General features: G+C 44.8%; 2 protein-coding genes across 5 annotated transcripts; one reads left to right on the forward strand and one right to left on the reverse strand.

Moving 5' to 3' along the window:
* Positions 1-2,032: 2,032 nt before the first annotated feature.
* Positions 2,033-44,800, reverse strand: MKRN1 (makorin ring finger protein 1). Of its 2 annotated transcripts, none has more exons than XM_090043285.1 (8): positions 44,453-44,800; positions 11,864-11,992; positions 9,277-9,503; positions 5,732-5,958; positions 4,755-4,969; positions 3,953-4,063; positions 3,343-3,481; positions 2,033-2,912 (listed from the first exon to the last, which is right to left on the reverse strand). In XM_090043285.1, the coding sequence occupies exons 2-8, from the start codon at positions 11,983-11,985 to the stop codon at positions 2,700-2,702; spliced, it is 1,254 nt and encodes a 417-aa protein (XP_089899411.1). In that variant the 5' UTR covers positions 11,986-11,992; positions 44,453-44,800; the 3' UTR covers positions 2,033-2,699. The 2 variants fall into 2 exon arrangements, with proteins under 2 accessions (XP_089899411.1, XP_089899412.1); XM_090043286.1 differs by having other exon boundaries at positions 4,020-4,063; positions 44,453-44,799.
* A 6,408-nt stretch (positions 44,801-51,208) lies between these two features.
* LOC149866298 (uncharacterized) lies at positions 51,209-96,549 on the forward strand. 3 transcript variants are annotated; one of them, XM_090043287.1, is made up of 19 exons: positions 51,209-51,351; positions 53,883-53,986; positions 56,171-56,285; positions 59,764-59,938; positions 62,425-62,536; positions 63,368-63,474; positions 65,221-65,347; positions 66,110-66,230; positions 66,890-66,975; positions 68,414-68,538; positions 69,945-70,004; positions 77,973-78,039; positions 79,152-79,246; positions 80,379-80,507; positions 83,599-83,713; positions 85,083-85,220; positions 86,581-86,747; positions 88,313-88,401; positions 92,686-96,549. In XM_090043287.1, the coding sequence occupies exons 2-19, from the start codon at positions 53,902-53,904 to the stop codon at positions 92,879-92,881; spliced, it is 2,109 nt and encodes a 702-aa protein (XP_089899413.1). In that variant the 5' UTR covers positions 51,209-51,351; positions 53,883-53,901; the 3' UTR covers positions 92,882-96,549. The 3 variants fall into 3 exon arrangements, with proteins under 3 accessions (XP_089899413.1, XP_089899414.1, XP_089899415.1); XM_090043288.1 differs by having other exon boundaries at positions 51,211-51,351; positions 53,883-53,967; XM_090043289.1 differs by lacking the exons at positions 51,209-51,351; positions 53,883-53,986; positions 56,171-56,285 and having other exon boundaries at positions 59,841-59,938; positions 62,378-62,536.
* The last annotated feature ends 9,798 nt before the right edge of the window (positions 96,550-106,347 follow it).

Consider the following 106,347-nt stretch of genomic DNA (forward strand, 5'->3'; position numbering starts at 1 on the left):
CAGTTAAATCCAAGACCATTTATGGAAGAAGTCTAGCTCTTAATAGTCAGGACCACAGACAGCCATGTTCAAGTGAAGGGCAGACAATGCAAGAAGGCACAGATGCAATTTCCTGCATTAAAAAATAGCATAATTTATAAAGCAGAGTTTGTCAGAGAAAGGTTTATGTTGTACTGTCTGGAATTCTGTTCTAGGTAAATTTGTCCAGAGCCAGCAGCAACATTTTGTTTATACACTAAATCAAACCAGCTACATTTTTGTGCCTCCCATTATGTACAGAAACATATGTAAGATTCAGGAAGACAAAAGCAGTATTATTCCCCACACAATCTAACCTCGCCATCTCAGCCCTTTGCCCTAAAGAATATCTTCTTGGTACTTAAAATCACAACTGTGCTTGTATTCAGAAATGTTTTGGCACCCAGCTTTCTGTAAAGACTACAATAAATCAGTCTGTATCTTTGGTTCACTCTCTCCACTAAACAGTTTCTCATTTCCTTGAACTTCCCATTATCCTCCCTGCACCTATTCCTGTTTCTTCTATTCTGTCTTTCCCACAAACCTCCAGCTTCCTTTCCTCCCATTCCTCTTGATACCTTTAATTTTTATTTTACAAACTTCCAAATCTTTCTTTTATTTCCTTCTACTTGGTTTGTTGCATTCTGCTAGTCGCTTCTAAGATCTTTTCTTGCATGCACATGCGCATTTGGCCTAGATCTAGTTTCAAGAGTACACACTTTCCCTTCCTTCACAACATGCAAATATATTTCCATGACAATCTCATTATTTCTTATCTGATTCTCAAAGAGAAAGGTACTTTAGAATATATACAGGCCCATAAAACAGCAGCATACAGTTTACCAGGAAGCATTCAAACTCTAGTGATGTGCTATCTGGACTACAGCATATAGTTCAAATTATACATAAGTAAGTTACCAATCCCTGACACTGAAAGCACCAAAATCATGCAATTAAATACAGAAATAAGCAGCACTGAGTCCGTGTCTCAGAACTGAGTTTCAAGAATGGACACCTCCCCCCTCCCTTTTCTCTCAACACCACGACCATGTATCCTTTGATAGTTTGGTAATCTCAGCTGTCCTTATTCTCAAAATATTGTTATATGATAGAATTTATTTGGTATAAGGCTGCAGCCAAAACAAAATCGTCCATTAAACCTATGACATGACCTTAGCAGTTAGAAGTCAGACTAGCTTGCACTGAGTATATAAAAAGTAAGCTGAAGTCTAGAGGCTTTGAGCATAAAGAACAGACAGACTTCTTTAATTTTTTTTATTTGGGAAAAGTGCTTCTTACAAAAGGCAGCTGCAAAACAATACATTGGAGACTTTGGAACAATTTCTTATTCCACCTTAAAAAGTGAAAGGAGAGGCAGTCTAGGGAACGAGCAGTAGGAGAACAGGGCATCCATGAGTCAGAAACAGCAAGGTTAGCATTGTTGCAGTGGGACTTTGATGGCAAAATGACTTCATCTCAGTGGAATTATATAGCCTGACATTGCATAGCTGCTAGTTCTTTTTGTAAGCAATAACTTGCAACAAGCTGAACAGCTTTACAAGGCAATCAGCACAACTCAAATGTGATGCGAGGCGCACATGCCTTGAACCAACTAAGAAGCACAGCTATTTCCTAGTTAAGCTCATGGCTTGTGTGGTTATCAGTGTCATAAATAATTATTATTATTATTAATTTATTTTAAGAGTGAACAGTGCAACTACAGGATCCCAGCTTGCGTTCTACTGGAAAAGAGTACTTTTAGATCCCTCTTTGGCTAGCCACATTTCTACTTTCAGCCAGCCCTCATAAAATATGCAGTAGAGAGAGCTGGTGCATTAAGGTAGCACCAACTATCAATCCAATGGTATTAGATCACAGTCACAGACTGGGCCGAGCCCACTAAACTCTTTTCACATCCGATCGAAGGCAAGACTTCATGCACCAAAAGGGGATGAAAGGTATTTTTTTGTTTTCCTTTTTTTTTTTTGAACACAGAGTCTCTCAGCCTTCGAGATCCAACTCTGCATTTATTTGTATATACACATAGAAAGTTCTCCTTCCACGTACAAAGACATTTTCCTTTCATGCTAAATACAGTAAAAACCCGGAACATTTGCACCTGGTTCTGGTTACACAGTAGTAATAGTAATGTGCAAGTAAACAAGAGACCAAAACCACAAATGAAGACGTGTACATGAGGGGGCTGGAACACAGCTGAAGCCAGAAAAAAAGTACGTATGTCTGGCCCGAAGTATCGATTCAAAGTCCATAGCAGAAAAAGGCCACTGGCCAATTTACATCCCCCACTACATGGTCACTGCTCATTTTTGTATCTGGGCTCTTCAAGATGAGTGTGGAAGTCCTGTAAACACTTTAACCCTGGAACTGGGTGAATCCTCTTGGGTACACAGATGAAGCAACAAACCTAAGCTAACTGTTTGACAGTTAAATTCATTTTACAAAAACTAACATTTTAAAGATTTATTTCTTGTTATTTGTTTTAAACAGAGAAAACAAACACTCCTGGGGTGGGGGAAGGAGACAGACCCTGGGTAAAAGTTATTACAACAGCACCTGGAATTGATAGGCCTGCCTAGGAGAAACACAGGCACTGCCACAACACCACAGGAAATAGCTACTGCCTGAAACCGAGCAGACAGTCCAAACTCCACTGACAGGTGCTATAGATCCAAGTCATAATAATCTTCTAGCTCATCGTGAAACAAGTCCCACTCGTCCTCGGAGTCTGTCAGCTCATCGTCACCACCAGCTGCCAAAAGCATGAGCAACATCTCGCCGAGCTCAAAGGTCACAACCTCATCCTCATCATTCTCAAAGGGATCGCTATTCTCCCTCTCCTCGATGAACTCCCAGAACCGATTCCTCCGCTGGGCCTGCAAAGAGAGCACAGTTATTGCCCTAGTGTGACCCAGTGTTCAAAGGTACATACTCTCCTTGGGGGCTTATGTGCCTTAGGCCAGCCCCCCAGGCATAACATGCAAGTAACTTTCTTGTTTAAGACAACAGTGGGATTGATTTTTACAAAAAACTGCTACTCCAGCTACCTACCAACCTCCCTGAATCTCTAAAACATAAGCCAAGTTGGGAAATGTTAAGCAACTTCCACATACTGCTCTCCATCATTTCCAGTCTTTGAACCACCTGCCCCCCCTCCTCAAATCTGTTATTTATATTGTTTACTACTTAAGTAAATCCAGAGGTCTGCAGAGATAATGTTTTCCTTCCCTCTCCCTAGACAGCCTGTTGACCATGCCTCCCTCCTATCCCAGCCCTTTTAGAAAGGCCAAAAACACTGAAGCTTACCCGATATCTACTTGATGTTCCCACTTTCGGTCTCTGTGGCTCCTCTCGGCGGCCATCAGGATATGCATGTTTGTAAAAACAGTTCCCTCCAAATGGGCAGCTCCCACGGCCTTCATCAAAATACCTGCAGGGCTTGTTGCTGGAAAGGAAAATAATCGCAACCCTTACTCAAAGTAGACCCAAGCAGAATTCAGTACTGCATTTGCCTATAGTCCAAGGGGGTCTCTTTAAATAGATTCCACTTGTCACTGAAGCCACTTTAGTCAGCCAAATGTATCACATACCAATGATGTACACACAGACGCACACACTCCAATAGGTGTGTGGGCAGATGCATGCATAAGGAGGCTGATCAGAGTGCACAAGCCTGTACTACCTTATGGCTGTATGAACAGTATTTTGTGTGGATAAGGAAGGCTGTGAAGTCAGAAGTGGATAGGAACAGCTGGGTGATTGTGTGGATGCATGCATCTGTGGGTGGTTAGGTAAGGACACATTTCATGTAGAGGGGGTTGGAAGGGAGGTATGAGAGGGCTTTAGATAACACCCTTCTGCAGGTGTGCCCTTATCTCTGCAGTCTTGACTTGAGAAAAGGCTGCAGTGCTCGTACCTCATTGCCTCCTTGTATTTCTGAATGAGTTTCTGCTTCTCTTCCTTCTCCTCCACCCAGTACTCACTTGGAATGACAAAGTTCGACGTGATCCGACATTCTGGGCAGGACCTGGGGAATGAACAGACCGTGCTGCAAAATTCCACATGACAGGGCGCTCCCTCCTGTTACAAACAAACTAGGGCATGTACCCATCTTTAAAGCTGTATGTTATTGTACCTGGACACTGGCTGCATGGGCTTTTTCAATCTACATTCTTTTGTACAAGACGACACCCTAAAACTCTTCCTCTTTAAAAGCTCAACCCAGCAGCTGGTCAGGAGGTCTCAAAAAAGAACTTGGAAAAACATTTCACACAGACTCCTTTTGCTTTAGATTTAAATAAATTTATTTGTTTGTGTTTGTTTTCGTATTTGGCTGGTTGGTTTCTTAAGGGGAAATGGTTTGTCAGCTAGATGATGAAGTAGGGCAGCAAAAAGTTAAGAAACAGAATCAGAACTGGTTAATCTGACCTCAGTCTAATCTGAGTGCCTGAAATCTTTACAATGGTAACAAATTGGGCAGCATCTTGCTAATGACAGAACATGGCTTTTGTTCAAAATAAGCAGATTGTTTACTCCTAATAGATGTTAACCAGGTCAGAGTAAAAGTTACCCCTAGAAAATGATTTCAGTTCCAGGTTAATGTTAGGAATGCATTTAATGCAGTCTTTGTGTGCAGGGGGAGTTTGTTCCAAGTTATCACAAGATATTAAATTTTTCCAAAGTAACAAAGCACAACCAAAATGGGAAAAGTGCCTCACTTTATAATCTTGCTCTCAAATTGTTTAGCGCTCCTCCACTTGCGGATACACTTGAGACAGTAAGTGTGATTGCAGTTGGAGAGAATCCCAAAACGGCGCTCACTGGGGTTGGCTTTTTCATACACCACCTCCATGCAAATCCCACACACCATGTCTTTACTACGCTGGACGGCAAAGGAGAGCTCCATGTCCTTCTCATGAGCTTCAATGCAAGACTGAAAAAAAGAGAAATGCAAATACGAACATAGCAAGGGACAAGATGAACAGCTAAGAGTTAGGAATTCAGCTTGCTTTTGGTTTGTCTGTTTTAGTGTTTAAATGTGGACCTGAATTAAGAGCAAAAGATCAGTCCTCAAAAAGTTTCTCATATAATAAGAGGCAAAAGTTAGTTCAAGTTCCTTCCCAATAACAAATCTGACTGCACACAGGAACAACTCAACTAAATAGAACCAACAAACCCAAACTGAAATAAGACAAACAAAAACACCTGTATGAAAAGTAACCCATTTTCCACCAGGCAAAAACAGAACTGCTCTGTGGTAACTGCCCACAAACATGCTCTTACCAAGTGAAAGTTTAGAAAGGCCTAGTGCTAACTGAAAGCTAAACTGTGGGTACTTTCTAGGTCTTCGGTCACCACAGGATAAGAGCATGCTTATGGTCAGGAACTCAGAGCAGCTTACATGCAGCAAGTCCATTCCCTGTGTTAAATTTGCAAATTTGTTCATTTCTCCATAATTCTCTCCCTAGCCCAGTATCTGTACCATTATACAAGACTCTTCGAAGTTCACTCCTTTTTACATAGTTATTTTAGAACAGCCTTGACCAGAAGTCAAGTTTGCAACATCAGCTTCATGAAACTGACCAACTTCCATACAATCAATTTTTAATGAAGGGGAGGAAATGACAAATATTTGCACAAAGCTAGGAAGTATCTTCTTGATATTGCTCAACACAAAAGTTGTGTGTGTGTTTACCTTTATGTGTTGGGATCTCTGCGCAGCATCAACTGGATGCAAGACCTGCAACCCACACATGTCACACACATCCCCATGGATATACACGCAGTTTTCTCCATAACGACATTCTCCTACTGCAGCGTAGGGGCACAGTTGCTTCTTCATCTCCACATTTGCTTGCTGCTTCTCATATTCCTCCTCAATCACCATTCCCTGCAAGGGTGTTTCAGTGCAGGAAGGGGCAGCTGGAGGCAAAAGTTAAATAGACAGGAAACAATGCGTTAAGCTGGGGTGTCAGACTCCAAAATGGTATTTTAATCTTTAAAGACCATAGGTAAGCAAGCTAGAGTTTAACCATCAGAGAATGCAAGTCTCAAATCACACAAATCACTCCCCCCCGCCAGAATTTAACACTGAGTCAGGGGTGTCAAACATATGGCCCACAATTTGGATCCAGCCTAAGAGCTGGATCTGCCCCATGGAGCCACTCTATCCAACCTGTTGTACTACAGGCAGACCACCAAAAGTTGGGAGATGTGGCCTGCCACAGAATCCAGTGCTCTCATGCTCCAGCAGAAATGATGAACAGCAGCAGGAGGGTTAGCGAGGGCTGATACAGCCCTAATCACCCTCCACCCACTTCATCTATTGTCACTGCTACAGCCCTACTTCCCCTGGCTGTGGGCCCCTGCCACATATCCAATGCTGAAGCTGAAGTTGTTGCTGTGACATGGGGCATATGGCTGGGGCAGCTCTGGCTCTGGTATGGGGCACATGGGGTAAGGGGGAAAGAGGAGTTGGAGCTGCCACTACATGCCCTAGGTCAGAGCCAACCTGCTGCCACCACATGCTCTAGGTCAGAGCCAGAGCTGCTGCAACCACTACCACTTCCTCATGCCCTGGGCTGGATCCAGCCTGCAAGGAGTTCTGCAATCCAAATTTGGCCCAGGACCCAAAGCCAATTTGACAGCCATGACCTAAACCAATTTAATTGTTTCACAAGCAAGGAAGCAAGCACAAACTAAATTTCAACCCTCTACCCTTCCCAGCCTGCCAAACTTCTAGCCCACCCAAAGCCAAGCTGTCAATATAGTGTAAGGGGCAAGATGCTAACTTGCTAGGATACAGTCAATGCTCTACAAGTTCACCAGTTCTGATAATGGCTCAATTATTGCTCAATTATTTTAAGCAGGGTTTTGTTCAGCAAGTATCACCTTAACTCTAACTCACTCCTGCTGAAACAAGTTAAAAACCATGTTCCACTTCTGTTATAACTAGTTAAAACATAATTTAACCAAGTCCATGCCAGCTAAAACAAACCTTAGAACAATTGGAAACAAACTAGTTTAACCACCATTCAAACTGGTATAGTGTCTCCCCTGTAATCAATGCATAGTCATGTAAAATGAAGGATACTTACCAGAACTAGCCTGGAGCTCTGGAAACCTTACCTCAACAAAACCTTATAGTCAGACACATTAGCCTGCTGCTTGTGTAGGCTACATCTCTTTAGCAAGACACTTAAGGTTATTTCTTTTAGAACAGCCTATTATATCAGAAACATTAGCTGCATGCAAGGTTGTATTCTGCAGCTCCTGACACTACAGTAACTGCTTACATCTCTTGACTAATGAAGGGTAGGCACTTGAACTAAAGGTATAAACAATATTTCGACTGTCTGATAAATGGAAATCCACATTAAGAACTAAAAGAACTGGATCAGTGTCCTGAAATATTGTCCAGAGAAGTGGATCACAAAGACTTGAAAAGACCTGATTCTATGGCTCTCAACTACTTGAGAATCTCAGTGAGTTTTTGCTACTGAAAAGCACACTAGCTATAGCAAGATCTTCCTTATAAAAGTTTAAAGGGCTCACTAATTCAGTAATATTTCCCCTCCACTCCAAGAACTAGATTTCTAAAAAGGCACAGATACCAAAATATCCATATTAAAAAAAAACAAAAAAAACCAACACACAACAGTGCCTAGATACATCTAGGTACCTTCAGTTTGCTCCAAGACATTAATGAGAGCTGCATAAATACAGCATCTCCAATATTGTTATCAGAAATGTATTAAAATACAACATTCTCACAGAAGGACTTGGTTCAATTTATTCCTTCAAAGTGAGGGAAGATCCTTTGTGCCAGTTCCTTTTCCCATACATCTACAAGGGGCCATTTTTAGATGTATTCAGGAGAAATCCCCACCTGATCTAGGACAGTTGGGACTGCACAGAACATAGTAACTGATGAGCCCATCTATAAAGAGAAAAAGGCTCTGAAAAAACTTCAAAATGACAAGAGACTTTGGGAGGCAGTCAGGAGAACACACTGCTCCAGTGACTAATCTCTGTAAACCATTTTCCCAACCCAGTAGAAAAACAACATAGCCTCAATAAAGCCAGTAAGGTTACAGGTGTTAGGGAAGATGCCTTCTTAAGCTTTCAAACACCAAAGAAACACCAAAAAGATCTGTCCTAAGAGGTGGGACCAAGTATTGGAAATTCAAAAAGACTCAGATCCAGTACTCAATTGATTCTGTATACACATGAGTTTTTAGCCAGAAGCTCTTTGCCCCAGTGAAAAAAAGACCACTTCACTGTTATGGCATGTATTAAGCACCAGAAAGGAAGTCAAGCAGATTGTCATGATTCTGAGGACATAGGGCCCCCAGCCAAATGATTATCCAGTCAAACTTGAGGGACAGTCCTTTACTAGCACGACAGCGCCTTTCATTCTCCACTCAAGCAAAAGCAAGAGCTATAGGCTCAGTACACAGATGTGATGACATCCAGGGTGCTACAGAAACTCACAAAAATCTCTCTCTCTCAGAACTGTAAGACCTAACTTCAGAGCAGTACCCCTTGTCATGATGCGACAAAAATGACCATTTTGGCTTCAGTTTGCTATTTGGAATTGTGTGTGGCCATATTTTTTGGATCCTACCTGGATTTTTTCTTGTTTATAGACAACAAGTTGCACTCTAAAAGGAAGTATTCTTCAAGAGATTCAGCAACATGCTCAGACCAATGCAGAAACCAAGATTGGAGGATCTTTCATTACAGTGTTTACACCAGAGATTTTAAGCCAGGGTGCTGAAGCGCCCTGGGGTACCTTATGCGCTTTCGTGTGGTGTGCTGTTAGATGTACAAATGTGATTCAGAAGATGAACAAAAGATTTCAAAGAGAAACCATGGTGTCAAAAGCATTCTGCTCTGTCATAGTTTTTCTGAATTCTTTGCATCAGAAAAATGGCTCTATTTTTCTGTGGTCAAAAAACCAGTAAAAACAAACAGCTGCCATTTTCCATGGCTGAGAGCCATGGCTTAGACTGGTCTCAGAGAAGTATTCTGCTGTCCAAACGCTGATGTAGAATGGTTCTGCTGCCCATGAAAGAATATCCGAGTCAGTGCAAGACTAGAAAGGAACCAGCGATTCCACTTGAAGAGAAACAAAAGCATTTTGTATCAAGACGACAAAACACTGAACAAGCACTTTGCACTACAAGTAAATTTGTGAACCCCTGACAGAAATTTACCGTTATGCCATGATCAGCTTACCACGTCCACAGTATGGCTGCCCAGGGACAAACTCTACAGCATTTACCCAGTCTTCAGCACCTACTGCTGCAGCTGCCAGGTTTGTATTTTCAATTTCTGTCTCACCAGTGCTTGCTTCGAGTGTTTCAGGGAGTGATGTGAGGTCTGAGGATGCTGAAGGATAAGTTTTTGCAGCTGGAGTCACAGTAGTCACTTCTTCCCGTTTCAGTGGCTTGGTATGTTCATATCTAAACACATTAAAATGCACCATATGAACTTAGAGAAATCAACTATACAATATAGTTTTGTACAAAGGACCGATCTGCAAGCACGGGGAGAAGGAATGACCAAGATGAATAAATACCACTATGGTAAAAGACTGAAAAATCCCTTAGTGATTTTGTAGGAGATAAAGTAGCCCACAGCAAATATTGGTCTGTGTGCCCTTCCTATACTTAAACCCTTAATGGGACTTTTCACATGCATCAAAAAGCTGTCCTGTCAATGGATACAAGTAAGTCATCATGTAATACTTCCTACAGCCTCAGAATTTCAACATTTTTCAGATGTCTAAATGTAGCCAGAAGGATATTGCAAGTTAGACACCCAACTTCCTTGATTTACAAAGGGTGTCAACTGTTTACCAAAGAGAAAAACTTTAATCCCTATGCACAAACAATCTGAAAGTATTCTTTCCTTAAAAGGTCCAAGTCCTGACCAGTTTCAGATTAGGCAGGTCTCATTTATAAACTACTGATTTATGTTCCTGTTGGTATCTCAGATATTTGTCAAAGACTCTTACCTTGTTAGGAAGAGTTAATATAAATTATTCAATTGCTGAAAACGGTATAACCGATTCATGTTTCTTGTGCCAGAAAAATTTGGTAACAAGTAAAAGGTGGAGAATTACCGACTAGAGAAGGTGTCTTATTTCTGTGTTAACCCTAGTGATGTTCCCAACAGGAATTTAAACTGCATTTTGACGAGTCTTTTTTTTCCATTTGGGAAGCTTAAGCCTTGATATCCATGAATATCTACACTACCCTGACAAAAAAACAGTAATGGCAAGCATATACAAATAGCTGCATAGAGACTGACCTAGATGTATGGTCTTATTTGAGCATTTTCACTATGCATAAGAAAGATTACATTTCCTACGACATTTTATTTCAACATTAATATTTGTGAAATGCACTACTACATGAAATTATTAAAAAGGTATTTGATCATACATAAAATGAGTTGTGAGTCAAGTCAGGGACATCAACAAAGAGTTTTAAAAGGTTTATTCAGCTCTGACCTTTTAGCAATAAAAGCCTGGCATGATTTTAGCCTTGTGAAAACTTTTTCACATTGGGAGAGTTTCAAACCATTTGCATCTGTTGGCTTTCACAAACCAGCACTTATTTATGTAGGAATTATTTTAGAACCCTTGAAACTACATTTCAGTTATTTATCCCCAGAAGGGAACTTACAAATATAATAGTCACTTTTCAACACCAATAAGTACAATCAAGATATTAAATTCCTGAAAGGGACAGATGTTAAAACTATCAGTGCTGAACTATTTATAAAGTGCAAATTATTTCAAAAGTTTGAGTAAATACAATAAAATGCTTAAGAAGATTTTCAATTTCAAAAGGTTTTTCTCCCCACTCATCGTGAGGAAAACATCTAGTCTTAGAATGGAGCATCACAGCTGAAAGCTGGGAGAAGCAGCTATGCACAGAGCCTGGCATCAGTGGCTTGCAGATTTTTGTTTCCAGCATCTGCTCCCTGCCCAGCTCCCCTTGCTGGCAGGGAAAAAGGAACCTTCACACTGCTTTCCTAGTCTCTAACTAGTTGGTTCCATGAAGAGCATGTCCTCACAGCTCCTAGTTGGAGCTCCAGAGCTATTCCTGCCCTATGCTGCAGAGCAGCTATGCAGGGAGCGAGGCTCTGCAGCATGCAAATTCCTCCTTCAAGCCTGTTTAGGGCCAGCAGGGGAGGGGAGGGGAGAGGCAGGGGGAAGGGGGGGGGGGAGGCCCTGCTTTCCCTCTGCCTTGCTCCTTATCCCTTCCTTCCCCCCACCCCCTGCCTGCCTGTCTCCCACTTCTGCTTTCCCCTCTGCCCATGCCCCCATTCTGCTTTCCTTACTGTAGCAGGAGGGACAAATTTAAGATGGACTTCCCAATAATTAGATTCTGGACATGAAAAATTGTAACAAATTTATAAATGTTTCATGTCCAGAATCTAATTATTTGGGGGGGGGGGGGGGCGCGCGCAGGGTGTCTTGAATTCAGGTAAATACATCACACTCCATATGTCAAGCATAAAGGGCACTTTGGTATGAACTATGATCTCCTTTCCCTTAGCTTCACCTTCATTTCTTTATCCCTGCAGTGATGTCAACAGAACATGCAACATCACCATGAACTTCTGTAAAAGGAGGAGCTGTGAAGGACATGTCCTTACTACAAAAAGCTAGAAATTGGAATGGAACAGGAAAATATCAGTGAAGTCTTGATTTGTTCAGAATTACACCAACTTCCCCAGAGTTTTCCGTAAAGAAACCCAAGGATGGAATTCCCTCTTTTAATACAGACAAGACTCAACAGCATTTCCTTACCTGCAACGATCGCCATAAGCACAGCATCCTCGCTGATAATACCTGCACACCATGGCAGACTGACTAGTAGAGAGGTCATGGGAGTAACGGCAGTTGTTCCCTTCCTTGCAAACCCCATGCATGAAATACCTACAAGACAGAAGGTTACAGAGCTGAGCCGAAAAGGAAACTTGGAAGTAGTGCTGATAGCATATGATCTTCCAGGAAACAAGACTCAGTGGGCATATGTCTACATGTGGGCTAGACTTCGCAGTTGTTACCTGTGCAGTCATTTAGTACTGCTGTTACTGCGCAGTCCCAGTACTACATGAGTCACTTCTGACACTACCGTACAGAAGTGCTGTCACAACTTGTGCCCGCCAATGCTACATCACTGTAGCTCATTGCTACAGCAACATAGTAGCTTGTGTAAATGCACCCAGCATTACTTAAAGAACTTCAGAATTAAGTGATGAGCTATTGACCCACAAGCCATTCTAAGACTAAATAATTTAAAGACACCATACAAACAAAAAACACACAACTCCACGTTGTACAGAGAAAACAACTTTATAGTCAGAGTTATGCCCTTTTAAATGGACCTGGACTACACTCAAATTTAGGATTCTATTTAGAAACAGCAAAACAGTACTTCTAAGAAGAGGAACATGCTACCCTTGTCTAGAGTGCAAAGCATAACTGAACTCCAGAAAGAGACTGGACTACCAACTCGGCAAAGAGATCGGCTGTTTTATTCCCCTGCGTTGACTAGAACACTACAGAAGCTTAATGTCTCTAAGCCAGAAATTTCCCACTTCCAAAGAATGTTTTCTAATCAATTTGAAATATACTGCTTGATCAATCAGTAATAATTTCTTTAAGAACAGAGCTATCCATACCATGCAGAATTTCAGTGGTGTTACTGGGCAAGACCACACATCAGCTCCTGAAGAAGGAGTTACACTGCCATAGTAGAATCAAGACCCAAAAGAACACAGATGCACTCTGCCTCAATAGTATGCTTCCACTGCCTGCAAACATAATGAAAATCAACACTAGTCTCAAGACACTGGTGAGTTTAGAGGGCTGAATTTCCCAACACTCTTGCTCTTTACTGATTCATTTGGGAGAAAGTTTTCTATCTACATTAGAGAACTACACAGTCTAATGCTGGTAGCTTTATGTTCTTAGAGAAGCTCTTCTTTAAAAGACATCACGTTAAATCTAATTTTAAACGCTAGTTTTAATGGTGGTATGGTGAACTTTGTTTAAATGTAATGTTATTCTCAACAATCAAATGAATCCAGAAATTGAGTCACAATCACATTTCATATGTTGTTAACATATGCCTAAGTGTTGACATACAGGTTTTTGGGAATAAGTTATAACTGATGACATAACAGCACAATTCTTTTTTTTTTTCCCAATTTGGAAAAAACTGGGTGATAACAAGTATTTAGAGTCAAATGATCGGATTCTAAGGTGAGAATTAATAATAGAACTTTAAAATGTTAAAGATGATCTACTTAAAATCCATTTGGAACTACAAACAAAGCCAAAATAAATCATTGCTGACACCAAGACGAACTAGCAATGCTTTCCTTTTTAAAATGGGCAGGTCTAGCAAACAAAAAGACTGCCTCAAACTATACCAAATTAATTTTTAGCTAAAAATCAAACCAAAGAGATGTTCAAGAAAAATCTCTGAAAATATACCAGTAAATCTGAGACGATTCACTTGCATGTTAAGAAAGTAGCCTTAATTAGAATTAATTCTAACCAAGAGTATCCAAGCAGGAATTCAATTCAATTTAACCAATTTACTTGAATTCACACTGTTGTTCATCTTATCTTGTGTAATCCTTCCCCACATAACACACGAACACCCTTCCCTATAACACAGTCAAGTTATAACCCATCTAATGATCATGATGGACCAGCTGTTTTATTACAGTGAAACCACAGAGTCTTTCACTAAAGGTCAGATTCATCTTTTTACAGAGATACTCAGAATTCTTCCAGCTATTTCTAGTGACAAGCTGCCCTCTACATATCAGCTGCCTTTAGAATGTGGAAATTATACATACACAGAGAATTAAATGGCTGGGTTGTAACAAAGCTCAGGATTCAACTATACAGATTTTTGGTGTCCTTCAAGTTTTATCAAATCTAACCAAAAGCTATAAAGAACCATAGAAGATTAGGAGTGGAAGGGACCTCAGGAGGTCATCTAATCCAACCCCCTGCTCAAAGCAGGATCATCCCCAACTAGATCACCCCAGCCAAATCTCTGTCTAGCCGGGTCCTGAAAACCTCCAAGAATGGAGCTTTTACCACCTTTCTGGGTAACCTACTCCACTGCTTTACTACCCTCGTAGTGAGAAAATTCTTCCTAATATCTAACCTAAACTTCCCTTGCTAAAACTTGAGACCACTGCTCTTTGTTCTGTCATCTGCCACCACTGAGAACAGTCTAGCTCCATCCTCTTTCAAACCCCCCTCCAAGTAGTTGAAGGCTGCTATTAAATCCCCTCTCAGTCTTTTCTCCAGACTAAATAAACCCAGTTCCCTCAGCCTCTCCTCACAAGTCATGTTTCTCAGCTCCTGAACCATTTTTGTTACCCTTTGCTGGACTCTCTCCAATTTGTCTACATCAGGGGCAGGCAAAATACGGCCAGGCCCGAAGCTTCTGCTGGACAGGGACTTCCAGCTGGGTGGCAGGGCCAGGCGGGCCTTGCTATCGCAGGGTCCCACTGTGGCGCTTCCCCTGGGTCCTACTGCCCCTGGCTCCTACTGTCTTTGACAAGCAGCCAGGGGCAAATAAATATTAATTTTCCAAAAATTTTAGGGACCCTTCAAGTCAAATAAAATGGCCTGGCAGGCCAGATTTGGCCCACAGGCTGTATTTTGCCCAACCCTGGTATATCACATCTACTGGTCTCCCATCGACCACGGAGCCAGTTATCTCATCACAGAGCACAATCAGGTTGGTTGGGCATGACTTGCCCTTGATAAACCCATGCTGACTATTCCTGATCACCTTCTCCTCCAAGTGCTTAGAAATAGATTCCTTGAGGACCTGGCTCCATGATTTTTCCACGGACTGAGGTGACTGGCCTGTAGTTCCCTGGACCCTCCTTTTTCCCTTTCTTAAATACAGGTACTATGTTTGCCCTTTTCCAATCATCCAGAACCTCTCCCTTCGGGTGTATCCCATCCAGCTTCATGAACTTGTATGTCCAGCTTTTCTAAATAGTCCTTAACCTGTTCTTTTACCACTGTTGGCTACTCACCTCTTCCCCAAACTGTACCATACTGAGCAGCAGACTGGGACCTGACCTAGCCTGTGAAGACTGAGGTGAAAAAAGGCACTGCGTACTTCAGCCGTCACTGCATCCTCTGTCACATGGTTGCCTCCCCCATTCAGTAAAGGACCCACACTTTCCCTGATCCTCCTCCTGCTACCAACTTGTAGAAACCTTTCTTATTACCCCTCACATCCCTTGCTAGCTGCAACTCCAATTGCCCTTGGCCTTCCTGGCTTCAGCCCTGCATGCCCAAGCAATGTTCTTATACTCCTCCCTATTTATTTGTCCAAGTTTCCACTTCTTATAAGCTTCCTTTTTGTGATTTAGTTTGCTGAAGAGTTCCTTGCTAAGCCAAGCTGGTCTTCTGCCATACTTGCTAGTCTTCCAGCATATCGGGATGGTACTGCACTCTCAGCAAGGCTTTTTTGAAGTGCAGCCAGCTTTCCTGGACTCCTCTCACCCTCAGACTGGCTTCCTAGGAGATCTTGTCCATGAGTTCCCTGAAAGTCAAAATCTGCTTTTCTGAAGTCCACAGTCCTTACTCTGTTGCTCTCCTTCCTTCCTTTTCTCAGGATCCTGAACTAAATCATCTCGTGGTCACTGCTGCCCAAGCTGCCATCCGGTACTACATTCCCCACCAATTCATTTGTGTTTGAGAGTAGCAGGTCAAGAGAAGCATGGCCCCTCATTAGCCGCTCCAGCACCTGTACCAGGAAGTTGCCCCCAACACACTCCAAAAACTTCCTAGATCATCTGCGCACTGCTGTATTGCCCTACCAGCGGATGTCAGGGTGATTGGAGTCCCCCACAAGAACCAGGGCCTGTGATTGGGAAACTTCTGCTAGCTATTTGAAGAAAGCCTCATCTACCACTTCCTCCTGGTCTGGTGATCTAGCAGACACTCACCACAACACAACCCTTGTTGTTCTACTCTCTGACCCCAAACCAAGGAGTTTCAACAGACCCATCTCCAGTTTCATACTGGAGCTCTGAGCAATCATACAGCTCTTTAACATAAAGCATAACTCCTCCTCCTCTTCCCTGCCTGTCCTTCCTGAATAGTTTGTACCCATCTGTAACAGTGCTCCAGTCATGCGAGCTCCCACCAAGTCTCTGTTTCTCCAGTTATGTCAGTTTCATGACTGTGCAAGGACTTCCATTCTTCCTGCTCGTTTCACAGGCTCCAGAAATTTGGAAATAGAAATGTCACGGTTCTGGCTTATAAAGAATCATTCTTCTGTGTCAAAAGTTAGTTGGTGTAGTTTGATCAAGCTAATTTTAAAACAGGAGACCTCTCATGAAATCCTCTGAGGGCCAAGATACATCTTTGAGCCACAGTCACCATGTTTCAGACGAGCCTATGAACTTCACTTCATCATCCTCCTGGATACAAAAGACTCATGGACTTAATATAGACACTGGATTTATGACACTACAACCTGCCTGACATCTGACTCCCCAGGTTCTTCTCCACTTTTACCTACTACATCCCCCTCCCCCCACCTGTCTCTCACCCCCTGGTGCCTCAATTTACACTTTCACTTTCTTGCACACATACCAGCCTCTGGCTTCTTTACTATTCATTCCATCCAGGAAGAGCGCACATGAACTGCAGATCGCTACCCATTAACGGCACATGCCCCTGGCAGCCAAGGGAGAGGCACGGCTGCACTGCTTGTGGTGAGAGCCCAGCAGCAGGGAGCTCCTGCAGATATCACTGACACTGTCAGCAGGGGGGGTGAATGCCAACCATGGGTTGGCAACCACCTGCGACAGTAGCCAGGCAGCAGCCAGGAGCAATCATGGACCCCCTTTTTGCAGGGAGTGCACTGCCATGCGCAAGGGGTACACATGCACCCTTTATGCATCGCCCCTGTTGCTACCTGCCAGATGGTGAGGTCTGGTGCCTGTAGACACCAACACTGAAGCCATGCCCTTGGCCCACATTAGCAGCAGCTGTGGTGGAAGAGATTGGCTGGTGCTTGGAGTGCTGGCAAGGGGAAGTGGATCCCCCTCTTCCACATTCTCCTACCACTGCCTTTGTTCACCAGCATCTCTGTCCAGTGACCAAGGGTTTTGCTGCTGCAGATGCTCCCCTTCACCCTAGGGTCACACATGCCCAGCAGCACATGGACTGTACTGGACCGCAACAGATTCAGCCATTTTTCTGATGTCCTCCTAAAGTCGCTTCACCAGTGCCAGCACCTTTGGTGAAAGTGGCTTGCCCCAGCCAGGAACATCAATCTCCTGGAACTTCTCCACTTGATTCTCCAGTTCCCTCAGTATGGGGATTCACCTGACTAAGGAGTGCATCACCAGTGCTGAGGCTCTCAGTGGTCTCAAGGAATGGCCTGCCTTTTGAGCATCAGGTATGTGGAGTTTCACCAAGTCTCTACATCTTGCATGACTTTGTGCTGTGGGATGCTCAGCTCTGCCCATTTGTCCCACAGTATCTTGCCCCCCTTGATGCTCTGGTGGAAGCAGCCTGCCACCTTCCCGCATTTTGCAGTGAGCTTGCTGGTAGTGGTAATGACAGCACCATCACTGGGAGCTCTGTCCCCCTCCAAGCCATCCCTGACTACGAGGTGGAACTTGTGTGCCACACAGCAGATGCCTGTTGGCATCACGCACCGCCTTGACTTATATTGGCCCCATTTTCGGTGACCACGAACCTGCAGATGAGCTCGGCCTACCCAGTGAGCCACCCCCGCACTATGCAGTTCATGGCCCCCACTATGCAGTCCTTGCCATGCAGGACTCATCCATCACCTCCGCTTGAAGGAGAGCCCACCAACGCCCTGACTGATCGCACCAGCATCCTGTGAGGGGCATGATCTTCACCCCGGCTGCTCCAGATGTCCAAGGTGAAGTGCAAAGCTACCTGCAGCCCCGCCTTCTGCAGCTCTTTCCTCAAGTACTCCCTGCATGACTCATACAGGGAGGGCACCACCGTCCTGCTAAAAGGTAGTGCATGCAGGCACTTGGTAGGATGAGGCCACGAGCCGCTTGAACTCTGGACGCTCAACTAAGGAGAAGGGCTGGCCATCCAGATCAAGCATCTCCCCAGTGCTCTGGGTGACCTCACTCACCTTGGGAACACCACCCCACATCTCCACCTTTCCCCCACTGGTCTAGGGTGGTCTGCCTCTGCTTCTGGGGGACAAGGGCTTTGGAGCGAGAGGGGGCCTTCTTTTTGGGCACACTCCCACTGGTGCCAGGCTAAGGAACAAGGGCAAGGGAGTGCTGCCTCCCGACACACAGCAGCGTTGCCATGGTAGTGAAGTGTTTCACGTCCTTGCCCCAGCTGATCTGTTTTTAGCAGTGCTGGCAGGTAGCATACCCAGAATCATCTGCCACCTCAAAATAATGCCACACTATTTATCCCCCTCCTCACCAGGCAGAAGCACAACAGGAGGAACTTAGCCACCTACCCCCACAACCTCCTCCCAAGTGCCTTCCAGAAGAGACCTGCCTCTAGGGGAACTTTGAGGGGCACAAACTCAGATTCCCCTCCTCCTCCTTCCCCAGAATTTCTTTAGCTATGGCACTCAGCTCCTCCGCTTCCAGATCCAGCTTCCCCTCTGGCATGGGAAGGCTCATGCTGGGAACTAAAATTAGGGTGAAAACTGTCATGCTGGTGCTGGTGGTTATTACTGGTGTTAGTGGAGGTGGTGCAGGTGCAGACACTGCTCCCACCTCCTTGCTCCTACTAGAAGCAGAAGACTCCTCACTGCCAGGAAGGAGGGTACGTCTATGTTTGGAGTAGGGGGGAACTTGCAGCTCTCCCTCTGCCCACTCTTCCCTCCCCGCCAGAAGACCCGGCACCGCTTTTCCAGCACACTTCATAATGTTTGAGGTGCTGCAAAATGTGCCTGTGTCTGTAGTATACGTTGTGCTTTTCTGCACAGTGATGACACACTGTCAGAGAAAAAACAGAAGAGACTAGCTACCAAGAGAGGAGATAGCAAGCCAGAGCCTTTCAGATTCTGCTGGTCCAAGAGAGAGACAACTCACAAAAGACACAGATCACTTCACACAGAGCCTTATATGTTGTTTTTATATCCCTCCCCCAGAGTACTGTGATTGGAACGGAACTCAGGGAAAGTTCACAGTCACTGGCCAGCTACAGATGTTAATATCGACCTCACCACAATTCACTGGCTAGGGAACTGGCTCTGCGACAGGATCCAGAGAGTGGTGGTTGATGGAACCCAATTGTCTTGGTGCGCAGTCATCAGTGGGGTCCCCCAAGGCTCTGTCCTAGGCCCTATGCTGTTTAACAGCTTTATCAATGATGTGGACATTGGTGTCAGAAGAGGACTGGCCAAGTTTGCTGATGACACCAAACTCTGGGGTAAAGCATCCACAACTGAGGATAGGAGGGTGATCCAGGCAGATCTTGACAAGCTCATGAAGTGGGTGGATGAGAATCTGATAGTGATTAACACCAAAAAAGTGCAAGGTTCTCCACCCTGGGAGGAAAAACCTGCAGCATGCTTATAGGCTCAGCAGTGCTACACTGGCTAGCACTATGGATGAAAGGGACTTGGGGTCATGGATTGACCACAAGATGAACATGAGCCTTCAGTGTGATGCTGTGGCTGGTAAAGCAAGCAAAGCGCTGGCTTGCAGCCATAGATGCTTCAGGCAAATCCCAGGACATCATTCTCCCATTGTACTCGGCCTTGGCGAGGTTGCAGCTGGAGTCCTGTGTCCAGTTTTGGGCTCCACAATTCAAAAAGGATGTGGAGAAGCTTGAGAGAGTGCAGAGGAGAGCCATGCGCATGATCAGAGGTCAGGAAAAAGAGACATTATGATGAGAAGCTGAGAGCCATGGGACTCTTCAACCTGGAAAAGTGCAAGCTCAGGGGCAATCTGGTGGCTACCTATAAGTTTATTAAGAGTGTTCACCAGGACCTGGGGGAACATCTGTTCACCAGAGCACTCCAAGGGATGACAAGATCGAATGGTCACAAACTCTTCTGCGAGCATTTCAGGCTGGACACAAGGAAAAACTTCTTTACTGTCCGAGCCCCCAAGGTTTGGAATAGACTGCAGCTGGAGGTGGTTTCAAGCACTTTGAACACCTTCAAGAGACATTTGGGTGTTTATCTTGCTGGGATCCCATGATCCCTGCCGACTTCCTGCCCTACGTAGGGGGCTGGACTTGATGATCCTCCGGGGTCCCTTCGAGCCTGAATGTCTACAAAATCTATGAAATCACAGCAGTCTTTGCCCTGCCTCTTCTCAGTTCCTGTTTCCTGCAAGCCTGCCTTGCGAACCTCAGAATCTTTTCCTAATTGATTAGGATGCTTCCGATTAGATTTAGACCTTTTAAGGGGTTTCCCAATTCAATTCGGATTCGGCTGCCAAATTGGCCGCATCTCCTCCGAATCGAATCAGCTACTGAAGCTTCACACAGCCCTACTAGAAACTGCCGCCCCCCGTGTTTCTCTAGTGGCATAAGTGGGTTTCCTTAATTTTCAATCTTGATGGTTCAAGTTATACTAGGCCTGAACAATGTCACAATCAACTCAGCATAAACCCAGACAGTATCCAATCTATTTCCCTTGACTATAGTTTAGAGACTAGTGAAGAATTCTGCGGACACCAGTAAAAAAAATTTGAACAATTACTGGGCTACACAGAACCTTATATAGTAATGAGAGGTTAACTGATAGCTCAGTTTCACATCAGTCAGACATTCAATGATACCTAGTAAAAAGAATAGTCAAAATTCAAATTACTGAAAATTTGAAAAATTATCTATTCTTAAGTACTTTATCTGCTGGAGCCTTTTAAAACACTGAAGATATGAATCCCTTTGTTGTCTCAGTTGCCTGACCTTAAGAAGAGTTAATGCTAGATAACCAAGCTAGATCAGCTGGTAAAATGCTAAACAATGTGAAATGGTTTTGGAATCTCCCAGTTACTCCAATTCAAATCCAGGTGCACTCAGCTGAAGATCCCTCTAGAAGAATAGAAATAGACAAATAATAAACAAACTTGTCTTGGGCATCAACCTGGTCTAGGGGACCAGGCATGGCTGGAAGTCTGGATATCTAGGCTGTAAAACCTTAAATACATTCCAGCTGCTGAGCCTCCATTTCCCTATGCCAACACAGATTACAAGTGAGCAAAGAATAAGAGCAATTTAAATGCCCAACTGAAATGCAAGTAAAACTTGTGAGCCGTTACTGTGTACCACAAGAAAGAAAACCTAACAGAAACAGCTGCTGAAGATGAAGTTAAGAATAGAGAAAAGCCAGGAGACTGTAACATTTGCTTAGACAATGAAAGAGAGGAAAGAATACCATATTTTCTCACATACAACATGTCCCCCTCCCGCCAACATAACAGGAACCTTGGTTTTGAAAGGCAGAATGAAGAAAAAGAGTTTTTCCCGAAGTTATGGCTACAGAGAGCAGGGACAAGGCCTATTTTCAGCTGACTCACCCTCCCTTTCCCTACACAGCTGAAGATGCATCCCTAGCTGCTGTAGACTTGTCTCCATGGGTTGGTTTATGATTTACTAGAGCTAATTAGACTGTGATATAGACCAGAAGCAGCTAGCAGAGCAAAACTACACCAAGAAGGGTTAGCTTGATTAGAACAAGACTATTAAAAAGGAGAGACAACTGTAGAGTGAAGAATAAACCATTACGTAAACTGACTCCCTCAGCCTCCAGAACAGCAATCCCACAGCTACTTCACTGTAGAACAGGAATTGAGCTAGGGCATTTCTTTCCTGGGCCACTGTAGGAAGCTGATGGGAATCTAGTGCAGAACTCCCTAATCTGTTTCCTGTGATCAATGTCCCAGGGTGTCACATTCAATCAATCAAGCCCAATAGATTGTAAGGGGCTGGAAGGGACCTTGCAAGATCATCAGGTCCAGCCCCCAGCACCACGTAGGAAAGACAACTGGGATCAGGTGACCCCAGCGAGGTAACCATCCAGGCTCCTCTTAAAAACTTCCAGGGTAGGTGATTGCACCACCTTTGGAGGGAGCTTATTCCACAGTATGGACACCCTACCTGTAAAGAAACTTTTCCTAGTGTTAAGCCTGGAATGGTGTTCCAGGAGTTTGTGGCCATTACTTCCAGTTTTCCCCAAGGGTGCCCTGGTGAACAGTAGTTTGCTGAGCCCTTGACGTATTCCCCAGATGTAGTGGTAAGCTGCTACCAAGTCCCCTTTCAGCCTTCTCTGAAGAGGCCCAAGTTCCTCAGACTCTCCTTGTATGGCTTGCCTTGCAAGTCTCTGATCATATGGGTGGCTCTTCTCTGAATCGTCTCAAGCTTTTCCACGTCCTTGTTGAAGTGCGGCACCCAGAATCGGACGCACTACTCCAGCTGCAGTCTCACCCATGTCGAGTAAAGTGGAAGAATCCACTTGGTTTTGCTTGAGATGCATTGGTCGATGCATGCTAGGGTACTGTTTGCCCTGCTGGCTACAGCATCGCACTGAAGGCTCATGCTCATACTATGATGCATTATTACCCCTACATCCCTTTCAGTCTTGGTGCTAGTTAGTTTGGAGCCACTGAGCCTGTAAGTATATTGGGGGTTGCCTGTCCCCAGATGAAGCACCTTACACTTTTCAAATGTTGAACTTCATCTGGTTCTGATTCGCCCAACTTGCCAGCCTGTCTAGGTCTGCCTATATCTGCAGCCTATCTTCAAGCATGACCACGCTTCGCCATAACTTGGTGTCATCCATGAACTTGGCCAGTGAGCTCTTCACCCCCACATTCAAATCATTGATGAAGATGTTGAATAGCACTAGACCATGCACCAACCCTATCGGGACACCACTGACCACTTCTCTCCAAGACGACACAGATCCATTCATTAGGACTCTCTGGGTCCTACCCCGCTGCCAGCTTCCTACCCACCTAATCATCACAGTTAAGCCTGCAATCCTCCAATTTTCCTGTAAGAACATCATGGGATACCAGATCAGAGACTCTTTGGAAATCTAGGTATACAATGTTGACCTCCTCTCTCTTATTCAAATGGCGAGTTACTTGGTCATAGAAGGAGATGAGATTGGCGAGACAAGACCTGCCTGTGATGAAGTCATGCTGGCTGTCATTCACAATCCTACCTTCTGTAAGCCCATAGCACCAACTCCTTGATTAATTTTTCCCTGGGATAGAATTTAGGCTAATTGGCCTATAGTTGTCCGGGTCCTCTCTCCTCCCCTTCTTGAAAACGGGCACAACATTAGCCCTATTCCAGTCTTGAGGGACCTTACCCAAGCACCACAAGTTTTGGAAAGGTTTTGCCAGAGGTCCCGTGGTGACTTTGGCCAGCTCTTTCAGCGCTCTCAGATGAAATTCATCCGGTCCTGCTGACTTAAAAATGTTTAAGTCTAACTGATCATGCACCAGCTCAACGTCAACAGTAGAAAGGTGGTCATTCTCACCATGCCCATTCTGAACTGCCCCTTAGTCCAGTGAAATACCAAAGCAAAATAGTCATTCAGGAGTTTAATTTTCTCCTGAGTGTCAGTAACCAGATGTCCCGAGTTGTTAACAATGGCCCAGTGCTCCCATTTGTTTTCCTCCTGTTCCCTACATAAATAAAAAAGGACTTCTTATTGTCCTTGATTTCTGTTGCTAGTTTAAATCCAGTCACCGCCTTAGCCTTTCTAAATCTGCTCCCTACAAGTGCAAGCAGTTGTTATACAGTCCTCCTTGGGAACTGTCCCAAGATTCCATTGCTTGTATGCCTCTTTCTTTTTCTCAAGAGGACCATGATATCCCTATTAAGCCAAGAGGGCATACCAGCCCTTCTACCTTTCCTCCGCATGGGAATGGACTTCTTTTGGGCTTTGAGGAGCATGCCCTTGAAAAATGAGCATTTTCATGCACTCCTTTCCCCTTCAGTCCCTGGTCCCGCAGTGCTTCCCCTATTATTGCACTGAGCCTGTTGAAATTTGCATTTTGGCAGTCCAAAACTTCAACCTGCCAGCTGATTTCCTTGCCTTGCAATGGACATTGAACACGATGGTTTCATGGTCACCATTTCCCAAGCTACCATCTATATTCAAGTCGCTCACTAGATCATCTCCTTCAGCCAAGACCAAGTCTAGGAGAGTGTTACCTCCGGTTGGCCTGTGCACTTTGAGTCAGGTAGAGCTCTTCAATAGAGGTCAGAAAGCAATATGACTGATCTGACTTAGCTGAGTGTTCCTCCCAAGAGATGTCTGGGTAATTGAAATCACCCATGATGACCATGTCTTGTGCATGTGCAGCCTCTGCCAGTTCTCAAGAGAACTCCAGATCGAGTTCTTTCCCATGGTTTGTGGGTCTGTAGTATATATCTATAGTTAGGTCCCTCTCACTGCACCCCCCACCCCCCATAGTTGGACCCAGAAGGTTTCGAGCCACTCCTCTTTGGAGCTATTGTTGGACTCCAAGGAGGCATACTGCCCTCTCACATAGAGCGCTACACCTCTACCTTTCTTCCCTACGGGGTCCCTTCTATGCACGGTGTAGCCCTCTATGGCTACGTTCCAATCATGTGAGGATATTCACCGGGTCTCCATAATCCATAATCAAGTTGAGGAGATTAGTGGGAGAGGCCTTGGGGTTCGAGAGCAGGGGAACTCAGTGCCCAAGATGAGCGGTTGTTCCTTAAGGAGACGATACTCAGGGCCCAAGGGGTGACCATCCCAACAAGAAGCAAGGGGGCAAGAGTGCCCCAAAGCCCCCCTGGCTCACCAAGGGCATCCAGGAATGCCCGATTGTCAAAAAGGCGGCATAGCACCCCCCCCCCCAACCGGTTGTATCTCCAAAGAGGAGTATACCTCCTCTGCTTGGGCCTGTAGGGGCGCTGTCAGGAAAGCTAAGGCAGACATAGAGCTAGGACTAGTGTCCAAGATCAAAGATAATAAAAAAAGTCCTTTTTCAAATATATAGGGAGGATGAAGTAGGCACCGGAAAACGTGGGGCCCCTGCAAGATAAGCTTGGCAATTTGGTGGTGGTGCCACAGGAGAAAACAGATCTCTTTAACTAATTCTTCACCTCCGTTTTCTTGTGCTGGGACTGGGACTTCCCCACCGTGATGCAAGACGGACTTGAGGGGAACGCCTCCAAACCTCAGGTTGGGGAGGACCAGGTTAGAGAGTTTCTGGAGGGGCTGGACGTGTTCAAATCAGCGAGTCCAGATGCTCTCCACCCCAGGGTGTTGAGGGAGCTAGCAGGGGTTATTGGGCTAGCCCTTGGCACGGCTTTACGAGCGCTTGTGGTGCTCAGGCCAGGTGCCAGATGATTGGAAGACAGCCAACGTGGTCCCTATCTTTAAAAAAAGGGAGGACCCAGGCAACTATAGGCCTGTCAGTCTTCCCTCAATCCTAGGGAAACTCTTTGAGAAGATCATCATGGAGCACATCTGCGATGGGCTGGCTTCAGGGATGATGCTCAAGGCCAACCAGAACGGTTTCATTAGGGGCAGGTCATGTCAGACCAATCTGATTGCCTTTTATGATCAGGTCACAAAAGCACTGGATGCAGGTGTTGTCATGGATGCAGACTTTCTGGGCTTTAGTAAGGCCTTTGACACCATCTCCCATCCTCATTAAAAAATTGGGCGACTGTGGCATTGATGCCTACACAGTCAGATGGATTGCAGATTGGCTGAAGGGTCGTACTCAGAGGGTGGTGCTGGATGGGTCATATTCGACCTGGGGAGAAGTGGGCAGCCAAGTCCCCCAGGGCTCGGTCCTTGGGCCCATGCTATTCAATTTCTTTATCAGCATTTTGGACAACGGGGTGAAAAAGCAACCTGTTTAAATTCGCTGATGATACCAAAATTTGGGGTGAGGTGAGCACGCTAGTGGGGAGGGAAAGACTGCAGCAAGACTTGGATAGGTTATAGGGGTGGGCTAACAAAAACAGGATGCGTTTTCAATATTGACAAGTGCAGGGTGCTGCACTTGGGCAGTAATAACCAGCAGCACACTGATAAGATGGAAAACTCCCTGCTTGAGAGCACAGAGGCAGAAAGGGATCTTGGAGTCATTATTGACTCCAAGATGAACATGGGCTGACAATGTGAGGTCACGGTTGGAAAAGCTAACTGGAATTGTCATGCATCCACAGGTGCATCTCAAGTAGGGCCAAGGAGGTGATCCTCCCCCTCTGTGTGACACTGGTCAGGTCACAGCTGGAGTAGTATCCAGTTCTGTCCACCCCACTTCAGGAGGGATGTGGACAACACTGAGAGGGTCCAGAGGAGGGCCACCCACGTGATCTGGGGACAGCAGGGCAGACCCTACAATGAGAGACTGCGGGACCTGAACCCGTTCAGCCTTCACAAGAGAAGGCTGAGGGGGGACCTGGTGACTGTCTATAAACTCACTACAGAAGGGGAACAGAAGGGTTCGGGAGAAACCTTGTTTCCCCTACCACCCCCTGGAATAACAAAATAATGGCCACAAGTTGTTGGAGAGGAGGTTTAGATTAGACATCCATAAGAACTACTTCACAGTTAAGGTGGCTAGGATCTGGAACCAACTTCCAAGGGAAGTGGTGCTGGCTCCTACCCTGGGGGTCTTTAAGAAGAGGCTTGATGTTTACCTGGCTGGAGTAAGTTTGAGCCCAGTTTTTTTTGCCCACCTAGGCAGAGGGTCAGACTTGAAGATCTATAAGGTCCCTTCCAACCCGACTTCTTCAACGCATCCTTCCCTCCTAAGCTGCTTACAGTGTGATCTCCCAACTGATCAAAAAATACTAAAGCAAGTTTCACAACTGGGCAACCCGATACAGGAGCCAAGTGGCTAGCAATTGTAATATGATCATCCCTTCCTGTTTTGTCTGGATTTGAATACTCAAGGTATCACGAAGGAATGCTCTGAAGTTCTACAACTCTGAAGAGGATAAGAAAGAAACAAGAGTTGCTGGCAAAATGCTTGGGGGGGGGGCAGGGGGAAGACACAGAGAGACTCTGTGACATTATCACCTGTGCCAGCTGGTCAGTCTCTGGGAAGTATATCCACACCTAGTGAAGGCTGTAAAGATTAAAACTATTTCCTGTACTGGCAAGAGACACCATTGCAGCTAATATATACTGGACTTACGATGGCTCACTTATTTGAATATTGGGAAGAAGTCTTCTTTGCCATTTTGTTTTAAAGCTCATTTGTGGTATAGGTATTAAAGCCTTTGTCATTCATTGAACAAGATGTTGTGTCAATTTTTTACTGAATTAGGTTAAGAATGGGATTTGAACTGTAGCAATAATCTTGAACCATAAATCCATATTTAGTTTTCTAGCAGACATTTACTACAGATAGCAGCTAGCTCTTTCACGCAAATTTGTTCAGTGCATTTAAAAAAATATATATATTTCTTTTCCATAGATTACACATTTCTAATTGATTTACCTGTTCAGCTATATAAGTTTTGAATTCAGTGTACTGTTTTGCATTGTTTTGTTTTGGGGTATTTTGAGTGTGTGTGGGGGGGGGGGGGAGAGAAGGGGGCAAGGGGGTAGTTCTGCCATGGCCTTTTCCAGGTTAATATTTCCATTGTAGTCACAGGTATCCATCATTTTATGCCCTGTGAAAACAGAAGCGATTCTTCCTCCTCCAAGAACCCACAACTTGACAATTTATCATCAGCAACTCCTAATACATCAAGATGCTATCCAGGGACTGTACCATCTTTAACCATACAGAGCAACTGATTGTATTTGTTTAAGATCCTGGAACTCCCTCACTTGACCTTCGTTAAAAGCATTCACTTTACTTCTAAAGTCTACTGCCTAAAATACACGTCTTCCTATCAATTTCTTATACTGGGCAAAAAAAAAAGTTTGTATTGCTTATTTCTGATGAATGACAAGCCAACATGTCTCTATGGTGATGTCATTGTGCTCCAGTAATAGATTCCAGGGATAGGATTTGTTAAAATGAACTCCTATTGACTGGACAGCTTCCTCTAAAACACAGATAAATAACTGGACTATGTTCTCAACAAGGAGGACACACGCGCGCACGCGCACACACACACACACTTCAAAGCCTCAAAATCAGCTTTAAATACATTTACAGATAGCAACATAGGATTTTAGTTAGCAGTTATATAAACAATGAGGATAATCTGTTGAAAAAAAGGTCTGGGAATGGTTTTAAAAAAAAATAAATAAATTTGAGGTTAATGTTAACCTTCTTACCATATTTCCTCAAATACAAGACAAGTCCTTCCCCCTCCCCACCCCATTGACATGGGGGGGTGGAAAAAAAGGTCACTTGCCTTGTATGTGATTATAAAACAATCTCACTAAATATACCATCATTAAACTGCTGCCAAAAGCAACATGTTCTCAGCAATGGAAACCAAACTATGAAGTTAGTTAAATGCAGCCAACACTGAGCATGACCATAAAACAAGCAAATACACTGATGGAAACCTTTTCTGTGGCTGTCCCCCTTAAAAAACAAACCCCAAAAACCTGCAGGCAGTTTTTCCCTCTGCAGTGAACTGGCACTGGGCCTGAAGGTCCCGCAACACAGCCCGGCATCAAGAGAGCCAGAGCCAGCCCTGACACCCTCCTTTTGGTGCCAAAAATTTTGCGCTAACATTTGATCTTAGCCAAAAAAAGGCTGAGATGCCAATGGAAATTTTTAAAACAAGTTTTATCAACACACCCGTATCACCCTACACTTACAAAGCTACACATACTGAGTGAGCATCTTTATTTTACCAGGGCATTATAGAGAAACTATATATCAAAAACATACACATACATATATTAAATCCTTAAACACCATACATCAACTTCCCACAAACAAATCTTTACAGAAGTATTTTTCTTCATATAGAGCCCCATGAAAAAAATGAATACCTTGGTAACCATCTGAAACACTGCCCCTTCCATCTGTCCTCTCTGCTGGTTTAGTGAAACAAGTGTATCTAGTTCTTTTTCCTCTACTTCTCCACCTCTTCCTCTCCAATCTTTTTATTGTATCTATCGATGCAGCATTTCAGTTCATGCAGCCCCAGCTTGAGGCATTTTCAGTGAAAAAACAACCCCTTAAACACCCAGAGGTTTTTCACTTTCCATAAACTACTTTCAGCACATGCTAATACAGTCTTTAATAACATTTCCTCCAATCCCTTTGGTACGAATCCATATAGTACCATTTCCTACATTTATTTTGGTGCCACTCAGCAGCAGACCCTTTCCCACACCCCCTTTGCATGTGTTTTGGGCATATACATACATCCCACCATTTTTTCTACTCTGCATCTCTCCCTTGGGCATCCTGATGAGCTTGTCAAGCCCCATCTGTGTTGCACTTTCTTCACTGTCAAGATATTTCTTATAACCATCCACACTAGGTCAGCACGTTCCCCTTTCGGTTGTTTACCCACCACCACTCCCCACACCTCCTTCACTCATCCTTGTGTGAAGTTTCCCACTGGCACCATCCTGCTCTCTCCCTTACCGCTTTCATCACTTGCATATGATCCTTCAGCCCTACCTTCTCTATTTTATAACTCTGCATGAATCCTTCCGGCCTGATGTAATGAATTGGTGGTTGTCATGACCATGGACTCTTCAAAGAGGTCTGATATACTCCCCACTTCTTCAAAATTGAGCTGTGTGAAATCCAGCATTATACATGGCTTTCCCCTCTCCCTCTGTTACTGCCTCACATATCAAACTTATTTCACACAGACAGACAACCCCAGTCCAGCAGCTCCCCCATCCCGGTTATCTCTCTTGCTTTGTACAGGTCAGCACTAGCCAACTTCTCTCTTTTAGCATGTCAGAAAAAAATCACATATTTCCCTCTGTACTTTTGCTATCCGCTGCCATGTCAGTGGGAATACAATTCCTGTACATAGAATAATTGGCAGTAGCAAAGCCTTAAACATCATCAGGTTTCTGGCCAGGGATAGTATTCTTCTGAACCATAAGCAAAGTATCTGCCATAGCCTTGCTGTCACCTTTTCCCATGCCATATTACTTTTCCTTCAGCATCCATCGGGATCCCAAGCACTCTAATTCCACTCCGTCTTATTTAAAGGCCCAACTTTTTCCAAGTCCCTCCAGTTCCCCACTCCCACTATGGTGCTTTTCAATCTATTTAGTTTAGCCCCCATCTCTTCTCTATATTCTGATGTCCACTTTAGCACTTTCCATCAGAAGTCTATCACCAATTACTACACTGACATCATCCATGTGTAGTACGGATTTTACCTCCCTCCCACCCTGCATCTTTACTCCACTTACGACCTTGTCTTTTCTTATTCTTGGTGCTAACAGTTCCATGCTACACACAAATAGCAGTGGCTACAGGAGGCACCCTTGTCTCATTCCTGTATGGATTTTAAAGGTCCTGTTTAGGTGCTCATTAATTTGTGTAACGCAGCAGTCAAGTCCAATAACATTATCCCACATGAGTTTGGTCTGGGAACCCCATTTTCCCCAGCAACTTAAATATGATCCAGTTTGTCATATGCTTTTTCTAAATCTAGGTGGGCTATAACTCTTTGTTTTCTTTTCTTGGATGTGGGATAGTGTAGCATTGATCACTCTGATTGCTTTGGAGACCCTTCTACCTGGTCATGCACATAGATGATCTTCAAGTATTATCTTCTGGAAGTTTTTCCCCATCCTCAAAGCCAGCCTTGAGCATTAACTTATAGTCCATATTAAGGAGTGTCAATCAGTCCTCAGCATTTCCAGAGTTCCTTCTCCCCTTTACTGAAGACTTAGATCACATTGCCTCTAGTAAATCTTTCCCTGCACCTCCCGTTTCTGGTATTTCCTCAAAAAAACTTCCACTATATCCCTCCCTACCTATGCCAAAACTTGTAAAATTTCATAGGTAGTTCATCTGCCCCTTGTGATTTCCCTCTTTTAAAGGTTTTAAACACCCCTCCACTTCCTTTAAGCTTATCTTTTTTTCTATCATCTTTGCTTCCTCCTCCTCTACTTTCTCTTGAGTCTCTTCCAAGAAAACCTTCACCTTCTTTTTGTCTGTTTCCTTCTACTGGTATAGCTCTTCATAAAAATCTTCTAGTCACCTCCAATACCTCCTGCTTTTCCACCTGGGCACCAGAGTTGTGCAAAATTTGGCCAGGTGTTTCATTTTGAAGCTGTTTCAACATGTTTTGAGCTCAAAACAGCAAAATTGAAATGAAACAAAAGGCTCTGAAACAGCTTTGAAACAAAACGAGGGCACTCAAAACGTTTAGAAGCCAGGCTTACTTGGCTTCAGCACCAGTCCCAGGTGGCAGTGGCAGCCTCCTCTCATCCAGTGTGCATATCCAGAGGCTTGCACCCCCAAAAGGAGCCCAGCATAGCCCCACAGCCCTCCCGGGGACGTGGGCCCCTGCATCTGCATGCCAGATGTGGAGGCTGCTGCAAGTGTTAGGAGTTCTGCTTTGAACAGTCTGAGGTCCAGTTTCCCAGAAAACTCTGCACCCATCTCCTTGAAACTTGGCAGGCTTCATGCCCTCAGAAGGGGCTACCATCCTTGCAATTTTCATCTGAATCAGGCAAGAAATGACAAAGTCTTAAGCATTCTCATGATTCCCCATTGTAGTCTATGGGCGAAACACTGAAATGCATCGAAACAGTAAAACAGTTTCGATGAAACAGCACTTCAAAATGAAACACTCTCCCTTCAAAACGACGAAACAGAAGTCGAAACAAAATAGTGCTGGGCACCACCTACTGGGCACCACCTTCTTTCTGCACTGCTTTAAGTTCTCCTTTTGCCACCTTCACTCTGACCAACATGCATCAGGACCACTCCCTTCTCCCACCCAGGCTGCTTATGCTAAGAACATTTCTCACTCATCTTCTAACTCTTGCTTTTGTTCTTCTAGCTCTTCTCATATCTGTCTTCCTTCTGCAGCTTCCTTTAGCACCTTCTGCATCTTTCTTTGTAGCTCACTTAGCTCTTTCATTCTTTTCCCTGTGCATCTTTGGCCTTTATTCCTGAACAACACTCCCATTCTCTTCTTCACCATCATCCACCATTCTCTGATATTCCCAAAATATTTCTTCAGTGTTCACCACTTCTTATATCGTCTCATGTACATTTGACATATCTCTTCATGTATGCAACAGCTGCATATTTAACTTCCACAGTCCCTTCCCTCTCCTCTCATGGGGCTCTTACCAAGACACCAGTGATCACTAAAAGCCACACATACGGTTTCTTTCTTCTTTCTCCTTATTTCTTTTGATATAAGCACAAAGTCAATTCTTAATTGTTTTTCCCACTGGGAAGCTTCCATTCCCCTCTAGCTTCTCTCAGTCTCTCTTCTATGTTTTCCTGTCGTGCCACTCCTAGTGGGTTGACCTGCCATCATGCTCCCCCCATCCTCCGTTTCTTGCCCAATGTACCTAGTGAAAACTTTCTCCCCTGCCCACCCACACATCCCTTAGCTACTCTTCTTTTATTATATTTGTTAACAGTCTGCACGAGCTGTCTAAAGCTGTTTCCTCCTTCCCCTGTTCCGTCACCCACTGTGTGTGTAAGAAGGCATTTCAACTGTATAAATCAATTTCCCTCTGATCATGTAAACCACTGGCTTTCTAAGCACCTCCCTGCCCACCTCATCACCTCTCTGGTGATGCCCATACATTAAAATTTTCCAATTCTGTTCCCTCAACTAATGTTATTATTCTTTGCAATCTGCCACTGACAATTTCTATCTGCTTTGCTCTCAGTTCTGGCTTCCTGAACAGTACTGGCACTCCAGCCTTTTTGTTCTCATTTGTCCCTGACCTCCAAGATGGTCCACAGCTCCACCTTTCTCAAAGTATTTATAATCCCTCTTCCTTGGGTATACCACATTTTTGTAGGCAGATTATGTCTTCCCTTACTTGGTTCAACACTGGTTCAATCTGTTCCAATCATTTCTTTGTCAAGATATTCCTGACATTAAGCAAAACTATTGTCTGTGCCATTTATGCTCATTTTTAAAGTGAGCATGCCTATCCCTTTAGAGTTCATCTATGCTGTTGCTCAGAGTAGTCAATTTCTCCTACTCCTTCACTCACGTTCCTGTAGACTTTGCAAGATGCTGGATTGCTTTCGCATTTAAGATGTCTTGCATATTCCTGCCTCCCCACCACTTCCCACCTTCTGGTCTCCACTCTGGGCTGGAGCCCAGAGACATCTGCTTTCTGGCTCTTCCTCCGATTTGCCTCCCTCATTATCAGGTTTTTTCTTATCTTCAGCCCCTGTGTTTTCTCTCTTTTCCTGGCTTGTCGCTGTTTTTTTCTCTTGCTCCATCTGCATTTCTGTTGTCTGTTCGGTGTCTTCTTTCTTTCCCACATTACTTTCACGTTTGAGCTGTTCGCTGTTCCCACCTTCCCTTCTATTCCGTCTCCTACCTCCCCTTGCACTGCCTCAATCACAGACATTTTGTCCCCCTCCTTCTCTATTTCCCTTCCTGTGAGGTTTCTTCCACCATTTCTACTTCAGTGTCCAATACCTCCTCCTCTGAGAAGTTTTATGGTTCCTTAGGGGGTCTGACTATACTTACAAAGGCTTTGGGACACCTATGATACAAGTGCCCCTCTCCCTTACAAACAGTACATTTTAGGGACTGCTGGCACACCTCTACTCTATGCCCCATCCCTTCACATCTGTAGCACACTGTGAGGGGATAGTGTGCAGACAGGTGCCCCACCTTTCCACATCTGCTGCACCATTTCAGTTGCCTGTGGTACATTATAAAACCCTGCAGTGACCCAATCACCAACACAAGATACAGTACCCTATCTGGGCTTCAGTCATCTGCTTGTAACACTATTCAAGCTCTCCAAGACCCAGATACATTTGCCCCTTACCTTCTCGACCAACATTACCCTTTGGATGTACTTTTCCATCCTTCTGTCTATGTTTCTGGCCTCTAGTAAATCCACATACATTCGAACTATAGTCACTCTCTCTCTTGATTTTTCCCCTATGAATTTATCACTCTTAATTGCTCCCTCCAACATTCCTCTTTGTTTATTTCAAAATTTCTCATACCCTTCTCCATCCCAATAAATCAATTCCCAAGTCTTTTGGTTCCAGCAAACAGTCTGGCACAATGCTCCACCTGCACCTCCAAAATCTCAAACAGTACCTTTTCCAGGAAATAATAGCTCTGCACTGTCCCATTTGCTTCATTGCCAGCCTTTACCCACAGCTCCTGTTCCTCTCCAGCATCTCTCAGCCTCTCTTCTAGTTTTCCTGTTGTGCCACTCCTGGTGGGCTGGCCTGCCATACATAGTGCTCCCATCCTCTGCTTCTTGTCTAATGTACCTTCTCTGGCTGCTCCCACCCTCTTCCTTCTGGAGTTGTCACTCATCATTGCTACTTCCACCATTGCTCTTGCTGCCACACTTTCTGCCTTTCTTCTCGACCTTCATCTACTCTCCACCTGTCTCCAGATCTTCATTTCCACTCTTCAGCTCGCTTTCCACCTTATGCTTACTTGCCACCACTGCCAGTGATTTTAGCTTTGGGTCTCCTTCCTCTACTTCATATATCCTGATGCTCTATTGATCCCTTTCTCTGCCTTTAAAGCATAGATCAAGCTTTCATTGCTGATAGGAACATTTTTTTAAACATATAATATGCTTTGTGTTCCAGGTTGCATAAGACAAACCAGTTCCAAACAATAGTGATTGAGCAGAACTCAATCATTCCAAAAACCACATTGATTAAGCAGGCAGAATTCAATTGTTCTAAACACTATGTATGGTGCTACAACCGGCAAGCATCCTCCATCCTAGACCTATAACCCTGGGACTTCAGATATTCCCAAATCCATTGACAGGTATCCTACATGCAGGCCCAAGCCTGGAGGTCTTGGAATTGAGATGCTCTCACTTGATCTTAGCCCACAAGAGGGTGAGAAGCTTTAGGAACATTTTTTTTAGAGGGAAATTTTGTGTCCCTCAAGTCAAATCAGCCAAATTAATTCCAAATCTGCGAGTCATTCAAGAATCATGTGGCCCTACCAGCAAACATCTTCTACCTTCACCTGGGGCTTCACATGCTTCCAAATCCTGTGACAGACATCCTACATACAGGTCTAAGCTCCGAGGCTTGGGATTCAGCTGTCCCTGAGTTTTGCTTGCCCTCAACCGTAGGGTCACAGAAGCAAACTAGGGAGAAGTCTCCCATCTCCATAAAGTCAGCATATAGCCAAGATCTTACCACTGGAAGTGAAAGAGGAGGCTAATTATACATTACCTCAGACAAGTTACTGCCCACTGTCAAGAAAGTGGCTCTCCCCTGCCACTAGGAAAACCACCTTTGTGGTCATGGCATTTCCCCAGCCAGGGAAGCAATGCAATAGGAACATACCACAAGAACAGGTTAGTGCAGCCCATCAGAACAAAATATGGTAGTGCTCAGTAAAGTGTAGCCCCCCTCACTGTCAAGACTTTTTCCAAGTCATGGTGAGCCACTACAGTGCATAATTTCAGCTTCCTCTTCACCCCCACAGCTCAGCTGTACCTTTTTTCTCCACTTCAAAAATTTCTGCTTCTTCACCAGCCTTAAAAGCCTGGCAAACATCACAAAACCAGGCCCCAAGCAGTTCACCCAGAAGCCCTCTGTTACCCTTCTCTTAGCCTGGTACGTGCGATTAGTGAGGCCCCACCCCCATGAGGCAAAACCAGACTAGGTTGCCCTACACCTCATCTACACATAAATTTTTGGAGCATCCTTGGAACCATAACAAGAACACTAGTTGCAGTCATCAGTGAAGGGCTAATTAGCACAAGGATCCTTGCTGGGGGAAGGGGGTTGCAGGGGCCTATCTAGAGTACACGCACACACTGAGCAGTGCTAAGCTGTGGAGTCATAATGACTTGAAATGCTGTTGATTCTGGTGCAAGCTTTAGCTTTGGACTAATATCATGCACAGGTTGTACTACACATCAGTTGGTGACAATGTCCTGCTTAAAAGTGTGTCTATGGAGTACCTGTGCTAAATCTTGTAGCAGTTTCAGAAAGGGTAACACACAATTCTGGATGAACTAAGTGTACAAGTACTATACGCAAACTGCTACAGCCATGTTTAATTTCAAGTTTACTGTTTTCAGATTTGCTCCTCACTTTTATGTGCTCAGAGAAAGTAGTGTCTGAAAGTAGAGGGAAGAGGAAGGAGAGAGGGAAGGGGGTGCCAAGGGAAAAATTTGGGGGGAAGCAGAGAGCAAAAGACCTGACCCCCAGATTTATTTATTTTCCCTACTATCATTGGAACAGGACAAAGTCAAGGCAAGCCTCAGATAATTAGGTTCTATACGTAGAAAATTATAACAAACTTATAAATTTTCCATATAAAGAATCTAATTATTGAGGGATCATCTTATAAATCAGGGTCATCTTGTATTAGAGTAAATACAGTAATTTAAAGAGTCCAGGTCAGTTACGAAATTGCCTTGAGAATTTACGATAGTCACTGCAGGACTTTGGTAAAAAGATGTAGCCATCTAAAAACCAGTAGGGATACAGAATGAATTTAATAAGGATTAAAATTCTCATTCTCTTTTCAAACCGAGAGGATTTATTTAAAAGATCAAGACACTGAGATGCTTTTTTTTTTTTTTTTAAAGTAGCTCCTTTTACGCAATTGTTTAAGGGTTTTTTTTATTGGACTTTATTCAGATTCCAAAAAGAAAACACTGAATTTTATTCACGCAATTGTGCAATATCAATCAAATCCAGTTCTCAATTCAGAAAGATACCAAAATATTTACCTAAGCTTTATCCATCAGTTCCCTCCCTGAAAACTGTCCTCTTTTTTTCCAGATCTTTGATTACTAAAGAGTCTGTGCTGCTTTGTTACAAAATGAATGAATCCTAAAACTATAAGATTGGCTCTATCCCATGCATCTCAAGAATCACCATGTTCTTACAGGCTATGAAAGAATTCACTTCAGATAAAGTGAGAAGTTAAATTCTTCCTTACACAGAGAACCCTAAAGGAAATAATTTGAGTGCTACCTATTATTCCGACAATGAAGTTAGTCCAATAGATTTGGACAAACTATTCTTCTTCCTGGACTACCACGGCTACAACCATCACTAACTAGGGCTGCACCAATAGAGATTTTGGGAGCTGATATCAACAGCCTATTTCTAAATGAGGCATATCAGCCAATACTGATCTGATTTCTGATACAGCTGCATCCAGCTGGTAAGTCTATTGTGGTGGATGGAGAGAAGAAAGGGGTGTGGGAGGGCGGATCAATTCCCCCATGGTGAGGAAGAGTGGGACTGGGGTAGGCACCGCCCTGCTGAGGCAGAGCAGGACAGGGCATGGGACAGAGCCACAGCTCATTTGGGGGGCACAGAGAGGGGTAATAGCTCCCACAGCTACATATACCCCAGGAGAGCATGGGGATGGGTGTGTGTCCCCAGATCTGTGTAGAGTGAGCTGCAGCTGTGGGCTGGGGCCAGGGACTGTGCTGGGAAGGGGACTACAGCTAAATTTGGGGTGGCTGCATGGGAAGGGCCTTGGGGCAGGCAGAGGCGATGCTGGGAAGGGGGCTACAGCTAAATTTGGGGTGGCTGCAGCCTCCCTGTAGCCCCCCTCCAGCACTGCTGCTGCTCACCCCAAGTGCAGCATGGCCAGCCCAGATTGGCCCCCAGCCTGCCCCACCCCCTGTATCTGGGGGCACACGTCCTCCCCCAACCTTGTTCCCCACTGGGGTGTGCACAATGGCGGGAGCTGCCCCTACCCTGTGCCTCCCAGACAAGCCGCAGCTCCATCCCGTGTCCCACCCCAGCTGGGCAGCACCTGTCCCACTCCCTCCCTCACCACGGGTGGCACTGATCTGCCCCTACCCTCTACCCCTTCCACCACAACCAACTTACCAGCTGCACGCAGCTCTACAAGCTGCTAGGCTCCTCTCCTCGCCGCCTATGTGCTGTGTTGTGGCACAGGCTTTTATCAACATCAGGCCATTTCCAACATAGTCAATTTTCTTTATATCAGTGCCAATCAGATATCAGACCGATGTATCAGTGCATCTCTATCACTAAATGAAGAATGTCTTGCGTTTGGGATGGTTAGACAAGATTTCAACTATGCAGTGTGTCCGTTAAAAGTTATCACCCAAATAAATTGCTGCCTCTCAAATTTGGATGAAAAGGCATTTCTCAAGTGTTTAAGATCCAAAGAAGCTTCTTCTTGAGATAAATGAATAAACTCTTCTGTCAAGTCCTTCACATTGCATGGTACAGATTCAGACTTATTTTACTGGAGCCAACATTAAATTTAGAGTAAAACACATACCTTTTGCTACTCCAAGTAACAAATGAGGAGGTACATCATTTGTTGATTGGTAGAGATGTGGCCCTCTACATGAAAGAGCAGTACCCATCCCTGCAGGTCACCTTTGACAGCAAGAAAGGATCCCTTGAGACCCTCCGGGTCAGGCTATAAAAGGGACCAGGAGAGGGAGACCCAATCTTAGGAGTTTAGTACAGGCATCTCTACCAAGACAAGGTGAGTGATCAAGCACTCTCAGGAAAACTGACAGAGGCAGCTAGCACTAAAGACAAGATCGTCATGGGTGATTTCAACTACCCAGACATCTGTTGGAAAGACCATAAAATTCAGCTGCCTCCAGCAGGTCAGCCAACTTCCTGGCAACAACATATGTTCTGTTTCTGACACAGGTTGTGAAAGGGCCTACCAGGGGCAAGGCCAATCTGGACTTAGTGCTGGCCAAAGGGAAGGACATCATAGGCGACCTGAGGATTGGTGGATTGGTGGTACGCTGGGCAACAGTGACCATGACCTGATAAGATTTAGCATCCACCATAAAACTAGGAAGTTAGTCACCAGAAGTCCTGAATTTCAAGAAGGCAAATTTTGGCAAACTCAAGAGGCTAGTTGGACAGGCCCTCTACAACTGGCATTTGGATGATCTGTGTGTGCAGGAATGATGGTGCTTCCTTAAAGAAACAATTCTCACAGCTCAGATATAGGCCATTCCCACAGAGGCAAAAAGCAGGAAGAGAGCCAGGAGACCTGCTTGGCTAACCAGAGATATTAGGAAGTTATCAAAAAAGAAAAAAAGAAGTGTATATACAATGGAGGAACAGCTTAGCAGCCAGGGAGGAATACAACCATATTGCCAAGGCCTGCAGATACGAGACACAGAAAGCTAAGACAGGCCTGGAGATCAAACTGGCAACCAGTATAAAGGACAACAAAAAGTCTTTCTACAGATGCATATGGAGTAAGAATCACTCAGTCAGGCTCCACTGTGGGACCTCTACTGAATACCTAAGGGCAGCCCACAGTCCATGCACATGAAAAGGTACAGCTCCTGAATACATACTTTGCATTGGTATTCCTGAAACCCAACAGGGGCTGCTCATCTGACCAGAGGCCCAGGGAACAAGGGGAAGATAACAACATACACAAAATCAGCCCAGAACAGGTGCAGGATCTTTTACAACACTTGGACATCTTCATGTCCACTGGACCACATGACCTGTACCCAAGAGTCCTGAAAAAAAAAAAACACTCCAACTTATAGCAGTGACATTGGCCAAGCTATTTGAAGAGTCATGGAACTCGGAAGTGGTCCCAGATGACCAGAAGAGGGCCAATGTGATACCCATCTTTAAGAAAGGGAAGATGGATGACCCCGCAAACTACAGGCCAGTCAGTCTGACCTCAGTCTGCAGCAAAATCTTTGAAAAGTTGGTTAAGAAGGTCATCAACCACAAGCTGCTAATAGATGGGGTGCTAAACAGCAACCAGCACCGCTCTGTTGAGGGAAGATCGTGCTTGACGGACCTTGCATCCTTCTACAACTTGGTCACTAACCATCTGGATGACACCATTTACTTTAACTTCAGTAAAGCCTTTGACTCCATCCCAAGGGATTCTCTCTAACAAACCGGAGAGTCCTGGGCCAGACCAGTCCACAGTGAGGTGGGTGGACAGCTGGCTCAGAGGCCACCCCCCAGAGAGTGGCAATCAATGGGATGGCCTCATCCTGGAAGGCCGTCTCCAGTGGCGTCCCCCAGGGATCGGTGCTCAGACCCATGCTATTCAATATATTTATTAACGATTTGGATGAAGGGGTAGAAAGCACAAAGATTAAGCTCAAAAGATGATACCAAGCTGTAGGGAAACACAGGCAAACCAGGATAGGGCAAAGATCCAGGAGGACCTTGACAGATTGGATTTATGGGTGAAATGAAACCAGATGAGGTTTAACAGGGAGAAGTGCAAGATGCTTCACCTAGGTGGGAAGAACCCTCACTACAACTATACAATGGGTGGTGGCCTACTGGCTGGCACAACATCTGAATGAGACCTGGGGGTCACAGTCAACTGGAAGATGAATATGACCCAACAGTGTGACAAGGCTAATAAAACTCTGGTGTGCATCAGCTGCTGTGTGGCCAATAGATCCAGGGAGGCACTCCTCCCTCTATTCAGCTGGAATACTGTGCCCAGTTCTGGGCACCACACTTCAAGAAGGATGTGGATAAGCTTGAGAGGGCACAAAAAAAGCTCACCCATTTGATTAAAGGCATGGAGAGTTGGCCCTATGAGGAGAGACTCTGGGAACTGGGCCTGTTCAGCCTGAAGAAGAGACTTAATAGCTGCCTACAAGTGTACCTCAGGGGGGAGCATCAAGAACTAGAAGATAAACTAGTCAGGAGGGTACCCCAAGCGAGGTCAAGGACCAATGGGAATACACTAACGAGAGTAAATTCAAGTTGGATACAAGGAAAAACTTCTTCTTTGTAAGAGAGTCACCAGAATCAGGAACACGCTTCCAGCAGAGGCGGTACAGTCGCCCTCATTGGACGTGTTCAAGACAAGGCTGGACAGGCACCTTGCCAAGGTTATCTGAGCCCAATACCTTTTGCCTATGGCAGGGGACTGGACTTGATGATCGTACAGGTCCCTTCTGGTTCTATGATTCTACACTAAAAACCTATAAAATGTGTGTTATTTACAACAAGCTCTTCAGAAACTAATCTTGTGGTTTGTTTATGGAAGCCAAATGGTCCCCTATGTTTTCAGTCTACTCATCATCACATAGAAGTGCACAAAGTAAAGTGCTGCATCCCCTAATTAGGTACACTTTGCTGGACAGGATCCCAGAATCCAGAACACACCTGTCTCTTCAAGAGAATCACTTGATTAGAAAACTAAATGAGTTTATCTAGCATTGAGATCAGGCAATAGGAATACAAAAACACATTGTTCCCTGAATTAGTAGTATAATAGGCTGGATGTCAAAATCTGAGTTCTTGATCATTCAAGGATTTCAGGAATCTAGGAATCCCAAATTCCTCTGAGTTTATGATCACAGATATCCAGTCACCAATTACATAAAAATACACTATACTTTGATTAGGTATCTGTTAGCGAAATGGGCTGGCTATGAAGATCCCCACAGCTACCCTGTGAAAGAATTCAGGGTAAGGAATTTCAGACTGATGCCCAGCTGTGATAAGTTCACAAGTCTTGTCTCCACATCCATTGTTTAGCTGTCTGAAAAGCTTATCAGTTAGGCCTAGGCCACTGACACTCACAATGGGTACCATTCCTTAATTCAAATGGTTTTGTTTTTGTTATACCAGGCCTTGTAGTAGACCCCAATTACCAGCTGTATTCCTACAAACCACATCATCACCTGACCAAATACAAGGAGCTCAATTTTCAAGGTTCATTCACTCCCAACTCTACCAAACTCATATGAATGACCGTTTGTTTACAGGCCCCCACAATGCTTGTAGTCAAGATATCAACCCCCAAAATTAACACTATTCAGAATACCAAACTGTAGTTATTCTAAACCAAATTCAACAGTACAAGTCTAAAACAGTCAGCAAGCTTCCCAATACTTCCAGGCAATAAAATTAATATTATATTATATATGTAATTTGAGACTCTGCACTAAGAAAAGAGCAGACAGAAGAAAATACCAACATTACACAGTTCAAAGTTAAGGCTTGTTCCCTGGTTTTCTCACGTAGAGATATTCCAAAACCAATTGGGAAGGGGGAAAGCATTTGTATCATTGGAGTTTAGGAGGAGGTAAGGGAAAGCAGTTTCATTAATTCAGCACAGAACTCATCAAAAAAATAAAAATCAGAAAAAGTGAGGTTTCTATACAACTTTAAATCAATGGGATTAAGCATTCACATCAATCTCTCCACAGATCTTCTTTCACTTTTTGGACAGCCTGATTATTGCTAAAAAGTGTTTTCTACTGCAGAATCAGCATGCATTTCAGAACAGAAGAATCAGAAAACATGAACAATTTCTTTTTTCCTTGCAACAGGGAAGAATCAGAATTACACTTTATGATTTAATAAAAATTCATATAACAGAATTAAGATATTAAAAATAAATGGAGCAATGTATGCATAAGTGTTCCTATACCTGGTGAGGAACATTATGCTATGCACTCTGTTTATCACAATGCAACTCTAAGCACTTCAGGTCAGGACCTAGTATTTATTTTCATAAGCTCATACACATTTATACAACTATTGTTTACTAGGAATTTAATACTATGAATAGCAAACAAATTTATCTTCTAGTGTAAAGTATGAGCACACAGCATCTTTATTTAACTGCTGTACAGAACCACAAACTACACTGATACAGCTGACATCTTAAAAGTCTAATTTTTTTTGGTTTTTGCAATACACATCACAGTATTTGTCAAGGGGCTAGACTACTTAGCCTCAGGTACAAACCTGGATTCTCAGACTGCTGCAGCATCCAACTACTCTTCAACAATTGTCTACTGTAGGATAAGCCAACTCAAACCAATTATTGCTCTGGTCACCAAGTTGTTTCGTAGAACACCTGCAATACAGCTTTCAAATATCCCACCCTGTAAACTTTGCAATATAATGCTCATGATCAGCACATTTTAGTATACCAAAAAAAGTCTCAGCAGAGTGTGTCAAACTTCTCTGCATTTCTGATGATCTCACAGAAGTAATATATGCTTGAAGCAAAAGTTCAAGAGAAAGAACAACACACTATGCAGCACATCTAAATGGACTAGTAGAGGAAGCAATTACATCAATCTCATTCTATTTGTAGCCTTCTCTTATACCTGGCTCATACATAACTTTGACAGTTCAGCCAAAAATCCATCGCATCTATAATTCAAAATAATAGAACAGAGAAGGTTGATCTCCATCATTTTACACTTCCTGTTCATATCTTCTTAAAAACATCCTTATGAGTCTTCCACATGGTTTGCCCCTCACACTTATTTACTAACAAGCACAAACCACCCTAATGAAACACTGGTGGCATCTAACCATGAACCACCCAACTGGCTCAACTATAACTAAGGACCTATCTAAATCACAAAGAAAGTTTATGGGCAGCAATGCCTTTAATTTTTGCAGCATGCTCCCAGTGGCCAAAAGGCAATTAATGTTGTGGTTTTTGCTTCTCAGCCACTCAGAGACAGGGAAGTATGCAGTGAAAAGAATTGAGATTAAAGGCAATGTTGCACCGCAAACTTCCTGCAACTTAGGTAGATCCCAAACTGTAGCCTTTCCTTGAAGTAAACGCCTACTGAAATGCTTCAGAGACGCTCACAATATATCACTGGTATTTCCATACATGATCCAGGTCCAGCTCATATATATATGAAAAGTTTTTGCAAGCTGGACTTGAATCGTGTATCAAGTCATATTTCTTCCCAGTGGTCTAGCTCAATTCCTCTCCCACAGCTCCCACCTCTATAGGGCACCCTACTGAGAAGCTGAATATTATTATTGTACATAACTTAGTCTATAAGATGTAAATCAACCCTGCCTTCACCTTTACCAACACTTCCCCATATAAAATAGCTACACTTCAGCATTTACTACTTGGAAGCAGATGAAGTTAACTGTAAATCAAACATTTCTTCCCAGCCCGATTCCTCTCCCACAGCTCCTGTGCCTCGTTTATCAAGGCAGATGTAAGGCTGCATCAGCCCAAGCCTTCTCCATTTGGGAAACCTGCCCACGGGGACCACTCTCTAGCTCCCTCCACCTCCGCTTCCCAATCCCGGCAAGGAGTCGACTTCCCACACTGTGAAGCTTGGGGAGTGGGGGCAGCATTGCACCCCCGGCCCAGGCCAGCACACACACACATGCACACGCACGACTGGAAACGATTCCCCTTAGACGCGCATTAAATACACACGCCCGGCGCAGGCTGATGCCGAGCCCCTGAGGTCAAGGCGTGTGCGGGCTTCAGCCCCCTGCAGCCGCCGGACGGACCCACAGGCCCCTCACGGAGCCGGCGACGCCTCACCTGCAGGTGACTTGCTTGGTCCAGCCGCCGCCGCCGCCGCCCCCCCCCCGCGCCCGGCCCCGCAGCTACTGGCGGCGGCGCGACGGCGGGGCTAGAGGCCGCCGCCGCCGCTCCCGGGCCGGCGGCTGTTGTCCCGTGAGCCGCAGCCTCCGCCATGACTGTTTATCCCTCGGAGCGGCGGCACCGGAACTTCCGGGAGCGCATCCTTCCGGCCGGGGAAAGGGGGCGGGCAGGGCCAGTGTAGCCACGACTCCCCCTCGGCCCGCTCGCAATGGGCCCCGCCCCCTGCGTTGCGCCCATTGGCGGGGCGGACGAGCCAACGCGGAAGACCAGCGCCGATTGATGGAAAGGCAAGCTCGTCACACCCAGGCCGGGGGTGGCCACGCCACCGGCGGGCGGGGCGCCGGCTCCCCGGTTACGCGGCGGGGAATGGGCGGGGCCTACGGGGACGAAGGGGGACGGCGGCTGCGCACGGCACCAGCTGGAGCGGGTATCTGCTGCCCGCCCCTCACTGCAGTATGCTCGGGTTGTACCGTAATTATCGTATTCGTACCGTAATTGCAGCTCTTGCAGGATCAATAATAATAAAGGTGCTCAAAATGTGCCGTCATTTTGAGGCAACCCATTGATGCGGTGGGTGCAAAGCCCCAGTTGCTCTCAGGGAGTCTTCAGTGACTCCTCTTTTTTTTTCCATTTAAAGACATTTTTTCATGTTCCAAGCTAAGTCAGCCGAATCGAGTCCAAATCCGTGAGGGAGCCCGCCCAGAACCATAAATGGCCCTACAACCAGCAAGCATCCTCCACCCCCTCCAGGGGCTTCAGATATTTCCAATGTCTTTAGGCACGCATCCTATGTGCAGGGCCAAGTCCTGAAGCTTGGATGCCCCCAAGTTTCACCTGCCCTCATCCATAGGGCCACAAAAGAAACCAAGGGAGGAGCCTTCTGTTTCCATAAAATGGGCTTTAAGCCCCAGGCCCCCAGTAGGTACTAAACCACACGAGAAGAACAGCTATGCCTGAAAACTTCACTGGCCCAGGAATATCTATGAAATTTGCAAACCCAAGAGTCTTCATAGCTTCCTAGATTTGCTACCACTCCTTTTTTCTGATGGCTTGAAATAAAAAGATATTTTGACTCTGCAGGCCCACATCTCACTCGCTCACTAAACAACTCACAGTGAGCAGTATAAAGGAAATAACAAGATGAATCTGCATGCATATTTGCATATTTTTCAGTATACAATAGTTTTCCGTCAAAGACAATAATTTGGAGCTTCCAATACAATGATTTCCTGGTTAAGAGCTGGCAATGCTGCTCATGACCCAGACTGGCCATAGCAAGTGCTGCGCATGCAGGGTGGGGGGTCCCAGATTGGCCCTGTGTGGGGTCAGCGTTGGGGCCCGGGTGATGTAGCTCCATGGCTAGATTTGGCACATAGCCTGGATCTCTGATCTCTGCCAGCCCTGGGGTGTGGGAGCAGGGTAGTACCAGATGGGCTGGCCGAAATGAGAAGTGCTAGAGGAGATAAGTTCAGAGTTGAGGGTGCCCAGAGAAGCAGAAGAGAAGTATCTGTGCTGCAAGAGGAGAGAGCAGATGCAACTGTGTTTATGGATGTCCCATCTGTTCAAACAAAACATTCCTATTTTGAGGTATTTCGCTGAGGGAAACCAAAGCATAGAAAAAGAGGAGCTAGGGCAAAGATAAGACATGCAGAAAGGCAGAAAGAAAAGAACAGAAAGTCCAGACCGGAGCCCTGGGGCTTTAATAAAAAGGGGCCTTGGTGTAAAGAAGATGTTTCCTCCCGGAGACAACCAGAGCAAGGAGCGGGGCCCGGGGCAAATCAGCCTGGCGGGGCCCTGCCCCGGACATAAGGAAGCAGCAGGGGGAGGTGGCAAGTAGCTGGACGTGAAGCCGGCGGCAGCATGGAGTCACCGCACCACTCTGTCCAGCTCCCCAAGGCTCCCCAAAGCACGGGGCCCAGGGGCAGCTGCCCTGATTCTCTCTCCCCCCAGCCCCAGACAGCCCTGTTTCCACCACAACAGGCATGTCTACATGTGCAAAAATGCCCTTTTCCTAATGCTTATTAGATTTACTACCTCCGGGCACTTTTACACATGCTCTGGCGGTGTGGGGGGGCACACTCTAATTAGAGCCACTTAAAGCACTGCTGTGTCTCGTGTATCAGTGTCCCCACACTTAAAAATGGTGGCGGGGGTGCTTATATTAAATCTCATTCGATCAGCTTTAGTTCAAACACCCCTGCCACCATTTTTAAGCACAGGGACACTGATAGATAAGACTCAGGAGCATCCTGGAGCACAGTAATTGCCATGCTCCAGCAGACTCGAATAATCAAGTCTGCTCCAATATGCTGAATTCCAGTGTGACAGAGCAGCCTCTGCTCTTGTGTATAGGCGCCCACCAGTGTGAGGTACTAAATAAAGGTGCATTAGGCCGTCCTAATGCGCAGTAGTGCAAACGCACACTTTTTAGGTGAACCTTAATGCACAGTACAGGCAACCACCGCTTAGCGCTCTTAACTGGTTCAGAAAAAACTGAGCGCTAAGTGAAACAGCATTAAGTGAAACCCATTTCTCCGTACAATTTAATGTAAATAAATATAATTGGTTCTGCACAACCTGCTGGCCCAGACCGCACACTTCTGCTGTCCGACAGTCAGATTGCTTTAGGCTCAGGACAGTGTCCATGCCCTGCAGGTGAGTACGTGACTGGAACAGGGCATGGGCTGCAGCCCACTGATGGGGGAGCTCCGCAGGCTTGGCGCCACTGCGGCCCGGGGCTGGGGGACAATGAGCACGTGTCCTGCCATCCTGGGCCCAGCACTCCCACCGTCCCTCCAGCCTGGGCCCCACACTCATAACACCTGCCCACCTGCTCCTTCTTGCTGCCATCACCACTCTTCTCCCATCTGCCCACCGGCTGCGGATTCCTGCCACGCTCCTGCCACCCTGCCCTGAGCCCTGCTGGCCCTGGGCCTGGGCACCAGCCTTGGCTCCACAGTCATGCATCCTCCTACTCCCCCTTCTCACCGCCACCACTCCTTCCCGCCAATTCCAGCACCATGTGCAGGAGCAAACCCCACTCTCCTGCTGCCTTGCTCTGAGCCCACGCTGGCTGTCACTCACCTCTTCACTCTCTGTTGCTGCCGCTGCTGCCTCTGCTGCTGCCATTGCTGCTTTGCCCCAGCCCCGCGCTGAGCATTATAATGAGACACTCTGCGCACTAAGTGAAACCAGGTACATATTTTAAATGAGCGGTAGGCGAAACTGCATTAAGCAGGGGTTGCCTGTAGTCTATTTTACCATGCATTAGCATAATGGCTATTTTTTACATGATGCTTTAATGCGCAGTAAAATAAGCTACTGTGCATTAAAGTGCACGTGTAGACACGCCCAGCGAGGAAAAAAATACGGTCAGATGAAAGCAAAATTGTAAAAGGAGGTAGCTGACAACATCTGCTTAACAAAGCTGTAAAGTCAGGAACAAGATGGACGAAGAGTGAAAAGGAAAGACTGGTACAAGAGAGAAGTAGTTTACAAACTACATGCAGTAAAATGCTGTTCATGGTATGAATATGTGGTGTGAACATGGTCTGAATATGGATTTGAGAACACAATGTCAAAAAGGCTGTTTTTAGGCAATTTCCTGAGAAAGGGAAGGTTACCAGTGGGATGGGTGCTAAAATATAAGAATCATCAAAGCATTAAAAGGCAGTAGCTGCATGGCAGCTTCTCTGTTTCAAGGACCCAGCTCCTTAAATGTATATAGGCACATAATTCCTTTGAAATCAAGGTGATTTCCTTATTCTCTCTTTCTCTCCATTTGATATTGGCCGGAGCTTTCTGAATCCTTTACAGAAAAGCACCAACAACAAAAACTTAAAGGCCTTTCAGCCATGGCAGCAGCTGGACATTCCTGATCAGTGACAGCAGCAGGCATGGCAAATTAAAGACGGAGATTTATATGTAGGTCCTTTCCCTAGAGCTTCTGGTACTAACTGCCTTTAGTTTAGAATCTGACCAGATGACTCCCAACTAATAAACTTTCCTCTGTGTGACCATCTCCAGTGATCAGTCTTTTTGAATTCCCCACCCCCTCCTACCTGCTGCCTGTGTCCCTATAGCATCGTTCCCTGCATGTCCCGATTTCTTTCTAGTTCATTGCTACAAGCCTTAAATGGGGGATCATTCAACAATGAAGTAACTCATTCTGTTACAGGAAAAATTAGGCAGCAGCTTTGATGCTGGAAAAAAAAAAGTGAAAAGAGGTTTGTTTGCTGGGTTTTGTTCACAGAAGTTCATATTTTGTTTGTAAAAGATGTAACACTTTTACTTCAGATATCTGAAGTATGTACAAGAAGCAGAAATTTACCTTCATATGACCAGCATAGTATAGTGGCCCTGTACCCTCTGTTTCAGAGGCTTATTAGTGGCCTGGTTGAACAGCTAAGCTACAGTCTTGACAATCTTACTTACACACATGCGGTGAGCCTGCTCTGACGTGCTGGAAATCCAACGATTAATCGAGTATGCTGGAGCACGTAAATTGATGCACTCCAGCAGTCTTGCACATCACAGGTACCAGTGGCGCAGTGTGTCTCCACACTGAGAAAATAGCAGCAGTGAGCTCTGAAATAAAACACATTCAAAGTGCTTTACTTCAAAGTGCCCCACTGCCATTTTCTCAGCGCACAGACATGCTGCGCTGCGATACAAGTGACACACGGGTGCTTTGAATTAGTGCAGCTCGCTAATCAAAAGCACCCAGCACTGCGTCAGAAGCACATGTAAAAATGCCCACAGAGACTAGTTTTCACTTGGTTTAGGGAGAAACACGCCACGGAAAGCTGTAAACAGAAGACTGCCTTTTCTTAGGATCTCTTGCATCTGGGTTTTCTGATACAGAGAACTGCTCACTGAGCTCACACTGCATGAGAAGGTTCCAGGATAAAGTTTCAAATTACTAAACAGGGTCCAGAAACTGAGTAGCCCTCCTGATTACTAAATCATCTTGTCTGGTAGCCTGCCAAAATGTGATAGCCCAGATGGATTTCTACAGTACTTCAATCTAAGAAGATCACAGTGAAAGTAAAAGGAAGCCATTGTAAATGTATAAATGTAAATTTTATTCACTACACATTCATTCTTCATATCTGTATATCTGTATGTCTGTCTATTGCCAGCAAAAGAAGAGAGTTTGATTCATCAAGACACTAATTTATGGAGGAATTCATGCCTACTTATTCCCAGCAAAAAATGCACAAGTCAGAATTACATGATCTTTTTATTTCTGCAAGTTTTAGGCGCAGTTTCCCAGAAGTAGTCTGCAAGCAAGAAGGAAACATTAATATTTTCAGTAATACAGACATTAGTAAAGGTTGTTAAACCATCTTTTAGAAAGAGCAAGCCTACATACATGAATGTTTGATCGTTTATGATTTACTGTTTTCCTGATCTCTCTAGAATCAGTTACATATTCTGATTCCTTTGTTATGAAAACAATGGATTACTCATTACTTTACTTAAACTGTACAGAACAGTTGTGACAATTCTGAATCCACCTAGTAAGTAAAGGATATATACAACCTTGAGCTGAAGTATCCCCTGCAGAAAAACACTATCTAATTGTATGTTATGTGTATGTATTGTTATATATATTAACTGATTGCAGACCATTTTTCCAGCCTGTTCACATCAGATATATAGATATAAAATAAATAAGTATATATATATATCTGATGTGAACAGGCTGGAAAAATGGCCTGCAGTCAGTCTATATATATAGACTCTTGTGTGTGTGTGTGTGTGTGTGTGTGTGTATATATGTATATGTATACACACACACATATACACACACACACATATATATTGATTGCAGTATATATATATATGATTGCAGTCTCTGTGTGTGTGTGTATATATATGTATATATATATATATATATATATATATATGATGTGACTAGGCTGGAGAAATGGTCTGCAATCAGACAATCAGATGAGATTCAATGAGGACAAGTGCAAAGTGCTGCATTCGGGACAGAATAATTACATGAACAAATACAGACGGGGGAATGACTGGCTAGGCTGCAGTACTATAGAGAAGAACCTGGGGGTTATTGCAGACCAGCAGTTGAATATGAGCCAACAGTATGCTCTTGTTGTAAAACATGTCAACAGTATGCTGGGTTATAGTAACAGGAACGTCACTTGCAAAAAATGGGAAGTGATTTTTCTATTCTATTCAACATAGGTTAGGACTTGCATGGAGTACTGTGTCCAGTTTCAAGATTTTCAAGTGAACAGGCATCCGTGTCAGAAACATTCCCACCCAGACTAGCCCTCATTCCAGAGAACAAGAACCAAATGGGCTTTAGAATGAACTATCAACTCTGTCTCTGGTATGGGTTTACCACCTCCATGTTGGCAGGGCTTTAGAGGAAGCCTGGAATTTTACTTCCTGTTTTGTCTATGAATAAATAACTGAATCTTAAATCTTTAAGGTCATTTCAGTATCTTTCAAAAGCACCACATTAACCCAATACAAACGACAAAGGAATATGAAAAATGGAGAAAAAGAGAATCAATATGAAAAGAGATTAAAGAAATCTGGCACTGAGTGAGCAAAAGAAATCACACAGGCTGCCCCTAGGCAGTTGTGAAATCCTCCCTTTCCCTCAGACACGGAGCAGTTTGAGAGCCCAGCTGCTCATGAAGTTAATAATAAATGGACTGTCTCAGCACTGAATGTGTCGCTGGAACGCAGGGCAGCTCTAGCCAATTCTGATGCCAGTCCCACAGACCCTTCCCCCCTGCAGAGCTGTTCACGAGCAAACTGCTTGCAGACCACAACTAAATCCGTCAGGCAGACACCCAGAGGTAAGAGACTGAGGAAATGCCAGACCACTGCATAACAAAACTGAATGTTAATGGTGTGTAAAACAATGGGCAGCTGGTTGGGAGGGTTTGGAGAAGAGCCTACATGGGGGAAGACTTGTTGCAACTATAGCTATGTCAAATTTTTGTCATGAAACTCCTAAACTTTTGTTGCAAACCAAGGGTTCAAGCTTGACTGGCTAAAGAGCTATGGCATTTAAAAATCTTTCAGCAAATCTGGGCTGAAAAACAGAATGGATGTTGGCTGAGCTTCCAGTGAATGTCAGCAAATGTTGAGTTTCAGCTGAAAACAAGCTGGTTTTCATCCAGAAACAGGTGCAACTTGAGTTTTTAGGCTTGTTCAAATGCAGAGTAAAACTCACTGGAACCAACTCATGCATTCCATATAACTTAGAATTAGAAAAAGGATGAATTTTTTGTGCATGCAAAGTCATACAAAGCAAAACTAGAAACTTTGCATGAACTCTGGAGGTCAGACAGGATGGTAGGGCAGGGTGACACTTTAAGAGACAAACTGATTCAGAGAGGCATGAGCTTTCATAAGCAGCAATCTACTTTGCCAAATGCTGTGAAGGGAGTGGCAGAAAGAAAACCTTTTATGTAGAAGGGGAAAGGATAGGGAGAGGGGATGCTGCTAAGAGAGGTAATAAATGAGTTGATTAGATAAGTTGAGATGAACAAGGCAGTTAACACATTGCAGGACACTCAAGTAAACAGCTACTCCAAGTTATAGAATAAAAATCTATAGTCCCTTTTGAGAACATGTTTAATACAACTGAGTTTGTGGATGATTTGTCTTCTGAAATCTCCTGGTCAAGTTGGTTTGTAATGGTTTGGTTTTGTTCTATTAATGGAGTTAAAATGTTATTCTGTGGGCTTTTGTGCGTTTCTGGAATTGATGCCATATCAACATCCACTCATATTTTATATAGAGATTGCCTCAACTGGCTGGAGACAGCACAGGGGGACTGGCAGGAAGTGATGGCCTACATGGTGTGGGTGGAGGAACAAAATGCACCCTGATGTTAAAATGTTGCTTAGTCCAGTGATGTTCCAGTCTGTGTTGATGAAGGAGCACACCTGTCATCTGGGTTTGTAGCAAGGCCTGATGACTTGGTGAGAATTGGAGTTAGGTAGTCAATTGCTGGAGGGACATCCAAAAATGCTGTAATTGGTACAGCTCAAGTAGAGATCACCTGTATAGAATGGACATTTTCCTAAAGATGGATCACGATCTGATTCCAAAAACAAAGTGGGGTTTTTGTCTGAGTAGAGACTGAGGAAAAATGGAGTACGGACAATTGAATTTGGTCAGATGTTTAGGTAGGGAGTATCCAATGTTTCTTGGCAACTTCTGTTCTGGTGGCTTGACAGATGTATAACAGAACTATTTCCTGCCTCACTCCCAATCTCTCCCTTATAGATATATTCCTGAGATTCTAAATAAAGTAGGGGTATGAATGAATATTAGTAGTGCTAAAGGTCTGCACTCCAATCAGGAACTCAGGGTGCAGACAGAAGTGCAGTTCTCTGCTATAAATGAAAATGCTGGTAGGCAGCACAGACAGAAGTTACAGAAGACGCTGTGTTTTGAACCATTTTCATCTCACCTCTCATGCAGTGAGGGTTCAGATTTTCACTGGCTTGGCCATTTTTGAAGCTGTCTGCAGCTGTGTACTTGTGTATGGTTACAGCTATAGGCCACTTTCTGTGGCCAGATCAGGCAAAAATTGTCACTTCTATCTGTGCCCGCTCTGTACCAAGGCACTGAACAAACAAACAATAATGCAATTTCAACCCTGAAGGATTTATGGTTTAAGTAAGCAAGGCTGATTTAAGGATGAAAAAAAGGAAGCTTTAGACCCATTTTACTGATGGGGACTTAGAAAACAAGAGATGCTTTAGTGTTTTGCCCATGATTATTGAGGAAGATGGTGAAAGAGCCAAACACAGAGCCATATTCTTCCAAGTCACAGTCACAGTCCACTACCTTAACCACAAGGTCACCTATCCACCTACCTATTCATTCATCCATTTAGCTACCTAAACAAAGTAATAGTTTAACTGAAGCAAACAGAAGTTGCTTAGAGCCAAAAATTGTTTTTGTAGAAGAACTGAAGCAGCTTTCATGTGGGCTGAACTGCATCTCCTTGCCTCTAGCCCCTAGTACTTACTCAGAAAAAAAATTGAAAGTAAGGCTATAGTTGCACCTCTGGGGAAACTGGTCTATCTTTGTCTCTCTCTCCGGTTACAATTTCTCCACCTTTCCGTTTGTTGGCTTTTTCTCTAACTGTTTACCCCACTTCCCTTATCCAAGACTCCTTCAAAAAGTACTTTATATATTGCACTTACTTTTTTGTATCAGTCCCTATTCTACCACAGGCATAAGGTTTTCCTATATGGAAATAACAGTGGGCCAGTCTGCCATTCACAATTCATAAGTGGTTTGGGAAAGGATCAGATTACTTCCTTCCGGACTACTTTCATTTTGCATGATTCTGCTCTTCTCACAGTGCCATCCCTGTTTACAAGATGATTGGGAAGCTGGCCTGTAGGCTGGGAAGTCGCATGGCTGCAGTGACATATAGCATCATCCAGGTGAGAAGATTTCTGCATGGTGAGTAGCATGCTCTGAAAATGTCACAATCATGATAATGCTTTCCTCAAAACACAGTAATGGCAATGTCAGTGCCTGAACAGTGCAGTGATAAAATTAGCAAGTAGAGGCAACTCTCTCAGACTGCATAAGGAACCTTGAAACCCTTCAAAACTCATTTCACATAGAATTTCTGTTACTATATCTCTTGAATATGTATGTGTGTGTGTACACATACACACACATAAACACTAAGTGATATGTTGGTGTATGATACTGTAACAACATCTTAGTTTTCGTGGTCTTTTGACACTAACAGCTCCCATATTTTAATGCCCACACGTTGCTCAGATAGTGGCAGACTTGAATGTCTGAGTTCTCCCCATATCAATTGCAGTTAATTCACTGAAGTCAGTGAAATGTCACAGCTGCAAAAATAGTAGGGAAGGAGCAAAACTTAGTGATTTTTTGTTAAATAGTGTCTTCACCAAAAAATGCAGTTTCAGTCATCTTGAAAATATAAGTGAATTCAAGCTGCATTTACTGACTAGTTTTTTCTAGTAAAAATTGAAGGGAGAGGCGAAATTAAGTATGATGGTTGTTCTTACTTTACCCGTTAGCCCAAGGAAATGGTTACTGACCCAAGATGTGGAAGAGCTAACTTCAAGTCCATCTTTTTCCTGTAGGGATTTGATTTGAGTTGTCCTACCTCCATGAAGACTATCTTAACAAGAGGCTAATGGGTACTCTGGGGTGGGGTACCCTCCTGTTGATACTTTTTCATTTTTCATAAATTAATTAATTGGAACAGGCACTGATCTCCAGCTGTCCCAAATCTTGTGTGTGTGTACTAACCACCTAACCACTGTCTCTGTGGCTTCATGACTATTTCCATATTCCATGCAAAATGGAACAGGTCCAGTAGGAGAGCTTGAAGGGGTTCACTTTACCTTTTAGCTCTGCGGTTCTGGCGCTCCCCAAAGAAGAGACAAGGGAGAGAATTGACTCCGTGTCTCCCACATCTTCAACAGCCTAACTGCTGGACTATTTGGGTAAAATGGGAACCTCCTTCATTAGTTGTTTTATGAACCTAGCCTGTCTTCCCTTGCTTTTATTACAAATGCAGAATTCCAAACTGTTCAGTTTGGTATTCAAAGGAACATTTTCTTCAACCTGTGAAACAATTTTTGAGTGGGTTGTTTTGGCATGAAGAAACAATACATTTTTATTTCAGATTGATCCAGACCCTTTTTTTCCAGTTTGGCCGCTGACCTGAAGTTTCAATTATTCACACATCTATAAAGAGGAAAATCAGGCCCACAATGGTCAGTCTGCGACTGATTGACAACTGTTTTAAAAGTCTGGATTTCAGGAGTGATGTGTGTACATTTTAATGTCTCAGCAACTTTGGACTACTAACCATTAGTAAAAAGAGCACTAAGCATCAGATGGAAATGAAACTCAGTTGGGACAATTGACTTTCTATTTTGTGTGTATACTGTACCTGGCATGAGGGGCATGCATTACTGATAGCTAATACAATACAGTTAATAATTAATAATTGATCTGAGGCTAAAAGAAACCCAGCAACTCTTCAAGCATGGCGTTATTATTAAAAAATGCCTAAATCTGGTGTAATTTTTGTCATATAGGTTTCAATTTGGGCCTTCATAATTCCTGGCTATAATATTTTATAGATGCTGATCTGACATGAAACAAATTCTTAGCAGTCTCTCCCCAAAACTTTCCTTGCAATTAGATTTGGAATGAGCAATTCTTTTCTGGCTTGAAGCACCAATGATTTTATGAGAAGTTGAAATGTCTGAGTGCACTTTTTAACCATTTAATCTTAAAAGAATCCTGTGAATTATACAATGTGCTGCTTCTGAATTTTTGTTTTAATTTTTTTTAGCTTTTTCTGATATTTCTTGGATTTGGGTGTCTTCAAGAGAGGCAGAGGTTTCAGACTTCCAAATGCTGGTGCAGGAAGAGAAATACAATTAGGTTTTGCAATTTCATGAGTTTTTGCTTCCTGCATAACTTTGCAGGGCGCAGGAAGGATCCACAAAAAATAGATTGAGTACTCACCCTAGTTTGCTTCTCCAATTTCCTGTACAGCTGTTCTCTTGCTGTGTCACCTTGGTAAAATAAGAAATCTCTAATCAACCTATGATATTAAACCATTTTAGTGTTTTTTATTCACAGATGCTCATTTCAGGGTTCAGTCTTCTGTGCAGGAAGCTCTGGCCAGTGGGAGACCGATTGTAGCCTTGGAGAGCGCCATCATTACACATGGCATGCCCTATCCCCAGAATTTGAGGTGCGGATTTGATTATTTGATTCTTCTAGTGCAGCAGAGTAGCAAGCTGTGTCTGATAACCTATGGGCCTGTTGGGACATCAAATATAGAAAAATCTGTAAAGTCCCAACAGCTCCCTAGACCATGAAGGGAAACCAAGGGTATGGCAGGCTGGCAAAATATGACCTCTGAAACAAAACACATACCTCTGGGCTTCCAAACACAGAAAGAACATTCTCAGCCCCTAGTTTTACAAGAAAAAATTCTCTCTCTCTGTAGTCCAGAGATTCACTAACTTTTTTCGGTCAACTTTACTAGCAACCAGATCATTTTGTACAACTCCCATCTACATGATCATTGGTGTGTGTGCTCCACAGTAGCTGTCCCTATGCCCACTTTACCCCCCAGTAAGAGCTAACCTGGGATAGCTTATCCCTGAATAAAACAAGTCAAAGCTGCCCTGGTTTAGCTTTCATTTAACATGGGTTAGGAATAGACACTTGAACAGTTACTGTGTTCAAGTACCTGATACATAATAAGTCCCTACCCCAGTTAATTAGAGGCACATGAATTGTTCACAAACCAGCAGTTACCCTGAGGTAAATATAAGATAGATTAGGGAAATTTAGCACTGTTTCATTCCCTGTTTCAAAAATTAAACTGTCTTAATTTAGATGTCACCATAGGGGAAAAGGGGCAGAGAGTCAGTTATTGCAGAGCAGCTGAAATACAGTATGTATATTCCTAAACCCATATTAATTGTGGGTACAGAGGAAAGTTGTGACTTCAGAGTAATTACAGTTTGTATGGAGTAATCCTGGGTCTCTCTGGGAATGTCCTTTATAAGAGGGAGGAAATTAGCCATTTTAGCCTGAAGGCAGGCAAGAGGCAGGACAGATGTGCACTTTATAGACTAACCAAATCAGAGATGCATAAGCTTTTGTAAGCAGCAGTTTACTTCATCAGAGGCTTAGAAGAGACTGCAGAAAGGTGCAAATCTGCCTTACCTTATGTCGTCTATAAACCATGAAGAAATAGCTGGGATCCAATGGTTTCATCTGAGTGCACCTACACATTCATTAATGCGCCTTAGTTACTGAACATTTAATTTAGTACTTGCCTAATGAAGTACTAACTAAAACCGCAGTAAGTAGAGTTACTGCCCACTAGCTCTCGTGCATAGTTATTTTATAATGCTTACTGCACGTTAGCTTAATAACACCACACAGTAGGCTATTAGCACGGTTTTTGGCCACCGCACTACTATGCGTAATGTGTAGTAAGCGTTTCATGTAGACGTACTGTCTGTTTATTGATAGTTAAAAGAGCAGATACCACAACAATATTTTCCTGGACTCCCTTCCCATTCTGTTGCTGTTCATCTGTACAGAAGAACCCTGCCTCTGCTACCAACCCTTTAATTATCAGTATGCTCCAGATATCTTATTTCTCTGAGTGACAATGCCAAAAATGAAACCAGTTTCCCAAAGGCAATTACCCACATTCTTGTTTAGCCTCCAAACACAGTATCAAAAGGTAACAGTACTGAATTTTCTAATTATTTTATATATGGCCATTGTTTTTCTGTGGCAAAGAACAAACAGTGACCTTTGTTTCTGTGAGAAGCTTGAGGTGACCCGGTGTGGGTATCAAATCAGCCTGGGGGAAAAAAGAACCTTCCCGTACTGGTGTCCTGCTCAGTAAGAAATTATTTAGTTTCACAAATTAATAAATATACAACCTGAAAAGATCAACTTGTAGCTGACTAGTGCTCTGCGTCAGATTGTAATCTTCAGCACTGTTGCTGTCTACATCGAACATCAGGATTATGAGATAAGGAATCTGATTGGCAAAGAGTTTGAATATGGAGATATGTAGTGAAGGAACATTTGCCAGCCAATCTAAAAATGTTCTACATAAACCAACTTTACCCTTCCAAAAGTTCATTTCTACTGAACACCCTAATTTTTTTAGTAGCTGACAGGACTTGGTTTCCAACCTCAGATCTCACTGTACTCCACAGATATAGAAATAGTTACACGTGCACTTTAATGTGCACTTTAATGCATTATTCTATTGTAATATGTATTAAAGTGTCACTAAAAAACATGGGCATTTTCACATGTCCTCTGGGACGCGGTGCCAGTCACTTTAATTAGCAAGCAATGCTAATTAAAAGCATCTGTATGTCACATGTATCAGCATCCCTGCACAACCCCACACTGAAAAAATGATGGTGGGGCACTTTGAGCCAGGGCTCATCAAATGTGTTTTATTTCAAAGTGCCCCACCACCATTTTTTCAGTGCAGGGGCACACAGAGATGTCAATACACGTGACACGGAAGGTTGCTGGAGCATGTCAGTTTCCGTGCTCCAGCAGACTCAATTAATTGATGCGATGGATCTGCAGCGCATTGGAGCAGACTTCACCCACGTGTATAGGAGCCCACAGTGCTATTCAAGTTAATGTACATTACAATTGGCTAATGCGCATTTAGTGTCACTTAAAACCACGCTATTTAGTTAAGACAGGCTAATGCTCATTTTCCTAGTACCTCACAATGGACGTACTAGATTTAATGTGCATTGACTAAAGTGTGTTAATGCACATGTAGATGCACCTTAACAGAACCAGGTACATGATTATGTGTAATTGCTTCCATAACATACAGATAATTGCTGTTCATTTCCATGATACTTGTCATCAGCTGTTTGGTGGATTGAGGGGCTGGTAAGACATAAGAAATTAAGTTAATGGAAACAAATCACTTCCATAATCAGTTTGATTTGCCATATATATTTATGCAAATGAGTAACTGCAGTTTAGAAAGAGTTCTTAGTCTCTTCTACAATACTTACCTGAGCTCTCACTTATTACCAAGTCAGCATGGATAAGTGACAATGGGCATATACAATTTACTCATAGGTGACTGGTAGGGAGCACACAGGAGGGCACATGCCCCTCCTGACAGGGCCGTCCCCACCACCGATGCCACAAGCGGCAATGCCACAAGCGGCTTCTGCTGGTGCTCGCCAGCTCCATCCCTGCTGGCTTTTGCGGGTGCCCCTGCAGGCTCCAGAGGCACCAGTCATGCATGAACTTACTTGTTCATGAGTAAAAACAGTCATAGCTGGATATTAGGGATGGAAAACAAGTACTAGGACCTCTACTACAAATTAGATTTCCCTCTAGGCTATGAAGAACAGCCAGGCCAGTCAGTCCTTCAGACACTTCCAGAAAACTAAATGTAAACAACATGCTTTTAAGAAGTATAAAACACTGTCAGTTTTGTAATGTGAGATTTAAGGAACTCTATGCCTCTGAGTATTAGGACCAGACTTTTGCTAGCTGAAGATAGCAGGAGAGGAACTACATTTAGCAAAATTTGAGGGGATGATTATTAAAAGTGGGAACTTGGAACCAGTGGCAAAGAGATCTGAGAAAACCTCTCATTTGATCCTTTTCTTTTGCTTCTTGCACTGTGTGTATTATTCCAGTATGGCTAGAAATGTGGAAGAAATTGTGAGGACACATGGATCTGTGCCAGCAACTGTGGGCATTTTAAATGGGAAGATTCACATTGGCCTCAATGACGAGGAACTTCACTTTCTGGCAAAGAGTGAAAATTTAGTTAAGGTATCTCGAAGAGATCTTCCCTACGTTCTCAGCCAGGTATTGTATATAGACCTTGAATAGCATCATATTTTCTTTATAGCAATAATGTACTGTCCAGCATAAAGGCTGGTGGCAGATATATTTCTAAGTCCCAGTGATGTCATATAAAATACCACTTTACTGGTAAACTGGCACAAGTACAGAACATGTTCCTAGTGAGAGTCAAAATCACCGAAGCTAGAGAACCACAGCCATGACATCTTCCCAAAGGAAATAATTTTATTTTGGCTCACAGCAGGAAAATAAGGGCTAGGTAGGAGTACTCGAGAGTACTCATATTGTAGTGTCTGTACTAAAAGATTCTGCTGCCCGTGCTCCAGGAGACTCAATTAATTGATGCGATAGATCTGCAGCGCATTGGAGCAGACTTCACCCACGTGTATAGGAGCCCACAGTGCTCCTATACACATGGAGCATTCATGATGAGAGACTCTTCTTTCCCTTCCAAAAGCATTACAGCTTTTGTGCTGACTTTTAGGCAGAATGGGAATGTCTACTTTGGAACCTGTCATCTGCCAAGATGAGAATCGAGAGACAGTCACATCAGGATACCCAGGAATGGGAACACTGTGCTAAATGAAAGATGCCTGTTATAGAAATGATGGGTCAAATTCTCTGCTTGTGTAAATGCTAACAGCACCATTCATTCCATTTCCATCAAAAGAGAATTTGATCTGATATCTCTCTGACAATAGCAGCCATAATGCTGTCCTTTGGGGAGATGTATTATTTGGTTATGCAACATCTTGTAAGCAATATTGAACAGATTTCCCTCTCATATGTAGTCACACTATTACCAATCATTCTTTTCCTTGTACTAGGAAAATAATACTTTTGTATCCTTTTTATTCATCAGTTCATCACTGTTGCTATCCAATGCACAATCTGGTAGCAGATATGTGCATCACAGAAATTTAAGGGGAAAAGGCTTATGATGTCAGGTTTACACCACAGGTTTTTCCAATATGACTACTAGACTCTCTGCTGAGAGAGGTATGATGCTCTCTATGGTAGACAAGTCTTAGACTACACTTTATTACTCTAGGGAAGAATGGGAAGAGTCAGATGAAACTAGTTTTCTTATATTTGCAACTCAGCTAGTTGTCTTGCCTCATACTGGGTGAGTCTACACATCCATTTGATCCAAGATCAGTTTACTTGCAAGTAAGCTACAGGGATGTGGGAGCACTTTTGCTGTTTCCTGCCCAGGGGGCTGCCTACTGCCAGGGTGGGGACAATGTCCCCCTGCCTCAGCAGCAGGGAGCTGCCAGCCCTGGCTCCCTGATTGGGGCAGGGGACTTGGAAAGAGCTGCAGGGGAGGGGAAATTTCCTGCCCGGCCAGGGACCCGCTACTAGCTGCCCCCTCAGCAGATGGGGCAGGGGGCTGGGACCTGCCCCACACCTGCATATCCTTCCAAGCCCCATGCCTCGATCACCTGATTGGGGCTCATAGCTGGGACCTGCCTGTGAGCAGGACAGTTCCCAGCCCCTGCTCCATGATTACGCAGAGCTGAACGGGGAACAAGCTCCCCAGCCTGTTCCTCACCTGGCTCTGCAATCACAGAGCTGGGCAGGGAACAGGCTCTCCAGCCCCTGCCAGAAGGGAGCTCTGAGTGCCAGCTCCATGGTTGCAGGGCTGACTCTGGGAGATAAGGATCTCTCACCCCAAGCCCTGTGACCACAGAGCTGGTACTGGGAAATCAGGATCTTCCCTCCCCCTGTTGCCTGATCACGATCTTGGAGCGAGGGGCTTGGAGCTCCCTGCTGCCAGGGCAGCATGACTTAATTCCTTGCCCAGGATCTGGTGGCAGAGCCCCACCTGCAGCAGGCGGCTCCAGGGGGCAGGGAGCAATCTCCTGCCCCCTGGTGGCTGGCTGACCGGGAGCAGATTTGTTCCCAGGCAGGCATCTACATCAGTACTACTGCGCAGTAACTACTCGCAAGTAAATTTGCTACTTGCATTTGCAGGTAGCAAATTTATTTGCGATTACCAAGGTTTACTGCACAGTAAACATGTGCATGTGTAGATGCACATGCTTACTGTGCAGTAAACTACACTACTTTGCAGTAAAGTGTCTCATGATAGTCCCAACCCTGTCCAGGAGAGGTAAGATAGTGTAAGATAGACTCCTGTATACCCATTTAGACTTCTTCACACCTACATACGCTCACTCCCATGGCAGAAAACCCACATTAGTGTAATTCACTTACTGAGATGCCAGAAGATCCAGCAATCCCCCCCTCCCCGCCCCCCAAGCATAAATGCCTAGATAAACAGGATAGAGGCTGGCTCTACCAAGAATAGCAACAAGCATTACTAACAAGAATACGGACGCAGCTTACATTTATATCTTTTTTCACATTGTGGATAAGTTACATTCAAAGAGACTCAACTACACTTAAGAGCTGTATCTTAATTTATGCTCCTGTTCTTAGTGACTGCTAAGGGAGAGTATGGATTATGACTGACTGTTCCATGGCAGGGCTCATCCGGTGGTACTACTGTCTCAGGGACCATGATTGGAGCCCACAAAGCAGGAATCCACGTGTTTGTGACAGGAGGGATAGGAGGGGTCCATCGTGGAGGAGAGATAAGTAAGAGAAACACTGCACCTCGCTTTGTCTCTTTGTGGATGAATGAATATTAAAGTTTTATTTGTTTGCCTTCTTTCCTGATTAGTTTTCACAGTCCCCCCTGTAGCCTGCTGAGAGAAAGAGTAGAACTCTCACTTCTTCCTTACTCCACAGATGGGGGTTAATTTGTCCTAAGACTTTGAGCGCACCATGGTTGGTATCTATGGCAAAAGGTTTGACTAATATGCTTCTCAGAAAAAATACACCTCCCTCCACTGGTCAAGGAAATCCTGCTAGGAAGAGAATGATAGTTGCTGCTACTGTGGTTTTAGCCCTATGGTCAGGGCCTCTGATGTTGCACTTGGCTCTCTCTCCAACTCCTCCTTTCTACAAGGAAAAGGATGTAAAACCAAGACCATGATCCTATGAAGTCACAAAAATCCCATGGCATTTTTGTAAGCCATGGGGTGTTACTTAGTTATCATGTTCTGGCCAAAGTCAAAATTTAGTACAGTATACTCTACCTACCTAACATTTGCACTGCACTTTTAATTGAATACACAATATTCTTCTTTTTCTTCCCTTCCATTTGCTAAGCTCTGGTGTAGTGTTGCAGTGTTTTGTTAAACAGCTAGGAAAGGACACAGCAAAAGCCGCATTTCAGTCAAACACCAATGAATTCCTCTGTTTGTACCATATCTGAAATCCTGATGAATTAAAAGAATGGTATAAATATCAGCTATGAGCTTATGAACTCTCAAGTACAGAGACTACCCCCAAGTAAGTAGGTAACACAAGACATTTTGGAATGAAACTCAGTCACCAACACAATGGCTACTTGTCTTTTAACAGCTATGGATGTGAGCACTGACTTGACAGAGCTAGGCCGTACTCCAGTAGCTGTTGTTTCCGCAGGTGTCAAGTCTATTTTGGATATCGGTAGGACACTGGAATTTCTGGTAGGTAGCACAAGCTGATATATGGGCTGCTGAAAATGAAAGCAGAGAGCACTGAACCTCATTCTCATTTTTGCTACTAACTTGCTGTATAGCCTTGGGCTAGATTTACAGGAGTAGCTAGCAAGTATGGGTGCCTAAATTTTGTACCTGTTCGACACCCTAAGGGGGCTTGATTTTCAAAAGCTGAGTGTTCAGCACTGTCTGATATACCAGGACCCAGATTCTGAACTATGATTGAAGAACGATGGCCAACTGAGGATACTTTACCTCCACTGCCCATACACTCTAACTTTAGCAAAAACTAAAATAAACTCAAAACTAAAATGGGAGGAGTATAGTCATAGCGGTGCTCAGAATGATGCAGTATTTAAGGTTGCACTCACAGTCCAACAAGGCTCGTACTTCACAGGGTGGCTGGGAAATACATGGCATTCTAATAACCTATGGCGTCCATTTATATTTTTGCCAGTTTATAATTCAGAATAATATCTCAGAATGGTTACTGGTCCTTTGAACCAGGAAAAGATCCAAGCCATTTACCAGACGGGACAGGATCCTTTGAGCCTGTCATTGTTTCGGATGGGGTGTGACACTGACCCTTCCTGGTCCTTCTGACTGCACCCTCTTGAAGCTCTCTCTTTCTGGGTGGAATCCCAGGTTTATCCTACTCTTACACCAGGTAATAGATATATGAGGGTTGTTTACCCCATTGGTCTGACTGAGCTTCAGTGCCAGCATGAGTTCGTGACCAAGGTTAATACAGTAATGCCAAAGCAGCCTTCTTCAGCCAAAGAACTGTTTCATCTTAACAGTGGGAACACTGTATAAACATGAAACAAAAGACTTTGAAACTCACAGTAGGTCTGCTTTATGCAAACCATACCCACAGGCTTAGATTGCAGGGTCTCTTTATGTCAGCCCATTACTTGGAAATAGAGGACTCCCACACCTGGTAGAAACTTTTTAACTCTTTAAGGCCTTTCCCCTCTCTTGGGTCCCAGAACTGGCAAAATGAGCTGTGTGTGTACCTTGGCTGAAGCCAAGGATGTGGGATCTTCACAGTTCATTGTCAATGTGAATACTGCTATCTGCATTTCTGTCGAGCAGCATTCCCTCTAAGATGTGCAGGTGTGCTCATGCCACGCAGCCAGGCCTGCCTGCGCAGCCACGCACATCATGCAGCTTAGAGGGAACGCTGCTGTAGAGCCTGTGTCCCTCTTTGCTAGACATTGTATGAGCACGGAAGCAACATACATTTACTGCCCCAGAGACTATATACATTTTTTCTTACTAACCTGCAGAGCTTACTCTGAAATATGTTATAGGAACCTATTTTCCCACCTCCTATTTGCTTTTCCAACTGCCTGCTGTTAAAATAAACCAGCATACCAATATGGTAAAATATCCCAATAATTTGGTCACTGCATAATCTGCATAAATTGTGGCAGGCGACTGCAAACATGACACAATTTCAGCCATCCCAGAACAGTCAATCCCTGATAACCTTATCTTCTTTGCCAACAGTGTCTCACCTGCTAAGTTCTAAGGCCATCCAGAGTTTGCCTGCACAGTTGCTGTCACCTGATTTGTTGACTTAAACATTGCTGCACAACACTGAGAGTAGAAATGAAGGTGTATAAAAGGAACAAAACTCGTAGTGAAGCAATTCATAGCAGGGGCAGGTGGGAAAATAATCATTTTTGTGGTTCTGCTGATGAGCTTGTTGCATCCTCTTTACTGTTGAAGGAAACTCAGGGTGTCTGCGTGGCAGCCTTTGGTGAGTCAAGGGAGTTCCCGGCCTTCTTTTGCCGCCAGAGTGGCTTCCAGGCTCCGTACCAGGTGCAGAATGAGGAGGAGGCTGCCAAGCTCCTTGGTGAGTTCTCAGTGGAGAAAGGACCAAACCTTGATGTTTAGACGTGGACTGTGAGATAAGGGTTTGCAAAGGTCACTGGGCTTGAATGAAGTATTGGTCACTGTGTAGCAAATGTCACTGTGCTTGAATGGTCACTGTTCAGCAAAGGTCACTGTGCTTGAATGCTAGGGTTATTTGACCCCAGCAGTCTTTTCTGCCCAGAGCAGGGGGGCTGGACCTGATGATCTCACAAGCTCCTTTCCAGCCCTAAACTCCTGCGAATCCATGAAAAAGTACTCTCTCTTGTCTGAAGATGAGGCTGCCCAGAAAAATGCTCTTTCTGCTACTTACTTTGAAGGTAAACAGTGAGAAAAAGGTCAGTCTTTCCACCGAATCAGTGGAGCAAAAGTCACACATGCTGACTGGGCATTCAGCAAATAAATCATGGTCATATATTTTGCTTGCACTGGGGGACCTAGCAGGGAATCAAGTGACCCCTTGTTAAAAAAAAAAAAAAGTCTCTCAGCTCCTGCAAGGAAAATCAGACTGGCCATCAAAAAAACTGAGAGGCAGGGTCCCTTTTCCTCTCAAAGATAGACTCAAAAGTCTAGAGTTGCAAGCTAAATGCTGAAAGCAATTCCCTGTTCCAGCCCCATATCAGAGGAGAGTAGTGGCTATGGCACTGCATGTTCCCTATCTGTCTCAAATGCCTTGTTGCTTTCCAGTTCCATTGCATTATTCAGCTCACAGGGACTCACTAACACCTTATCCATTTACCTTCAGCCAGCACCTTGGCATTGGGCCTAAGTAGTGGAGTGCTAATTGCTGTGCCCTGCCCTAAAGAACAAGCTGCTTCAGGGCAGATTATTGAACATGCCATCCAACAGGCTCTGAAGGAAGCCAGGTGAGAAACACCACAAACTCTGTTCTTATTTTGCTCCGGTGTTGTGATAAATTAAAGATTTCCATGGACTTACCAGAAATACCAGCTCTTTGGCATGGCCTAGAGAGAGAAGTGTTAAAAGAGAAACAGCATCAATTTAAGAAAATTAAGTGTCCTTTTCTCCTCTCCTAAATCAGTAACAAAATTTAGGGGCTGGATGAGGAAGCACAGAAATATACAGTGCTATGTGGACAAGGGAAACCTGGAGCCCTGGGCACAGTTCTTCACAGCTGTTAAAAAAGGAACTAACTTTTGCTTTAAAAATCAAAATTGAGTGGACATTTCTACATGTATATTTAGACTGTGTTGCAGATCAGGGGTGTTTAACTACTATTGCTATGCTTAACTCACCACATTGCCACAAGGACTTTGATAGTGCCCAGGTCTTTACATCACATCCCACAAAGACTATAGTGGATATTATATCCTTAATCTTAGATTTAAGTGAGCCCTGAACATGATTTTCAGTGTGGCTCTATCCATACTGAAGCTTGTTTACTGGGTGTTTGCTGTGGGGTATGGAACTGAATAGATACCTTCTCTGTTTAGTAACCAGCCCATCCACTCGGATCCCCTTCCAGTTCCATTCTTATCTACAGGCATTTTCTTGTCATTTGCAGGTCAAAAGGGATCATAGGAAAAGAACTCACTCCCTTTGTGCTACAAAGAGTGCATGAACTGACGAGTGGAAAATCACTGGACTCCAGTATCCTTTTACTAAACAGAAAATAGACAGGAAAAGAACCCCTAAAATCATATTTCATACTGACCTCAACATCTCCACAGATATGCTGACCCAAAATACTGTCCCTCTAATTATGATCCATCAAGAAAAAATACTCTATTTCAAAGTAGATTCATGTACAAAAACATCATTAGGCTTTCTATTAATGCTCTTTCTGTCTCCCCTCATTTTTGTATTAGAAATGAGTGTGGCTGTGACAGCAGATGTTCAAAAAGCCCAAGAAAATATACCACACCCCACACCCTGACTCTGGATATCCTTATATGCAGCTGGAACACACAGGAGTATGGATGACCATTCCTCAGTACAGGTCCCAGCTCCCCATTGCCGTGTGCAGTCATCAACATTAGTGCAAAGTGAAAAGAGAGTGGGGTTACAATGCTACCAGAGGAGAGGAAGGCAGGTTCAGTAGCTACAGGGTGTAGGTTGTAGCTGTGTTGATCTAAGGACATACGCAGACAAGGCCCTTTGGGTAAATCTGATATCTTTTATTAGACCAACTCAAGTAGTTGTAAAAATTCTTCTTTGCAAGCTCTTGGGTTTAAACACCCATTGTCAGGCTGAGGAAGCATCTGCAGCTGGTGTGTGTTCTTCCTGGATGGAAGGAATAGAGAAGCCAGAGGCTGGTATGCATGCAAGAAAGCCAGTCAGTGAAAATGTAAAGGTTCAGTAGCTAGGCAGTTAATCTGGGGTGTGTGAGGCCCAGGGAGAGATTTATCCTCTTGCTCTCATATCTCCTGTACAACCTCATCAGGGACCATATTCTTAAGGATATTTAGGCACCAAGAGAGGTGGTTTGGTACCTTGTGGCCAGGGACAGACGTTACACATAGTGCCCCCTGCTCCTGGCCTGAGCAGCTGCAGGCATGTGCCTGCATTGCCTCAGTCCAGAGAGCATGTTTGCCTGGTTACAAACCAGTTCAGCCTAGGCAGGTTAGACTAACTTGCAAAGGTTGAATCTGTTCAGGCTCCAGCTTTTTGAATGTCCCTAGCCCATGGGATTATCTGGAACCCCCTAGGGGTTTTGCTCCTAGGGAACTAAGTAGATGAGACTTAAACAAATCCCATTAGGCACAGCCTATGAGCTGCCTGCCTGGCTTCTTAGGTAAAGTTGTCTTTGAAAGCCTGGCTATTGGTATCTCTCTGTTTCAGTTTCTCTGTGAAAACAGGATCATTGCAGGGAGAACTGCCTGAAAGGCTAGGAATCATTTGCATATTATGGTGTTCTGGTTTAAATGCTATAAACAGAGAGGTGCCAGGCAGAGGAGAATCAGGTCTCTGGGGCCCCACAGTGTCACTGCACCAGTCTGTCCTTCCTATTCTTACTCAGTTAAGGAAAAAAGTTTCTTCACAGCCCAATTTCTTGTGGTTCATTTTTTTAAAAATAAAATCTATTTAGATATTGCTCTGGTTCAGAACAATGCCAGAGTGGGCAGCCGTATAGCTGTGGCCCTGGGAAAGCTCAAGAAAGCCCAAGGGAAGGACAAGCTGCCTCAGAGTGGGAGAGCAACTGCACCCCGGCCAGTGAGTTCCATGTATATAATGTCTGTCCACTAATCATTATATTGCTGAGCTTATGCCAGCCCTCCAAAAGATACCCACCACAGTGGTCTACTGTGGCCAAATACCATCCTTTCTTCTCTGAACACCAATGACTCCCTTCTCCCTCTTCAGTTCTTCCAGGTCCTTTATTTACATTTCCTTTATTCCTTTTTTCTTCCCCCTTTACAAAACCTTTTCAGAGCTGGAGTCTTCAATGAGGAGCACTAGCACGGGGCTAGTTCCTCAGAATGGATTCCTAGGGCATCAGCTCAGGTTGCATACAAATCCCTTAAACATCTCACCTTGCTTTCACATTCTACCTTTCCCCCAGATACAGCCTCTCTCCTGAGAGCTCCCAGCACATATCTTCAACTTAGTTGCTATCAATGCAATTAGTTTGAATGTATGCATCTATCTCTGGAGTGAGGAGAGAAAGAATAAGTATGATGAGATTCTGGGGTAAAGAACTCTAATGAACATATCTAAATTAGCCTCTTTACTTATGCATGCTAAAACCAGAAGTGAGGCAGGACATCCCAAACAAGATACACTAACATCTTTATATCACATTACACCATCATGTCTACTTTATAAGCTGTATACTTTACAGAAAAGCTACTTTAGCAAAAGTTTAGAGAGTTGCAAAACCTCTGAATAATACTTACTATAATACTAGCTGCACACACTATCAAAGTCTGATAGTGTCTGCTAACACTAGAAAAAGAGCTCAGTGTTTGCCTAGGCATTTGGGTATTTTTCCCTTTTGAGTGATGTTAACCTCCCATTTCTAGTCCTAGCAAATCATGCAATATCAGGTCTTAATCTTGTCATTGGCCAAAGGTTGAATATTGCCTGAGATTGAATATTTTCTGGTAGGGTCCACTGATTAGGGCAGTTATTAAGAAAGCATTCCCTATATTAAGGGAAGGAAGGAAACATTTCTCTAACACACTGATTTTTTAATGGCAACTTTTGAAGTTTAACATTTTGGAAATGGCTTGAATAGAGATGGCCAGAATGAAGTAGGATGGCACGATACGTAGGATCTAATGTAGGGCCTTGCTGAATCATATGGCTATCACCTGGTGTGTATGGATTGGCATTTTTGTGTGTATGGATGTGGGTCTAACATCTTGCTGCATGGCACTTATCCTTCTCTTTGGCTTGATAACAGTAAGAATACAAAACAGATTTTCCATTCTTTTCAAATAAGATTGTATGGAACGGTTGTTTGCTCTGGCCTGTTTAAATTCCTAGATAAGTTTGGGTCTTCACATTGATTTGCATCTATTTTAGAGGGTGGAAGGAGGTTTGACAAGAACAAAGAAAACATAGCAGTTCTTCTTTCAAATGTTTTCTCCCATGATTTTTTTCTCCACTTCTTCAAGGTGGTCATCGGAGGCACCAATGTCGACTTCATAGCCAAAGCGAGGAATGCCACCATGCTGGTACTGTACCTACAGTGCTCTTAGGCACTACCATTGTCAACAACTTTCATAGGAGCTCCAACCAAAGAAATGTGTGTGTGTGAGTGTACAGTGTATCTGTCTATAGAAATGCAGAGTGGTTACAAAAAACACTTCTGTATATGGAGGGGAGGTAAGTGTTGTGTTTGTGCACGCCGATGTAACTTGTGTATATGGTGTCTGGACTCACCTAATGATCTACTCTGACCTGCCTTCAAGTTAGACTCAGTGCAATTCTAGGTACAAGGCATAAGAGTACCAAGTTATCACCTTTGTGCTATCTTAGAGCCATCTGGGGATGACTCTGAGCCCAGGTATATAAGTTAAGGCTCAGACTTAAGCTCACCTGTCCCAAATTCTAAAGGTCTCTTCTAGCAGAACAGCTGGAGCATGCAGATCACGTTCACCTTTTCCCTAGTCATATCTAATGTGCCAGGAGCTGACAGGGCAGGGTGAGGACCATGGAACAGCTCTGCTCTGAGTTTTATATTACCCAGATTCATGTTGGGGGAACTCCTGTCTGTGACAACAAATTTCCCCTTTCAGTGGCAGTGGTGTTACAGTTACAGCCAATCCGGATGTTTGATTGGCTTAAATAACGTGGCTGTAGATGGGAAATCAACTTCATTTATACCTGATATGAAGTTGTAGCTGTCATCACTATCAGGCACTCTTTCTCTCACTTGTATTTTTAAAAGAAATGACTCAGGAGGTTTGACTGAAGGTATGGGCTACTTGCACAAGTTACCACAAGATCAGCTAGAAGGGGTGACAATCAAATTGTCTGGTATTCTGCAGTAACTGCCCATGTGCCCTGCAGTAAAAACATAAAAAGACTGTCATCAAGAGGGAAATGATCTGGCAGTTGCCACAGGTAAGAGCATGCACATTGGCGATGACTGTGGATCTCCCAGCACTCCATAAGTTCAGACACTAGTTTACCTCAAAGGTAGTTTATTCACATAAACATACCAGGGAACAGAACTGTGACTTCTCCATTTCAGTTCACATCTGCTTGTCTTTTTAATGCATAGGCAAATTTAATTTTTTTTTGATGTACAGGCAGTAACATATGGTATAAATGAATGTGATTTTATGCACGAACATGTTGAAATTAAGTGGGACTGCTGGTTGGGCTCTTTAAAAGCAAAGTGTCACATCTTCAATTACTATACATGTGTTAGGAGGCCAGAGAAAAAGTCATGCTCTCAAATACAGTATTCTGCTCTTGTCCCTGTGAAATAGGGAATGAACTGCTAAGAATATTCAGCATCAGTAGTTAAGGAGAATGAACAAAGTGGTTTCTTAAATTCACATTGCACAGAAAAATAGCAAAACATGGTGTGGTGTCATATATTGTTTAGAGTCACCTGTAGAGCTGAAGGTCTGCTCCTGAGAATACTTAACTGCTGGTCCCCTTCAGGAGCTGCAGAGTTTAGTTCTTACCTGAGGAATACAAACCACCTTGACAAAAAGGAGGACAAAGGCCCTCAGCTGGGGATGAAATCAGAGTCCCTATCAGTTCTTTGAAAAACTTCCCTGTGCCCACAGACAGCACCTGCATTTATCTTGAAAGTGTCTACGCCAGATTCCTATCTCAAAAAACAGAATACAGCTCTGTGATAATGAGACAGACCCAAGAGGCATCAGTAAAACTTTTTCAATTAGTGTCTGAAAAGATCCAGAGCCCACTCCAGACAGAGCCATCCCTTTTGCTGTGAAAAGAAACTACTCGTTCCTGCTTAACACAGTCATCCACGCCTACTACTTTATAGACATGTATTCCTCTCAGTTGCTGTTCTCCTGTTGAACAGTAGAGGGTGACTTATAGCTAATTCTGAGCACAAACTGATGGTAAAGGAACTGCAGGGATGATACAGGATTTTAGAACAGTACCAGGAATCTGAAGTGCTTATTACTTTTCACTGGGTTAGAAGAGAAGGATAAAATAATGAGGGAAGAATGAGGAGCATGAACACTTGTGATAATTTTGCTGAAGTCAGTTATGATATTTAAACAGGACTGTGTATAATGGATCTTGTGCTTGTTGACTGACTTCATAAATATCATAGATTTTAGAGTCAAAAGGGACCTGTTAGATCATTGAGTCTGACCCCCTGCCCTGGGCAGGAGACAGTGATGGGGTCAGATGACCCCAGCCAGGTACTTGTCCGATCTCCTCTTAAATACCTTACAGATTGCTTTAAAATTAAAATTAAAAGAGTCTAGTCTTCAAAACAGTATGTGTGACCTGCTCAAATTAATAACCTGGTTTTAAACTCCTGGACAGGGTTTTCTTTTTTGTTTTGGCAGCATCTATTGTGGATAGTGGCGTTCAGGATTAAAATACTCGTGCTTGGTACTTTGGAACCAATCTATCGCTGTGGGAAGGCGGCTATGTGATGCTTACTGCATTCACGTGAAATTAAGCATGGACAAGGAAAAGAAATAGAAAATCTTTACTCCTGGCAGCAATGAAAGCAAGTAGGGTCTTGCAGGTACCATTAACTAATTAACCTATGATCCAGGTGTAATAAAGCCAAGGGCTATAGTGAATGAAGGGCAACAGCTAATGGTGATGAGAGAAAGAGACAGAGAGGATGTCCAGATACCAATTATAAAATACAAGCAAATTGCCCATCATGAATGACAGAGGGGGGACAAAGGGGGTGCTGCCATCCAGTGCCCTGTGGTGTTGCTGCTCCACCTCCGGCCCTGTGCGTCCCTGCGTCCAGCCCGGTAGGATCCCCCCCACCACTCTGTGTGCAGCCCCATGTGCTCCCCCCCACCTCCTGACACTTCACCCCGCACCACCGCCAGCTCCCAGGAATGGGGAGCAGGGAAATTTGCACACAGCAGTGGCCACCAACACCCAGTGCCCCACGCTGCCACCAGTCCACGTCCAGCCACACACAACATCCCTCGCCTCTCTCTGCCTCCCCTCCGTCTGTCCTCCATCCCTCCCCACTGCTTCCCTCTTGTCTGCTGGCTGTTGTCAGGGCCAGGTGGTGGCAACAGGGGGGTGGGGGAGGCACAGAGGCAGTGGGGGGGGCACTGCCGCCAGAAACCCCCATTCCCCGTCTTGCTCCCCTCTCTCCCTCCCTTCCTCCCCTCTTCCCCACAGCCTCCCCCTCCCTGCCTGGGAGGAGGGCAGGGATGGAGTGCCACTATCCACCATTCTGTGCCACTGCTGCCTGCCGGGGGGGAGGGAAGCTTGCCTTGTCTCCACCGCTACCACCCCACGCCACCACTGCATCCAAGGGGTGGCCTCCCCCCTCCCCCCTGGCCCTGCTCTTTGGAGGCGGAGGCAGCGCAGTGTGCTGGTGGCATGGTGCTGGCTCCCCTCCCCCCCCCCCCCATTCCATGCCCTTCATCATGGTGGCACTCCGTCATGCCAGTCCATCTCCACCGTCCCCTGCACCCCCCTCTGCCGGGGACGGAGTGACATCATGATGGTGGGGATGAAGCTGGCCAGTGTCACCATTGCCTCCAAGGAGCAGGGCGGGAGGGGATGCCACCCTGCTGTGCCAGTACATCCCCACTCCATCCCCTCATGGCAGCACTGTGCCATATGTGTCCATCTGTGTAGAGCACTCTGATTGGTTGTTTCAGCTCCCAAGACAACCAATCAGAGTGCTCATAAAGCATTAGGGACAAACAGACAGACAGACTAAGGCTTTTATTATATTAGGATTTTCACTCCGTTTCAACTTAGCTGAGTGTTTCATTATGATCTGTGTCCAGTGCTTCTCTGTGACTAGGTGAGATTTTGACCATTGGCCAAATCCTTAGGAAACAATATTACCATATTTTTTACTTTCCTCCCACGACATGCTGCAGAGTGGAGCAATGCTGGGGGAGAGGAAGGAGAGAGCAATATTTTTAGATAGGCCCAGTACAACAGAAAACATAAGCCCATCATTGATGGGTGGGACGTGAAATCTGGCAGTGTTTCGCACAGGAGGGAAGTGCTAGGACAGTTTTTTAAATGCCACAAAATAAAATGTGGTAAAAAAAAAAAGAGCCAAAGATGTAAAAGCACGAATGGATCAGAATGTTGTCTGGGGGTGGTCATTGCCACGGGCAAAAAGAGTATCTGTTGCTAGGTAAATGATGTGGAAAAGGCAACATTTTCTGTCTTCCTTTTTAAATAACTGAATATTTGTGTGTTACAAGACGGTACTGTAAGTGAATTACAAGACGGTATGATAAGTGGATTCACAAACTCTATGGGTAAATAAGCAAATGAAAGTAGTAACATGTAGTAATGCAGAACAGTAACAATTTATAGCTACTAGCTTATTTTCCAGATTCTAGCGCACATAGTACCCTAGAGATTTAAGAGGTAAGCTAGTAGCAGATAGAGAGTCGGTGACCAAGTACTCCAGGAGGAAAGGTGATCTTGTACTTAAGACCTGGGATTGGAATTCAGGACATCTGGTCCAATACCTTGAGGCCAGGTACAGACATTACACCTTTACCAGTATAAGTGATCAGAAACTGGTTTATACCCATAACAGAACAGAAGTTCGGCACACACAGACTAGTTTAAAAATGGTGGAATCTGGTTCAGGATTTGCCCCCCTCTAACAAAGGGCAAATGTGTGTTCTGTTCATGAGTCTGCTACAGACTTACCCTCCTGTCTCTCATTTTCCAGTCGGTAAAATGGGGATAATAATAATTCTTTCTTCCTGCTCTTTGTCTGTCCTGCCTAGACTATAGTAGTATGGGCCCTGATCTCTGTGGAATTGTTTTGTGGACTTATTCAGCAAAATAAGTTTGGAACTGTGCTTTAGTGGTATTTTAATTTGCAGTTCAGACGATATGTTTGTCATTTGTCCTTATTTTATATGTGAGTAGTTCAGCAGCTAAACCTATCTTCCCATGTGTACTGCCTAGCCCCACCTTAATTTTTAGATACTCTTTTTTGAGCTATAGCACGACGGTTCATTTCTTGACAACTGCTGCAGCTATTTTGCATGGATAGTGTTCTGTATTGGGAAACTGTCTATCATGTTATATATTCTGTTTTGGGAAGTATTTCCCAGAACATGGAAAATTGGATGTGTATTAAGTATCATGTACTGGCTATGTTTTCTCTCTCTTAAGTGTCTGGTTCACATCAAGGATGAGTTTACTAATCCTCTCTGAGTTGTTATATTTCCATTAGTCAGTAACAGTAATAGGCTTGTACTTGTCTAAAGGATAAAAGACTATTTCTCTCAGGCAATGGAATTACATCCTGAGCTTGTGGGGTAGGAGACTGTGCTTTGCGCTGTGGTTGTATTGTAAGGTCAGCTGTTTGAATGATTACAAATCTGTAATCTGGTGAAGCAGTGTGGATAAAACAAGATATTCTGTTCCTGTCTGTGATTTAGTGTGTGTGTGCGGGGGGTGTATCTTGCCAACCTCTGAGAACTCTGCCCTGTCTCCAAAGAGTATCCAAGAGTGGGGAGAAAACCGAGGCAGGGAAATGTGTAGAGGTATTTTATTCTTTTGTCTCACTTGCGTCTTTATTGTTCCAGCTAAAGTAAAGAGCTATATGCTTCAATTATTGTGTGCCCCTGAAGAGATGAATTGTAAACCAGAGTGCTCATGAGTCTGGGTCTCTGGGAAATGGTGTGCCTGAGCAACAAAGGAGTCTGCAAAAGCCAGCACTGGCTCTGCAGGAGGGCTAGAGTAGCAATGCTTCTGGTACCGTTTCTGTGAAGGGCTGACAGACAGATAACCCAGGCACTGGAAGTCTGACAGCAGGGCCAAAGAAAAGGAGTGTGTTGGATTGTACTCAGAGCATGGGAAACTTAAGAGCACGCAGACTAACTGTGGTGAGACCCAGGTAGGGTACCCCAGCCAATATTATGCTGGAACAGGCCAGTGGCAGGCTAACTACCAAGAAAAGCAGGAGGCATTGATCTGTTGTCTAGTGACTTCCTTTCCATTCTACTTAAGGACTGAAATGAGTCTGAACAATTTCAGTTGATGAAGCTGGTGCAATGAGGTGATAACTACTTTACTGCAGTCAAGGAAAAATGAGAGGGAAGCATTATTATCCTCTTATTTATCTTCATACACACAGACAGTAAACGAGTGGAAAAAGTAACAGTGATTAGAGAAAAGGATTGCATGTGGATAAGAACTTCCACTGAGGCAGGAAATTTACTTTTCCTGTATGATGTTTCTCTCCATTGCTGCTTCTCATCCTATGTTTGCCTTTTCCTCTTCTGTCAGTGCACTGGCCTCCTTCTCTTCCCCATTGTTTTCCATCCCTTCCACTTCCCTGTTATTCTGCTCAGGCTCTGAGTGAATTACATTCAAGATGACTGAGTCACCATCTCAACTGTAGCACTTTGACCAGGACCTTTGTCATCTGATAAGGAGTCTGGAGGGAGGGAGGGAAAGATTTCAAATCCTTTTCCATTCAAGAGGGGTGATAGCAGGAGAATCATGTGATGCTACTATTCATATTACTGACCTGTTCCATTCTAAATACTCTGCCCTCTGCTAAATTGTGTCTGGGTTATGGAGCAGAGCACCTGTTTAACTAGTTAGTTCCATTTGGTGGGTTTAAGTGACAGTTTTAGTGTACACCAAGGGCACAAAACTCGGATCCAGTTTTCAAATTCCTGAAAACTCAGGTATGTTGGAAATCAGGGATTCAGGGCAGCTCTTTGTGCAGAGGCAGGCACACCTAGAAAAATTCTTCTCCAGACTCCAGGTCAGCCGTCCATTGGAAAGCATTGGGTTGACCTGTGGCCCACACAGCATTTCAGTTTTTTTTCCTCCAGACCCCAGAACACAGGGGCCTTCAGTCAAGTGGGGATGGGTATATGCAAGAGTGGGCAAAGGTCGTTTTTGTGTGCATACTCTTGTAGGGTTTGTGGGGGGCAGAGTGTGTTTTGGTGAGTGTCACAGCAGGGAGTTGGTGTGTATGGACACGTACACATTGTGGCACTTGGTTCCTAAGCTTTTAATGTATTCATTGAAGATATTTCTTTCCTCCTTGAAAACTCTGGAATTTCCAGAGCAGTGATGATCATCACCAAAGCCATTGAAAGAAGCCTCCTTCAGAGTAGGAAAAAATATTTTGCTGGTTCCGAAGCTAAGAACTGTAAGACCACTTGATAATAAGTGATGAAACCTCAGTTGACTTGAGGCAAGCAGCCTGTGCTATTTCTAGCTGGAGGATTTGGAGCTGCTGTGTCTCAGCAGGAGCCCAGTGAGGTAATGTACTGATTGGAGAAAAGCAGAATGTGTTCCACGAGGCAGCATTTGGCTGTGTTTGTGACACTGACAGATAGATGGAAAGAGAAATTGGAAGGAAAGAGCAGGAGGACAGAGAAATCTGCAGCCAGACATAGATGGAGAAGTAGAGTAAGCACAGGGGGATTTGGGAAGAGAAAAGAGGTAATGCAGATGCTTCTGTAAATAGGGAGTGGGATATACAGCACAGGCAGATGTTACAAAGCAGGAGATCACACTAGCAAAATCACTGGAATTACTTAAAGAAAGGACCTTTCTGAACTGGTGGAGGACTGGATGTCTTGGGGATAGCCAGTGAAGTAGAGAGTCTTTTGCCTCTGGGCCTGTGACTCCAGTCTGGTTAGAGATGGTCAGCTCATTCACTGTCTTCATAGAGGACTGTTTATATTATATAAAACATTCTGGTAAGTATCTTGATTAAGTGGTCTCCATAAATAAGACCAAAATATGCAGGACACTAAACTTTTCTGTAACACAAGGAAGGGGTCCTGTCTGGCCAGGACTGAGGCACACGTGTTGGATAGGAAGACTTGTACATCTCTCTGTCCCAAAGCTAGAGGATTTCAGTCTCCACAGCTGTCAGTCCCGCACACGTTCACAATTGTATCTTCTTTAAATATGTGCAGAGGAATGTCCTCTATGCAACTCAGTTTTTTTAGCTCATGTGATTCTTGATTTACTTTTTGCAGGTTGGCGGCCAGACAAACACTGGGAAAGTGAGCCGAACCTTTGGAGGTGTTGGGAGAAACCTGGCAGGTGCTGAGTGGTGGTTGTCTGGGGGTTTGTGGAAACCATAGTTTATTATTACATATTATTTACATCACAGGAGCACCTAAGCAAGTGCCAATCAGGATCAAGGCCCCATCGGGCTAGAAACACATGGGGCCACCCTCCCTCCCCAAAGGCTTTGCATCATTTTAAATGACAAGTGATAACAGCAAACAATAGAAGGGAAGGAGGGGGAGGGGGCCACACAGCCAGGGGAAAGAAAACAAGGGCTCTCTATTACAGATAGAAAGTTAATTAGTGCATAGCACAATGTCAGCAAAGTAAAAGATCAGTTTACCAAGATCTGCTGCACAGCATAGTCAGCCTTAGCATGTTGGCTACTTGCTGGAACCATAGCAGATGTGAGCCTTGAAGAGGGATTTGAAAGAGTAGAGAGTAAGATCATTATATATTCCATCAAGAATGATGTCCCATGCACAAGGGGCAAAATGGAAGAAAGCCTAGAGACAGTAGTGGGAGGGGCAGACCAAAGAGCTGCAATCATTGAGAGTAGGCCAAAGGTCCCTGTAGCCCAGATTAAATATATTTGAATTGCTGGTGTACCAGAGAACATAGTTTGTATTTTTGCTTGTCTGAGAGAGGAAGGGGAGAGATTTAAGGAAAAGTCCTAATCTAACCATGGAGCTGAAGTCTTTTAAAAAATCTTTTTCCATCTTTCTGATACAAATCTGCTCTTGCCTCAGAGCAAATAGATGGGATTTCAAAAAGTGCATTTTTGCAATTGGGATGCAGGGGAAGAAACACGGTGGCCCGCTGCGCCATTTCCTTCTACTCCCAGACCAAATGAGCTGCACAGCCAGAGATTCACATGGCAGCACATTAGCAGATCAACTTTTCCTTTCCACACTCCAGACAGAGTGTTGGACGGCAGTAGAGAGACCTGATAGAGGATCAAACTGATGAGGTGCCAGATGTGGGGGACTGATGGATGATGAGAAAAATACAGGGCATCAGGCATCCCAGGAAAGGCCCTTTCTATAGCCACTCAAAAATGTCATCCTCTGAAGCTTGGGACTCAGGTTTAGTCATGTGGTCCTCCACTGGAATTATAACTTTGCTCCACTGCCATCTATTTGTAGATTGCTTAAGCCGCCTTGGGAGGACTCCCTTCTTTATATCAGCTATGGGGAAGGATGAACATTCAGAGTCCATCCTACGCTACTGCAGTCATATGGTAGGTCATGCAGAAACAGCTTCTCATGGGAATGCTGAAGGTAACTTTGCACTGGGAGAAGCCTCAGTGAAGCTAGTGGGCATAAGAGCCAATTCCTTTGCAGCTAAATGAGGGAAGAGTTGTGTGCCTTTTTCCTCGTGGCTAGGTGAAGAGATAGGAGCCACTAACCAAAACAGGTCACATATAAGACCACTCAGGAATCTGAACTATGAGGGCTGCATATAAATTCAAGAGCCAGAGTCTGAGTGAGAGAAGAGTTGGAGTCAGAATATCAAAGGCTTCAGAAGGCTCAGACACAGCAAGAAACAACTCATGGCATGATCCCGAGAAAAAAGCTTTGCTTTGGGGAAAAGGAAAGTCTGGAAAGAGGTCTGGTACTATGTACAAACCGTCCGCTGCTGCTTGATTCCTACATGGCCAAGAAAACAAGGTTTAATATTTGTTTTTTGTAAACAAATGGTATCATATCCAAGGACTAATGGACTCCATCATCCATTTCTCTTCCTTAGGGAATCAACATACAGGAACGAATATTTTCACTAATTGCTCAAGCTAAAAGGGGGTAACAATAATTAGATCGCTGTATGTGTGCATATAGTCTTTCTACCCTCATCCAAATTTACATTATTCTAATCTGTGCCATCACAGTAAATATAGTCCTGTAAGCAAACACAACGCAATTGCAAAGAGCATTGCTGGACTAGAAACCATAAACTGTCAATGCTGGAGGGGACTACTTGGTTTTCTTCAGTCCACTAATTTCATTCTGCATTTGTGTGATGGGTCCTTCTGATCGCTGAGGAACAATCCAGGCATCTTTTAGAAAGAGCATCAGAAGAAAGTCAAGTGTGGATGCTTCTGTGCAAGTCTAGGGAAGAAATCTGTCATTCCCATTTACTAAATAATTTATGCAGCCATTGCCATGGTACCTGTGCACATTGGGTACAATGGAGTTCTTCTGATTATTGCTCAGAAAAGAAAGGGAGGAGGTGGAACAGAGAACAGTAAAGTGGACTGCTGCTAAATAACCGGTACTTGTTACGTGGGGATGGCTAGAAGAGAATCCTGAGGTCAGCCGAACATGGCAGAGAAAGGCAACTTATTCCACTGGTGACTCCTCTTCCTGTTGTAGGACATGGGAGGTGTTCTTCAACTGGAGGGGCACAACACAGCTACCTACTGTGCAGTGATGACAGGGAGTGGGGAACTCAGCCTTGGCTTGGGAGACATGGACATCCACCAGCAGATAACAGAACATTATGTAAGGATTTCCTCTGACCTATAATCACTTGTAAGAAGAAAGCATGGATGCATAACAGCAGCAAGTGTTTAAGGTGTGTGTGTGTGTGTGAGAATGTGAGTATAGGGGCTGAGGGAATCTGGATAACATTATTATATGCTCAGAGTGGTTACTGCTATGCTACTGGGACATAGGCAGTCACACCCAATGATAAGAGCTGAGGCTTGTAACCAGAGTTGTAGGGGCAGTTAGACTTCTGCCTGTTGAACAACTGGCTGACCATTGTCCCAGGCAGGGAGGGGAGGCTTAATTAGGATGCTCCCAGATGATCAGGAGGTGTGCAGGTGCCAGCAGCCTGATGGACTCCAACTGACCCAATCAAGCCCTGGCAGGGCTGCCCATTACAGCTCATGCATTCTGAAATTAGGATCAACAGGTGGAAGCCTACAGTTCGCCTCAGATATGGGTTACTGATATGGCCCTGGAACAAGCTGCTCGCCAACCAGAGGTGCTTATTGTTATCTAGAATACATACCCCCCAACAGAATCCCACCAAATTAATCCTATCCATGATATCTATGCCAGAACCCATTGGTCATAATCACTTTTGAGCTTTCAATGACTTCATGTCCACTTAGGTACCTGAAGATAACATTCCCAGCTTTGAAACCAGAATAGCATGGATAGGATTACCTCCTCTCCCCTCTACCCGCTGCTTCTACATGCTGAGCTGTGTAAACTGATTCTGCTTCTCAGGCTGGTAGGTAGAGAAGGTTTCAGGCCATTAATGGAAATGATGATTAAGTTTTGATTCATGTAAACCCCCACAGCCCCACCCTCTTTCCCCACTAATTCCACCGTTGACAAAGCAAAGCCTGCACTTACCAACTGATGGTAATTTGGATGGCAAATGCAATTAGTTTATTAGGAGGACCCTCATAGGGCTGAGAAATCTTAGGGGAAAAAAGTGGTCATTGCTCCCACTTCTATCTCCACCCTTTTCCTTCCCACAATTTGACAATGAAAGGAAAACTAAACCATTGAATGATAGATTAATCTTTGTGATCTTTGCAAAATAACCAAGAAAGAGGCCAAGTGGAAACTCAGTAAACTTCTCTCCTGATGAAAGCTACACTCTGGTGATGTTTCTCTTGATGAAATTGAGCAGAGACGTGGGAAAGAGGCTGTGGCAGAAGCAATGGCACAAGCCAGTGATTTCTATAACACCTCATGCCAGCTAAGAATAGCCATCATGAAGCTGGAAATTGGTTGCTGAGCTGTCTCTGAATTCTGCATCCACCTCAGGGCTAGGAGTGTAGTCACAGATGGCGGTAGTGGTAGGCAGCTTTTACCAAATTGGACATGACATATTGAGTTGTGAGAAATATTTTGGTAACAGGAAAACTTGAGCTGCTTATCTGGGTGATAGATCCTATGCTTTTTGCTACCAAAGAGGGAGGGGGGTTGTCTTTTACTTTCTATGCACAGACTTATTAGTACCATAGAAGTAGCACTTTCAGCCTCTGGCAGCAGAAAGCCTGGCTGCATGTCAGTAATAGCTTCAGATAGTCATCAATGGACCCTGAAGTGAACCTCCTCCAGTTTTCATTGGAGGGAAAGATGACTGCTCTGCGAGAAGGGCAAAAATGTAAGGGAAAAGTCTGGGAAGGCCCTGGATGGATATCAGAAGACCAAATCTTGGCCTTTGCAGAGATATTAGATTGTCTGAAAGTCTGTGAATAGCACAGGCATAAAAACAGAGGAAGGAGGAGTAATTTGAACATCCAGGCATACACTTACCAATAGGTCCATAAATTAGGCTCCTGATGACCATAGTTAGGCCCCCTGAAGAGTTGTCCAGTTTTTTCAAAGTTCTGGCCACATAAAGTCTCCTATTGCCTAAATGAGACTTCAGGCAGCACAATTCTGAAAGTTTTGGCCATTCTGTTAAGACAGAAACACCCAGAAACTCATTGATGATGGCACAACCCAGTTGCTTAGGGCCACTGCAGGTCTGTTTTTGGTGACTTCTCTAGGGCCTGGGAAGTAATTTTTTTTCCTAGCCACTCTTTCTAAGTATGTTGAACTAATCAATTCTCTTCTGATATTCATCTCAGATATACACAGGAATACATTTGGGCATTCATTATTATAAGGAACTGAATGTTTGCCTGACAGCTAGGTTCTCTTGTAACCCAGATCCTTCCTGTGTTGGCACTGGGCTCATATCTTCCTTATTGACCATCCTCAAAAGGGTTCAGAGAGAGGAATAACAGATACTGAATTCCGACCAAAAACGTTTGTTAAAACTAAGCCTATTGGTCACTTCTATTCAAAAGAAGTCACAGCAGTGCCAATCTTTCATATACTGTAGTCTAGAGGGGCATCCAGTCCAGGTGGCGAATACCAGTTCCATGTAGGTGTCTAACTCAGGGTTGCAGATAGGCACCAAAGACCCAGAGAGAGGTGGGATTTTTGACACACCCATCTCTTCAGCATGCTCTATTATCCAGCTTAGGTAAACCCTTTGTCTCCCTCACTCACCATCTTGACTATTGGGAAGTGCTTAATTCTCTTCATTTACCAGAGAGGGAAATTCAGTACCTCACTTGGCATCATGGATTCTGCTGAAGGAGCTGGATCCTCAAAATTATACTACAGCAATGTTAAAAAAGTCACCTCAACTAATTCCCTTGGTGAAGCTGGGTCTTTGGCCTTTGCTCCCTGGTCCCACTAAATCATTAAGGTGTGGAGGCATTTCATTTTATTCCCTAGGCCCTCCAGCTAATCAATAAGCAGCAATATTGAGCTTGAAAGGGAGTCAACAGCAACCTACCTGTGTGTGAAGGACAAGCTAGCCTGATGGGAAAGTGGGGGGGTTATAAATAAAAGGGAAAACTGAGAGAACCTGAAAGGCTTACTTGCCCTAGAAAAAGTTGCTGCTGGTTTGCAAGCCTAAATCTAAGGGCTGCAGCCAACATTGATGGTTCATCTACATCGCAGTACCTGAGTCTGATCAGAAGAGTGTGGCAGGTAGACACTGCATTCTAACCCATTCACAGGGCAATGGATCCAGCTGCTTCTATTCTAACTGTGCTCTGCACTTTGCTAGGTATCCAGGTTCAAGCAGCATCTGTGCATGGCCCCGGTAGTATGTATTGATGGAAACGTGCCAATTGCCACAATCCAGTACGTCTGTCAGATTGCCAGAGAGCACCAGGTACCAGGTAAGGGAAAAATCACTAACAGCAGGTCCCTTTGGGCATAACAACTTGTGTGCTGAGACATGCTATGTAACATGTACAATGCCTTCAACTCTTCCTTATTTCAAAAGCACACTATCTTACGTCTTGGGTTAGTTCTTCCCCCTCTTTTTTCCTTATGTTTTAATTTATTCCTAGTTTTTCTTATTCTGTCTTATATCTTATAGCAGATCTGATTTTTGTGTGGGTAATAGCTATATCCTCTAGCACCCACTGAAAGTCAGGAGGGATGAGAGTAAAGAACCAATATGGGCACTTAAGGTGAAGACAGAAGTGACAATTTTTGACTGATCTAGCCCCTGGAAATGTTCTACAACCATGACCAAACAGAAGTGCACAGCTGCAGAGCACTTTAAAAATACTTGATCCCATGAAAATCTGAACCCTCATTGCATGAAGGTTCAGATGAAGATGTTCCAAAATGGAGTGTCTTCAGTAACTTGTGTCTGCACTGCCTCCCAACCCTGGTGATGTTTTCAGAATGGGAGGGGGGAAAGGGAGCAGAGGGAGTTTGATCTGGGTTTTTTTTCAGCCGGCACTGGAGGGGGTGGGGGGAGGTCCAATTCACCCCCCCCCACCATGGGCTGGAGAACCCCCAGAAAGAGCTCCCATCCTTTCTGAAAACAGTGCTGGCTCTGAGAGGGGGGAGGGGCATTGCTAGGGAAGACCAGCTACAGGCTCACAGCCAGAAGCTGAACTCCCCAACCCCTGGGACCCTACAGTGAACTTCTGTTGGGTCCAGGGGATCGTTGTAACTCAGGGCGCTTCCTGTGAAGTGCCATGAGTTACAACAGGGAGCTGCTGTTCTGTCTGTCCCTGTAATTCCTCCTATGCTTTGAATACTGGAGCATTTTGTGAAGCAATAAGCACTACCTTATATTTTTAAAGGATTTGTTCCCTGATTCACATGAAATACTTCAATCCCTCTTGTTTTGTTGCAGACTTTTCACAACGCTTCTTCACACCTCAGACTTGCCACCTAGCTTCTTCAGATGCAAACTCTGAAGGGGAAGAGGGTGGTATAATTCTCAGGGCTCAGCATAAACCCTCAAAACAGTAGACAAATTGGCAAATGAACAGGAACTTTCAAGCTAAAAATACTTTCCTAACTATGTCTTTTATCATAGCATCCCAGAGCCAGAAACAATCTAATCAGAGTTACAGTAAAAAGGTAGATTAGTAAGACTGCCTTGCCATGAACAATAAGTCTAGATGCTGATAAATTGTAGCTACCTCAGCATGGTAAACATCATAATAAGCCTTTTAAATAGCTATTTGCTCTGATGGAGGAAGTATATTCTAGTAGTTAACTAACTGCAATGTCGTTTTGAAGTGTGCTATGAGCCAACAGATGAGAACAAGGCCTCTAAGCCATTCCTTTCAGAGAGCTGGAGAGCACTGGCCTACATCTCCCCCAACCTGCGAGAACTAAGAGCAATAAACCGGACCCTTGGACACCCTGTGCCAACAGGTACTGTACACTGAGAGGGCAGCAAGGGAAAAAATTCCAGATGATCTAGGCTCTCTGGCATGTCCAGACCAGCCTTCACGTGTGGTATGTGGCACTGCAGACTCATCTGCAGCACCATACACTGCACACACCACACACGTAGGTATTCCCCATGATGCTGATTTGCAGCATGGGAAAACCCGCAGTGGAAGAAAGCAGGGTGGTGCGTGTGGCAGCAGCATGTGCCACCTGAAGGCGGAACCTGGCCAGCTGGAGCCATGCTCCGATGGCCAACCAGGCATCCTGCTGCCAGGTTGCCACCACTGGAGCCTGACCCCAGATAAGGCTGCTGGGGCCAGCCTCCCCTACCCAACCTGGGACAACTTGTTATATGCCAGAGCGTGCCAGAGTACACACGCATGGATGTTTCCAGGGAGAAGTAGGAGCGGCATATAGTGTGCCACTGCTATTTTTACTCTGGGAAATGCACATGTGCGCTCATGTGGACGCGCCAAGAGAAGCTCCACTGCAAATTGACAGTGTATTGCTTAGGCTTAACCAGCACTTTCCCAAGTTGCAACATTATCAGTCTGTCCTGGAGACACCAGAATAATTCACTTTGATTATAATAGTATTGATGGTAGCTTCCCGAATACCAGGGAAGGCCAGTGCTAGTCAGGACTGCAGTGAACTCACATAGAAGTTATAGCTCATCCAAAGGAGGAGGAGCTTGTAACCATCATGTGTGCTCTGAGAGAGCATGCACAGATCTTTCCCTGTTATTGTTTGGGCATCTTTATTTTTTTAAAACAAGTATCTCAAAACAGCTAGCACTGGCTACCTAATAAGCCCTTCACCTCGGGTGAGACAGGTTAAAATGGGGTGGGAATTTATGAATGATTTTAGTGTAGCCCACCTCAAAATCTGCCTGTACCTCACAAAGCTCATTCACATGAAACACAAGACAGACTCATGCATCAGATGGACTCCCACCAGTCCCAAAATGGGAGTCCCTGTTTTCATGACTTTGCCCAGCCAACGAAACAGAAATACCAGTTTATTGCAAGAGTACCACACTCTGATGGAACATATATTCATGCTGCTTCCTTCACAGACCATGAGTTGGCACTGATAAACTGACATCAAGGCACATATCATGCTTTATGACAGGGTATAATCCTGTAAGAGGCATTTCCTTGCTTCACAGTGGACGGACAATATGGAGGGCTATGATTGCAACAGTAGGGAGGGGGAAGGATTGCAGTCAGGAATGCAAAGTACAAGCAGCTCCACATCAATGGAAAGCTCAAGTCGGAAGTTTTGTGGTCTGATGCTTGCAGTTCATAATGGCTTCCCTCCCCCACACTCTTGCTGTCTAAAGACCTGCCATCGAGGCTGGAAGACGTTGTCAGGACTGCGATGACCTTGGCCTGCCCCTTGCTGACACAGCTGTGCTGCGTGGTGGTAACACTTGGGCCTCACGGGGTGTTACTGTGCGGCAGGAGCATGGGAGGGAGTGTGTCTCTTCACCCTGGACCACACATGCAGGTAGGGGCACACGAGTGGCAATGGATTAGTAATCAGGCCTTTGTCTGGCAGGGGAAACCCCATGTATCTGGGTCCATGAAGGCAGTTTTCCTTAAGCGTTCCTGGGGATAACTATTCTTCCGGCGTGGTTTAGTACCCACTGGGGTCTTGGGGCTTAAAGCCCACTTTATGGAAACAGGAGGCTCCTTCCTAGCTTGCTTCTGCAGCCCTATGGCTAAAGGCAGGCGAAACTTGGGGGCATCCAAACCCCAAGCCTCCAGGCTTGGGCCTGCACATAGGATGCCTGCCAAAAGACTTTAGAAATATCTGAAGCCCCTGGTGGGGGTGGAGGATGTTTGCCGGTTGTAAGGCCACTTATGGTTCTAGACTCCCTCACAGATTAGGACTCAATTTGGCTGATTTGGCTTGGAACACATTTTCTTTTAAAGAAACATCCTTTGTGTTTGAGTCATCCAAGTGGCATTGAAACCTGGTGTAGCTTTGCTATCAGTTTATCGGTCCTTGAGAGATGGGAAGGCTTGGAGGGTTAGCAAGGGAAACAGCCTTCCATCCTTATACATTGGGACCTTCTCTGCAGAATAATGACAAAAAGCAGTTTTAAACTGTGCTTTCCTGGGCATTTGAGAGTGTAAGATTAACAAGGTGGGTAAATAGCACCCTGTTCAAATTCACAGACGACACTAAGATATGGGGGGAAGTGGGCATGCTAGAAGGGAGGAATAGGCTGCAATCAGACCTGGACAGCTTACAGGGGTGGGCGGATGAGAACAGGATGGGATTCAACACTGACAAGTGCAAGGTGATGCACCTGGGGAGGAAGAATCAGCACCATACCTACAGGCTGGGGAACTCCCTTCTTGTCAGTGCAGAGGCGGAGAAGGATCTAGGAGTCATCACTGATGCTAAGATGAACATGGGCCGGCAATGTGGGGATGCAGTCAGGAAGGCCAACCACACCTTGTCATGCATCCACAGATGCATCTCAAGCAGGTCCAAGGAGGTGATCCTCCCCCTCTATGCGGCACTGGTCAGGCCGCAGCTGGAGTACTGCGTCCAGTTCTGGGCGCCGCACTTCAAGAGGGATATGGACAACATGGAGAGGGTCCAGAGGAGGGCCACTCGCATGATGAGCGCTACCAGGAGTGACCAGGAATAACGGCCACAAGCTGGCAGAGGGTAGATTTAGGCTAGACATCAGGAGGCGCTACTTCACTGTCAGGGCAGCTAGGATCTGGAACCAGCTTCCAAGAGAAGTGATGCTGGCTCCTACCCTGGGGATCTTCAAAAGGAGACTGGATGAACACCTCGCCATGGTCGTTTGACCCCAGTACTCTTTCCTGCGATGGCAGGGTGTCGAACTCGATGATCTCCTTAGGTCCCTTCCGACCCTAGAAACTATGAAAGTATAAAGCACAGCCAAAAATAATTTGACTTGATACATACATAACACATTATTTGGACTTTTAAGTAGTGGTGCAGCTCTGTATGTGATCAGCCAAGTCACATGTTGCCTCTTGACCCGAGCAGACTTCCAGTAATGCCCCATCTTCTCTCTTTTTCTACAGAATGCTGCAGGCCAGCTGTGTGCTGCACACTACCCAGCAGTCCCTGTCTCCAGGGAGGAGATTGTGAATGTCTCAGGAGCAGGTGACAGGTATATTGCTAATGACCCAGAGAGGAGATATACTTGTGGCAGCCCCTTTTTCCCTCCATCTGAATTCCACTCTAGAATTCTTCAATACTACTGTCAAGATAAAGCTCACCCTAAGGTTTGGAAATTAGGTACTAAAACCATAAAACAAAGGAGAGGTGAATGCTGGGGGTGGGGGGGAGACGATAGACAGACTGTGCTCCAATATTTCCCCTAAGCATTTTGAAGCTAGTTTGGCCACTTATTTTCATGGAATAGGCATGAAGCTATATCACAGCATCCCAGAGTTCAGTAGCATATCTAGGATGCAATGCTTTGGGCTGACAGATGTTTTCAAGATGGCAGCCGGCCAAAGTGCAATAGCACTAGTAAAAGCAAAGTAAGCTACCTTAAATCAAAGCTGAGTCAGTCTCTCTCAACTGGAAGTGGGGTTTGGCCTTCATTGTGGCTTTTGCTAACAGCAGGGTCTGCCAGTGCCAAGACAGGCTGCCACAAGCAAAGGAATTGCCTCACAGGAGCAATCACATCTAGAATTGTGCTGCTGGCTGTGGTCAAAATCCTGTGTTCCTGAAGAGTCCTTGCCATAACTTACCTATTTATTGATGCACTGTTGTACAAAGGGATAGGAAGAGACAATTTTTACTTATTGCCTTACATCCTTTAAGAATAAGCTCTTATTATTCTCCTCTTAACTTGTGTATGCACATGTCATGCAGTCATAATTATCCAGCTCTTGATTCCTAAGCTGTAGTAATTGACTCTGACTTCATGCTGCCATGATCTGTGCAGATATTGCAAGTACAAAAGGTTTCCCCTTTAGTTTTCTACCTTCATTTGCCACATATTTGACCATTTTTTCACCCTGGCAGACAGCAGGGAAAGCTATTGGAGGTATTTTTGCAAACCTTAATTATTCCAGTAACTTCTTTTGTCTAGACTAAGAACACAGATAGATGTACGAAGAACCTGGGATTAAAGAAGGGCTTTGCTGTACATCAGCTGCTCTGCAGTAACTGCCCATGTGTATGCTCTTCCTTCATAATAAATAGAAGCTAAACAGCTTAGCCCTCAATGAAAGAGGGACGAGTATCCTCATTTAGCTTTTACTTACTATGAGACATAGAGAATGCATGCAAGCAGCTGACACACGGCAAAGCCCCATCTCCTATTATTCTGCAGTAAATAACCCTGGTGTTTCTAGTGAGTCCTCATATGCTCATCCTCCTACCCGCTCTAAATCAGGCATTCTCAGCCCGGTGCTCACAAGCACCATAGTGCTCTTGTGATTTTATAAAGTGCTCTCCAACAAGTCCAACAACAGTGCTCGAAAGCACTTGCGATCTTGTCAAGAATCACATTGAAAGGCATAATTGAAGATGATTATTATAGCTATTTGATTTTCTTTTAATGCTCCATGAAAAAGGCTGAGTCATCACAGTGCTCATTAATGAAAAAAGGTTGAGGACCCCTGCTCTAAACAATGGCATTGCCCCTCCCTGGATCGTTTCTACCTCAGCCCCAGCACTGCACAGGTCAGACCACACCACTCAGTGCTATCATTATAAACAGTCTAATTTTTGTTGTGTTATTTTCTCTTCCTTCTTATATCTATTTAAGATTCTCAATCTGTGGTTGAGACCTTTTTGGACTTGAGGCACCCCTTGGGAAATGCCAGCTCTCAGTTTTGACTCTTTTTTTTTTTGACTGAAGAGAAATGGTAGAGCAATTCTTCTGTTGCAAAGAACTCAGAAAGACCATATGGGCAGAATTATTTTAATATTACAGATTCCTATGTGAAAACTGTAATCTTACCTGGTGAATCATATTTGCACACCTAACAGTGCTAATGTTGTGCGACAACCCACAGCACCCTTGAATGGTACCCCAGGGCACCCTGGTTGAGGTGCTGTCCAGCTAGCCGGTTCCTTGGTAGGACTGTGGCAACTGTTTGCTCCTTGGTTGCTGTGATAGCATAACAGTACATGTCTGTACATGGCATTGTTACGGAAAGATTCCCCCACATTATTTATTCCAAGCCTCGGGAGCTGCTGAAAGATTGAACAGCGATCACAGCCCACAAGTCTCCCTGCTTTTGTTAGATAGAAACAAACAGGTAATTAGTCTAAGTATGACATGGAAAATTTCCCTCCCCACCCACTGCAGTGTAATGAGAAGCACCTGGAGCCTCTGTTTGCCAGATCAGAAGGCTATTTTAATCCTGACAAGAAGGTCCCCTTTGCCCATCACTGCTAAATCGAGCACTTGCCTGCACAGAGCAGGGGCAATCCGCAGGCTAGATGATGCCCTTCTGTGCTGTAATGCCACCTTTATTAGGGAGAGATGACCCTCAGGGACCAAACAAGCTTGGGCTCTTCACACTTAGAGACCTTGTGCAGGTCCTTATGCACAGGACAGCCTGGGAGCTCTGCCTCAGGGACCATCAGAGAAGCCCTTTCTCTGATAGGTTGCATGGCTACTTTGACTTAAGTACTTTCAACAACGTGGGCGCTAGCTCCCGACTTTCTGTAAACACCAGTGTCATCATCACAGGACATGCAGCTCCCGATTAGCCCGCCTCACTATGTACCTTTGTCTCACTCTCACTTTTTTCTCCTGTGATCTTTGTCACTGTCCTGTTACTTTTGAGCCTAGGTAGACTTTTCAGGCCCCTCGCTGTATGTTCTATAGATGTGGCTCCCAAGTTTTTTTTTTCAGTTGAAAAATTGAGAATTGCTGAGGGTCTCAGCAGGCCACTCAATCAACTTTTTTTTTGTTCTACAAATCAAAGCACACAACTCATATTTTAATAGCAGTAGATTACAAATACAGATCTTCTCAATTGTTCCACAACCTTTCTGCGGACCCCCTGAATGGAGCTCGCGGACCAGTGGTGGTCTGTGGACCACAGTTTGAGAACCCCTGCTCTAGATGTTGTGGATGGACATCATCGCAGATTTCCTCCCTGCTGAAGTTGAAGTCACCAGAATGAGCCACTGGCAACTCAGGCAAATTAAAATCATTCCCTCCAACTCCCAGCTCCCTACCCTCATTCTAATTATTCCCCACCTCCATTTTCAAACATCTTGGGAAAAACAAGTGTGCCTTGCAGTCTGAAAAGATGACTTTCATCATCATCATCATCATTTACTACTGCCTCAAAAAATCACAAACCCATTTATCTACCTAATGCAGTGGTAAGCGAAGTACTATCCCTCTTATGTAGATAGGAACTGAGGCACAGAGAGATGTAGTAACTTGCTCACAGTCATATGAGTAGGGTTGGACACAAGCATGAGCGAACTGGGCAGCCACCTGGGGCCCGGACAGAAAGGGGGCCTGAAAATGGTAATTTTTTGTTTATTATCATCATCATCTCTGGCAAAGGGGGGCCCAACACTAAAAGTTTGCCCAGGGCCACCAGGAGTCTAAGTACGGTGTTGCATATGAGACCTGTGTTGTAGAGGCAGGTCATGAACCCCAGTCTCCCGAGTTCTCATGTACTGCTTTAATCACAAGGCTCTCTCTCTTTCCTCCTCTCCTTTCTTTGCCTCTGCCCTCAAAGTTAGAAGTGACATGCTCATGACAACATGAATGGCACTTTTCTGCTGTAATACTTGGTTTATCAATAAGAACCTATGACAGACCTGGTTAGAAGAAGAAAAAATTTCTTTTTCTCAAATAAAAAAAAATAGAACAAAACCCTTCTTTTGTTCCAAATATTTTCAGTGTTTTATTTTTGGTGGGAAATTTCAAAATGAAGTGAATCACATTTTTTAAAGCTTTTTAGTTAAATTTAAGTTTTCATTTCCACTTTTGATTTTTAACAGGTTCTTTCTTTCCATTTCCCTGTCCCCTCACATTAAATATTTTCATTGAAAAAGGGGGTGGAAAAGTTAAAGCACAGAGGGAAGAAACCCATTTTTTACATTTTTAGCTTTTTGCCCAACAGGGAAGAATGGGGGTAGGGGAGAAGTACATGACAAAGGCAAGGGTTGGAGAGGAAGAACCTCACTTTTTTTTCCCCCCATCTAGAAAAACATAAAAGGATACCAAAAAAAAGTAGTATGGGAAAGCAGAACTATCTCCCATTCCAGACTTCTCTGATTGAAACAGTAGTTTTTCCTCTAACTTTTTCAAGTGATGAAAAACCAGGAGAAGAGAAAGCCCCTGTCTTTATAGAATTAAATCTCCCCCTCCCAGTTCCTGTTTACATGGCTTCGAGAATTATTAATTTGCCTCTGCAATTTCCATGGGATTGCCAAAACAGCCCTTCCTTTCTCTTCACAGTTTAATGGGAGGAATAATCTCTGGCCTGCTAGCCGGCTACGACACAGACACCTGCGTCCGGATGGGCCTCCTCTCTGCAAGCTTCTCCATCCGCTCACGTGAGCCCATCTCCCAGAAGATCAGTACTTTCAGCGTGAGCTTGGAACAGGTCAAAGCTCGAAGCTGGCCAGAGGCAAAGACGTATAGGATGGACTAGAGCTTCTGTTCCAGAGTGCTCTCGACTGCCACCTCTCTCTTTCAGCCACACATTAAATTTGATATTTGTTCCCTTTAAGGAGGAGTGGATAATCTGGATTGGGTCCAAACTACAGTGATTATAGCTGGCTGTGTGCAGAAGACTTATGACAATATTATACAGGCCATCCTCCCAGATTTCCCAGTGCAATACCACCCAGAGACCACAAAATCAGGTTGCTTAACCCCTCAGATTGCACTATAAGGCTAAAGTACAGACAGTCAAAAAACCCGAGGCTGTATCAATTCAGTCTTTGCAGGGTAGTCTAAACTGTAGAGATTAAACTGAAACAGAAATGACTAGATATTTACCTTTGATTCAGGAAATGCAGTTAGTTACATGCTTGCAGTAGTTCAGGCCAGAAGCCAGGGGGTGCTAGTGTAGGGCTCTCTGGCTGTGTGTTCACTTCCTTTTCCTGCTGCCCCCAAGGTCTCTGGGATTTGTAGTCCAGAATCACAACAGCAGAACTCTGCAGAGTTGCTCATCACTTCCTCTTCCTGCTTCCAGGTGCCTCTGGGATTTGTAGTCCACAGTTGCAGCCAACACAAAGTTTGAGCAGGGGAAGGAGTGTTTAATGCTCATCCCTGGCCCCAGACCCCAGCTGTAGACTGGACTGCATCTCCAGCCAGGCTTCCCCCTGCAACCCCTTGTCAGCCAGCCCTCACTGCTCCGGCTAGGGAGCAGAGGAGTGGGCTGGCCCTGCCCTCTGGAGCAGATAGCACAGCCCAGTCCAGGGCTGGAAAGCATGGTGGGATGCTGGGGGACTCTGATTTAACTTGAACAAGGAAAGGGTCTGGGACAGAAGTTTCATAAACCAGTTTGATCCAAATCAGTTAAGTCTGATACTACATTCAACCAGATTTATCTTAAACCAGTTTCAGCTATTCTGAAAACTGGTTTATGTGCACTGAGCGTTTGTTCTGTTACAGGTTTAAACCAGTCTCTGATGACTTAAAGCAGTTTACGTGTAACTTCTATACCTAGCCCAGATACCTTTGCCTACCCTTAGTCATGTAGGAGTTGCAGCAAACCAGACTCAGTTGTTTTTTTCTACACCCCGTCTGAGAAATTTTGTTTTCCCATCCAGCTTGGTTTCTATCAGCCTGTCCCTTCTCAAAGTAATACTCAACGGGCTCCAGATTTTTAGTGACCCCCACAATGGAGGCTGGCAGGGAAGCAAGCCCAGGGACTCCATATAAGACAGCCAAAGTTAGTTTTTCATCAGGTGCTGAATCCCTGAGCTGCTCCTTGTCACATCTCTTCTTGAAGGCATTTTTTTCTCATTCCTCTTGTGAGCTCTCCTCTACTTACCCAGACAGCTGCCCTTCCTCTGAGGCCATAGGCGGTGGAAGCAGGGCTGGGGGAGGGCCTAACAGGGCTTAGCCCCACCCCGCAAACACAGGGCAGAGGTAGGGCCGCAAGGCAGCTTGGCCAAGTGCTTCTGGTGGCTGCAGCAGGGGTTAGGAGGGAGTGGGGTTGGTGCTAGGGGAGGGGCAGGCACTGCATAGCCAGTGGGGCACGGGACTGAGCTGAGTGGCTCGTCTAGGGGCTCAGCTCCTGCTACTACACTCCAGGAGGCATGGGAGGTGCATTCCCCTGCATCTGCACAGGATAGGGCATGCTGCTGCTGTGGCCTGCATCTGGGGCTGCAGCACTGGGAGAAGGCTATGGGGAGGGGTTGCAGCCACCCCAAACTTTGCTGTAACCCAGCCAACCCCCCTCCCAGAGCCACTGCCACTGCCACCAAACCCTGAACTGAGCCCAGCCCTGCTGACAGGAAGAGTCCAGCGCTGCCCCGGCCCCAGGCAGCAGCCGCAGCAGCAGCCTGCCTGGCCTTGCACAGTTCCAGGGGCACACACCCCTGGGGTGTGACGTGTGCCACCCCCTCCCCACGCCCCCCAGATGAACCGCAGCTTCATCCCACACCCTGCCTTGATGCGGGGCAGGTGCAGGGGTCCCAGGGGGTCCATTGCCTTTGGCCCAGCAACACAGCTGAGGCTGGCCCCACTCCAGCCCCCAGCTCCGGGGGCCCCTGGGCAGTGCAGGGCCAGGGCCAGGGCCAGTGCAGGACTGAGATGCAGTGGATTCATTGGTGCAGGGGGCACCGGCACTGGGCAATGACCCTGGGCACAGGGGAAAGTGGGGCCACATGAGTGCAGTGGGCCCCAGCCCTGATCCTGATCCTGGGCCTGGCTTGGCTCCACTGTCTCCTGATCCCTGCCTGGTCCCAGCCCCAGTCCCTCCCACCCCCGCTCCCACCCCTTCCCCCACAGACTTTCCTGCCTGGAGGGGGCACTCAGCACCCCACCCCCCCAAAAAGAATTTCTTCCTCTGCCTATGTCTGAGGCCCCACAGATCCCCCTTTTCTGTAGGCTGGCCCAGCAGGAAGATCTTCTCTTGCTGCCTCACCAAGTGATAATCAACACAGTTGCCCTACCCCAGCTTTTCTCTCAGGCCACAGTCTACAGTCAGTTCCTACGTATAAGGCTTCCTACTTCTCATATGGGGAGCTTGCCTATCCACCCCCTTAACCGGTCTCCAACTGCTGGCCTTTCTCCCTCTTAAATCTAATCCTCACAGGTGTAGCAAGTGGGGCTACTAGAACGTGGCTGCTATCCCCAGGACTCCTCTTCCTTAAAGGCACTTACCACCTTACGCAGGCAAGGTTCTTTGGGTAGATCTGATATCTTTTATTAGACCAACCCAAATAGTTGCAAAAAATTTCCTTTGCAAGAATTTTTCCAACAATTTGAGTTGGTCTAATAAAAGATATCAGATTTATCCAAAGAACCTTGCCTGCGTATGTCTTTAGACCAACATGGCTACAACCTACACCCTTGTCACCTTATTACACACACCTTCTTGGAAAACTTAGGGTTCTTCCTTTTGTATTCCCAGAGAGTAGACTTACAAGCAAAGGAGACTGGTCATTCCTTCAGCTCAGAGCTGAACCAGGCTCTTTATATCAGGCCTGCTCAGCTAGCCATTCTCTCCTCAGGAACAGCCTTTCTGAGAACCTGGCAAAACAACGGATACTTGAGATAAGCAACCTCTACCAGGGAAGGTTTGAGAGCCGTCCTTAGGCTAAACAGCCTTTGACATGGCCCAGATACCAAATAGATCATTGGATGCTGGGCTCTAAATATGTAGAAATTCCTCTGGCCCCCACTGCAGCCTGAGCGCTCTGGAAACACTAATGAATGCAACCTTACTACATCCACTGAGCCAGGAAGGTACGGTACTATCTTTATCCTGTAGAAGGGAATATGAGGGATAAAGATGAAGTGACTTTCCAAGGTTGTAGTGAGTCTGTGGCAGAGGTAAGAATGGAAACAAAGTTTGTCCAGCTGCTCTATCCAGTGCCTTAAACACAGGATTATTCTTCCACTTGTGCCCTTTCTGACATCCAGCTCTTTAATACTTTTATGTTATTACCTTATTGCTGAGGGCAGTTGCACATTCATTTGTTTATAGGTACAGTCCATAAGCTTCTGGCAAGTAGCTAATGCAGACTCTATGACTATGCAAAGCTTGAGTACTCAGTGTTATATTGTATAAATAATACCTCCCATTAATATTTAATGGAGTGATCGTCTGACCATTTTAGCAAATAAACCTTTAAGAGGGAATACACGTGCTCTGGCTCCAATGATTTCAGTGCTACCAAGAACTGAAGCTGCTGAAGAGGTCTATACTAACACACTGCTAGACATGAGCAGGTACATAGGAGTATACAGTCCATACTCAAGGAGTAGCCTCCCAGCTATCTGTGCTACTAGCTTAATTCCCATGCTGAAGGCAAGGACTGTTTAAGCATTGGGTCAAAATGTCAAAAGTCCCCTCTGAGCCCAGCAGCCAGGGTCCTTAAAGTATGCAAGGAAGTGAGGTGGCCACTGGCCAGTAGTGTCCAGTCACCTTTGCCTCAACCGCCCAAATAACCAGATCTGGATTTAAATCTGGGCTAACTGGGGGCAGCCTGTAGCATGAGTCCGGAGTGATGCTCAAACTCATGCCTCAGGAGATGTAGCACAAACCCTGCAGTGGTGCCCTCTGAGCACTCCCTCCTCTGTTCAAATCACTCGGAGGTTGCACGTGAAAAGGCTCATGATGATTTTAACCCACAGTTTCTAACTTGCATCACAAGAAGAAACGGAGCAATTCCAAATGCCAAGATGCCACCCAGGAGGTCTGCAAGTCTAACTAAGGTACCTGATCCACAAACGTTGTCTTTTTCAGCTCCAGCTTTAACAGGCCAGTGTTGTTCAACGTCCCATTCCCGGTCCATGGGGATGGTGGCTGCGCACATCACACTTCCTCACTGGCGCACTTATATAGCCTACAATAGGGGCACGAATGTGGGTGTAGGTGCAGTCGTCCTCCGGTTCCAGTTCAGCAGTTCAGATTAGCCATTCAGCAGCTAGGCCAATTTAGTTCTTCTCTCCGTTATGAGCACTGGTAGCTGTGCTTTGTATCAGCAGAGGCACACATTTTTCAGAAATGTAGTGGCCGAGAAGCTCATATTTCACTTAAGCCAGTGGTTTTCAAACCTCCTAAAGCCAAGGAATACTTCCAGATTATTTTTGTGCCGTGGAATCCCACCCCTGGCTCCAGAAGCTGTGTGAGCTGATGCAGAGCCAGGTGACCCGGCCCAGCAGTAGTGGTGTACCACCTCCCAGCCCACTCTGCCATCTCCCCCAAGCTCTTTGCAGAACCTATCCAGGAACCCCACAGTGCCACAAAACAGTTTGAAAATGACTGACAGGCTATTTCCTCCCACCAGAGGGTACAGCACCGCTGGCAAAACAGCCAGTACTCACACTGACGTTTCTTTTCAATCTGGAAATTTGGCAGTAACAAAGGAGCAGGCTGTGCATGTAGGACTCTAGTGCTGAGCAGTGAGATTTAGAGAGGTCCCTGGCTTTCCTTCTAAGTCTTCTTTTGCATAGCATCTGACTGGAACTGATAACCACCTTGTACCATATTGCCTATTAACTCTACATGTATCATTGTGAGGACAGAGAAGGGGAAAAAAGCTCTCAGAAACTGTCAGTGAGTTACAATCCCCACCTCGCTTTTCAATATTTCTTTTCTATTTTTGATTTCAAAAATAGAAGCAAAAGGCTATTTTCAGAGGTGTTTCTAAACAAGAAAAGATCAAATTTCCACCCTCCAGAAGACTGGATGATGCCAGGCCAGAGTCCTCATCTTCTTGATGCTCAGGCCTAGGCCCAATACGCTGAAACAAAGCATGAAGCTTGAGGATGAAGTGCAATGCTTCTCTGGCACAAGAGAGCTGCCTACTGCCAGACTAAAACACATTTCTAGAAGAGTCAAAAAAAGGTCATTTCTAGGAACACATTTCCTGGTCCCAACCATGAGGAATAAACTACAACCTCGGATATCATCATCGTCATCTTCCATTCCACGTGCAATGCTCACTCCCTTACCTGCATCACAAACACACATAACACAGAAGACATAGATTATTAATAATAATTAAAAAAATTAACCTCACTAACCCTCATAGTGTTTTCCCTTTGGAGAGAAAAAGAGTGAAGCACAGGACAGCATGTGCCAAATGCTAGTCGTGTTGCTTGATACCCTTCTGGGAAGCACTCAGACCCCAGGGACAGGAATACCCTAAGAACCTGAAGAGAATACCAGCCAAAAAAGAGGGATTAGTAATGGTGGAAGATGAACCCTGGTGGTTCTAGTTTGTTGAGGTACAGTTAAAATCTAAATAAGGTCAAAAAGTGCTCTCTGATGGCAGCCTGAAAGCCCAGGTGAGGTGACCTGGTGGCTTCAGTCCTGTTCCCAATGAACAGATATCCACATCATATAAAACCGTCATCATCACTGGCACTGATGATAAGTGACAGGATAGAGACTGACTGGGCCATGGAGACATCTCTCTCACTAGCAGTGTGCCCTCTGGAAGCACACTAGTATGGCATCGTGAAGACACTGTGGCTGCTTATGCTTTGTGTCTTCTCTGGACATAAATTTCCAGCTCTGGGGCTGTCAATCCATTATATTTCACAAGTGAAAAACTCCTTAGGTACTAATAGATAAATCATACTTTTGCCCAGAACCTGCATTTTATTTTTATTTTTTTGCTGTGAAAAATGTACAGACCAGATTGGCCAGTTTTTGATTTGGATCATATTTCCTTGCTGCCACTGGTGGAAGGGGGCTAGTCCCTGTGCTCAAGATTGGGACTGGGGCCAACCCTATGGCTGAGGAGAGTACCACTCAGCAGTCACCACCATGGAGCATCTCAAGGGAGAGCCTAGTCCAGTAGCATAATAGGAGTAGTAACAGTGGGCACATCTACACGTGTACTTTAATGCACATTAGCCTATTTTAATGAGCATTAAAGCATCACAAAAAAAATGCTCTTTAGCTAATGCACATTAAAATAGGCTAATGTACCTTTATATAGTGCCTCATAATGGAAATACTAGATTTAATGCGCATTACCTAAAGTGTATTAATGAATGTGTAGACACACCCAGTTTTGCCTGTGGATGCAGTGAAAGACAGAGAGAGCACCTAGTGGTGATGGTGTGTAATCAATCATCTTTAGTATTTAAAAATATATGCTTTTAAAAGGTACCTCAGAGACCATCTTATACATCTCTTTCCAATCTTCCCCAGTCCTACACAAACAGTTTGCCAGCAGACCCACTCTGTAAGCACACTCCCACCTGCAAAAACAATTTAGCCAAAAGTTTCCAGGCACACAATTGGAAAAGATTATGCTAGATAGGCACACGCAGGTCCAGGCACATACGCACTCAGGGATAACTCGGGTGTTGTTCGTGAGAGGGGAGTGGGAGAGTCTGGGGTGGCATTGAATGGGGGGAACTTTGTAAGCAGCATCAATCAGATTTGATGGCATCAGGTGAAAGCTAGGATTTCAGTGACGCTGACAAGCAGAAAGAGGAGGTGGGATGGGGTTGGGTACATCATGACTATAAAAAGATTTCAGCAATCCACACAGAACAAGAGGCTGCTCTGGTCTCTGATCTGCCCTACAAACACGTGGGTTGGGCAGAGGAACACCAAGCACCTGAGACAAGGAGTTGAAGCCTAACGATGAAGATTTATGCACTGACCATCCTTGCTGCCCTCCTGGGACAGTCCTCTGTCCTGGTTCAAGCCAGGGCAGGGTGGGGTGGGAAAGAACTGGCAGCTCCAGAGAAGGAGCTTGTGGCAGAGAAAGCAAGAGAAGTATCTCCGCCATCAGACGGAGGAGATGACATGCCAGAAAGCACCACGGCAAAGAGTCCATCGCCTGCAAGAGTGTGGAAGGTAGCAGGAGACACCGGAGCCATGGCCAGGTCCCACAGCAAACCAGCGAACAAGCCACAGCTGGGAAGCAGCAAACAGAATGGCACTAGCAAGCAGCAGAGACCCCAGCCACAGCAGCCCCTCAGGGCCAAGAGTAATGGACTGAGCAATTTCTTGAAAGGCCATGGGAAATTCAATTCTGACACTGTGAGTATAGCACTCCCCTGTCCCTTCCACCTCAGACCCTGGTGCCCACCCAACATATGCATCCACCATGGTTGGGAGGGAGCACTGGTATATCACACCATGAGATAAAAGACAAATAAACAACAATTACTGACGAGGGAGACAGGCATCCTATCTCAGAGAAGGAAGAAGCCAGAGTGCTGAGGATTTGCATGAGGTAGACATGGTGAAAGAAGCATCAGGCTCTCGGCCTTTGCCTAGCAACCAGTTCAAGCTATCAGGTGGTTTTCCTCGTCTTTGCCTAGGATGTGTGCAACTGCAGGCAGTTCTGTGCTTCAGCCAGGCCGGTCCACCTACAGGGCAATGTTCCCGCTAAGGTTTAGCGATCCAGGCGCAATCCTGGCTGGGAGTGTGTGGGTATCTCAGTGCGCCCGTCGCTCCCCTCTCCTGCAGCCTGTGGCTGCGTTGGGGCGGGTGGCGAGCGGCCAATGCAAACCTGGCGGCGGCGGGAGGGGGAGCACTGGCACCCCCTTGCTACAGCACTGGGCGTCCCCCCTAGGCCGGTGCCCAGAGGCCAAGGCCCCCTACCACCCTTCCCCACCCCCATTGGTATGCACGGCATTAAAAAGTTACTACATGGCATGAATTTTTTTATTGTGCACAGTCACACGTGCATACAGCTTAGAGGGATCTGTGCTACAGGGCTTCAGGTGGGCTCGGAAGGTATCTGACTGACATTCAGAAGCTCATAACAAAATGACAGGGCCCTAAAAATGGCTTCTTTCAAGTACTGTCCCATAGCCATCACTTCCATGGGTGAGACAAAGAGTATCTTTTAAGGCTAAACAGTCCCCACAGTGCAAATACCAGTGCCAGATGGCCTGTCTTTGCCAGCAGGGAAGTGTCCCAGCACCTAGGCAAGCTGGGAGTCTCTTCAGAGTAATGATACATCCCAGTCTGTCTCATCATTAGTTTTCCAAGTAAAGAGATGAACCAAATGGACCCAGGAGATTTAGATCTGAGCTGAAATTAAGAGATGTGAAGCCTGTTCCCAGGGCCTCTGCTTCAAATCTAAGCAAGCACTTTGTGACACCTTCCTGATACTTTTCACCAACAATTATCATCACCCGTATGCCCAGATTCAGGCAACTAAATGAATATGAGCTTCAGGCACCCAGGCTTAAAAGTTGTACCTTGAAAGTAAAGGCAGCTTGCAGAAAGACACCTGAGGGGATGGAGGACTAGTGCTGGGCTCAGGGTGTGTTGCTGTGGACTCACCAAGTCCTTGTCCTGCCTCCCACTTCACTGTAGAGGTCCTGTGTCAGTGCCCCCTCCATCCCAGTTCAATCTAGGCAGCTTTGTCTTTAAGCATTGATAGTATATGTAATGTGGGTCACCATAGCTTGGTTCCTCTCAATCCAGAGGGCTTGGCTGTCTTTCAAACGGACCTCCACTGATAGCCCTTTCCAAGTCCAAGTCCTTCTGTGATATCAGTTGCATTGGCAGAATGTGTCCTGAAGGGAAAGCCTTTCTTAGCTCCCTCCATTTTAACAGCCACATTCAAGTTATAGCTTCACTTAAATAGGAAACTAATTAAGGACCAAGAAATACCATAAAGAAAAGCATCTCCTCAGTTCTCATCTAGGTAACAACTACAGTCCTAACCACAGTGGACCCTAAACCCTATCAGCCCTGCCTCTGGCCTGTGTATTAAGACAGGCCCTGCCCACTCACTTCCAAACAGTATGTACTGAATTGCAGAGAGGGGCACGTGGAGCTGCCTTGGAGCAGCACTGTGCACACATCAAGAGCATGCCTGATACAGGGAGCCTGAGAGCAGCACTGGGGTACATGCTCAGGGCCGTTCCAATACTTGATAGCGATACTTGAACAAGCCAGAGCCCCTGTCTGCAGCCTCATTGCCGTCCTCAAGTGCGTCTCCCCCATGAATGCACATCCTCTCTCCTGGAAGGGGCTGTGAGTCAGGTAAGGAAACCAGCTCGTGGTCTGTGTCCTTGTGCCCGGGGTCTGGGACAGAAGTTTCATAAACTGGTTTGATCCAGTTTCAGCCATTTTCAAACTGGTTTGTGTGTACTGAACTTCTGTTCTGTTTATGCGTAACTTCTGTCCCTGGCCTGGGTGTCCACACCTATTAGCTTCAGTTCATCTTCAGTCCCAAACTTCTTGCTCCTAGCTCCCCATATTAGGCCTTGCCTCAGTAGCAAAAGGGGTGGATTCCTTCCTCAAGGCACATTATAACAAATATCACACAGATAAGATTTTTACATTCAGCCTCTTTTATAAAAAGAAAGTGAGAAGCTCATCGCATGACATCATCCGAGTAAATTTTGCAGATCAGCTTCATTTTCTCCTGGATTCATGCGCATTCTTCAGGCTGTCTGTCTGGGGAGATTAAGTGGACTTCTGAGTTCATTTAATTGCCAAACATCCCCATGCTGTCAGCTCAGAAGAGCTGGAGACAACAGCTCATGACAAGTGCAATCCCTGGGACTGAGTGATTGATGCTGGTAACATTTTTAATAATTAACTAAATGAGTCTGTTTAGGAGGCAGCCTCTGGGGACCTCACCATAGCTTTGAATAGGAGCTGCCGTTGCTGCTCTTCAAAACTTTCAGGTAGACTTTTGTGAAAGGCGCTTAAGACATTAGGTACCTAACGCCCCACGACAGTTTGAAGTATGTGCCCTGTGACTGCTGCCCTCCACCTTTGCCTTGAGAGAAGATAAACTGTCCTCGCTTTGCAGTCACAGGGGCAGGGACTTGGTGAGGCTGCAGCTGATCCTCCAGTGCAATTTTTTGAGGACCCTGAACAGCCTTACCTGCAACCTTAGCAAGTTTAGGAAGTGAAAGCAGGAGTTTGAGTTCACTTTGAAAGGCTTCAGATTTACAGTCAGGGTGGCAGTGGGCCTCGCCTTAGCTCCTGGTCTGTGAAAACCCCACATGTTAGAGCAAAGGGTGCTTCAGAACTGGAGCATTGTTCCTAATGGCATGGCTGTCACCCAAAGCTATAGTAAGCTACACAAAAGCTGGCACCCCAGGCCCAAATCCCTCTGAACTAAAATGAGAGCAGAGGAGGGAAAAGACCTAGGGATCTGCACTGACACTTGATTGGTTTGGGCCCAGGCACGGAGTAAATGTTTGAGTATAGCTAGTATACCCCTCACCTGTTTGAAACAAAATGCATTTACTAGTGCAACTATTATGAGCTGAAATGAAAAATACCAGTCGAGGCAGCTAGAAGGTGCAGAGTTCACTTGGGCTGGAGGTTAGTTAAGTAGCATGTATGTGCATGCACATGGCAGTATTGCAACGGGCTCTGCCCCCTCTCTCTTCCCCCCAGTATGCCTGTCCTGGGATTCAGTCTAGGACCTGTCAGAAGCCCTCAGACTGTGATGGCTGCCTTGGCCTCTACACTTGCAAACTGCCAAGAGGGAAGTGCGATTTGAAAGCAGTTTCCAGAGAAACAGGTATGTTACAGCTCCCACGTCAAGCAGCACGTTATAGCATGGGATGCATCCAGCTCCCACAAGATGCAGTGAGGTCCTAGGAGCTGTATGTACATCATTTGAAAAAAAAAAGCAAACATACACCTTGGACTTTTTCAAATCATCTCTTCGTAATGCTTGTAGCGACTCCACTAAGCTTCACCAAGTGGACAGCAGCAAGGGGTACAATGATGGTGGCAGCAGCATTTCACCTCTGACAACCCCCAGCTGAGTGAGGCACATGCTATGGAGAACGGTACATTTAACAGGAGGGCACATGAGAGCTAAATTAAATATTGCTATGCTAATTAGTAGGTTCTTTATATGCATTTGAAATTCTGGTTTCACAATGATTGTTAATTGCTATTATGGTTAGTTTGGCTGAGGAAGATACATATTTTCCTCAAAGAGGCTCTGCTAGATCCAGTCGGAATTGGTGTGTTGGGTAGCAGCTGATGCCGCACACAACTGATAACTTACAGCTGGGACACAGAGGGAAGTGACGTCTGTCAGACTCTCCAGACTGTCTGAGGAGAGGAAAGATGGTCCCGCAGCATAGCCACAGGCCTTGGAGTCAAGAAACCCAGGCTTTGTTCCCAGCTTTGTTCTGCCACAGTTTGCGTGTGCAAAATGAGTGAAACTCAATTAACCTGCTTCTGTTTCTTCATTTGCTTAAGGGACATATTACCTGGTAGAATGGTTCATTCATTAATTTGTAACCCAAATTCCACGTAGAGGTTGGAAAGCATTCTAAAAATGCTGCCTGTAATAAATATGCAAGTAAACAAATGTTAATGTAAATACGATCACCTTGTTTAACTAGCACAGGTCCTTTTAACTTACTCATACACTGACTGTTCTCAGGTCTATAAAGCTAATAGATCTACTAATCAAAGGAATTGGTATAAGGAGGTTATAGTGATCCAGTCCCCTTATCAGGCTCATTTTGTGTGTGTTTTCTGCAGGTGGATTCCAGCAAAGTGTGCGAAGCACATGAGGCACACAACCCTGCTATGGTTGGAACAATGTAGCCCCGTGTCAAGCTGACAAGGTTGTACTGCCATCTAGAGACCAACGCTTTCTGCATTTCTTTATAGATTTCATTTTCTGGGTTTCACTTTAATAAGATGCAAGCATGTCACACACAAACCATGTAAAACTGTCTCCTGTAAGCCTTTCGTACTCCTTCCATAAGCTACATAGGTTCAATTCATGCTATCCTTAAGGCTACCAGTGAAACTACTTCATGGGCTTCCAAGCCAAGGGCTGGAGGGCACCTTAGATTTGTCCTGCTACAGGCAGACCACAAAGGAAAATGAGCTTAGCTATGATCATGACCTGATTCATCCTGCACTGCAAGGGTGGGTGTTTTTCATTAAAAGCTGCCAATGCCCTGGTTTCATCAGGGTCACACTCAGAACGAAATTCAGCTAAAAGTTCAGCTACCACCAAAATCTCAAGAAATTTTTCTCGGTCTTTGCTGTGACTCCAACATAACAAGCCCCTGAGCACATGCCTACTTTACACTGCCCAGCAGTGGTATCCTTCAGACCTGCTACATTGCTCCTCACATGCAGCCATCCCCACAACTGGAAGCTGTGTAACCATGCTACTAAAGGCATACCGATTAGGGCAGCCATTCAGTAGGACTAATTAGTCCACAAAGAGATGGCTGCACTGTTTTTGGTTGAGGTGGCAGCATACATGCTTCACGGCACCACTACCAGGCATAGTATCTTTACAGTGCAGACGGGGCTCAGGGGCATTGCTGAGCTCTGTTTCTCCCTGTTCATCTGTCATTACATTTCCCCTCCATTCTTTGAAGTATAAAGGAACAGTTTTTGTTAAGGGAAGATAAATTAAGGTGGGATGTCTCCACCACAAAACTTTCAAAGCTCTTGGAAGTTGCAGTGTTCTTTTGATAGCTTCAGCAATGATTAGCTAGGGTCTTAGCAAAGCACAGAATCAGAGAGCTGTTAAGGCTGAAAAAGACCCATAAACCTTATCTATTTGTTTTACTGCCTGATTTTGCCCAGGTCATGCAACTATAGAACAAAACTGGTGGTCTTAAGTGATCTCTTCTGCTGACTCACTATAAATCATAACTTGCACGTGTCATAGCTGTTCAAGTGACAGGGGAAGATGTGTGGCTTTTTTGTCAAGTAAAAAATGATTATAAACCACACAAGTGGTATCCAGTGTGAAAAGCATATGGATGTTGTGTAGGTAGATGGGAAAGCTTCTAAATAAAGCAGATTGGTAAATGCCACTTGCTGTATTTTTGTTGGTGGTGGTCTGGGTTTTTCTCCTGTTTTTTGGTTGATCAATTAGCTGAATACAATGCCAGTAGCTGGGGCTGGAGCAACAGCTCTAGCAACAGAAATTATTTATCTACAAGACAGGGACACTCCAGGGGCCAGCCTGTCCTGGAGGGACCATACCT

Source organism: Crocodylus siamensis, chromosome 4 (assembly GCF_052110815.1).
Source record: "Crocodylus siamensis isolate JL-2025a chromosome 4, ASM5211081v1, whole genome shotgun sequence".
NCBI classification, from domain to species: Eukaryota; Metazoa; Chordata; order Crocodylia; family Crocodylidae; genus Crocodylus; species Crocodylus siamensis.

Bases quoted from the DNA above. Each gene is read 5' to 3' on its own strand.
- MKRN1 (XM_090043285.1), bottom strand. From the start codon at position 11,985: ATGCATGGGGTTTGCAAGGAAGGGAACAACTGCCGTTACTCCCATGAC. The intron at 9,504-11,863 runs GTAAGGAAATGC...TAATGTGTTTAG, and splicing joins GCTTATGGCGATCGTTGCAG to ATATGAACATACCAAGCCAC. The intron at 3,482-3,952 runs GTACGAGCACTG...TTTCCTTTCCAG, and splicing joins AAATACAAGGAGGCAATGAG to CAACAAGCCCTGCAGGTATT.
- LOC149866298 (XM_090043287.1), top strand. From the start codon at position 53,902: ATGATTGGGAAGCTGGCCTGTAGGCTGGGAAGTCGCATGGCTGCAGTG. The intron at 80,508-83,598 runs GTAAGGATTTCC...GCACTTTGCTAG, and splicing joins AGCAGATAACAGAACATTAT to GTATCCAGGTTCAAGCAGCA. The intron at 85,221-86,580 runs GTACTGTACACT...TGCTGTCTAAAG, and splicing joins TGGACACCCTGTGCCAACAG to ACCTGCCATCGAGGCTGGAA.